Source organism: Taudactylus pleione, unplaced genomic scaffold (genome assembly GCF_031769625.1).
Source record: "Taudactylus pleione unplaced genomic scaffold, aTauple2 ptg000628l, whole genome shotgun sequence".
NCBI classification, from domain to species: domain Eukaryota; kingdom Metazoa; phylum Chordata; class Amphibia; order Anura; family Myobatrachidae; genus Taudactylus; species Taudactylus pleione.
The window spans coordinates 796,734-940,912 of NW_028285030.1; the positions used below are offsets into that span (position 1 = coordinate 796,734).

The window sequence follows — 144,179 nt, forward strand, 5'->3', positions numbered from 1 at the left end:
AGTAGTAGTAGCAGAGTAGTATGGCGAGAGCAGAAAGTAGTAGCAGAGTAGTATGGCGGGAGCAGATAGTAGTAGCAGAGTAGTATGGTGAGAGCAGATAGTAAGCAGAGAAGTAAAGTGACATCAGATAGTAGTAGCAAAGTAGTATGGCAGTAGTATGGCAGGAGCAGATAGTAGGAGTATTGTCAGAGCTGATAGTAGTAGCAGAGTAGCATGGTGAGAGCAGATAGTAATAGCAGAGTAGTATGGTGACAACAGATAGTAGTAGCAGAGTATATGGCGAGAGTAGATAGTAAGCAGAGAAGCAAAGTGACAGCGGATAGTAGTAGCAGAGTAGTATGGCGATAGCAGATAGTAGTAGCAGAATAGTATGGTGACAGCAGATAGTAGTAGCAGAGTAGTATGGTGAGAGAAGATAGTAGTAGCAGAGAGTAGTATGGTGACAGCAGATAATAGCAGAGTAGTACGGTCAGGGGTGTATCTAGGGATCCAAGCGCCCCTGGCAATGTAATGTACTGGCGCCCCCCTTATGCAGTGCTCCCAGTAGTAATCCCCCCTATGCTGCATTGCCCCCAGTAGTAGTCCCCCCTATACAGTGCCCCCAGTAATAGTACCCAGTAGTAGTCCCCCCTATACAGTGCCCCCAGTAATAGTACCCAGTAGTAGTCCCCCCTATACAGTGCCCCCAGTAATAGTACCCAGTAGTAGTCCCCCCTATACATTGCCCCCAGTAGTAGTCCCCCCTATACAGTGCCCCCAGTTGTGGACCCCCCTATACAGTGCCCCCAGTAGTGGCCACCCCCCCTAAATTGCCCCCAGTAGTGGCCACCCCTATACAGTGCTCCCAGTAGTGGCCACCCCCATAAATTGCCCCCAGTAGTGGCCAACCCAATACAGTAGCTGGCACCCCCCCATAAAGTGCCCCCAGTAGCGGACACCCCCTATTTCATGCCCCCCCCCTGTGCCAGGCTTACACTCACACACACAAAGAACAAAAATAATTCAACTTACCTGGTCCCCGCTCCTGACGCGACCGCCACTGTACGAGTCCCGGCCTGCTCTTCATCCCAATCGAAGGGGCGCCAAGCGGGGGGGGTTGAGGTTTAGGGTTCCTGGGGGGGACTTAGGGTTAGGCACCCCCCCCGGGAGGTTAGGTTTAGGCTAGGGGAAGGGTGGGGGTTGGCGTTAGGCACACCCGGCTGTACTCAGGGGGTTAGGCACCTCCCCGGGGTTTAGGCGACGGGGAAGGGGAGGTTAGATTTAGGCACTTAGAGGGGGGATTAGGGTTAGGGACTGGGGGGAAGGTTAGGGTTAGGCACCCCTAAGGGAGGGTTAGGGGGCAGAAATAGGTTAGTATACACTTACCTTTGACGATCGGGATTTCCTCCTCTGCCGCTGTCGGGATTCCAACCGCCGGGCATGGGTCCGGCGGTAAATCATACCGATTCCAAACCCAGGTACACATGTATTGCCCAAGATACTGATGGTACTGTCTGTGTGTGTAACACAGGTGTTGGTGCTGGTGACAGTTAGTCCACACGTGGTATGCTTACCCAGTTCTTAGAGCTTATTGCATAGGGTACTTGCGGTTATGTTTGGGAGCTGAAATGGCTCTGGCTATGGTAAGAGTCTCACCATAGGTTGGACCACTTCTGACTTCGAGTTCTGGTAGGTCCTAGTGACCACCGGCTCAGTGTAACTAGCATGATGCTGGAGGGAGATAGCGCAAGAGCACAATCCTTCCTACAAGTATCATCACCATTTAAGATGGAGGGACTGCAGCAGATCTCTGTTCTCCGATATCTGCTATGGTCTTCCTATTTCCGACCACAAAGCAGCGTCCATAGGTTTCTATGAGGGCTGCTACGTGGTCATATGTACCAAGCATTCCGAGCTTATCCCCGGATCATAATGCCATCTGAGCTACTCCTTCGCAAATTTTATCGGATTGTTTGAAATAAGGTTCTATGGTAGAATAATGTTGTTAGGTATAGGCATAGACTTATCACATGACTAGGAACTTCATGCAGTAGATAAAAAGAATGCAGGGAGCAGCAGATAAAAATACTACAGGTTGGGAAAGGTGATAACAGATTAGCCTTATCTGTGAATGCAAACTACACCCAGTGGCTACTTTATTACCTGTACATTACTAAAAAATATCTAATCAGCTTATCATTGCAGCAACTCAATGTATATAAGGATGTAGACATGGTGAATAGGTTCAGTTGTTGTTCAGGCCAACCAAACAGAATGAGGAAGAAACATGAACAGATATGTGGCAAACACTGGAACGACAGATCGGCTATCTGACCGATCTGGTAAGTTATTTATAAACTATATTTGCATACACACTTACAAATCAGCAGTAAGACATGTCTGACCAGAAGAACCAGTTGTGATGTAATTTCCACTGGTTCCTGTGGCCAGCATATGAGCTGGTCATTAGGTCATGTGTACACACAAGCAGATGTAAACGATATAGCTATATGATATACCACATTTATCATGCAGCACAGCTGATGCAATATATCGGTGAAATAAATCTTTCACAGATTAATAGTGTGTACACACTATTAGATGGTTGAGACGATATATGGTCCAGTGTGTACCCAACATAAGTGACTGACTGAAGTATGGTTGTAATAGCCTGCAAGACACAGGTATGGATGCGATATCCAGCAAATTCTCTCGTATTTTTAAAGTGGCAATAATGTAAAACCAAACTAGTTTTGTCTTTTAAATTTATGCCACTTTAAAAATATGGGATAACTTGCCGGAATCCCAACCATGGCCCGTATTCAACTGAGGCGAAAAGCAGTTTTCGCGTATTTTTGGCAGAAACTTTTCACCGATTACGTAATTTTCGCCTGTTTTGACTTTACTCCGTAATTAATTTGGAAGACTTTTCGCCTAGGCGGTAAATTAATGCATTGTAATAGGTGGAAAAGTTTCGCCTATGAATAGCAGGAGGAAAAAAGTGCAGAATTGGGGTTTTGGGGAGCAACGTTGCGGGAATTCCCGTGCAGCCTTCAGACAGTCCCCCAAATTTTTTTAAAAAGACTTACCCCAAAAAATCACTTTGAATTTGGGGGCAAAAAAAAAAATGTTGAGGGACAAAGTTAAAAACTAGCGAACTTGACTCTGGGGGGGTCCCCAAGTATTATTTTCATTGCAGGGGCTTGCGCCAGGTGGATTTTACACGATTTTTTCAACTTAACTTTAGCAACTTTAAAATATGCTGACCCCCATTTTCAAGTACCCAAATTTGCTGGGATAAGTTATTTTCTGCAAAAAAACTCCAGAATACTATTCTGCACCACTTATTCAGAAACGATATTTAGCAGCTCATTTAAAAACACCAAATACCTTCAGCAAGCCAAATCGGGGGTAACCATAGCTAACCCCCATGTCAGAGCATCTTTTGGGGGGTGTCAGGCGGATTTCCCAAATCTGACAGTACTTTCCGCTTGTTTAAGTTTCGCTGGGTCCCATTTTCATGTACTTTCAAACTGAATACGGCGATACATGGGCACGCAAAACAGGTGAAAAGTCCGGGAGGCGGAAAAGTATCGCGGGTCCGCTCAAATTGAATGCGGCTCCATGCATGCATCTTGCAGGCTATTACGTAAAGGCCCATGGGGTGGATTGAGTATCTCGGGAGCTGTGTGATCTCCTGGAATTTTCATGACTATTGCTAATGAGAAAGGTCAAATTAGAATGGCCAGACCTGACAAGAAGGTGACAGTTATGCTGGGTACACACTTGTTCATATATTGCTTGCTCTATTGACGAGTGATTAATCCGAGAGTGTAACATAGATAGGTATTCAATTAGCCGTGGGGTTTATCCCACGACTAATTGCCGGCCAAAATCCCTGCGGCACGGGGAAAAACTATTCAGTAACATAGCCTTTTTCCCATGCCGAAAAATCGTGACACACGCATGGAGACACAGATTCCACGAAAACTGTGGAATCAATGGGTTTTTCCATGCACGTGAGCCCGATTTGGTGGTTTTTACCTCGCACCGCCATGAGCTGCGAGGTAAAGTCCGAATGCTGGAACTTGCACGCGGGGTCTTGCGTGCAAGAAATTCCCACTAATTGAATAAACCCTGCAGCCAATTGCTTATGCCCCATAGTCGGTCACAGACATTATGAGGTCGGCCCTGCAGCGCAGCCAATATATCTGAAAGACATATCGGAACATCTGCAGGTGTGTACGGTTGACACGCTGACCACTTGATGCAGGGACTGCCGACACATCTCAACTAGGCAGGCAAATTTAAATGTCAGTCCAGACATATCACATTTCTTACAGACCCATAATAATGCAGTGATCTAATCTGCTGGGTTTGTACTGTGTGGATGACCACAGACACAGACTAAGATTCAGCAGAATGATCCGAGTATTATTGATTTCATTTCAGTAATTTTTCAATTTCTATATGGCGACATGTACTGTACATATACAGTGTCGTATCATATGCATACATTACTAACCTATCAATACTTGCTTTATAACCAGAGATTCACTTGTGCTGACTGTAAACATTTAGCATAATGCATTTTACTTCAGCCAATATAAAATGACAGAACTGCACTACGACCACGGCTGAGTCTGGGAATACTTCATCTGGTGATATGAACCCTTTTATTTATTGGTTGTAAACAGCGGAACAAAACAGCAGCATCAGTTCATCATTACTTTTCTGTAACAAGTAAGGGGTTCCATTTATATATGATACAAGTAACTAAGATTAAAAATAGCTTTAAAAAAAAAATAAGACTTTTTAAATAAAATGACGACACACATAACATGCATTCATGTATACCGGATGAAAGCAGGTAATAAATGGTCAGCTTTCTGCACTCCAGGTTGGTATCCCAAAAATGTCCTGCAGCCAATAGCCTCACACTATCACTTTCACGTGGTCCAGCGCCCAGCACACTGATCTGATCATCCATATACAGTAGACAGAGAGGAGCACACCTGCCAGGAAGAACATTATAGTAGCTGTAGTTCAGTAACAGCGGGATGCAGGAAGCAGACTTTTTCCAATTTGGTAAATGGGATTGATGAAATCAAAATAAAACAGAAAAGTTTGCTAATAAAATAGTATTCAAAGTGCAGGTGCTCAAGTACATAAAATACTAGCTCTGGGGCAATTGGGATTGTATATGATAAAGTGGCAATGCATTTTCCGCTGACCAAATATGTAGTAGTATAGACTTCTAGTTCACATGAAAACTTATTTACAGTGTTTAAAAGTAAACAGGAGATACAGTATTTCACTTTGGAACAGAACGAGGACATGTTCTCAGATTACTATGTTTGCCATATCTGCAATACAGTTTTTCTACAGAGGTTACATAATAACATTAACATTTTATACTTATTTCAAGATAATATATTTATATTAAAAATCCCTTGTGGTTTATTTAAAATAGTTTGCACTCATGCCTATATCATGGCGGTGTGTCTTTAAAAATATTGGTCTAACATCCATAAGCTCCTTAGAAGTCATTTAGATGGAGATTGGTAAATTGTGCAATCTAGTTATTTTTCCAGCCAAAAGATTAAAACTGTTTATGCTTGTATCATGGGACTGATTGTTTTTAGTAAGCTGCTGTTGATACTGTGATGATGTTTTAAAACCACTTTATCCAGATATAGTAGAAATGTCATAGTCACTTATAGAAGACAAAGCTCTTCCCATCATCCTGAGGTTTTTCGCATTAGTAATTCTTGCCATTATGGAAACCGGCTTGTCGAAGTACCTCACAAGGGCTGGCTCTGTCAAGAGAGAGGCAAGGAACTGTTCAAATGTAATGGTCCAGTCTCCGTCTAGGCTATTACTGGCCGGCAAAGGAGATTGGCGATGACTGCGTACAAGAATTGTGTCATCACCAATGTCTTCGCACTGTAATTTGTCATCCTCATGTGATCCGGCACTCAACACAGAGTAAGAGGACATGGAGCTATCGTCTTTTGTTTCATCATCTGATATAAGCATTGATGTACAGGCCCCATTGTCTCTAGGAGAAGAGTCTTCTAGTTTCACCTCCTCCATCTGATCAGAGTGAAGATCTTCTGCAGGGTCACTGGGAACAGGACTGTTGGAGAAAACCCCTGCCTGTGCATACTGGTAAGTTTGGACATGCTTCTTCTCATGGGCTCTCCCGTGAGCCTCCTTGCAGTTGTTAGTGGGAGATGCTTCTGTACCCTCGCTGGAGAAGAGCTTGCCCACCTCACCAATCTCAAGCAGCAAACTGGTGACTGCTGCTGTGGCATGGTACAGTTCTTGCTCACAAGTGTCCTCACTGAACATATTGTACATAGTTTTACACAATTCAATAAACTGTTCCTAGAAAGAGGAAAAAAACAGAACATTGATTTTCATTGCAATAAATACAATGTGCTTTTAAAATAATGAACTACTCCACTCTTAACACAATTTGCTCCATTACAAGTTGTTTTCCCTATTCATCATTTCTTACGAACAAATCAACTACTTCACCCAAATAGCTGTAAACAGACACATGTAACCTGAAGGCCCTCTACATTTGTTGATAGGTACTGGAGATGTTCTACGCATTAAAAAGGTTCATTTTAGATCAATTGAATTGCAAAGGTAATCATCAATGTGAAAAATACAAAAAAAAAAAAAATTACCGCCAAAAATTTGATAGTATCACAAACTGGCGTAACTACTGTAGGTGCAAGGGATACGGCTGCTATAGGGCCTGTGCCATCTCCTGGGCCCGGTCATCCCCCTGCACCTACACTGCCAGGCAAGCTGTGGTGGCGTCCTCCTTCAGCAGTGTGCTGGGAATCGGTATGAAATACCGCCAGCCATGATTCCCGGCAGCACCTGGTTGACAAAAGCAGAGTTCCCGGCAGCGGAAGCCCGACAGCGCTGGAAATCCCGATCGTCGATAGGTAAGTACTTACTAACCTAACCCCCTAACCCTCCTTAGGGGTGCCTAAGCTAACCTCCCCCCCAAGTGCCTACCCCTAATCTCCTCTCTAAGTGCCTAACCCTAACCCCCCCTTCCCCGCTGCCTAAACCTAAGTCCCCCGGGGGGGTGCCTAACCCTAAATCACCCCCCAGGGGTGCCTAACCCTAACCTTCCCTTCCCCGCTGCCTAAACCTAAGTCCCACGGGGGGGTGCCTAACCCTAAGTCACCCCCCAGGGGTGCCTAACCCTAATCCTCCCTCCCCCTAGCCTAACCCTAACCCCCTCGGTGGGGAGCCCTAAACCTAACCCTCCCCCACCGTGGCTGTCCGCTCGCGGCGCCCGGCATCCCTTTGATCGGGATGCCGGGCGCCTGTCTCCTGGCGTTGGGAAAATGTCAGGTGTCTACATCTAGACGCCCGGCATTTCACCCTCGCCGGGATATGACAGTCGGGAAGCCGGCTGTCGGTATTAAGGCAGCCGGCTTCCCGATTGTATACCGTGTGCTGGGCAGGGCAGTCACATCTGCCCTCCCGTTTGGCTCAGTCTCCGTATCTCCTCACTGACTAATACTAGGAGGTGGCGTGGCCATGATCCGTAGATGTCCCAGCAGGCTCAGCACACGCTTTCTCTCAGCATCAGTCAGTGAGGAGAAACGGAGCCGACTGGGAGAGGTTATGTGCCTGCCCTGCGCAGCACATGCTGAAGGAGGACAACCACGGAGCAGAGGTAAGTCGAGGACAGAGAGGAATGTGGAGCTACAGTGGACGTAGGGGGGCCCGTGAAAATGTTGCTATGGAGTCAACCTAGGTCTCACATTATACCCAGGCAAGTTCTATAGAAATTACATTAATATATATAATATATTTTTATGGTTTCTAAGGATTTGGGGAATTAGAGCGTAAATGGATGTATAGTAGTATCTGTTTCATTATATTTGACCAATACCCCATTATATAGTGCAGTGGTTCCAAAACTTGATACCATGGCACCCTGCTGGTACCTCGGGGCACTTGCAGGGGTGCCATGGGTTTGTGGTCCAGGGCCAAATTAAATTATTTATGGTCAATGTGATAGGCAATCACCAACACTGGTTTTGCCTATTATAAAATATATAGACAAACAGAAGCACAGCCCTGTTCACCACCACATAACTGAACCTAAAAATTACAGGTAAGCACTATTTACTTCATTTAATAATTTGTGCTGAATTTCTCAATAAGAAACGTTTGGCCTAGAGGTGCAATGAAACAAAAATGCTGATACTCTAGGGCAGGGGTCTTTAACGGGTGGCCTGCAGAGTTGTTCCCCGTGGCCCGCCGATTGGGGCACCCGTGGTCCTGCAGCAGCTGGCATTACAATAAGTCACACTGACTTATTATACTATATGCCGCTGCGCTGCCCGCCGTCAGTGCTGCAGCTGCGGCCTGAACACTGTCAGTGATTGACAGTCCAGGCACGGCTGGAGGGGGAGGAGGGACCGCTGTCTTTTCTCCTCAACTCCTCCCCCCACAGTGACACAGCATTACTGGAGTCCGTGCCTGGCTGGAGGGGGAGGAGAGGCCGTGCTCTCCCCTTTACTCTCCTCAGCTCCTCCCCTCTCCACCTTATGTTCCCTGGCTTCCTTCCCTCCCTGCTGTGCTTGGGCACCGGGATCTGACGTCTCGATCTCGTGACCATCCCCAGCGTTACATACAACGAGGAGCCACCATCCACCTGCTGCACTGAAGTTCTGGGCCCAGGTTAAAAAAAATTAAATACTGTATATTAGTCATCCACTGTCACCCTCTCCCTGTCACCCAGTGCTGTTACCCTTCTCCCTGTCACCCAGTGCTGTTACCCTCTCCCTGTCACCCAGTGCTGTTACCCTCTCCCTGTTGTCACCAACTCCCTGTCACCCATTGCTGTAATTCTCACCCTGTCACCAACTGCTATTACCTTCTCCCCGTCATCACCCTCTCCCTGTCACCAACTGCTGTCACCCTCTCCCCGTCATCACCCTATCCTGTCGTCACTCTCCCTGTCGTCACCCTCTCACCAAGTACGGTCACCCTCTCTCTGAATATGTATCGTTGGGTATAATTGTAGCTTAGCACCCAGGGTGGTCCTGCTGCATAAGGGCCCTATAACACTTCATACATTTTCATATGGGTGGGCTACGTGTGTGTTTAATTATTTTCACGTGGGGACCTATGTGTGTTTTTTTATCTGCAAATCTCTGTGTTTTATTTTCATGTCGGGGCAAATATGTTTTTTCATGCGGAGCCTATGTGTTTGGTTCTTTCAGGCAAAGCCTATGGTGTTTTATTATTTTTTTGAGGGGGCCTATGTTTGATTTTATTTAATGTTGTGGCCTATGTGTGTGTTTGTTTTTTATTTATAATGTGGGGCCCCCTGCAGTGAGGGTTAATGTGTTTTATTTTTTATTCCTTTTGGGACCATTGTATATTATTACTAAGGATACTGTATGGTCTGTAACAGGAGAAGGTCCATGTGGGGGGACACAATGAGTGTCCATGTCGGCTACACCAACCCTAGTGACGCCACTGAGTATAGTAATAAATTATAACCATATGTAGGTATTTTAATCTCCAGATTCCCTTTTGTAATTGTTACATGTACATAATTGTGTGAGGATGGGGAAGAGTCTAAATACCGCAGTATAGCTTAGTGGATCTCGGACTTCTTTGAATTTTTTAATTTGGCCCACACTGTCTTAAAGGTTGAAGACCCCTGTTCTAGGGTGCCGTGATTTAAGAAAGTTTGGAAACCACTAATATAAATAGTGGAATAGTGTATGTATAGTGGTGACAATAGTTACAAGATGCACTGTGTGCTATTAAACACCTGCTTTTAGTCAAATGTGTACACTATTCTGCAGGGAGGAGCAGATTAGTGACAGATTGGTTAAGTAGATTTGGTTTGCATTATTTATAGTAGCCACATCGCTGTTTTGATGAAATTACACTAGTGGTCACCTAGGAAATGAAGGCGCAGGTTTGCAATTTATTGACCTTATGTACAGTTCTGGCTTTTTGTCAGGTTGTAGTCAGTTACTCTTCTGCTACAAAAATATAGATTTGCTTTATTTTCAAGGGTGTTTGGCACCATTAATTTTGGGAGGAAGCCTTTATACTATCCTGCTGTACACCTGATGATAGGCATCTATGAATACACTATTTCTACTGCATGGTACTATGGGCCCCATTTACAAACGAAATACAACCCCTTTAGCGCTCGCTAAAGGGGTTATACCTTCTTGCTGTATTTAGTAAACAGCGGTAATCTAAGATTACCGCTGTTTGTACAGCATCGCTCTCGCCATCTAAAAGATGGCGAGAGCGATGCGGGCCATATTGCCGACAATGGAGACCCGGCGGTGCCTTTCCGGCTTCAACGAAGCCTTCCAGGCACTGCCTTGTTCCCGTGTCATGCACATGCGCAGACGGACAGTCGCGCATGCGCATGACCCTGGAGCCCCGTCGCTGGCAGCGTTAGGCTGCCAGCAGCCCAGCAGAGGACCTCGTCGAGGATTCCGCTGGACTTCGCGAGACCTCGCCGGAGGGGTAAGTATTACTAAATACCAGTGGAATTTTCGTTTGTATCACAGTGATACTAAACGAAAATTCCAGCTGGTATTTCCCTTCGTTTGTAAATGGGGCCCTAAGTGAGGCTTGGTACATTTGAGGAGGAAAGGTGTGAGGAAGGAGCGGGGCCGGATTATAGGGAGGGCGACAGGGGCGGTCGTCCCGGGGCCCCCACATATAGGTGGCACCCCACACTGTCCCCGGCCCTTAGATGAACTGTTTTTGTTTTATTTTCTTTCATCTGAGCCGCCTGCCGCGGCCCGCGGTTAAGCCCCGCCCCGACATTTGGCTCTGCCCCCTTCTGCTGCTGCTGGCCAATATGCCTTTCTTTGCCTCTGACGCAGTAAGAGTAAGTAATGTATATGTGTCTGTGCGTGTGTGTACATATATATGTTTGTTGCCCAGGGGCCTTCACAGACCTTAATCCGGCCCTCGGAAGGAGAGACTTTACTAATAAGGGGAACATTAGCTAACTCTGGAGTCTATGTACTAAGCTTTGGAAAGAGAGATAAAGTAGATGGAGATGAAGTACCAACCAATCAGCTCATAGCAGGCTTTACTTGAAAAATGACACTTAGAAGCTTTATTTCTCTCCAGGGCTTAGTACATAGACCCCTGAATATGGTTGAGCAGCTGTTTGTGACCACACCATTCATTACAAATTTGTGCGTTAAAATGTTATTACATTACCTGGTTTAATTTAGGCAATTCTTTTGGAACCTTTTGCCTTGACCTGCTTTCTTGTGCCCACATTCGAAGATAATAGCGATTGTCCTGACTTGTCTTTTTAACTAAAACAAAACAATCAAAATGTAAAAGAAAGTTAAATTAAAGTTACAATTATCACAGTATTACATTCTCTACAACAAGTACGACACAAACATTGTGATGGCTGGGTGTTACCTTTCGCTGTTTTAAGACTGACTGCAACATAGCCTTCTTCTGTCATTTTCTTGTTTGTTGACTCAAGCGCAGCAACTTAATGACAACATATGAAATAAAGAAACCATCTTAGATGACTTTCTAAAGTACAACTAAAAAGGTATTTCACTGGCACAGTTGACATCTCCTAACTGAATATAAGGGAGGACACATGTTTCATCATGAGACTAATTGCAGGCACAGAAACAGACAGATCTCAGGTGCACAACTCCAAATTACTGATACTATTTAAATGCAATAACATTTTTCAATCAATAGAGGTTTATAGCATAATCACGGCCAAGGTTATGGGCCTACCCACCATATCCAGGTAACCTCTTTAGGGTAGTTCCCTAACATACTAGGGTTCAAATCCAGAGTGCAGGACACTCCTAAATCAGCGCAGCCAAGCCGCCCCAGGGCATTGCCATAGTGAGAAAAGTGAAGTAAAAAAGTAAGAGCAGCTATTCGTGCACAGAAAGGTGAAAATACAAATATAATGAAACAAAAGTATTAAAATTGTGAAAAAGGAAAAATGTGTTATGATGCAATGCCCTGGAGCAGACCAACCAAAGCAATCCAGGGAACCCACGCCCCAAAAATCAACCCAAAATTGCACTACAGTATATAAACTTGTAGGACTTACCTAAAATTGTGCATATACTATACCAGACTTTTTTTACTTCACTTTTCTCACTATGGCAATACCCTGGGGTGGTTAGGCTGCGCTGATTTAGGAGTGTCCTGCGCTCTGGATTTGAACCCTAGTATGTTAGGGACCTACCCTACAGAGGTTACCTGGATATGGTGGGTAGGCCCATAACCTTGGCCGTGATTATGCTAAAAATCTCTATTGATTGCAAAATTTTATTGCATTTATATATTATTAGTAATTTGGAGTTGTGCACCTCAGATCTGTGTTTCTGTACATGTTTCATCATGTAAGTTAATGAGAAAGAACAATCATCTAGGCTTGAAATGTTCATTATACATTTATTGCTTTAATGAATATCGTTATACATTTACCTAAATAAGGCTGAATTTCATACTGTGTCAGCCTAATTGTAGTGCCGGAAATCTACACAAGGTTTAACAAAACTTGACTAATTCCAAAAGTCAATGTTATGGAGACATCTTGGACTGTGACCTCTCCATAATAATTTACTAAGAATTCCAATAATCCAATACAGTATTTCTAGGGCTCCATTTTATAACGATACTAATTGCTGGTGGCATATTTTGTTTAGTATCACCGTGATACTTACGAATATACCTCTAGTATTTAACATCACTTATTTGTCTGGTGAGGTCTGGTATGGTCTTCCTCCTCTGTGGCATCCTCCGCTGAGGTGCCGGCAGTTTGACACTGCTGGCGACAGATTGCTGACTAATGCGCATGTGCGACGGCCGTCTGTGCAAGCGCATTGTGCTTCATCCCAGTGGGGACTCCGCAAAGCAATGCCAGCAGTGGTGATCGTACCACTTACACCACTAAGTTATACAGTCATAAACCATTTGCTAAATACTGAAGGAAGCTATAACCTCTTAGTTTCAAAATGAGTGCTAAAGTTGTTATGACTCATTCTTAAATGTAGCCCCAAGTAGTAAATTCTAGACAAGAGACTAGCACCTCACAACTATGGTCTATAGCAGCGGTTCCCTAACTGTGCGCCGTGGCACCCTGGGGTGCCTCAGGACACTCACAGGGGTGCCTCAGGTTGGTGGTCCAGCACCAAATCAAATTCTATATGGTCAATGTAATGTAAATATGTGGACAAACAGAAGCACAAACCTGTCCCCACCACATAACTGAACCGGAGGATGACAGGTAAGCACAACTGACTTAACTTTATTACTTCACTACATGTTTCTAAAATTTCTCAATAACAAACTTTTGGTTTAGGGGTGCCGTGTAAACAATACTCTAGGGCGCTGTAATTCGAAAAAGTTTGTGAACCACTGGTCTATAGTATAGAGGTTTGTTTTGCATGTTTTCTCACTTATTCTATGTTCACGTGACTTATTATCTCTAATTACTTTATTCAGTTTCCTGTATTGGCACACTGTGTGCTCTGAATTATGTATAAGTACTCTCACTATACTTACAATTTCCTCCATAACTTCCTTCTCCAGCTAAATACTATAACTTGTACAGTATTTGCTACATTTGGCATTAGAAAATTAATATGGTTAAGAACACTAAAATAGAGGAAATATGCCAGAAATAAGTCCAGTCAGCAAACTCTATGCAGTCAATTCAATTAGGTGCAACTAAAGCTAGATACACACTAGACTACTTGCAAACGATGCAATGTCGTCAACAATTTCCTTTGAACTCCCGGGAAACGACCTAGTGCATACACACTGTGCAATCTAACAAACGATCAAACGATATATCTTGCATAATTTGGTGGTTCGATCGTTAACTACATAATGTAACCATATCGCCTGGTCGTTTGGTAGTGCGTACACATTGCATGATCTAAGGGGAATCGCTAACGAGATTGACAGATCTTTCTGCATATACAAAAGATCTGAATATGCGATGAACGATGCAGTGTGAGCGCACATAGTGCATACACACTGGACGATTTGTTGTTCCAATGCGTTGGATCGGCCTTAAGTCTTTCCCATGAGTAAGTGTGGCTATATAACGCACTTACGGTACCGCCGGACCATGGATTTTTGTTTGAGTTCAGCTGCCATTCACCCCACATGCTCCTAATTGAATTGACTCCTATATGTGGTCTGTGTATGACCCACAAGGATCACCCTGCCTGATCAAAAACAGATTGGAAAGTAATCAGGCTGGCTGGAAGATCAATTATTTCGTAACTTGCTCATTAGGCTTTATTACACGGATTACTCAGATTTGCAAAAAGTGTCGACTTAATTGATTTTCGATTTTGTCAGCTTAAATATAATGTTTGGCAAAACAATGGCAAGTGCTCTCAGTATTACAGCTTAGAAAAATCCTATTTCTAAGAACTGTGTAAGCACAGTCGTGTCTATAGAACACAAAATATGATTTCAACAAATATCTAAATTTTCTGACAGTTATCAAAAAATTAAGTATATTGAAATTCTAGACAACAGAATATTTTATTTTAAAATAGAAACAAATTATTACATCAAGACTGAAAAATAGGTTCCAAAGCTTATTCATAAACTCGCCAATTTGTTTGCGGTTTTGTGTGTTCTACCCTGCAACTTGAACTAAACACATGGCTTTATCTTTCTATATTCCCTCTGGACTTTTCAGCCATGTCTACATATCATCAGCATACAATCCAACATTTAGACAAGCAAAAGCAGGACAAATAAACCCAATCCACCCAAATATTGCCACAATCCATCCAGAAACACCCACTTTGGCCCAACCTCTGCCATTTTTAGGCCTGTAAATCAGGAATGCCTTACCAAATGGGGCAGTTGGGAGGTATGCACCAAGCAGAAGTTATTTATTATGTTCACTAGGATATAACAAAGCTGTTCTCTATATACAATCAGATCCAATACAGCAGGGGTTCCCAACCATGGTCCTCAAGGCACACTAACAGTCCAGGTTTTAAGGATAGCCATACTTAAGCAAAGGTGTCTTTATTAGTACCTCAGTTATTTTGGTTAAACCATCTGTGCTCAAGCAAGGATATCACTAAAACCTGGACTGTTAGTGTGCCTTGAGGACCGAGGTTGGGAAACACTGCAATACAGAGTGCAGCAGAGCTATGTCATATCTCAGGATTATGAATATAAACTATGATTAAATAAACATTAATTATAGAAGGCCCAAAAATGTCAGGAGGGCAAATACAAGCCAACCAATGTAATACAGCTGCTTGCTATATTTCTGCATGTTACCATCTGTAGTTTTATCCCTAATGATTCAGTTACAGAGAACTGCAGTATATCTGGTAGTCTTCCATCTTCATTTGGGTCCGCATTTGAGAAGGCGCTTCTAGGAGCACTAATACAGAGACAAATTAAATTTGCAAACAAACCTAAAATGACAGTGGAGGTGTGTGAGTAGGGGGCCAATCGCAAGCCTTAATATCTGGAGTGTGACATTTGATCCCTCCCTGGTTTTCAGCCATTGCTGTAAGAGGAGTGTCCGAAGAAACTGCTAATGATTCGGGGGATGGGCACTGGCGGTCACCTTTTCTAGGTGGTGATGCAGCTTTTAATAGTTTTTAAATACTTTAGAAAATTCTGCTTTAATATGACTGCAGTATATGACCACTTAAATATTATGGAGCTCACTTTGCGATCTGTGAATTTAAATTGAACAAAAGATTGAATTTAAGCTATCACTATCTGTTGGTGGTTATGCGTACATTCCCAAGTGGTGCCAAGGGCTTACATGTTGACATTCCCTCTATTCCCATTCCATATTCAGTTGCAGTGGCGTAACTAGGGCAGGGCGGGCGGGGTTCGTGCCATGGGCGCCGTTGGACCGCCCGCCCTAGTTAGTCAGTGTAGCGCCGACCGCAATGAGTGCGGTCAGCGCTACACATTTACACAGGACCAGCGCTAGGCTTCCAGCGCCGGTCCTGTGCTGCACGCCTGAGCCCGTTCCCTCCCCCAGGAGGCGGGCTCAGGCTGTGCATAACACACTTATCGCCGCCAGCGCTGGCGGCGATGCGTGTGTTAAACAGCAGCCAATGAGAGTCAGATAGACTCTCATTGACTGCTGCAGCACCCACTGCAAGAGCCGGACTTCCGTCCGGCTCCTGCAGTGGGTAATGGGACTGACGTCATGATGTCTGTCCCATAATGCTGAGCGCGCCCGCCCGGGCGGGAGCGGCGTCGCGATCAGGACCAGGAGCAGAGATTCAGGTAAGTATATTTTTATAGCTATATATATATTTTTTTGTAACCTATCTGCACAACGGAGGAGGGGGGTGGCTACTACCGGGGGGACCTCTACTGGGGGAGGGGTGACTACTACTGGGGGGACCTCTACTGGGGGAGGGGTGGCTACTACTGGGGGGACCTCTACTGGGGGAGGGGTGGCTACTACTGGGGACACCATTGGGAGCACCTACTCTACTGGGGACTACTACTTGGGGGGGAACTACCACTGGGGGCATTATGAAAGGGGCCTACTAGAGGCACTGCACTCGGGGGACCACTACTGGGGGCAATAATAGGAAGGGCCACTACAGGGGGCACTGGATAGGGGGGATCACTACAGGGTACCTGCATAAGGGGACCACTACTGGGAAAACTGCATTGACTACTGCTGGGGGCACTATATAAAGGGCACTGCATAGGGGGGAATGACTACTGGGGGCACCATATAAAGGGCACTGCATAAGGGGATACTGCTACTGGGCGCACTGCATTGTGGGGACTGCTACTGGGGGCACTGCGTAAGGGGAACACTACATGGGGCACTGCATTTGGGGGGGCCACTACTGGGGGTACTGTATAAGGGGCACTACTATGGGCCTGCATAAGAGGGACCACAACTGCATACTGGGGGTACTGTATAAGGGGTACTACTGGGGTTAAGGTGCATATGGATAGGAATGTTCAGCGTGAAAATAAAGGGGTGTGTCATGTTGACACGCCCCATTTTTAAGTGACCACGCCCATTTTTTCCTGCGCGCATATCGGTGTGTTACGGGGGGGGGCTCCGTTTTCAAATTTGCCCTGGGCTCCAAATACCCGAGTTACGCCACTGTTCAATTATCAAATCTTTATGTCAGACATGTGCAGGTATTACCAGTACTGTCTTCTTAATCAGTGTTCTAGGATACCTAGCTCCAATTTAATCCATCTAGGTATTAGCAGTAGTGTCTTCTTAATCAGTGTTCTAGGATAACTAGCTCCAATTTAATCCAGCTAGGTATTAGCAGTAGTGTCTTCTTAATCAGTGTTCTAGGATAACTAGCTCCAATTTAATCCAGCTAGGTATTAGCAGTAGTGTCTTCTTAATCAGTGTTCTAGGATAACTAGCTCCAATTTAATCCAGCTAGGTATTAGCAGTAGTGTCTTCTTAATCAGTGTTCAAGGATAACTAGCTCCAATTTAATCCAGCTACTGTAGGTATTACCAGTAGTGTCTTATTAATCAATGTTCTAGGATAACTAGCTCCAATTTAATCCACCTAGTTTTGGGTGTACCCATATTAACCAACAATCCTGAGTATGACTTTCATAGGCCTAATGTCCATCCTGATACGGCCGTTCCACCTTATGCTCCCTCAGTGCTCTCCTCACTTCTAATGCTTGCCAACTCAAAACAGGTAATAGTTGTGGCCAAGTCACTGGTTTTTAATGTCCCATAAGTGTAGGTCTGAATCTGCAGAAGACAATGGAGGATAAGACGAGTGCCCCAGTTATGGAGAGAAGCGCTACACTTTATGGAATATTCTGGACAATTTTTGTATTCAATGACCTCCAACCAAAACAATCTCTCAATTTGGATACATATATCCTTTAAAGTACATAATGATTTGGGGACTTTTATTTTATTTTAAAAACCACTACAGTATTTAGATATATAACAACAATGGGACACATTGCTTTTGGGATGCGATGCATCACGCCACTCTTCGCATGCATGCCGGCATTAGATACGCTGGTATGCATGAGCAAAACCCAATGGACAGCTCTCTTGGTAAGAGCTGTCCTTTGCGAATGACGGACTTCTGGGTCTATTACCCTGGCGACCATCTGAATATGGCGTTACCCATGGCATCCAAGCCCCCGGAGTGCATCGCATTCCAGGGATTGGTGCATATGAGAAATGCAGTCAAACCTTCATTTTGGGTGTTTGACCGTATTTCTCCCATTGCTGCATCCCGCCCTGGAACTGATATTTTTACAAACCATTTTTTTTTTTCAGATAAAAGAAATTAAAATAATTATTTAAACCTATAAGGGGTTAAATGCAACTGCATTTGTGACTTAGCACTGTGCATGCTCTGTGCCCACATCTTAGTGACATCTCTACTTGCTGTTACATTGGCCTACCTGGGCGGCACGCTGATAGTGACGACAGCTACCTAAAAATATGGATGGGTGAGGGAAGTGCACCCACACAGATGTGTGCAACTCTGCATATATGCACATTTATTTTCATGCACGCACTATGGCTGACAGTTTATTAAAGCAACATAGAAGTGTTACACACAGCATGTTTTGGATGCCACGTGCATAATATTATATCAACACACTGCAAAGAATGTGGGATTAACATTACTGTGCCTGGTACAGATAAACTTCATAACACATCATCAGCAGGATCAGGATCAACATCAAGAAATTGTAAGAGTACACTTGCAGAACAAACGTAAACTACACAGCACCACCCACCCACTGCTATTGCTAGACTCCAACACCCCTTCCCAACAACAGAGGCTTAATGGTAGATTTACGAATGCGCAGTTTGTCAAGGGCTTTGACAGATCGGTTTAAAATGGCAATATAAATAAATGATAAAACAGGCTTATTTAGCTTGAGAACCAGAATAGAACTAAATTCTAATCGGCCAAAACAGTTGAAGCCTGGCAGCTTTGACAACCCTCTCCTTAGTAAATCTAACCTCTAAGGACCTAACTCCGATTTGGGAATAGAGTAAGAAAGAGCAAGTAACTGTGCATCTTGGTAAAACCATGCTGCAATGCAGGTGGGGCTGATGTAAAATGTGCAGAGAGATTTAGATTTGTTGGACAGTGTAAAAATAAAGCTGTCCAGCATTTGTGTGCTACATGCAAAGACAGCCAGTATTTACCCCACATGCAAAAATAAAATGAATGTATGTGTTTGCACCCCTTGCATTGCAACATGGTTTGTCCAGGTACACAGTTACCTGCTCTATCTTACTCTATTACCAAATCTAAATCATATCCTTAAGCTGGCCACACACTAGAACAACTTACATCCAACCAGCCAACTTGTTGATTGGTTGGAATGAAAATCTGGTAAGGAATGGGAGTAAATGATGATCAGCAATTTACTCCTAAATGCCAGAAAACAGATGAAAATGGTCGTTCAGACAAGTTTGTTAAATGTTTGATCTAAACTATTTGTTCATACAACAGTTTTGGTCCATTTTTCAGCGTCTGGGAGCAAGTTGCTGATTGTATTCCTTACCAGATTTTCATTCCAACCAATCTACTAGTTGGCTGGTTGGACAGATAATCTTTAGATGTGTGGCCAGCTTAAGTCTGTGAGACCTATTTTCTCCAGTATCCTGTGTGGCTTTGTACTGTTCATCTTTGCAATTTATGTTAATCTTGCTTTTAGACATTAATTTGCATTTTCTATGACATTTCTCCATCAGTCATGTGCTTTGCAACCCTTTTTTCCCCTGGTCTTTATTCATGTTCTTGACAGTATGCTCTCATCAACGGTACACAGGACGCTAAAGTCAATCCATCCCTCAGAAGAGAAGATGTATTGGTGGTTTATTTAGTGTTAGGTTTCGGCTACATAACCAAGTCTAGTGATGCCATCTCATCAACCCTTATGGTCTTCAAAACACCCAGTTGCTGATTGGTCAATTTGTTTGTTCTTATGTATAGGAATCTGTAATCTTTTTAATTCTCATTGTATCCAACAAGAATCACTTCCACTGTACTGGTTTTGTAGATTGCTGTGGTTTTTTCCAGGAATATAAAACAAATGCTTTGTACACAAAGCTCTGCCAGAACTCATGTGAAAGTTTCTTCACCGTTATGGAAAATAATCTGCTTTGCAAGTGACGTTATTACTGCTAAACCCCAGTATATAATAGGGAGTCGGTGAGCATGGATCTGGTGATTTCAGTCAAGGTTCTGTTCTTCTTTTTATCTTTTCCATTTTATACTGGTATATAATGGAACTGTCTTTTGATGCTCTTTATTCTTAAATTATTTTGTGTCTTATAAATTGACCTCCATTGTCACTTCAAAATGTTCTGCCGGATATTTTTTCTCCTTTTACCTTCGTTACTCTTTGAATTAAATAAACTCTACAGATTTCACTTGTATTCTTCTGTTGTGTTGTGTCTTATCCCATGACTCGTTGCAGAAAATGCTTCACTGTTCATGCATTAACATACACGGTCAAATACAGATTAATTTAATAACATGGAAGTTCTACATTATAAAGAATTATGAGAGCTCAACAGAGAGATTACACAGTGACAGCCCAAGATACAGTGCCACCTGCTGTGCCTACAGTATAGTATACCATGTATACTCAGTCTTCACCTGGGGATGTAGTCAGCATGCCGCCACACGTATCCAACATAGGAATTTTCCTCAAAGCTACAGGTACTCCATAAATTATACAAAGAGGGAAATTATTTGTTAATCCTTCCATAAAGAGATCTTATAAAATACAAGGTTATTCTGATATAACAAAACAAGTTTTTCAGATTACTCCCAAGAAGAAAAATACGAAGTGTGGCAAAATGATTTCGGGTTTGGTTTCCAACTAATCAGAGCTTGTATACTAGTATCAGAGTTTCATTACAAGGTACATGAGATATACACAGATGTTTGGCCTACCATGGCTACACTCCGGAGCGATATCTTCAAAGAAGTACTGTGTGGCTTCAAAAGCAGAATCTGGCTCTTCTTGATCAGGTGACAGATCTGAAATGGTTAATAATGCAATTTTAGTACATGTTACAAGTGGATGGGGATGACTAATCCATCATAAATTGTGTCAGGTCATACAACTGCTTATAAGAATATTTTAAACAATGTTTAACTTTATTCTTTTTTTTTTAAGAACTCACCAGGCAATATATGCATCCTGTATAAAAGCTTCAGTTTTTCTGTGAGGTCACCATGGCAGGCTGCACCTGAGGGGATCCAACAATCATTACAATGGCAGCAAGAATAAAAACAAATAGAATTTATTTAACACATCTGAAATGTAGAGGTTTACCATGACTATTTGTGTAACACATAGGAGCACTATAGATTGTAAGCTTGCGAGCAGGGCCTTCCTACCTATATATCTATCTGTTATTACCCAGTTTTGTTCTATAAATGTTGCCAATTGTAAAGCGCAACAGAATATGCTGCGCTATATAAGAAACGGTTAATAAATAGATAAATATTGCTATACTCTTTACATACATACTGGTCAGTTAGGAGGCAAGCAATACTTAATAGACCGTGCCCAAAAAGGCCGTCATTTAGGGTCACAGCCATTGACGTACACATGCAACGCTTGCAGCACACCAGAATCCTTTGTATAAAGTGAGAATTTATAGTCATTTGTACTAATTATTTTTTGTGCAAGTTTGTGTTCATCAATAATCTTATCTTGCTACATTTTGTACCTCCATTTATGCATAGGATTTTCTCTGTGAATGGTTGATATAATTTGTCCTATTGGCTGCATTCCACTGGGAGAGGTGGTTTTCATGGTGCTTTGTAATGTTTGTTGCTTTCAGGTCCCTAAAGAGGGTATTGGTATATGCCTGGAGCCCACAAGCAGTTAGTGTTGCCTTAAGCTCTTCCCTAAACGTAATTTCTAAAGGTGTTTTTTTTTTTAACAGCTAAGTCGCATCTTAAGTAGTTTAGTAACTGGGATGTCTAATCACCCATAAGAGACAACATGCTGTCCTGGTGTCAGCCATTCACACAGCAGAAAGTACTACTCTCCTCACCCTAGTGTCTTCCAGGCATGAGGACATCCTGGGCACGGGTTATGGTTTCCATGTACACTTGGAGAACTTTCACTTATAGCAGAGTCTTTGATTCCTTATGCTGGGTTATTTGCTTTCCCTTGTGTGGCTGCTACAAGTCTGCTTTATTGTCTGCTCGATGCTTGTTACATTTTGTATGGTGTGAGACTCATTCCTCTATTGAGTGGCAACATGAACCTCCATGTATTTATTTTGGGTCAATAATCTTTGACTGCCTACAACTATCCAGACTTTTCCTAGTATGATGACTTGTTTTGCAGCCAATATTCTTGTTACTTCTGACCTCTTTAGGCCAATTGTGTGTCTAATAGCAGTTTACTTCTCTAGTAGTGGATGTATGGTGGCATTATAGTTGGGTGTTCTCCATGGACCTTAGTGAGGAATGTTTTCACTGTGCTTTAAGTTTCTGTGCTTGAGGAGGGGTGTAGTGAAAGAGGTGTACTGCTATTAGTTTCCATAATAGAGTTATGCTGTTTCTATGGTATTAGAGAAGCTATGCGACTTTCCTTTATTAAGAAAAAGCTTTACAGTTTTTTAAATTGACATTAGATGTTATTTTGTTATGATTTATGGTAAGAATTCCATTTTTATTCCATGAAGAACATGAATGCGTAAAAATGCAAAAATGGGTGAATACGGTTTACAGCCGTAACTGCCAACTCTCCCGGAACGTCTTGCATACTCCTGCCCACTTTCTAGTGAAGTTAGCAAGATAGGGCGTATAATGCCACGACTCGTGGGTCCAGGCAGAAGGGCTGGGGCCAATATGATGAGTTTCTATGAGAAACCCTAATGCTACAAAACACCCGGCCCCAGCCTCCATCAGCTGCCATCTGCATCTCCTCCCCAAGGAGAAAGTAAAAGTCAGCAAGTATGGCTATAGCACTGACAAACTCTCTCTCTATCCATCATCTATCTATCCATCCAACCTGCATTAGGACTAATTTACAAACATATGTCAATTTATGAGAGGCGCGATGTGCATGCCCTTTTCAGCATTGCATCCACAGGTGTTGATTTCACAATCTCTTGAAATGCTTTTTTAAAAGTAAGCAAGTATGATTTATTGTGAGGGAACTATTTATTTCTAGTAAATACGCCTTTTCCTTGGTAGACTACACCTTCACTAAGCTTTATAAAGTTTATCACTTGCTTGTCCTTGAAAAGTTGCTGTTGTGAATAAACATGTGATGTTTATGCTTACATTGAATTCATAAGAGACACTTTATTTCCAAACAAATCTGTGCAATGTTTAAAGGGACTGAAACCTGGAATCGTATAATTCTACTCCGCTGGCTAATCCTCCATGTAATGCAGTTCTGCAGCATATGCCCCCCCTACATCCAACATCTACGGATACAGGATGCAGTAAAACATTACCATGGTAATCAACTACCAGGATACATGCTGACATTTGCAGATATTATGTGGCTGATTTTGAGTTGGAATTAAAGAAAAAAAAGCTAGTAACTGTGCACCTTGGTAAGACCATGCTGCACTCCAGGCGGGACAGATGTAAAATTGCACAAAGAGTTAGATGTGAGATGGGTCTGTCCAATTAAAATCTAAACTGCAGTGTAAAAAGATAAAGCTGTCCAGCATTTGTGGGCTACATGTAAAACCAGCTAGTATCTACCCTGCATAAAAAATTAGCTTGCACCCCTTGCATTGCAACATGGGCCCTCATTCAGAGCCACTCGCTAGCGGCAGTACGCTCGTTCCGAGCGATGTTCGCACATCTGCGCATGCGTACGGATCGTTATACGCATGCGCGAACCAGTCAGTGCGGCCGAAATTCATGTGCTCGCAAAATAGCGAATGCCTGATAATTTGAGTGACAGGATGAGGCGTATGTGGGTGGTAACAGGGGAAGGTGCTTGAAAACGGGGAGTGGAAATCAGAACGCAGGCGTGCTTAAAGGTCAAAACCGGCGTTTTATGGGTGTGCATATTTAAAACAGCAGCGTCATTGACCACGTCACTGGGTTTTTTTTAAGCCAGAACTGTTCGCAAAATTGTGGTAGCAAAAACCAACCACAAGAATAGCGAGCAGTTCATACGCTGGTCGATGTACTCGATTAATCTAATAAATAGCGGACATGACGTATGGTGCGAGCGGCCAGGGGGCGTTTTTAACAAATAAACGAGCGTATGTTTTACTCGCTCGTTCAGACTTAGAGGTGTGAACAGACTGCAATTTGCGAACGGATCATTTGAATAGCCACCCCTTGTTTTTGAACGAACGACCGCAAATAGCGAACGGCTCTGAATCAGGCCCATGGTTTGCTCCAGATACAAAGTTACTTGCTTTTTTTTTTGCTTTGCTCTCAACTCAGAATCAGCCCCATTATGTGTTATTAGCGTAAAATTGTACTCTGGCCACTAGAGGTCAATCATGCCTGGCTTACAACATGAAATATTGCATACTCAACTTTAACCACTAGAGGTCACTCATACCTTGTAAATTTCAATCCAACAATGTTTCAATTTATATTTTTTTGTTTAGAACTATTTACTGTAAATATCAACTCATTACACAGAATTATACTATTGCTGGGTACATATATGTATATACACTCAAGGGAGCGCTGAATTAATTAATAAATGTAATGCATATATAACATTACATGTAAATACATCAATAAAATTAAGTTAAACGATACAGTATAACCACTGATGACTGCCAAAAATTAGTCGCTTGAAAAAGGTCATTCAAAGGATCCTGTGGAAATCCACTAGTGCACAGGTTCTCAAACTCGGTCCTCAGGACCCCAAACAGTGCATATTTTCCATGTCTCCTCACAGAATCACAAGTGAGATATTCACTCCACCTGTGGATCTTTTCAAATATGCCAGTGAGTAATGAATACACCTGTGCACCTGCTGGGTGACCTGCAAAACGTGAACTGTGTGGGGGTCCTGAGGACAGAGTTTGAGAACCACTGCACTAGTGGTATAGAAATTTGATTAGCAGAGCCAGTGTGTTAGTATGATTTGCATCCATATAGTCTCACCACTCTTAGGGAAATCCTGAGCAAAGGCAAAGTCCCCAGATAGTACATGTGGTAGGGCAATCTTCTGTGAATTACGTTCCCCGTCTGATAATCAGAATTGCCGCTTGCCAATGTGATGACGTCAGCAGCAGTGGGAGCAACACATCAGTGCCCAGATATGAGAAGTAGTCATAGCTATTGCATAAAAACCGGAGGTTTTGCATCCGTAACACCACAATCTTTAAACAGATCCACTTGTCAAGCAGCCAGTATTAAGTCCACAAACTTAACATGTTTCTCCGTTATTAGACCATACAACGGTTTCCTCAGAAGATACCTTGTAAATTTCAATCCAACAATGTTTCAATTTATATTTTTTTGTTTAGAACTATTTACTGTAAATATCAACTCATTACACACAATTATACTATTGCTGGGTACACACTGGAGGATATATTGTCCCAACTGACCAACGATATATCTTATCGTTCACAGATATATCTAGTTGGTCGTGTAGCTAGTAGATGCGATATATCTGAAAAATATATTGTGCACATCAGTGTGTGTGTACAGGCAACCTACCCATATGCTGGCCGCATGGTGTCATAACTGGTTCCTGCAGCCAGAATATTGTTTGGCCGATTGGTAAGTGTGTATGCACAACTGATCCATTGGCAAAGTGTGTACTCCACATAAGAATGTTTATTCATTCACAATAGTTCCTGGTCAGACAGAGCTTATAATCTGATTTCTCTATCACAAGCACAAAGCTGCACACACCCACCCATTTATTTGGGAGTCAGTTAACCTTCACAAACATTGAGAGAACATACAAACTCCACACACAAGACTTTCTGGTGAAATTCAAAGCAATGTAGAATGTGTCACCATGCATATTTTATTATGTAATTTAGTGGCATTTTAACATTTTGAAACTATTAACATGTAATTTGTGATCTTTTGATGTATGGAGCTGGGAATTGAAATTCAGTTTTCAAGCTCACCTTTTCTTTCTGTTTCTGGTCTTTATAGTAACGTGGGCTGCAGAATCTGGCCCACCATAGGCGTATTTATAGTGGGCGCAGGGTGTGCAGTGCACACGGGTCTCTGTGTCCAGGGAGCAGGAGAGGCGTTCCACTGCATACCCTGCACCCATAGTATACTTACCATGTGCCGTCAAACGGGTCCCTCCTTCATTACAGCTCCATCTTCCCAGTGCTCTCTGGATGCGCCATCATCTGCCAGGCACAACTGCTGATTGGCCAAACCCCAGGACCGGGCGCACTCTGATTGGTCTATCTATTTCCCAGTAACTACAAAATATTTCCACTGTACCGTAATGTGTCCTACTCATCCACTTTCCAAACAAGATGGCATGTGGTACGGTACAATGTAAATATTTTGTAGTTACTGAGAAAATTTGTATTGACAGTAAAAACATTCATCAGACTGCCACCCCCAGCAAATGGTGCCCCTAGGCACGTGCCTCACGTAGCTTAAAGAGCACTTGAATTACATTTTAATATCAATGTTTAAAAATATCAAAACACAGTGAATTAAACATACACATTATTTATAAAACATATAAGTACATACAAGTAAAATTATTACCCCATATATTAAAGCTTTGTGCACAAGAGTATATGTATATACATCAATGTCTCTTTGACAAGAACAGTGAATTTATATTCAAGAGGTATTTGACACAATTAAGTGTCTGCGGCTGTTGTTAATCTGTATTAATCGGAATCCCAGTGCTCCTGTAATGGATGCAGACTAAAGGCCCCCATACATCAGAGATGGATTGCAGCAATCGTGCAATTTGCAATCGATTGTGTATAAAAATCTGCAATGTATGGGCTTCACAGATCGCAGATTGCAACCAAAAAGTGATTGGAATTGTTTAATCTGATTGTCCAACATGTTGGATTTCACAGATCGATTGGGGCTGTAGATTGCTAGTGTATGGAGATGATCAGCAGATTTGCAGACCGTTTCTAGCAAAATGATGGGCCTTTCAAGATTGGCAGATCTGTGTTTGCTGCAATCGATCTGCAAATCACTGAAACAGATCTGAAGTGTATGGGCGCAGATTGCTCGATTGGGAAATCCTAAGATCGGGCAATAAATCTTCAAATTGTTCAATTGTGGTTTTCAGATTGCTGATGTATGGGGGCCTTTACTTCATTATAATATCATTCCAGACTGTTTATTCCAATAAAGGTAAGTCCCCAGCACACCTGATCCTGGCAAAATAGAAACTGCAATATTGAAAAGTTCCCAGTATACCCCTGGTTATCGCCTATCCTCAACCTCCCACTTCGCTTCCAGCTGTGTACTTAGCAGTTTCACCTTACCCCGGCCGGGATAGTGATGAAGGTGTGGGACTTGCGCTGCTGCAGCGGGGAGTGAGAGCGTGCCTGGGTTTCTTTGGTATTGAAGAGACGTCTGGAGATGCGGCTGCTGGAGTCCTGGGATAAAGTGCTTATGCTAAATTCTCTACTGTGTCAAGTGCTGGAAACTCCACTGACTGACTAGTAATAATAATAATAATAAAAAAAATACACTTAAAAATAAAATGATCACTGGCCTATTCAGCACCCAGTGACATAGCACCCAGTGACAGCAAGCTTATTGACGCTTACAGGTGCTCGAGGATCTACAATCTCCAGCATGCCAGTTTACTTAACTTCTCTCCCAGCACATCGCAGGGATGGGCTTCCATCGGGGCCCATGTCCCTACATGCACACTTTCATCCATAGGGGCGGTATGATCACATACTGCAATGCTATCATGGGCGCTAATATCGCACACAGATCACATTGCTTATGTGATCATTGATAAATGGGCCCCTAAATCTTATGCATAGGCGATAAGCATTCCCCAAGTATAGAATGGATTTGAGAGTTACATTAAAGCTATTATTAGAGTAAGAGTTATTATTAAGTAATATACTTAATGAATAACTAAAGCGATGTGAAGAACAATGACAATTCATGAATAGTGTGCTGCTATATGCTTTACAACTGTCCAAAAGCAATTCTCTCCAAACTTATACTCACTTAGCCCAGAGACAAACTCCCGGAAGTTGATAAAACAGTCCCCATTTTCATCTAGAAGCCTGAAGAGACGGACAGCCATGATATCTGTGTGTGTACCACATGCCCATGGAAAAAGCAGGACAAACATGCTTTTGAATTGTTGGAAGTTTATGCGGTATTGTTCGAGATAAGGAAGGGCAAGGTCATGGCGTTCAATGAAGCTGCTGTTGCCACCCCAGTAGCAGCTGGTCAGGTGCTCAGCCTGAAATAATAGAATATTTAAACAGTCAATTATAAATGTAAACATTCACCAAAGCAGCGTGTGACGAGAGGAGGGTCCACTAGCCTATCATTAGTCCTGTATCTTATCTCGTCCAGAGTAGTGGCACAGACATTGTAGTTTTTATAGCCTTCCATCACTACTCAGCATAGCTGCATGACCAGTGATTATACTTGTTGCCCGCCTGTTATGCTGAATACTTGGAATATTGTAACAAATTTTAACAGCATATTTAATGTTGCAAGGTTTGTGGATATTACTGTAAAGCTGGGTACACAATGGACGATTTATTGGCCGTTCTATCAAATGGGCGAGCACATAAGCGGGTGTGTACCACCTGATAGGTGTGTGAACGTTGTCGTTCACAGACATATTGCATCTGCTCTGCCGCACAGCAGATGGCGGATGTGCAGCTGCTGGCGTGTACGGGCGGTCCGCCTGTGATGAACAAATACAAATGCCGCCCAGCTGTGATGCAAGGGAACACACATCGAGTGCGGATCTGTTGGCACAGTGTGTACCCAGCTTTACTGTATTTGGGAGGATGCCTTTGTTCCTTATGTAAATAGATGGTGTTAAATTTACAGGACAGGGAATCTATCCCCATCATCTAACTCACTCCAAAACCACCACCTATGCAAATCAGCAGGACTGGAGATAACTGGGTGTTAGCTCAGTGTTGGATGTTCAAGCCTTCATGAACTGAATGGTACCTACTGTTCTCAAGTAACCTTTAACTCAAAAAGGTAGAAAATAAGACAATACTTAGATGATTACGGTGACTATTTCACACAGATATTTGAACTGAACAATATCTATGCTGAAAGCTGACAATGACTGACTGTGGTTGGTGACCCTCTCTCCTGGACATGACAAAGGTGATAAGAGGCTGCAGAGAGCCTCAGGAGAGGAGTTGTAGTTGTACATTTTCTCGGAGGAACTAGCTTTGACATTGTGGCTTATGCCAGGTGCATCAAGGTCATGTGTAAAATTAAAAAGGTATGATTGTATTACTGCTATTGTGGCTATACACTCATGATCCTAGAATTTCACCCATACAGAATGTTAAAATTAGATCTAAACGGGATAAGATATTTTAAGGAAATTAAAAGGGGTAAAGAGTGAAGAAAGTACAGGGGTCTTTGCCACTGAAAAGCTTCATTCTGCACTCAAAGAGACTAGACTTTAACAATAGGAAGACAAAGAAAGTTGAACATCTTCATATATTTTTTGGCTAGCCCATCATTTTAATGTGTACCTTAAAAAGTGCATACAGTTCTTCCAACTCATCAATAGTGAATGCAGTGTCAGTCACGATAGTGCGGACCTAGCAGAAAAAAAAATGTTTTATCACCGACAGATATGCAACCATAGGGACACCTATTTGCTACACAGAGAGTGGGCTGGCTGTATCAATATTAATAGATTTTAAAAATACATATTCATTTTTATTTTTTTTATAATTATTTCCTTTACAATGTTCATTTACAGACACTGTTTATTTCTTTTCTTGTTCAAGGTAGTGTGTGCTTATTGCAGCTACAACTTTTTATGTTATTTCATGTCTGCTGTAGTAATAGGTAGGCGTCCTTAATGTGTAGCGTAGTGACCCCCAGTCCATGGAAGGTGCCAAATTAGTCTTTGTGCCCCTAGCACACCACTCCTTTAGTTCTGTATTGCACTGTTGTACCTTACTGACAAAGCCCATTTGTGTATCTACACTACTGATGTTGCATGGTTTCTATCCAGATACTATAAAGCAAGTAATGCAGTCTGTGTCCTATATAAGCATGGACCCGCCTTAAAAGTGAACTGCAGACAGGGTTCACTGACAATGAAGTTCATTAGAAGCTGGGGTAATTCTTTGATGTGGGTAAGTTATGCCTATACTAGAGGTTGGTACTGAGCACCCCCAGCTGATACCGAAGCAAGCAGACTACCAGTTTGGTATATGTCCATTATACCAAAGTCAAATTACATACACACATACAGACAAGTAGGAACATAATCAAAACAAAAAAAACAAAACTATAATCCTTCATAAAACACATACCACATTTCGCTTTGTAGTGTCCTCAAGGGTCTGTATCACTTTTAGTCTTTGTTTGAATCTCATTTGTTCTATAAGATCTGCTTGTATTGATCCAAATTTCTACAGTGGTACATATATTAAAAAAGACAATTTTACCATATATGTTGACATGTCAATTTTCTATGTTTCACAAACAATTAAATAATGACAAAAAAGTAACACCATTGTGACTATTAAGTAGTGATTATAGCACAACTGTTAATTTAGAAATATTTTCCAGTTTTAAAACATTTTTTAAGTCAATAGCTGTATAATCAAAATGCTAAACAGATTGAACTTAAAATAAATTATTTTGTCCCCATACGTGAACTTCCTAAAAATGGATATTGCTAGAATACCATAAACCAATACCATGTACTATACATACGTTCTGTTTTGTGATGCTGTTAGTGTGTGTGTGATTTACTGTACGTATATTATATAAATATTGTCACTGCCAGTTGTAAGTAGTGGAACAACCAAGTACATTGCTTCTCAGATGTACAGTGTAATCTCACAAATCAGACAGATTGCAATAGAAGATGACAGGGCCAGGATCTCACTGCAGCGCAATTCAGGGACTGACTGCAGCGCAATTCAGGGACTCACTGCTCGATATAGGTAGATTGAGGCCGACAGTTTCTTCCTTGGCCATCCAATCAGAAAATCAAAAGAATGCATTTGTAGAAGTTTTTTTTAACAGTTATATCATCGGAATGGTCATGCCTACACACTATACTATAAATCAGGCCAATAACCTGATCACTGGCAAATCGTCCCAATAATTGTACAGTGTGTACTTAGCTTCAGAAATTTTCAGGGTGAAGCTGCAGCCAAACAAGCGAAAGAGGACATCTGGGACAATCGGCTTTATATGCTGGGAACAGTTAGCCTCAGGGAAAGGGTTTAATGGCAGCAGAGCTGGAGTGGAGCTTAGTCTTTAGAAAGGAGCTGATTTCTATGGGAAGGGCCATTGACTTTAGAATAGCTGGAAGATCTGATAGTCAGTTGGATTGAAAGTTGGTGATACACTGGAGCTTACCTGGTAAGAGTCAGCAATCAAGGTAAATATGTCCACTTCCGGGTAAGGCTCCACATAGTCAGTGAGTAAGGAGTGGAGATGAGGAATTGGGGGTAATGGGCTATCTTTGTTACTCACACTGTCCAAATACCTTTGAAATAACAAAAAACAGTTGTAAGTAAAGTCTAACTGTGAATTCAATACACTCCTGGAAAGTTTGTTGCGGAGAGACAGAGATACATTTATACTATACCTTCCTAGGACAGTCATCGCTTCTCCATCATCTTTACAGCTTAGGAGTTTGTCCACATTGGCCTCTAACACCGCAAGTGCGAGCTGGAATATGACCTTAATGCCTTCATAAAAAAAACAATCCACCACTACCACAGCACTTTCAAAGGGCATTACGCTGAGGAACAGGGTGAGGAACCATGAGAGGGAGATGGTGGAAATCACGCCCAGTTCTTGCATACAGTCATAAAGCTGAGGCACATAATCGTGGGCCAACTCCTCAAACACGCCTTGATCCACAAGGGCTCCTAGTAAAAGAAAGAACTTTAAATAGGACACCCACAGTTTGCTATAGAAGGCTATACAAATATAGTGCAGAACAACATTTATAGCTATAGAATTCACTTGCGGTAACTGTGCTAAAGGGCAGTTGAATATTTGCCAGTCTGTAATAGAAGGGCATAACATGTTTGTGAGTGAGTATCACCTGGGTAAATGTGAATGGGTCAGTGCACAGGATTTACTACACCTTTGTTATCCACAGCGGAGGAAGTCATGAAGGGAAGAGCATTGTACCAGTAATGGTACATTATTATGGACAGGGCCCCAGTCACTCACAAATGATTTTTGGCTACATCAGTAAATGATCCACACCAAAAATATTTAAAGAATAGCCCCTGGCACAGGTTTTCTTTTTCTTTAATGATCTGATGAAATAAAAATGAGAAAAAGGATTGGTCTTAACTTTAATTTAATTGCTAGGAGTCAAATAAATGTACTTTTTATATTGGTCAAATGAAGAGAACTATTATTTTTGGCTTTTTTATATGCTCCTGTAACTAAGTAAGCGACTTTATATTTCAGATTACATTCTGTGCTTTTCAGCCATGTAACTGAAATAGACAAGCAGCATTTCCTATTTGTTTTGCCCTGGGATATGATCTAGCTCTGCTGCACCCTCTGTGTTGGAGTACAATTGTATGTAGTAAGCAGGTTCATTAGTTCTTACATCTGGGATATAACAAACAACTCTGCTGACAATATTGGAATGAACACATAAAAGTCAGATAAAAAAAATATATAAATATATTTATTTAGTAAAAGTTGCCCAAGTCAATAAAAGTATTAAACGGAGTAGATCCTCATCCAAATTTCATACACACACATAAAATACATACATACATATATATATATATTATATATATATATATATATACACATACATTTACACTAGAACCGTGCGTAATCAGGAACTTCCGGTATGATGGACTCTGCGGGAATGGCAGCCTGGACCCTGGCGGCAGGGATGGTTACTTAATGGGGGTAAGTGAACCTGTTGTGTTTGTTTGTATCTATCTGTGGTGTTGGCTTGAGAAAGGTGGTTGCACCCCGAAACACTTGCTAGTTATATATAATATACACATACACACACACAGTACATACACACTCAACTTGTGGAATAAGGACATGTAATCTTTAACTACTATATAAATCTATGAAATTACAATAAAAGTACAATAATGTTACCAGTCATAATAAGTAGAAAACAGTTTTATCACCACGCACCAACAACCCTTGTATTGTAGTAGTCAGGGAGCATGCGCTCACATAGAGCAACAAGCAGCCAGAAGGCCTCTTCCTCCTTGGCGTACAGAAGAAGCACCGATGTAACTATATTCATAGCCTGCAAGTAAAAAAAAATAAGTTCTACACAGGTTAAAAGCATTATATATAATGTTTAGCTTTGTGTACAAAACACATACATACATAAGAGTTGTAATTGGTAACTAAGATCTGGCAAAATAGTGTACAAATTCATTTATCAGGCCCTAGATTCGAGTTAGACAGAAGACAGTCAATTGCTGGGGTACTATCGGTACAGAGTGCCAGTCCAAGCATAACACACGATTCCTCTCTTGCTTTATGATCCACATTTTACCAACATAAAGCACAAAAGTGCAGAGTAGCAACCAATGAGACATTTACTTTAATTGATTAAACTTGCAGTAGATCGATGAAAGAGAACTGCTGACTGGTTGCTGTACACATTTGCTCTTTCGTAGTAAAAAAAACCAAACCCTTAGTATCATGTGGACAAAGCGGTGGAGTTAGGGATATATTGTCTTGACCGTCAAAGCATCTTGTTCCGTTGAATTTAGAAATTATTATAAACGACAGTATAATGATATAGTATAAAGTCACTGATTACTTTTGGTACGTTTTGTAGATTAACACTGTACCAGGTACAGCAACCTCAGCTCTAGACAAATAAGAAAATGAGTAGCAATGAAGAGCATATATTTAGAATTATAACATATTGGCACTATTGCCTTCTTGATTTTAAATACTAATAAATCACCAAGTACAGAAATTGATACACCTTATTTTGTACAGACATCACTCATATTACCACCCACAATGTACTTTCTACCCAGATAGATTTCTCAAACAATGGAAATTTTATGTAATTTATACAAAAAAAAAAAAAAAAAATGTATTCGTGCAACTGGGTCACGGGCAAAAATATTTGCAAAATTGTTCTCCTGCCGTCATCTAATTTGAAGGAAAATGAAACCATAAAGGAAATCAAACAAAGTAAAACTGCTGACTTCCACAGCTAACACCCACAGACAGCATTTGTGCTTCTGAATGTACAGATTAATATTATAGATACATCAGGAACATGCCTTCTTGTTATTGCATGCAGGTATCCATGTGACATACAAATAATATACATTTAATTTATAAAGTCTCAACATTGCAAAAGCACACCTATTATAATGCTCCAAGCTATAATGTGGTACGATGCCCAACAAAGTATATTATTACCATTTGTACAATTTTCAAAATAATATTTTATTTGGCTATATAATTTATTCAGTGTGCCTTATACTTTACCAAATTTTAGCTATTCTTAACTTTCCTGAACATTGGACCGAATTCAATTCAATGTGAATATGAATAGCCGTGGGAGGGAGCTCCCGCAGCTATTCAATACAACGCGCTGTTTGGGCAGCTCCCTCCCGTGGCTATTTATCTACGTATTGAATTCGGCCCATAGTTTATAATCAATTAGAAATCATAATGGACCTTTATGACTAAGGGATCTATTTAGCAAGACACTGTGGTAACTATCATTATGTATTGGTCCATACAGATACATACATACAAACATACACACATACTGTAGTACCGTCACAATTTACTACTGGGGGCATTGCATAAGGGGCACTATTACTGGGAGCATTGCATAAGGGGCCCTACTACTGGGGGGGCATTAAGGTGCATATGGAATGAAAAAGAATGTTCCCAGAGTGATGAGAAACGGTGGCGTCATGTTGGCATGTCCCCATTTTTCAGTGGCCAAGCCCCTTGTTGCATTTTTTGGTGTGAACACAGTGTGGGGGGGGGGATGCATTTTCCATCTTGCCCTGGTCGCCAAATGCCCTAGTTACGCTACAGCCATTGGAATACAAAAGTCTGGCACACGATAAAGTCCTCTTCACCATTAAAGATAGTGGCCAAAACCTTAAAAGCACAGTGCAAAAGCCGATATGTGACGTCACACCACAGTATTTATGGGACAGCACATGGATTTGCGAGATGGGTACAAATGCGGGGGGTGATTAAGTCTGCACTATCAGATTGGAGGAGATGGACAGACCAGATCCACATTTTTGCATCCATGTCCAAAAATTTTTTTTGCAGGATAATACTAACAGGTTGTTGTATCAAGCAGTGAAAAGTGTGGAGAAGTGGACGAGTGAAGAAGTTGCCCAAAGCAACCAATCCGCTTCTACCTATCAATTTATAGAATGTACTTGATAAATGCTACCTTGAAGTTGATTGGTTGCTATGGGCAACTTCTTCACTCGTCCACTTCTCCACACTTTTCACTGCTTGATACAACAACCTGTTAGTATTATCCTGCAAAAAGCAACCAATCCGCTTCTACCTATCAATTTATAGAATGTACTTGATAAATGCTACCTTGAAGTTGATTGGTTGCTATGGGCAACTTCTATACTGGTCCATTGCTTGATACACCAACCCCTAAAGGTGATAAAAGAGGTGGAGCTTTCCCTTTTCACACTGTAAAATGACTCCACTTTCTGCTTCCTCTGGTGACTGAGATAGGGCCATATCCTATACTTTCAGAGCGGATCTATTCTTGCACCTTCCTATCTCTAGATGATCTTTGGCTAATGTAACAAACACACAAAGTGACAAACCAAGCAAGGTTTTAGGAGGAAAACAGGAAAAACTAAATTGGTAATCTTTAATTGACAGTAAATTGGTCTCTGAAGTGAGTTTCCACTCTTTACAACATGAATGTTCAGATGGATCCGCAAACCTAAGCAGGTGCTAATCCGGTGGAAGTTACAGAAACCATGTGACACACACTTTTTTACTGTTCATAAAATGACACGGTCACTGCCTTCAATATTTAGTTACCCGTATTCCTTCTCCATACTCAGTGATGCAAGTATAGTAAGTTTACTCTCTTGCAGGTGCACGCATTGAAGGTGCGTACACAAAAATTGGGCATGGTGTTAGTCACCCTCGAGGCATGCCCAGCTCTCCGGGAGAGTAACTTATGGCCAAGGGTCCGTCTTGCTGCTGAGCGCTGTGACTCACATGTTGGTGCAGCTAATGGCACCGGCAGTAAGGTGTTAGGGAGTATCGACTCCTCATTTCTAGCACCTAGCCAGGAGCCCTGTTCCTCAATCCCAATACTAATTCAACTGCATCAAAAGTATTTGAACCAACCCCAATGTAGAACTGCAACATCCTATCCACAATCAGAGGAAAACCTGAGAACTGTGCTGCAGACTGTCCATTGTATACAGAGACCTTACAGACTATGCAGAGATGAATGTTACATGGATAAAATACTATGGCCCCCATTTATCATCGATGCATAACCCCTTTAGCGCTCGCTAAAGGGGTTATGGCAGGTTTCTAGATTTAACAAACAGCGGTAATCTAAGATTACCGCTGTTTGTGAAACATCACTCTCGATATCTTTTAAATGGCTAGAGTGATGCAGGGCCCATTGCCTGCAATGGAGACCCGGCGGTGCTTTTCCGGCTTCAGCGAAGCCTTCCAGGCACTGCCGTGTTCCCGTGTCATGCACATGCGCAGACGGACCGTCGCGCATGCATATAACAGCGGAGCCCCATCACTGGCAGCGTTATGCTGCCAGCAGCCCAGCAGAGGACCTCGCCGAGGATGAGAACTTCACTGGACATCGCCGGAGGGCTAAGTATTGTTAAATACCAGTAAATTTTTTGTTTGCATCACAGTGATACTAAACACAAATGACACTGGTGTTTAATATCGTTGATAAATCGGGGCCATTATCAACTTCCAAACAGATTTCATAACAACTTGCTTGTTTGCCAGTCATTCCAAACATTGGTGCATTGGAACTTACTTGGCAGTACCCAATGTTTGGGTTCCGGAAGGCATAGGCAGTGAGGACTCTCCTCAAGGCGGAGATTCCAATTTCATTTTGGAATGCAGGATGTTCTGGGAGGGAACGGTGTAAATCCCTTTCTATCTCCTCTGTGGCAAGGTTATATTTACCCATAGACTTCTCCACCAGCTCTTCATAATACCCTGGATGTGTTGCCATTTCATTTATAGCACCTGATAATATTAAGCAATGTGTTATTGTCAAGTTATAACAAGCATGTCCTGCTGTACATGGTTACTGATGTTCACCAGTCTTACCAGAAAACAGCAGCCACAGCTCCCCACGCATGCTCTCTGGGATCCCTTTCAGCACCAGGTCCCGTGTTTTCTGTGTGCGATACATGCATATACCCTGGCCATACTCCGCAAAGTGCATCTTCCATGCCTGCTCCTTCAGAAACTCTTTAGCCTTGCATGAAATTTAGGAAATAGAAAATGTAAAGAGCAAATGAAAGAGAAAAAACGTGCACACAGAGAGAGATACCTGTATTTTTAAAACAATATTTGAAGACGTGAGAACAATAGAATACGGCCCATAATTATACCATGCCACTCGTTATTGCACAATATAAGCACTAAAGCTGCAGTTGTATTGTTCTCTTATTCATCAGTGAAAAATGATTTTGGCAAAGATACAGTATTATGCAATAAGCAATTTACCGTGTTTGGAATTTTTTTTAGCACGTCATAAACTAAAGCTAATGTATTCACCTACTGTACTAATATAAATGTCTGGTCCCACTGATTCATGCTCACTGGAAGTCTTCTATAAGCAAATATCTCACAGTTTATCAGCAAACTTCATGATACATCCAAAATGAGATGCAGTCACCATGTCCACGTGCTGTTGAAATGTCGGCATGGAACACGTAGACATTTGCAAAGTGTTGACATGTGAAATAGGGTTAGGCTGCAAGGGTGGGACTAGGGTTAGGTTGCTGTGTGGAGGATTAGGGTTAGATTGCTGGGGGAGGATTAGGATTAGGCTGCCGTGGGGAGAATTCGGGTTATGTTCATGGGGGGGGTTAGGGTTATACTGCTGGGGGAGGATTAGGGTTATGTTCCTGGGGGGGGGTTAGGGTTATACTGCTGGGGGAGGATTAGGGTTAGGTTGCAGGGGGGGATTAGGGTTATGTTCCTGGTGGGGGGGTTAGGGTTATACTGCTGTGGGAGGATTAGGGTTAGGCTGCCGTGGGGAGAATTAGGGTTATGCTCCTGGGGGGGGGGGGGGGTTAGGGTTATACTGCTGGGGGAGGATTAGGGTTAGGTTGCAGGGGGGGGGGGAATTAGGGTTATGTTCCTGGGGGAGTGGGGTTAGGTTTATACTGCTGGGGGAGGATTAGGGTTAGGTTGCAGGGGGTGGGGATTGGGGTTAGGTTGCAGGGGGGAGAAATAGGGTTATGTTCCTGGGGGGGGGGGGGTAGGGTTATACTGCTGTGGGGAGGATTAGGGTTAGGTTGCAGTGGGGGGATTAGGGTTATGTTCCTGGGGGGGGGGGGTTAGGGTTATACTGCTGGGGGAGGATTAGGGTTAGGTTGCAGGGGGTGGGGATTGGGGTTAGGTTGCTGTGGGGAGAATTAGGGTTATGTTCCTGGGGGGGAGGGGTTAGGGTTATACTGCTGGGGGAGAATTAGGGTTAGGTTGCAGGGGGGGATTGGGGTTAGGTTGCAGAGGGGAGGATTAGGGTTCAGATAGGTACACATTAGACAATGTGTACTCAGCACGATCTCATGACTGACGAGACCCGGGAAGGGGGGGCCGGCATCAGCAACTACATACACACTTGCAGATGCCAGCAGCGACACGGGGGGTGAGCTAGCAGGGGCCGTGCTGCATTCAGCAGCATGGCATCACCAGCTACATCCTCAGATCTCTCTGTATGTACAAAAGATCCGAGGATGCGACGGACGACACGCGGGAGCGCGCATCGGCATTGTGCACGCACACTGGACGATATGAACAATTTGTCGTTCCGATGAAATTAAATCGGACAAATAGTCTAGTGTGTAGAGGCCTTTAAGTTTAGGGTTAGGGAATTTACCACTCTGAAAGTTTAAATGTTGTTATTATGTAATAGCGATTAGTATGATGGCTGTGTAGGTAAAATAACTGCAAGCGCAAACACTATTTGGAAATAATAATAAAAACCATAAAAAATATAAAAAGTTAAGGGGCTACAATGTATGCACATGATTAAAAACCAAGGTCCACAATCAGCTGCTATAAACTGGGCAGGTATATGGGATCGCTCTCTAGCTGCTCACTTCACTACAAATCAGCATCACCGCTGCCAGCCTGAGCCTCGTTATAGCAAGAAAGCAGTAATAGACGTTTCATAGGGACACTAATGTGCAGATTGGGAATGTGAGACTCATTAAAACACATTGGACTGGCCAATATGAGAAAACTAGTTTTTTGCTTTGCCAGGTTCACATTCCATACAATTAAACCATGTTAGTGCTGTGCTGCTGATTACCAATTTGGGGTTGAATTCCTCCGGCGACCTCCTGCGATACATGGTCATTAGCGTCTGTGTGGCAGTTGGAGCACTGTTGCCATTAATGTTTACTTGTCGATTTCCATCTGCTTCTGCTGCCAGTCTTTGTACAGGACTGCAGGAAACAAAGCTGCTGGGCCACGAATAAACCTGGAAAATAAATGGACTTCGATATAGTAAGCTTGTAAGCAGGACCCTCTTACCTCTATGTCTGTCTGTTATTACCCTGTTTTGTTCTATAAATGTTTCCAATTGTAAAGCGCAACGGAATATGCTGCGCTATATAAGAAACTGTTAATAAATATGTATATATAATAAGACCTCACACTTACAATGCAACTAATCAACTAGGAATGCTTTTGGGATACCCAACAATATAAGGGCTGGTAGGAGACCATTTAACAAGTTAACATTATTTTACCTGACCACTTAATGACTTACTATGGTGATCCCCCCCACTGTTCTTGGCCACCAGTCAGTGATGAATTTCTTTTTATTGTCAGTTACTTTGTGGAATAAGGTGAAACCTACACAAACCTGCACCTATGTACAGTAAGCACATGGATACATTTGAAAGAACTGACCGGCCACCATTAGCACAGTTAGATGATGACCCCATACCAGTCATCCAACCACATCTACCATTTATCCACCCTGACAGTTGAATATCTGATTGAGGTCAGTTGCCTGTTCAGGCCGGCACACTGATTTGCATCAAAACAGTCAGCACCACATCAGGTTTCCTTATATTGGGTGTAGAATATATTGTATTATTTGTATTACAACAGTCGGAACATTGAGATCACACAGGATTATATTTTCTTAAGATAAAAAGGAGTTTGCTTTTAGTAATTCAATTCTGTTAACGTCTAATTTTTATATTACATTCCACAAGTCGCTCCGGTGCCGCATAAACATTTTACACACCTCCTCATCCAAGCTGCTGTCACTCCCAGAAATATCTTTATTATAGTACATTTTCAGGGTAGTTTGCTGCAGGAAATCAGATATCCTCTGCACCAGAAAGTCTCTGTCCTTCAAGTTTGCAAATAGGAATGTCATTCTGTTCTTGGTGCTGATAGATAGCGGGCTGGGCAGGACACTGGAGCTGTCGGCTTTCTCCACGATTGTCACCTGCAGAAAAGCAGAGTGTTTACCATGGGCGTAACTACCATAGGTGCAAGGGGTGCAGCTGCTAGGGGGCCATTTTCCTTGTCAAAGTGACATGTCTTGTATACATTTTTCACCATTGGGTGGTACATACTCGCCTTTATAAACGCTTGCTATGGGGCCTTCAAATACCTAGTTACGCCCCTGGTGTTTACTGTATGTACAAGGGGAAGGATCAAGCTACTGACAGTTCTCTCTGTACATACTGTAATTGGAAAAATAAGTGGTGTCACCAGTTGAGCAAATATTGGAAAAATATATACATGCAATGTATATAAGTATATGACTTATGATTGCAAACAAGTGTTCAGAATCGGGTGTTTCCAAAACTAGACTGTATAAAGGACATCTACTAAAAAAAAGTTTTCCTTTTGCAAATCTACAGCTGCAGGGTTATTTTTCTACATACTGTAAGCTCTAGAACACCTACTGATTTTGTCTTGTAACCGATGGATTCCATGCTAATTACACGGCTTTCATTCCACCTCCCCATTTCACCCCAAGACAGATGCACACATTTAAGTTGGATAAAATAGAGACAAGGATGTAATGGAAGCACTTTTTATTTTTTATACTTGACCAAAAGGATCTTTTGTTTCAGGAAAGGCAGCATACACTTATAGTAACCGATTCCATATTAAATTAGCTCTTTATATATGAATATATACAGTCAGGTGCCTAAATATTGGGACATTGACAGAATTTTCATATTTTGACCTCTATTCACCACCACAATGGCTTTGAAATGAAACAAACAAGATGTGCTTTAACTGCAGACTTTCAGATTTAATTTGAGGGTAATTACATCCAAATTAGGTGAACGGTTTCTATATGTGCCTCCCACTTTTTAAGGGGCCAAAAATAATGGGACAAACTAAACAATCCTAAATCTAACTTTCACTTTTTAATACTTTGTTGCAAATCCTTTGCAGGCAATGACAGCCTGAAGTCTGGAACGCATAGACATCACCAGATGCTGCGTTTCATCCCTGGTGATGCTCTGCCAGGCCTCTACTGCAAATGTCTTCAGTTCCTGCTTGTTCTTGGGGCATTTTCCCTTCAGTTTTGTCTTCATCAAGTGAAATGCATGCTCAATCGGATTCAGGTCAGGGGATTGACTTGGCCATTGCATAACATTCCACTTTTAAGCCTTAAAAAACTCTTTGGTTGCTTTTGCAGTATGCTTCGGGTCCATCTGCACTGTGAAGCGCCGTCCAATGAGTTCTGAAGCATTTGACTGAATATGAGAATATAATATTGCCCGAAACACTTCAGAATTCATTCTGCTGCTTTTGTCAGCAGCCACATCATCAATAAATACAAGGGAACCAATTCCATTGGCAGCCCACGCCATGACACTACCACCACCATGCTTCACTGATGAGGTGGTATGTTTTGGATCATGAGAAGTTCCTTTCCTTCTCCATTCTCTTCTCTTCCCATCACTCTGGTACAAGTTGATCTTTGTCTCATCTGTCCATAGGATGTTGTTCCAGAACTGTAATGGCTTTTTTAGATGTTGTTTGGCAAACTCTAATCTGGTCTTCCTGTTTTTGTGGCTCACCAATGGTTACATCTTGTGGTGAACCCTCTATATTCAATCTTGTGAAGTCTTCTCTTGATTGTTGACTTTGACACATATACACCTACCTGGCCAACTGTTGTGAAGGGGTTTTTCTTCACCAGGGAAATAATTCTTCTGTCATCATCCACCACAGTTGTTTTCCGTGGTCTTCCGGGTCTTTTGGTGTTGCTGAGCTCTCTGGTGCGTTCTTTCTTTTTAAGAATGTTCCAAACAGTTGATTTGGCCACACCTAATGTTTTTGCTCTCTCTCTGATGGGTTTGTTTTGATTTTTCAGCCTAATGATGGCTTGCTTCAATGATAGTGACAGCTCTTTGGATCTCATATTGAGAGTCGACAGCAACTGATTCCAAATGCAAATGTCACACCTAGAATCAACTCCAGACCTTTTACCTGCTTAATTGATAATGAAATAACGAGGGAATAGCCCACAGCTGTCCATGAAATAGCTTTTGAGTTGATAGTCAGCACAGATGGTGTAATGGTTAGCGTTACTGCCTCACAGCACTGAGGTCATGGGTTTGATTCCTACTATGGCCCTAACTGTGTGGAGTTTGTATATTCTCCCTGTGCTTGCATGGGTTTCCTCCGGGTACTCCAGTTTCCTCCCACACTCCAAAAATATACTGGTAGGTTAATTGGCTCCCCACAAAAATTGACCCTAGTATTGACCCTAGTATGTGGTAGGGAATATAGAGTGTAAGCTCCATTGGGGCTGCGGAATATGTGTGCGCTATATAAATAACTGGTAATAATAATAATAATAATAATAATAATAATAGTTCCATTACTTTTGGCCCCTTAAAAAGTGGGAGGCACATATAGAAACCATTGTAATTCCTACACCGTTCACCTGATTTGGATGTAATTACCCTCAAATTAAATCTGAAAGTCTGCAGTTAAAGCACATCTTGTTTGTTTCATTTCAAAGCCATTGTGGTGGTGAATAGAGGCCAAAATATGAAAATTCTGTCAATGTCCCAATATTTATGCACCCGACTGTATATCAAGGTTATCATTAAAACTCACATACCATTACAGATAATGTACTGTTGTCTGAGCTTTGTGGAATGAAAGATGTTGGGGGCTATAAAGCAAAATGTTGTTTATTTAAACCAAATAAACAGAAGACGTGAATCATCTAGACACGCCACATACTTATCTTCCCTAAATTATTGTATAGGACAACTTTACATTGTTATACAAGGGCTCTTTTTTATAAATTCTGACCAAGTATGTCAGGTAAGTTATTATCGTAGAAATTTCACATATGGAAAATTAATTTTTTATTTGACTTTTAAAATAGTACAAAATAATCAGAAAGCAAAAATCAAGAGTAAAAAAACTACCAAAATAAGTCCAATCATTACATAGATCACAGAGGGGTAGATGTACAAAGCTTTGGAGAGAGATAAAGTGGAGAGAGGAAGTACCAATCAATCAGCTCTTAATGGTCATTTTTCAAACACAGCCTGTAATATGACATGGTTGGAGTCTATTCATTATGTTAATTATCAGGGTCCAAGCGGACTCAGATGCTCAACACACTAACTTGCAGCGAGCGACGGAGCAATTCATCATTGCTCTGGCGCGAAGACAGCTGATCAGAAAAGGCTTCACTGCTCCTTTCAGACCAGTGAAACTTAACACTGCCAAGTCGACTCAGCAGTGCTGGTGTGACTGCGTGAACTAGAGTGCACAAAGTCCCGGTGTCTGGCGCAAGGAGCCAGACAGGGTTCTGGACTCCTTCCCATATGGAAGGAGCAGGGTGAGCGCCAAGTGCGGGAGCAAAAGCTATCTGAAGATGGCGAATGCTCCGGCAGTCAAGCTCCGAAAATATTGTACTTTTCTGAGCTTCATGAATTTCTGTCCCAATACTAGTGTAAGGAGATAGCGGGCCACATCGCAAGTGAAAGGTAAGCAGGAGATATGATATCTCCTGCATTACATTTTTGATGAATGGCCCCAAAACTTAATTTCTACAAAAGTTTTTGTGGAAATTAATTAAGTGATAATGAATAGACCCCTATCTGTCTCCAAGGCTGAGTAAATCTCCCCAGAGTAATAAGCAAGTGTAGGAGGGTCACATGACACATGACACATACAGTTGACCAGACATCCTCTATGTTTGGAAGTTACTTTTTCAATTGTAATGAGGTTAATAGTCATTATGACCGACATGGCTTCTGTAGGTGTATAAACAGCAATCTATGGGGCAGATGCATGAAGCTCTGGGAAGTGATAAAGTGAAGACTGAAAAACGACCAACCAATCAGCTCCCAACTGTCATTTTCCAAACACAGCCTGTAACATGGCAGTTGGGAGCTGATTGGTTGGTCATTTATCAATCTCCAGTTTATCACTTTCCAGAGCTTCATACAGTACATCTGCCCCATATAAGAGCTATGGATTTTTTGTCAAGTACTTCCCTAATAAAAACTTTCTTCTGCTGTTGCCAACCTCACTCATCTAAAAGACCAAACAGTCATAATGCTGGGTCATCACGGTCGTGTCTTTTACAATTATTGCGTGTCATAGGCGAGTACATATTTGGAAAATGAATCCCTTTTGTTGAATAGTATACCTATAATGTGTATCAGAGAACAGAGAGAACTGTTGCTATAGTGTGAATTCATCCCATGTCAAAGTATTATATACCCATACATGAGTAAAGGATCAAAGATGTTAGTAACTAATAGGATCTTCCAACGGGTGTGATAAAAAAGGTTGACAATTAGGTCAACACGGAAATAGGTTGACATGACAAAAGTTAGACAGTACAGAAGGTTGACAGGTTCAAAAGGTCGACATGGAAATAGTTAACAGATATGGGCATAACCATAATCTTCACCATAACCCTAAACCTAACCCTCCACTTGGTGTCTAAACCTAGCCATCCAGTACGTGCCTAAACCTAACTGTCCCTTCCACAACCTAACCCTAACCCTCCGGGTAAGTGCCTAACCTTAACTCTAAAAAATAAAACAAAACCTGTATAGACCTTCTTCCATGTCGACCTTCTGGAGTTGACCAAATCATTGTCGACCCTTTGTATGTAAACCCCTTCCAACAGCAAAGATTGGAGAGATTTTGAGCCATATTGATCAATGGGAGAATACCCCAAATCCTCACAAAAGAGGCGGTTTTATCAGATTTAGAGATCCTTTCTATATATCAAGCCTTGCATGTTTACCAAGGACATTGAAGGTACATGCACTGCAGGCTGTACTCCTATGCTGTCGCCAGGGGTGCAGGAGGGAGGAGGGGTTCTAAAACGGACAAGTGGTGGTGTGATGCCCATAGCAACCAATCAGATTCTGTCTATCATTTTCTAGAATGCAATTGAGAATAGCTACAATCTGATTGGTTGCTAAGGGCAACACCTCCATTTTGAATTTTTAGTAGCTTTAGAAAATCTAGTCCCAAATCTGCTCAGAATTGGATAAACAAATCAACAGCTTGAAGGTGATGCTGCTTATCCATCTTATCTGGCTGACAAAGGAATTATAATGCATTATATCAGATAACATGCAACAGCATAGGCATCGGAACGGGGGTGTGGAGGGGGGGGGCAATATATCATTTAATTTTGTAGGCTCGCCCCCCCCAAACATTTGAAAGGCGTCACTGTGGAACGGTGCCCACGGACGGTAAGGGGCTGTTCTTTTATAGCAATAGGCTGCACAGCCCCTGCACCGCAAAAATTACATACATTTTATATAGCCAAAAAAAGTGAAGAAAAAAAATTGGAATAACAAAAGTAATTTCTAAGTGGTTCCTCCTCACTATACTATGAACAACAGAACTAAGGATGATGGCAGAAACACCTACCTCACGCAGTGGAATGATCAAGCTGCACAGGTTCTCTTCCTTGCTAGTGAAGCAGATGTAATTTGTGGAAACGAACATTTGTCCCACAATGTGCCTCTTACTGAAGGGTGTCCACAGCGTGCAGTCTGTGTGTCCATCTAACTTCTCATCCTTGGGAAGACGGAAGACAGCCCGGTACCTCTCACTTTTAGCTCGAGCATCTAAATCTCTGTAACATATACACACATACTGTAGAGCTGGACAATTAAAAATAGTAAAATAGGTTATATAAAATTGTAGCCAACTACTTTGCACAGTATTGTTTTATAGGAAGAGCCCTATTATGCATGTCAACATTATCTGATACAAAATCGATAATATTTTTAAATAATTTATACGAAAACCTTCTCCATATGTCCACCACACAAATTACAACCTATGCAAGATGGTACCTTGGAACTATTAGGGGGCGCAGGTTTTTACCACTGCAAATGGTTAAGCTATATTTGCCCTTCTTGTGAATTCCACTCTGCAAGTAATATTAAAATTGTGCTCAGTATTTTTTTTACAACAATATTAACATTTGCACATTCTTATCAAAAGGTAGTCTAACAAATGAAAGTTGTTTCTTCCCAAATGCTGTATAATAGAAGTCCCTCTTCAGTACTACAGACAGTAGTAGTAGATGAGGGTGCGGGGGCTATGCCAAACACAGAGAAGCTTCAGTTGTGTCCTAAAAGTAGAGTCTACAGTATCAATTTATAGCCAAGATGTAGGACAATAGGAAAAAATATATTTCGGTTTCTACTGCCAGTGAGTATCTGGCATTTGACTTCTGGGTTAAGGTTGAAGTCACAAGTCCCTTATTTTTACATTTTGTTTTATTTTATATTGGACTCAGGAGGTATTAGCATCACATTGGTCAATACATTAACTTAAAAGAAAAGGAACATTATTTTGCTAAAGCGGGCCTCTGGTCTCCTAAGACCATGAAAGATCTTATGCAGAAGGTCTCTTAGGGCTTATTCTTTCCAGGCAACATTAGAGACTCTAATATTTTCCCTTGCTCCTCTGTGTACAGTTACCACAGCCATCCAATCAGGCTGCAAATGTCTTTCACTACTTTCACAATCGTTTTGCTCCTTATTTCTGGAAAAGATGTTTATTGGTACGAGCTAAGCTCTCTGAGTTGTTACATTTCTGAAAACCTTCCACTCACCTTTTTAAGGCAGATACTTTTTGGGGGGATTTCTTTTTTAATTTTGGTAGGGACCGATCTTGCTCAAACCCCTCATTATCCAAGAGCTGCCTCATGGCTATGTTGGCAAGCTGCTCCATTAATTTGAAAGTCTCCAATATGTTGAGAAAGACTGAGAAGAATTGTTCACTAGACCGAGTACTGACTTTAATCATGTCAGGGAGAAGTAGGGTAGCTGTCTTTTCTAGCTGCGTTATATCCACCCATCGGATCACCAGCTTGGCTGAAAAAGGAATAAAACATAGCAGCAGGAACATTTGGCAATGACAGAGCAAAAAATTCACCCAATTTGTTGTAGCAGCCCAATACCATGACCAATAGAGATTCAGCTCCATATTTTTGCTAGTTTATTCCAAACCAAAACTTTAGATTTTAATTGTTTCCTTACAGAACTCTCCTAAATAATTTGGAGGAGTAAAATAACACTATCTGTCTTAGCAGTGAGGTGGATTTACTGCACCTATAATTCAGCGGTATTTACCACATAGTTGTGATAGATCTATCTATCTGTGTGTAATTTTTTTCCCATAAAGGCTGACTTCTTGTATCCCTATCATGCATTTTAGGACTCATCCCGTTCTGAATTTGACGCGGTTAGCCAGCTCTGCAGCCTGGCCTGCTCTCCCACTCCACACTGGTAGTAACTACGTTATTATATACACATACATACACACACATTATTTATATATATATATATATATATATATATATATATATACACACACACACATACACATATATATATATATATATATATATATATATATACACACACACACATATATACATATATATACACACACACACACATATACACAGTATATAGCTTTATTTAATTATGCTATATTTTTGTGGCGCCACAATGCTTCTGCAGTGCCATTATATATATTTATGGAGAGAACTCAATCGCAGGCATCAGTAATCTGTTTATCTGGTGTTAAGTGAAATTAAAGAGCTATGTGCGCGGTTAATTATCGCCTGTTATTGAGTGTCAATTTATTGTGTAATCCAATGAGAAAATTAGTGTTGTTTTACCCGGTAATTCTTGCTTGCATTTCGTGTGTTAAGTTAAGTATAGGTGTAAATGGGAAAAACTGTCTGTACCCCAAAAAAGACACAGAAGTCTATCAGTGGCCATAATAAAATTATTTGGGGTTGTTAAATTGTTTAAAATGGCTGTTATAGGGGGCGTGGCCACGGTGTCTATGGAGTAGCACACGCAGGTGTGAGCTCTCCAGTGTAATCATCCTGCACCACCTCCTGTTTCCAGCGCCCCGGGGATAGAGTGTACTGGGCAGACGTCGGAGGTCCTGGAGCACCTGCTGCGCCGGGTTTGGGAGCAATTTGCAGCCTCCTGAGCCTAATTAGAGGCAGACTTCCCGGCGGGTCTAATAGCCGCTGCGGGTCACGTGGGACGCCGGCGGGCTCCGTGTCTCCGTGCGGTGCTGAAATACACGCTGCCACATACAGCCTCGCTGGACTCTCCCTACTGGCTGGCTTTGACACCCTGCCTTACCTGCTATTGGATGCCCCTGCCTGCTGTCTTGATCTCCTGCACGGGTGCCTTTCTCTCCTGAGGACTGGAAGTGCTGCTGGTCGCCATTTTGTTTGCTGGGCTGTGCACTGAGTCTGTGGCTTCTCCTAATACAGATATATAGTACTTGGTGCTGCTGATATTGATATTTATTTATTTTACACTACTATACTGCCTCACCTATTTATTATGGGGAAAACTCATCATGCTGCTGCAGCAGCGAAGCTGGAGCATTATTCTCGCTCATCAACGCCGCAGCCCCCGCCGCGAGATGAACGGGATGTCTGTTCTCCTCCTGCGTCTCCTCTTGCCGATACTGTACCGGAGGACTCCTCTGTAGCTACCTTGCAGAGTTTGCTAGATGCAGTCACGGCCAATGAGAAAAGGCTCGCTGACAAGATTTGCAAAGTGCAGTCTGACCTATCTATAATTCATCATGACCTGCAACGTGTTCGGGAGAGAGTGGGAGAGGTGGAAACACGTACTTCTACGCTTGAGGATACAGTATCTCCGTTAAAAGAGAAAGTGGCTGCTTTGGATTCTCAGATGGCTATGGTGCATAAGAAGCTGTTGGATATGGAGGGGCGCCTTCGGCGTAACAATGTAAGATTTGTGGGGCTACCGGAAAAAGAGGGGGGCTCGAATCCGGAGGAATTTCTGGAAAAATGGCTGCTGGAAACATATGGCCAGGAGGCCTTTACTTCACACTTTGCAGTAGAACGGGCTCACCGTGTACTGACCAGAGCGTTGCCTCCTGGAGCCCCTCCGCATACTTTTATTGCCAGATTCCTTCACTATCAGGATCATGATGCTGTGATAAGGCTGGCTCGCACTAAAGGTCCAATGGAACGTAATGGCTCCCGGATTTCGGTGTTCCCTGATTTTTCTGTTGAAGTTCAAAAGGAGAGGGCACAGTTTCTCCCAGTCAAGCGTCACCTGCGTGATCTCAACCTCCCATACGCCATGCTGTTCCCATCTAAATTACGTGTGGTAGTGGATGGTGAAACTAAATTCTTTTTCACCCCGAGGGAGGCTGCTGTGTGGCTGGATCGTCGTGCCCCGGCCAGGAGGCCGCTAGTTAATGACTGATCAAGTTCGGTGACCCTGATTTGCGTAACACGTAACTATGCTAAATATGTGACTGTCAACATGGTCAAATGTTCTCCTTTCTTTTTTTTTTAGGTCTTACGAATATTGATCTAGTAATGCCATTTCAGATGTTTTGTATATTTTGTCAGTATATTGCCATATTTTATTTCTGTGATTAAGTATATGGTCATCTTAGTGGCTGTGGGATGGTGCGGATTGGCATCACAACTACTTTTTTGAAACACTTGTACAGTTTTTTTATGCTTCCTAACCTATTAATATTCTATTTTTGGGTCAGGACAGTATTTTGTTCTTATTTTTCTATTCCCGGGGTGTGCAACACTGGTGGGTTTCCTGTGTTTAGAGGTCATTATATATTTTGCCTCACCCTTTGTACGGGATAAATTGTTATATGTTCACCTGGTGAGCTTATTTTTCTGTTGGTTATCTGTGGGAGAGGGGTATGGGAATAGGTATGCCGCAGTTGGGGTTGGGTATACAGGGAGGGGGGACGGAAGGGGTAAGGGTTGTAGTTGTATTATTTTATTACTTTTTTTTTATACTTTGTGTGGTCTCAAATTATTATCTATTGCAATATTATATGTTTAGATTTCCAATGTCTAGATAGCGCAGGGTGTGCTCATATTGTAGGTTTATACAGTGCTGCCCTTTGGATGTATATTTTGGGAGGAGATGATATCTTGGCTGGAACGTTATGACGCAAGCTAATATTAATGTTCTCACTTGGAACGTACGGGGTCTTAATGATAAAATAAAACGTTTCCTAGTGTTACGACAGCTTAAACAATATGGAGCAGACATGGAGACACACCTGGTAGGCGGGAAACTGCTGTCCCTTAAAAAACCATGGGTGGGTTGGGCTCATCACGCATCACACACTTCTGCCTCCAGGGGGGTCTCCATTCTTGTCCACAAAACGGTCCCCTTTGTATTGGAGATGGTGCAGACTGACCCAGGGGGTCGCTATATCTTTTTGAAATGTAGGATAAATAATCTATTACTTTTATTGTTGGCATTATACATACTGCCTCCTTACTCTTCGGCAGTTTTAAAAAAAGTAGCTGAGTTTATGGCCTTGCCACTGGGAACGTCTGCAATATTTGTTGGGGATTTCAATAATGTTTTGGACCAGGCTTTGGATAGAAGGGGTACGACTCAGAAAAGTCCTTCACTACAAGGCAACAGGTTTTCGTCATATGTGGCTGGGCTTGGTCGATGCGTGGAGGACGAAATACCCTACTGTAAAACAGTTTTCCTGTTTTTCGCACTCTCATCACACGTTCTCCCGGATTGACCCGGACTGACCTGGCACTCCTCACGCGAGATATGCTGCCTAGAATTAAATCTGAGCGCTATGAGACCAGGGGAATCTCGGACCATTCTCCATTGACACTTAGCCTAGATCTGGGATGTCAAAGGGGCCAATCATTTTGGAAACTTAATTCATTTTGGTTGACCCGTATGGGGGCGGGCTCTGATTTGGAAGAAATGTGGAAGGAATATGTTGAAATTAATTGTGGTACGGCCCCAGTTCAGGTTGTATGGAACACTTTTAAGTCTTTCCTTAGGGGGACTTTGATTAAACATGTTGCTGATTTAAGTTCTTTTTACAAAAAAAAGGAATTGGAGTTGGAGGCTTCCTACCAATCATTGGAGCTCACTTACCTAGCTGATGGATTAGAATCATCCAAGGATGCATGGCTGTCTGCACAGAGGGCATGGAACGATTGTTTGACAGATAAGGCTCGATATAAATTTTTATTCAACTCACATTCTAGATATGCAACAGGTGATAGACCTGGTAGTTATTTGGCCAATTTAGCAAGATTTGAACATCCTTCTATAACTTTAGTAGAGATTGTGGGTCCAGGGGGCATAACTTATGATCAAACACCAGATATTACACAGGAGTTTGTTAGGTACTATCAGCGGCTATACAGTTCGGGCATATCATATAGTAATGAGGAAATGCAACATTATTTTACAGATATAATTTTACCTCAACTGTCCCCTGAGGCAAAAGTTTTCCTGGATTCCCCTTTGACTGCGGAGAAAATTGGCATAGCTATAAGGTCCTTCCCAGACGGCAAGGCCCCGGGGTTAGACGGGATTCCTTTGGAATTATATAAAAAACATAACCAGTTTTATGTGCCTCGCCTATTTAATCAATTGTATGAATGTAATTCTCTTCCTCAATCCATGTCAGAAGAACTTATAATAGTGTTACCAAAGCCGGGAAAAGACCCTAAACAGACGGAGACATACCGGCCTATTTCTCTCCTCCCTACAGACATTAAAATCCTTGCTAAAGTCCTGGCCATTAGGTTAAATCAAGTGATTGCCCAGTTGATACATCCAGATCAGACTGGATTTATGCCAGAAAAATCAACTTCGCTTAATCTTCGACGCCTTTTTACCCAACTGCAGATTTCACATGAGGATCCTTCTTCTTCTTATGGGAGACAATGAGGGGGTTTGGGATAGGCTCTGGCTTCATTAAATGGGTTAAATTGCTATATTCGGCGCCTGCGGCTAGAGTATCGGTCAATGGTTTTGTCTCATCCTCTTTCGAGAGGTACACGGCAGGGCTGCCCCTTGTCACCCATTCTATTTGCCATGGCCATTGAGCCTTTGGCCTGTTTGATTAGGGCTAGTCCTGCTGTTCAGGGATTTTCCATGGGTAACAGATCAGATAAAATAGCATTATATGCTGACGATATCCTGCTCTTTATCTCAGATACGACACTTCCATGCCTAATGCCCTTGCAATTATTAACTCCTTTGGAAAGTATTCGGGTCTGTCGATAAATTGGGACAAATCATGTATACTTCCCATTAGAGGAGTGTGTCCTGTTGTTCCGCTTATATCCCTCCCATTAAGATGGGTAGACTCGTTCAAATATCTAGGTATATGGATAACTAACGATCCGCATAGTTATATGCCATTAAATATTAAGCCGCAAATAGAATATTTAAGATCCCGGGTGGCTACATGGGGAAAACTGCCATTAACACTCACTGGCAGAGTAAACCTTGTAAAAATGGCTTTACAACCAAAACTCCTTTATGCGTTGCAACACTCCCCAATATACAGTCAGGTCCATAAATATTGGGACATTGACAGAATTTTCAGATTTTGGCCTCTATTCACCACCACAATGGTTTTGAAATGAAACAAACAAGATGTGCTTTAACTGCAGACTTTCAGATTTAATTTGAGGGTAATTACATCCAAATCGGGTGAACGGTGTAGGAATTACAACAGTTTCAATATGTGCCTCCCACTTTTTAAGGGACCAAAAGTAATGGGACTATCAACTCAAAAGCTATTTCATGGACAGGTGTGAGCTATTCCCTCGTTATTTCATTATCAATTAAGCAGGTAAAAGGTCTGGAGTTGATTCTAGGTGTGACATTTGCATTTGGAATCAGTTGCTATCAACTCTCAATATGAGATCCAAAGAGCTGTCACTATCAGTGAAGCAAGCCATCATTAGGCTGAAAAATCAAAACAAACCCATCAGAGAGATAGCAAAAACATTAGGTGTGGCCAAATCAACTGTTTGGAACATTCTTAAAAAGAAATTATACATCGGAGAGCTCAGCATCACCAAAAGACCCGGAAGACCACGGAAAACAACTGTGTGGATGAGAAAAGAATTATTTCCTTGGTGAAGAAAAACCCCTTCACAACAGTTGGCCAAATCAAGAACACTCTCCAGGAGGTAGGTGTATATATGTCAAAGTCAACAATCAAGAGAAGACTTCACAAGAGTGAATATAGAGGGTTCACCACAAGATGCAAACCATTGGTGAGCCACAAAACCAGGAAGACCAGATTAGAGTTTGCCAAACAATATGTAAAAAAGCCATTACAGTTCTGGAACAACATCCTATGGACAGATAAGACAGAGATCAACTTGTACCAGAGTGATGGGAAGAGAAGAGAAGAGAAGGAAAGGAACTGCTCATGATCCTCATCAGTGAAGCATGGTGGTGGTAGTGTCATGGCATGGGCATGTATGGCTGCCAATGGAACTGGTTCCCTTGTATTTATTGATGATGTGACTGCTGACAAAAGCAGCAGAATGAATTCTGAAGTGTTTCGGGCAATATTATATGCTCATATTCAGTCAAATGCTTCAGAACTCATTGGATGGCGCTTAACAGTGCAGATGGACAGTGACCAGAACCATATTGCAAAAGCAACCAAAGAGTTTTTTAAGGCTAAAAAGTGGAATGTTATGCAATGGCCAAGTCAATCCCCTGACCTGAATCGGATTGAGCATGCATTTCACTTGATGAAGACAAAACTGAAGGGAAAATGCCCCAAGAACAAGCAGGAACTGAAGACATTTGCAGTAGAGGCCTGGCAGAGCATCACCAGGTTTGAAACCCAGCGTTCCAGACTTCAGGCTGTAATTGCCTGCAAAAGGATATGCAACAAAGTATTAAAAAGTGAAAGTTAGATTTAGGATTGTTTAGTTTGTCCCATTACTTTTGGCCCCATAAAAAGTGGGAGGCACATATAGAAACCGTTGTAATTTCTACAACGTTCACCTGATTTGGATGCAATTACCCTCAAATTAAATCTGAAAGTCTGCAGTTAAATCACATCTTGTTTGCTTCATTTCAAAGCCATTGTGGTGGTGAATAGAGGTCAAAATATGAAAATTCTGTCAATGTCCCAATATTTATGGACCTGACTGTACCTCCCTCAGAGTGTGTTCAGACAAATAGATGGATTGTTATCTTTGATTTCGGTTAACCGTAGAGCCCGTATTCAATTGAATACACTTACTAGGTCACGGGATGCTGGGGGTCTGGCGTTACCCCATTTTAAGTTTTATTATTATGCGACGCAATTGTGGATATGGATACAGGGTCTGGAGGCGGATGGATTACCGACTCTTCTGGTGGGACAGGAATCCAGTGGACATACTCCACTCCAAATACTTCTTAGTGGCAACCTGAGGGGTGTTAGAGCTCCATTGGTTAGGCAGGCGGTCTTGATTTGGGGGCAGGTCACGCAGATTTTCCAGGGCCAGGGATGGGATCCTGATACTCCCTTACTTAATACTAAGGGGCTTAAGGAGCTTGCCTCGCTGCAGGTAGACAGGGTATGGGGGAAATGGCGGGTGAACACACTTGGACAACTATATGCGGCTGGGGTGTTTAAACTCACATTGCAGCTGTTCAAACGTCTTAATGTTCCAATACAATATTTTTACAGATATCTCCAGCTTCGTCATGCTATAGATGCACAATTTGGGGATGCCCCCCCCCAATGATCCGGGATTCCCCTGTAAAACTTTTATTACTGGGTGCTGGACCAAGGCACTTAGGGCCTGATTCAGACCCACTCGCGAGCGGCTGTCCGCTCGCAAGTGGGTCGATGTTATGCACTGAGCATGCGCACGACGGAGGGAGCTCCGTCGTGCGCATGCGCCAGACGCGACGAGCGAAGGAAAGTCCTTCGCTCGTTGTGTCCGATCAAAGGGGGCGTGCTGTCAATGTTGATTGACAGCACGCCCCCTTTGGTGGGCGTGCCGGGGGCGTGCCTCCCTGACGGGGGCGTTCCCACGGGAACGCCTCCCGTCAGAAGCCGGCCCACTGACATCACTAGTGATGTCAGTGGGAGTGATTTTGGCTCTGATAGAGCCAAAATCACTCCGGAGCTTGCGGTTGAAAACCTCAACCGCAGGCTCCGGCTCGCAATTTCGATGGTCGCGATGGTCTCGACCATCGCGGCCATCAAAAAGCACGCTCGTATAGCCTGTGGGTGGTGACCCACAGCTATACGAGCGTCCAGGAGGACGCTCCATGAAAATGGAGCCCGGCCCTCATTCAGAGCGTGCGCTCTGCTCAGAGCGTACGGCTCTGAATGAGGGCCTTAGTGTCTGTTATGTATGCAGCTTTAATGCGAGAACATCACGATATGGATTTACATTCCATTAGGCAAAAATGGGAAGCTGACCTTGGACTATTGCCAGACGATGTGTGGAAATCAGCCCTGGGTAGTCCAAGAGTAGCTACTACGACAGTTCGGTTTCAGCAAATGCAACTGTTCCTGCTACATAGAATATATCTAACGCCAGATCGCTTATTTAAATTCGGTGGTAGACCTGATTCAAAATGGCCAGAATGTAACTCCCCTAATGGTAATTTTTGGCACCTACTATGGTCATGCTCTATTATAGGCTCTTTTTGGGAAGAGGTTAATTGTATATTGACATCCACTGGTGTTCCTAGGGATATGCTAACACCCATGGTATGTACACTAGCTGTTATTGACGAGGATACTTTAGATAAACATTTTGTACAATATGTTGTTAATTTATGTATGCTCGCAAAGGTTTGCATAGCTAGAACATGGTTGGCCCCTGAGAGTCCAACGATAGGACAATGGGTAGCACTGGTAAATGAGACCTGCTTGGCACATGAGAAATTTGTGTATTTAGCCAGGGAGGCTGAGAAGAAATTTTATCTTGTTTGGGGTAGATGGCTGGATTCGCCATATGGGAAGAGACAAGAAGAGAATAGATTTGATCAGGCACGGATAACCAATGGGGATAGAGATGTGCATAGTACTTAGTTTCTTTGTAATAACTGTAATGAAGCCGTAGGGATGTATATGTGTAGTGTGTTACATGCCCGTATGAGGAGGTTGTAGAAGTACTTCAATTTAGGTATGTAATGTATAGACGAGATGTATGCAATAATTGTGAATCCGTGGTGTAATATGCCCTGTATGCTTTATATTATGTTATTGGATATGTTTTATACAAGAGACCACACAGAGACTGTTTAATGTGATGTACTTTATTATTGTACTTATTTTGTTTTTGTTTTATGTTCTTTTGTTTTTTCTTGAAAATAAATAAAAAAACTATTGAATTAAAAAAAAAAAAATGGCTGTTATAAGCATTTTTCTAAAACAGTGATAGAATGATAGAAAGCGTGTTTTAGGAAAATAAATGCTCTACTTAAATTAGGGGTGCATCAACATGTCTGTAAAGAATCGGATCTATATGTGTCACTTTAATCTACTTTTAAAAAAACCTTCAAAATACTCCAATACCCACTTGCAATATTAAAAACACCTATCACATTCATATAGAACCACCATATACCTGCCCCGCATCAATTATCCCATTTTCCTGTACTTTGCACATTTTAACCCAAAAAAATTACGGCATTATTGGCTAAATTAAGATAATTAAAACATTTTAAGTGGATAATTAATCATTAAGGAGGGTGGTTCTGAACCAAGTCCCAACATTTTTACACACTCAAATATATGTATTTCTGGGTATGTTGTATAGATATTATTTGCTGTGCTATAAGGATTAAGCAGATTATTATAATTTTTCAGAAAATTTAAAATCTTCTGAAACAAGAGGTACACTGTGTGGTTACAGCATTAAAGCAATTACTAGTATTGCTGTTGGAATGTGACCAACTCAAACAGTACCAAAATAGGATAGGCTCAACACACTTTTCAGAAAGTCTCAATGGTGAAATGGTAATACAGTATACGGTCACCAAATGACAATAACTATTTGAATCACTCCTCGCCAAAAAGCTTCCATTTGCTCCTGTAGCATGTACTGTACACTAAAAGTGAAGACCGCTCTATAGGCCTAGGTGCAATGCTTAGAGCAATGGACTAACAACAACCCCTTCTGTTTTAAAAACTTTTTATTTGCAAATGCAGTATTCAATTCTTAATGTATGTAATAATTCCTATTTGGCACAAAATGAAATTAATTTGTTCTGTACATAAAGTTTATTACTGTATCCATACATGATGTGGGAGGGGAGAATAAAATAAATGCCATGTTACCTTCTCTCCCCAGCAGGAAGGAATAGAAGCAGAGATGGTTGATGCTTAGGTACATCCATCCTTGCCGCGGTACCCTGCCCTTCCAGAAACTGCAGGAATAGTAATTCACTAACTTCTCTTCCTCTGGCATGCCAAAAAGTTTGTGGAACTTCACTATTGCCTCCTTAAATTTATCTGTATCATCATCTTCTTTCACTCCATTGATTTTATTATATTCAGCAATGATACCCTAAAGAAGACAGAGCACCAAACAGTTAGCCATGGTTTACAAACCAAGTTGTGAATTTACACATTGTATTGTTATTTCAGTACAGGTTGTGTCTCCCATATCCAAATATTCCGAAATACGGAATATTCCAATATACGGAATAATTTTGGCATGACTGAGATAATGAAACCTTTGATTTTTGATGGTTCAATGTACACAAACTTTGTCTAAGGCACAAATTATTACAAATATTGTATAAAATTACCTTCAGGCTGTGTGTATAAGGTGTATATGAAACATAAATTAATTTCATTTCTGTACACACACTTTGCCTGAGCCACAAAATTATTGAAAATATTGTATAAAATGACCTGCAGGCTGTGTGTATAAGCTGTATATAATACATAAATGCATTCTGTGTGTATATTTGGACCCCATTCCCAAGATATTTCATTATGATATGCAAATATTCCAAAATACGGAATATTCCGTTATCCAAAATACCCCTGGTCCCAAGCATTTTGGATATGGGAGACTCAACCTGTAATGATACTTCACATTCACAACAATATGAATTAGTAAAAACCCTAAAATAAAGCCTAAAATAAAGTTATGCAGAAATTGATCTCTTCACCTCCACATGTAAGCATCCCTGTTTTCTGCAGCCTGCTGGCACTAACATTTCCACATTCCAGATGAAGATATCAACAATTTGTATTTAAAACACAATTATGTCACAACATTCTCAAACAAAAAATGACAATCCATTTATATTTACTCCAGCTAAGTAACATTCCTTATACGTAACGCAGCAATAAGGAATTCATTTTCAGGGTTACTATCAAATAACCATCAGTGTCCCTATAAGGGTCCATCCTGGCAAAGAGTACCAAGTAAAGTGACAGTGTTGGGTAAGGTACCCCCTTGTCAAAACCACATGCAATACAAATGGTACTGCAGGCAGTTTTGTTTCACCTCCTCCAGCTTAATGAATCTCCCTTCAGTGATCAGGAAGTTGCTGTAGTCAGTAACATAAGGGAGCCTGTGACTGCTATTGAGAATAGGCCACTTCTTATTGAAAGCAGCAGACTATTCAGCAATCAGACATTCATGTATGTGGGGGCCGTTAAACAATTTCGAATTGGGGCCTCTAAATGTCTGTTATGTCTCTGAGTATGATGCCACGCACATTAACATGTTACATTGGCCAGTGGGATAACTTTGTCTTTGTATAAATAGCGAGCTCCTCACGTCACAAACTGCCATTTTAAATGATTCTTAAGCACCCAATAGAAAAGAATACGCAATGAGATCACCAAGATAATCGGTCAGGTAATACAATTGCCAATATAGATAAAGAATACAGACCTGTATTTTTCCTTTAACAAATGTGGTAATGTCATTTTCATTTTCAAAAATGGAGAGAGTCTGCAGCAGGTTGGCCTCCAACCACTCCCAGTGTTCAGTCACCTCCCTCCGTGAGCCCCCTGGATAAAACAGAAGCACAATGATCAGCTGTTCTGCACAGCAGATTCCAATGAGCATGCAGTAGGGATATGCACTCTTATTATTTTAATTTACGTAATTATTATTTGTAATTAGTAAAAGAGACGCAAGTGAATTATGTAAAAAACAGACACAACTGAACAAGCATATTAGCTGTTTACCTGTAAATAGTTTGTAAGTTCCTCTCTGCATGCCACATATTTCTATTAAAGTCCAAGGACATGAATATGATTTTAACAGAGTAAGAAGTCTTTAAACTAACAATGATTGCAGAAAGATGTAATTTCCTCTTTTACTTGCCTATCCCAGCCCACATTCAAAATCACTGATTCAATCAATGAGCAGAGAATGGTTAGGTGTATACTACAAGCAGTCTTACAGTATGTGTTATACAAACCAAAATTTAGGGCTCTATTCTATTCTGCGCGATGTGAACAACGCTGGGAGTCAGCTCCCGGAGCTATTCAATACACCGCGCTGCTAAGCCCGACTAAGGATTTCTTCTCACACTCCTCCGGGGATGAGAGCAGAAATCAGACAAAAGTCCAGGCACGAGGCTGTTTTCTGCCCTTAGTGCCGGGAAAAGAGCATCGCGCCCGGAAGTAAGGTCGGGGAATGGCCGTTGTCGCACCTTAAACAGGGTGTTTAGTCGCGAGAACTGGCATTCTCCGACTAAACACCGCGCAGAATAGAATAGCTCCGGGAGCTATCTCCCGACGCTATTTACATTGCGGGCAATTGAATCGAGCCCTTAGATAACAAAGATCATACACAATTGTACCTTTGCTCATGACAATGACCAGTCACCATTTTGAAAAAGGTTATAATGGCATTAACTTGTCAGCAAAGATTGGGAAACTCATTGTATAATGACTAGACAATTACCAATAAATTTATTAACAAACCTTTAGATTTCATAAAGAGAAATAAATAAACTTTACTAATAAGTAGTCAAATAATTTTCTGAACAGCAATAATAAAGAAACATAAGTTCTTTAAGCCATATTTATGCAGGTTTATCAAACTGAGATGTCAACAGTTCTAAAAAGCTTCTACACTGATGCTGGGTACACACTGGCAGATATATTGGGCGATCAATTGATCAGCCCATATATCTTGTGTGTGTCGGCCAGTGAGTACCAGCTATACGTCTGAACAACGTCGTTCACAGATATATCGCGCCGGCTGTGCTGCACAGCCGATGCCCGATACTTTTGTAGCAGCCTGTCCATCGCCGGCTTCTGCACAGGTGTGGCCTGAGGGGAGGCAGTAAGGATGCAGCAGAGAGATCCGCATGGATCCCTCTTCACATCCCCAGAACTCCTTCCCACAGGAAGGAGCGGGCTCCATCAACAAGCACTATCTGAAGATGGTGTTTGTTCTCAACTCCGAAAACCAAGCTTTCAGAGTTTGACGAATATACGGTTGTCCTATTGGACACCTGATGATGAATGGCCCATTACCATTATCTTAAATATCTGGAAACTAGCATTTCTGCATGTGTAACGGACAATTTAGTGATGATGAATGGACCCCTAACAGTGCCGGTTATATTGCTATGACTGCACATCCTATATCATACTTTGATTGTTTTAGTTCACTAATGGAAGTACAACCTCTGCTACAGTATGTGATCAAGCACAGATATAAAAAGCTTCTGGCACCTGAGAGTGGCAGAGGTATCATGGCTGAGTGAGTACTATGTGTGGGCATGGACCTGTGATAGGGGTTGTAAATATGGTTAGCATAGTAGTGGATACGAAGATAAACCCTATAATAAACAAGTTTGCCTGATGTGCACAGTATTTGTGTTTTTTGTTATACTACACAAATGTAATTTACTTTTTTACTCAGCTTAATAGTACAAGCATAGCTTTATTACTATGGGGTGATTCACTGTGTGACACACGGGATATTTCCATACATTCAAGTACGTGAACGGTTTCTATACACAATTTTGTTTTTCTGGTGTACAACTCTTAAATACTCTGTTGGTAGAAAGTATACACCAGAAAAAATGTCACTACAGTAAACCGTTCCCTCTGGAATTTTTGAAAACTCTGCATGATGCATGGGACTCGGAGAAACAGTTCATGTACTTGAATGCATGTAAATGTCCTGTGCGTCACACAGAAAACCACCCTATGGGTAATATTCAGGTTCAAGGTAAAATTCATAGGAGCCTGGCCCAGCAACCAAAGACATCAAAATCATGATTGCTCCTATCATGAAGAATTATTGTGTAATCGAGAGTGACATTAAGAACCGTTTATTCCTGCTATACTTGTGTAAGAGCTTTGCAAAAAGTTAGAGATTCTAGATTTTGGCAATCCTTTCTTAATCAATCATGCTCTCCGTGTACAGCAAATAGACAGTGTTCCTATGTGATATTGTTTTTTGCAGTACTTTGTTCTGGTTCCCTCCCTACTAGCATGTCCTGGCATTGATGGTTCACAAATTGGCACTGCACCAGAAGCCTGGACTTGAGCTTCTAATAGCAGATTCAAGGCTGTGACTCACAAACATACACACAAAAGGGGTTATGGCACCCCCCAGTCATGCCACGTCCACAGTGACGAACATTAAAAGTCACAGATTAATATATATAATTATACAGCTTACTGCACATTAGCATGTATTCTATTCTGGAGTGTTTCAAGAGTTGCAGGGGCCAGCGTACAGCGAACCCACTACCTAACCGTGCAGCGGGCCACCCACGTACCTGGGCCAGGTGATGCCATCTTTCCAGCGATATATTCAGAACGATGGCACATGCGCAGAAGACAGCTAAGACTCTGGTACAGTGCCAGAGTATTTTATAGCTTCTGTGTTGAAAGAAGGCGCCGCACCAGTATAGGCAAAAGGGGGGCACTGCTTGGGCAGCCACAATGGCCGATCTTGGGTGCAGGGTGTGTGGTGTGGAGGCCCCCTGGACATCGCACACCACCCTGCACTAATTATAGATATGCCATTGACCGCATCACAACCATTAAAAATTAGCTAGAGTTAGGGATTTTGAGAATGTAATCTCCAAACTGGTTCCCTACTGTAAATGTTTAAAAATATCATTAAATGTCAGTATACGCAGCACATGCTAATTATCACAAGCAATAAGATGAAACTGCTCACCACAAGCGATTATCCAGTATACGAGAGAGTCAGGAGTCTGATAAAGGATGCGATAAGGTGCTACCCTGGCACTCGAGTCCAATACTACATCCAGTGTCCCAACCAGCAAACCTGAAAAATCAACCAAATGTGGTTTCAAACATTAAAAGATATAGTTATGTAGATACATGGGGGAGGGGACCATCAAGTTCATTATTTGTATAAACTGCAATGATGTTGATCCAGATATCCAAACAAGCCCCCCATTGCCACACTTGTACTGTAAATCAGATATTGTGCACTACTAACAAGAACTACACATAGAAATAATCCCAAAAATCACTACTAAATTAAAATGTTTGCAATTTGTATAACAAGAACAAATACAGTTTTTCTAGCCTCTCTTTATAAATGTAAAGAATTCTGTGAATAAGATAATCTGCTTCTGAACCTTCTGGAGTGCTCCTAAAGTCCTTAAGGCACACATCCACTAGACGATTAAATTGAGCGATTGAACGATAACAATATCGTTATTGTTCGATAATAGTTTGAAAATTGTTTAAAAAATGTCTAAAACGTCCAGAGATTCGCGCTCCCGCTGGTCGTTTAGACATCTATTATCTTACAAATATGTTGTACAACCTGACGATATCGTCAAGTTCAACATGTTTGCAGATGATTGATGTGCCTTCAATGAACAACTGCTCGTTCAGTGTAGGCACATCACAGACAGACAAACGACTTCACGATTATGATGTCGTAATCGTGCAGTCTTTTGCCTGTCGTCTAGTGGATGTGTGCCTTTACTATGAGGTTCCTGTTAATGTGTGTATTATTCTGTGGTGTACACAAGTGATGAATAGTAGACACCAGCAATAAGAACTATTGGTGCACAGCAGGTGGATAGACCTAACCAGGACCTTTGGTTTATTTGTACAGCACAGATGTAGTACAGCTGTACTCACAGATACACAGATAGTGGAGATTGAGCAGAGGATTCAGCAGACCAGCTGGTCACGTATGTAGGCAATGGCAGCAGGATATCTCGGTGTCCCCCAATGAGCTAAGTGCTACACAGCCATGTACCACTGTGGCGCTCAAACATAGCGACAAGATGGCGCTGCACATGCGCAGACTATCGGCGGCCATCTTGGTACAGAAAGAGTCTTCAGTCATGGAGCATCATGGAAGAAAGCACAGTAGCGCACTACATATTCCAATAGTGTCCAAAACTGTACCCTATATTCAAATGTGGCCCAGCCAGTGACATAAGATAGTAATACTATGTTTGCATCAAGTGCATATTGATTCATCCAGTAATTTTATTCTGAGAACACAGAAGACTGCAAGCTTCAGTATTTACAGCCTTGGCGACTCCTAATAACCAATTCCTTTACCACTAGCACCTTCTCCCCCTTCCCTATGCTCCTGTCCTGTTCCCATATTTACTGCAGTAGTCATTCACCTGGTTGTAGCATTGCTACTACTGAATGGATAGCCAGAATAAAAGGAGTATAAATCATGCATACTGTAGGTTTATGATAACATTTATTGATCAATTAGATTATACTTTACGTACAAATTGAAATATCTGAATTTAGTTGGCTGTGGATTAACAGATAGACAGTAAAAAGGTCAACAATGTCTAGATAGACACCAGACGTTAGACAGTCAATAGTTCGACAGGGACAAAAGATCAAACACTCACAGTTCAACGTGTAAGAATGTTGACAGGTACAAATGGTCGATACAATCTTTTTTGTTTTTTAGCCCTAACCTTCACCCTAACCCTGCCCTTGGTGCCTAACCCTCTCTCCGTGTACCTAACCCTAACCATCGGGGTATGTGCCTAACACTAAAAAAGAAAAAAAAAAAATCATGTTGTTTCGGATATTTTTGTGTCAACAATTTTCATGCCGACCTTTTGACCCTGTCAACAATTTGTCCCAGTCGACCTATTGACTGTCTAACACAGGGGTCTTCAACCTGTGGCCCGCAGAGCTGTTCCTTGTTGCCCGCCGACCAGGGCACCATGGAGCTGTTCCCTGTGGCCCGCTGACAGGCTCCATTTGCCAGGCGGCAGCTGAGATTTTGTTACCAGCGGCAGCCGGAGGCTGGAGCTCATTCCTCAGCTTCAGCTTCCGGCCCCGCAGTGTGTAGTGCACTATGAGATGCCATAGTTCAGAGGAGCAGAAGCAGACCGAAGGCAGTGGCTTAAGGTATTTTTTTTTGTGTGTAAGCGGCTTCACTACAGGAGGCATTACTACTGGGGGCACTAGTACAGGGGGAACTACTACTGGGGACATTAGTACAGGGGGCATCACTTCTGTGGGCTCTGCAGAAGGGGCACCACTACTGGGGGCACTGCATAAGGGGCATTACCACCGTGAGCACTGTTTAAGGGGCACTACCACTATTGGGGCACTGCATAAGGGGTAGTACCACTACTGGGGGCACTGCATAAGGGGCACTACCACTACTGGGGGCATTGCATAAGGGGACAACTGCTGTGGCATACAATGAATCCACACTGTGGTCATAATTCATCAAGATTAAAATATGCATATATTTATTGTAACAAAGACAATGATGATAGAATAAAAGAATAAATAAAACTTTGCCAGGGTGGCTGCTTTACCAGATAGTTGAACAAAATAGGCCTTGGTGTTCTAGTTTGAAGAGAGGTGGTCCAGATCACCTGACTCCTGCACACCACTGCTTTTGCCATTCCGATGCACAGTCCCCTTTGACCTCCTGGTTTCCAACGCGTTTCGGGACTCCCCTGTCCCTTTATCAATTCATGGAGGTGCTGTCTAAAACATGGCTTTAAATACCCCAATCGTCTATTACTTCCGGTTTGGCCAGAAACCGGAAGTGGCGGTCCGGCGTGTCTTCTCATCCTCCTGATCATCCCCAAACAAAACTATTGTGGTGACAGAATGCTTTAAAGAGTCCCATTTAGTGTGCCTTATACCCCTTTCAGACATACCAACAACTGGGAAACTTCCTGCTCAGACCCGGGAATTTCTCCTGTGCAAATTCCCGGGTATTTGGTCGAGACCCCCCTTTCACACTACAGCGTCTACCCGGGAAATTCCCAGGTAGACCCCTTTCAGACATAAGCAGGGTTTTTTAGTTTTTAATATTACTTGACTCTCCTCTGCTCTTCCTAACCTATCCCCTCTCCAGCTGCCGCTGATGATGTCATCATCATGCAGCCGACCAATCACTACAGGCATTTTATTTTATTATTATTATTAAATTATTTAAATGTGCCCTGGTGGTCCAGCAGGAGTGTGGGCGGCCCGCTATGGCAGAGACCTGCCGGCGGGTGTCCCCGGCGTCTGGCGCTGGGGTTGGTAAGCAGCAGAACTGAGCGTCCTATAGGGAATCTTGGGCCACCATGAAGCATTTCAAATACAAGCAATTATCAGTTAGTATAAGCTACATTTTTCCTCTTCAATGTCCATTATAAATAAATAATAATAATAATAATAATAATAATAATAATAAATAAGCCATTTATTTATGTGGCAAATATGCCTCCCAAACCGAAACGCAATAGATTTGAAAACATCCAACTGATCTCTACTTGAAAGGGTAAGGCTAGATGTCCAGTCTGTTGCTTTGCAGGGTTCTGTTTAAGAGACCTGAGCCTCCTTCACCGAAGAGGTTGTAACCACTATAGTAGTGTGTGCACTTTGGACTTCTGGTGCTTCTTGTACATTTTTCTTGTAAGGATGCATGGTTGTGTTATCCATCTAGAAATAGCATATTTGGAAGAGGCATGACCTTTCCTAGATCCCATTGGAAGCACAAACAATTGTTCCATAGTCCTAAAACATTATATAATAGATAAATAGATTGTGATTGGCCTCTTTCATTCAACAGTTGGGATAAAAGGATGGAAACACAATCTCGATTGATATGAAAAGTTGATATAACATTTAGCCAGGAAACATAAATTGGTAATACTGGGTTTGGGATGCGCTTCGGGGTGGTGGTGGTGTTGAGAGAGAGAGTGTGTGTCCAGGTGTGGATGGTGCTGCACCGTACAGTAGGGGTACCTGATCCTACTATTGGATCGATATGGTAAGCGCACGTACCCTCCAATCTTACCAGGAAACATAAATTGGCTTTCATGGTTACTTTAGTTTCCACTCTACAGGATTCAAAATAATGTTCCTTGCGCCAAAGTGCCTACAATTTTCAAACTCTATTTGCAGAGATAATTACATCTATGAATACTACTTTCAGGTGTCATCCATCTCAGAGAGACTTCAGACTTTGGTTCAAATGGAGAACCAATAGTGTTTTTTAGTATCAATTGGAAGTTCCAACGAGCCACAAATGACTTGATGGTCGGAAAAAAATAATTTTTAGTGCTTAGATCCTAAGACTATACGCAGTGTTGATAACTGTACATGAAGCATGAAAAAAGCAACCCTCTAACGGAGACCATTCTGCCAAAAAATTAAAAAATTAAAGCTTTGAGGAACAGAAATTTTAAATTTGATTTATTTTGGGTTCACACACACACTATGGGAGGGTTGTTTATTCTTGATTGTATTAATTAAAGACTCTTGTTTCAAAGTCAATTTAATTTGTATACCATTAAAAGTTGGTGCTTTATATATTGGTGAAAGGTTGGGCTCTGGGGTCCAATGATTTAGTTGAAGAGGTAGAGGCCTTGATCTTCCTTGGGGCCTCATCTAAGTTTTTGGAAAATTTTATTGCAAAATTTTTTTCCCCTGTTTTTTTATAACCAATGAACGGAGATGGAGGAACTGTTGTTCATTTCCCGATACCTAAATGCTCACTTATTGAAGGCTGACAGTTCTTATCAGTTGAGGACATTCCCAAATTAGAGATCATTTTGCTAGAATTATCTGCTTTTCAAACAGTCTGCTGATACCGTCATCTTGTCTAATACCTGGAATGTTGAGACAAATTACAGGTTTCTTCTCAGTCCGGCAGTTTTTTTTACTTTTTTCTGTTGTAGGAAAATATTTTCTTTAAACTTCAACTGTAGGAATTTTATAACTTGATTTATCCAGACCTCTTATAGTGTCTCAAGTTATTATTACCAAAATGAAATGTCCATGTCTCAAACTTTGTCCATCACAGTCACTAAAGATGTTTCTACAAAGTTCATAACCGACGCCAAAACTTCACCATATATGTCTCAATTCATAACATCGAATCTCCAAAAAAATTATAGAGAGGACATCTCATTGCGTAAAACCATTACACAAATGTATTCATTAAAAATGTATTCATAATCACAGGTAGAAATGGCTGCGTATTGCAGAAGGCTTTATTTACAAGCATACGGGGTGAAAGCACAGGTACAATTCACCTTCCCTCTGGTTGTATCGGCTCCCTTTCAGGGCTCCCGCAGTACAGCAGCTTCCTTTCAAAACCACCTTTTGGGGTTTGCTGATGACCAGCATAATTCCAGATATTATTGAGAAAATTTTTTAATGAACTTATCCTTCCATACCAAAATATTTCTATATTATTAGTATCTGACATTTCATAAGGAAGATTAGTCAAATTGTATTTACACTGATCATCTAACAGAGGGATGTAAGAAAATAATTCAAGTCTCTACAGAAGGATGCTAAAAACTTGTCTGAAGTGGCAATGTAGGTCCACGTAAGTACTCTGTTCAACCTAGGATATGTTATCCTTCCTCAAGGGAATATTTTGTGAAATAAACAAAAAGAAGAAAGGGGGCACAAATTGTTAACTAGGTCATTTTTCTCTTTATTAGGAGTCAAAAACATCAAGTTTAAAACGTGTGTGTATTAAAACTAGTATTTTCCGAGTGACCTCAGGATAGAGGATTCATGTTCACACTTTGCGGAAGGGGACATTCCGTGTCAAATCAACACACTGATTTTACCTCACCAGCTTAGATTTTGATACAATTTGGTATATGGAGAGTATATATGTAGGCTAAGAAAAATACAAAATATTATTTAAACATATCTGTTTCCAGAATATGTGAAGTTTTCAAAAATCTGTCAAAAAAACAATTCAGCTTGAAAAAGTCCCAGGAACGGGACGAAATGCGTTGTTGCCCGTACCTGTCTTTGCATCCTGCCTTGTAACCTGCTCCTGCAAGTGGCTCCATTATTTGCAGCCTTTCGATCACGGTGCAAGGGGATTTACAAGACCCGGCCGCGCAAACTCCTCCAGCTGGCAATAATCCTTTGGCTTCCTCCCAGTCCCGGTCTCCGGCAGACACCTGCGATTGTGCAGCCGGATATAGAGCCTTGGAACGTGATTCTGGCTGAAAGTCACGGAGACTGACATCATCCAGCCAGCACTCCTATACTCCAGCCGGTGAGAGAACGCTGTGTGGAACCGGTGATCGGTCAGTACTTAACCTGCTCCATTTGAGTGTGCGCCCGACGGGGTGACACTTTGAGCAGACAACCTTTCACTATCTACAATTTACTAAGCCTCAGACTGGTTTTATTGTGGCTACTTGCTAGGATATTCTAACTGCAGGTTAAGTGGTTACAATGATACAATATATAGCTACAATTAGCTAGGTGTGTTGCATGCTAATTTGACACTCTGGAACTTTTCTGTGATTGCCTTCTCAGCGAATTTTCAATTCAGCACAACTACTATTACCATCTGCACACCAGCCAGTTTTATTGATTTTTATTTCATGTTTTTATGGTATTGTCTATATGTTGTATGTCTGTTTTGAACCCATGTTCAATTATTATTCAAATTGGTACAATACTCTTTATATTTATTAAATTTATTACTTACTGTTTTTTGCCAGCGCGGTTATTTCTATTATTCCCTCAGTGTTTGCGGGGTTGCAATTTGTTCCCCATCTCTACTAACCGCTGCATGCGATTTGTAGTAGGTCTAGGGTGTTAATCAAGCGCTGGGTATTTTCATTTTTTAATGTTAAATGTTTGTCAAAATTTAAAAGTGGGAGGATTTTAATAAAAAGTGTGTTGATTTGACACGGAATGGCCCAAAGATGTTCCATGAAGACTCGCTTTTACAGAAATGGATCCGCCAACGCGTTTCTGCAATCAATAATGACTTCATCAGCAGGTTTATATATATTTCAATAGAATGTACACATAATCCAATTCAATTTGAATAGGCGTTTCATCAAGTTCTACATATTATGCACAAGTAACATTCTCAGAGTTGTCTGAAGAATCTGCTTCCAGTGGTCTTGGTCTTTTACCCACTTTAATAATGTGCCCTTCCCTAGTAACAAACACCTGCATCATTCAGGAAATGAGTTCCCTAAAATTCTCCAGAAGCTGAATTTGCATGGACTGTTTACACCAGGAAGCACACTAGGAGCACACATCCTCATCCTTTTCTAATAAAAACCTAAAATTACATGCAGCACATATTTTACAAGGTGTCTTCTTCCCAGCAGGGCCCATAACCAGACTGAGAAACGCAGTCTATAAGCAACTTTCTATCCAAAATGCCTAATAGAAGGTCCCCTAGACCTGCTGCATGGAATAGGTTTTGTCTGTTTGGACTCCAGCTCAGGCCATCTTGATGTTACAGCTTCCATCTGACCTGCAGTCCTGTAATCCAGAAACTCAATTCTGCAGGTACAGTAGTTCTGACATGCTCTATAAAACTGGCCTGCCCATTCTGTATGAGTAAGGCTGCCATTATGTACATCCATGTGAAGACACTGCCTCCTGAATGTGGGAGATTTTTATAGCCAAAAATGATCTAACATAGCAGACTGGAATGGCCGAAGTAAGAAAAATTATGTGTTCCCAGGTCCTGAATAGAGAAGGTAATCCCATGCACCCTTAGCACAAAAAACCCTACCTGTCTGCACTAGCTAGAGTCTGGAAAAGACAATGGGGAATGCGCTGAAAGCAACCTGCCTATATGTATATAGTATGCTGCTAAATACATTTCAATGGCTGACAGTGATGCTGAGGAAGAAACTCAAATTATAAAAATTAACATTTTTCTATGTTAAGTATAGGACCCATAGGCTAATGTAAGCACTTAGATATGTCCAACATTATGCACTGAACTCTTTTAAAGGCAGTGTCGGACTGGGGCATGAAGGGCTCACTGGGTGAATGCAGTGGTAAGGGCCCATGCTTAAGGGGAGTGGTCATCCACCAGAGGGGGTGTGGCCAGCCACCATAGACACTTGGCTTACCATTAAGCAAATCTTGATGTAGTTTCTATAGAAGGGAACCAAACCCCCATGTTGGTCAGTGGTCCTGCACCATAAAATAACTGACCATCTAATAGAGTAACAATCTATAATTTGAGTTCTGGAACCTGCCATCTAGAAGAGAGGGGTGGGCCCACAGGTAGTGGGGTCCACCGGGGATTTCCCCTGTACCCCTGTGGGCCAGTCCACCCTGATTAAAGGGACTACATTAAGCACTATCTAATGTGAACTTAAACATGAGAGGTCCTCTTTAATGTCGTTTAAATGCGGTCAACAACTTCTTTGCAGAATTAATGGTTAAAAGTATCAAGAGCGTATTAGCGTTTAAACAGACCTACTGTTTTTTGTCAGAAAGACATGTTTAGGCAGAGTGGTATCCTTCCACAGGGCAATACATGTGTTTGAAACAGTGATGTCAGTATGTGCATTTTATTCTTAAAAAAATATTCTGGACAGGGAGATGAGAACAAATCTTGGGAGGTATGCAGGGCCGGTGCAAGGTTTCAGGGCGCCCTAGGCAAAGGTTCACAATGCCGTCCCTGTTTTCCCCCAAACCCTCCGGCCCAGCTCACAGACACATACACAGCGCTCTAATAATATTCACATAACCCAAATGAAAGGGATGATTCCCCCTGTAGTGCCCCCAGTTGTAATGCTCCCTGCAGTGCCCCCAGTAGTAAGGGCCCCTGTAGTGCCCCCAGTAGTAATGCTCCCTGCAGTGCCCCCAGTAGTAAGGGCCCCTGTAGTGCCCCCCAGTAGTAAGGGCCCCTGTAGTGCCCCCCAGTAGTAATGCTCCCTGCAGTGCCCCCCAGTAGTAATGCCCTTGTAGTGCCCCCAGTTGTAATGCTCCCTGCAGTGCCCCCAATAGTAATTCCCCTTGAAGTGCCCCCAGTAGTAAGAACCCCTGTAGTTCCCCCAGTTGTAGTGCTCCCAATAGTGCCCCCATATTATACCCCTGTAGTGCACCCTGTAGTAAGCCCTCCCCACACACAAAAAAAAAATACTTACCTTAAACCCCGCTCCAGTGTCTGCTGCCGTCTGTCCCCGGCGCCCCCTCCTCGGAACTATGGGAATGACGTCACTCCCATAGCGCACTGCAGGACCCCAAAGCCGGAGCTCAGGAGTGAGCTCCGTCCTCCAGCTGCCGCCGGGGGGGGGTTTAGAGAGAAGGAGCCGGGTGCACGCTGGTAACACAATCTCAGCGGACGCCCGGCAAATGGAGGGTGCAGGGGGTGCGATCGCTGGGCTGGCAGGCCCCTTAAGCCGCCATGCCCCATAGCAACCGCACCCCCTGCACCCTCCATTGTTAGGCGGACTCAGAAGCACCCTCTAGTGGCCAGCGCCCCTAGGCAGCTGCCTAAGGTTCCTAGTGGTAGCGCCGGCCATGGAAGTATGAATTGGTAAGAGGGAGAAATCCATTAAAGCAGGTCTGGAACATGTAGAGTTGGCTTAATATCTAACAAACTATCCAAACATATACATTCAGTTTAAAAGCCTTTTCAGAATTTGCCTTATATTTGTAGCATCAAGGTAGCGCTTAGGATTTACCCCAGTCAGCCATAAAATTCACACCACTGACAGGTGAAGTGAAAAACATTGATTATCTCAATGACACCTATCAAGGGGTGGGATATACAGTATTAGGCAGCAAGTGAACACTCAGTTCTTGAAGTTGATGTGAAGCAGGAAAAATTGGCAAGCGTAATGATCTGAACGACTTTGACAAGGGTCAAATTGTGATGGCTAGACGACTGAGACTGAGTATCTCCAAAATGGCAGGTCTTGTGGGATGTTCTTGGTATGCAGTGGGTAGTACCTAGCAAAAGTGTTTCAAAGAAGGACAACCGTTGAACTAGTGACAAGGTCATGGGTGCCTAAGGTTCACTGATGTGCCTGGGAACAAAGGCTAGCCCGTCTGGTCCTATCTCACAGAAGAGTTGCTGTAGCACAAATTGCTGAAATAGTTAATTCTGGCTATGATAGAAAGGTGCCAGAACACACAGTACATTGGAGCTTGGACTGCCAGGTGCATGTGCATCGTTAACCTGGGGAAGTCATGGCACCAGGATTCTTAATCGGAAGAAGGCAAGCCTGTGGAGGAAGTGTGAAGTTCTGGGCTGGGTTTTGCTGAAAAACCTTGGTACTGGCATTCATGTGGATGTTACCTTGACACGTACCACCTACCTAAACATTGTTGCAGACCAAGTATACCCCTTCATGGCAACAGTATTCTCTGATGGCAGTGGCCTCTCTTAGCAGGATAAGGAGCCCTGCCACACTATAAAAATTGTTCAGGAACGGTCTGAGGAACATGACAGAGTTCAAGGTGTTGACTCCAAATTCCCCAGATCTCAATCCGATCGAGCATCTCTGGGAGCCATGGAGGTCTCACCTCGCAATTTACAGGAGTTAACCACTTTACTGCCTATTTTTTCCCCCCCAAAACTTCTTGGAAATTGTCATTTTAGTTAATTCAATTTTGAAAATGTATTTAAAGATTTTCTTAAAATAAAAAAAATAAAAAAAGTCTCCTTAGACCCCTATTGTAATTGTACCTCCCAGTCTCGAGTTAACAGATCCCCAAGGGGTAATTAATCACCATTGGTAATAAGGGGGGGGGGGGGAAGAGAGAGAGAGAGAGAGAGCGATCTCCCGCTCTCAATTTTAAATTGGGCCAATAGCATCCCCCTGTGACATTACTCCCCCCCTTTCCCTGTATCATGCTGCAGAGTGCAGCTGAGTGTGATTTAAGGGGGACTGATCATCCTGCTTCAGCTGATCTCACAGTAGTTGCCCCCATTTAATCCATTGGATCTTATTGAGCATAATCAATCCATCAAGTTTCTTTTTTTTCTATTGCCACCACGAATAGGTTAGGCACATGATCAAATATGCTCTGGGGGCATGTGTCCTGTCATCCCCCTCTCCTCTAGAGGAGCCATTCTCAGTCATTCTGCCCTGTAGACAGAACGGAGGGGATGAGAAGTGTATGAGAGTGTCCCGGCAGGGGGCGGGGCTACCTAGTATGGCGCAGTCCTGATGCCTGCAATGTAACATGAGCAACAGGAGGAGGGATAGAGGAGCTGTCACAGTCCACTCTCACTGACAACTATTTAGCCTGTAATGTATGAAGGACATTAAATTATATTATCCCAGTATATAACTGTGTACAGATGTGTCCACATATCTCTAGCGTCATTGCGCATTAAACAGTCCTTTCAGTCGTGCCAAGCCATGTTTCGGTAGCGATTTTATTTTATAGTGCAACTTTTTCCCTTAAAATGCATCTTATTTGCAAAAGTCACACGAAAAGATGCTCAACACTCACGCACTATGTGTAACACGACTTGTAGCACATGGAGGATAGATGTATGTGTAACTGTGTAAACTGTATGTATGTGTGCCTGTATGTATGTGTGTGTGTGTGTGTGTGTGGGCCTGATTCATTACTGGACAGAATTGCAAAGCTCCATGCAAAAAGATTTGCAATTCCATCTTTGCAAACATGCAAATGCAGCACATGGTGTATGACAGCCCCTGCTGCATTTGCGAGATCCCAGCACTGCGACTGCCGGCCAGCTGAGTAAACTGAGGCTTACTCAGCTGGCCGGCTTGCAAGGCCAGGAAACTAATATAATCAGGGCCAATTCTAAACCATGTGGAGCCCAGGTTTCCTTTGGCGCTTCACCCACCCCTCCCAACAGAGGCATTTAAAGGGCGGTGCGGGGATGGCCAGCATTCCCGGAAACTGGGCATGTCCATCCTGTTTTCCTGGAGTGGCAAGGCCAGGGGCTGCGTCCACAGACGCAGTTCCCTGGCCTCATGATGTCTCTCCCATAGTTCCCACTGCGGGAGAAGAAAGGCGGAGCTCAGGAGTGAGCTCCAGCCTCCGGCAGATGCTGCAGGGGAAGGAGCTGCCGGGCGCCCGCTCGTAACAAAATCTCATTGAGCGACCGACAAATGGAGTAGGCAGCAGCTGTGCCTCTCCAGTCCGGTGCCGGCTAAGCTCATTTCGCCAGCCCTGGGTGCAGCAGCCAATAAGAAGTTGCCTGAATCTTATTGGCTGCTGCTGGCTGCTCAAGAACATCCACCGCGATCGACCGGTCGCGTGTCTGCGGTCGACCGCGATCTGCTGTATAGGATCGAAATGTAGCTGATGATGTACCACATCATATGAAAAAATTCCGTTACTTCTTCAAAGTCTGGTGAGTGCACCCCCTGATTTATATATTTGTCTTACTAGAGCCCTCGGACTCTTTTTGGGTAGTACCCCAGCAATATCAGTTTTTTTCACGCGAGTGTGGACCATATATATATATACACACACATATACACATTGTGTGTATATATATATATATATATATATATATATATATATATATATACACACACACACACACACACACACACACATATACATACATACACACACTTTTTTTAAATTATTATTTCTAGCTTTCTTTCTTCTTTATCTATATCTGTTATTTATATACACCTTCTTAAAAAAGGGGTCCAATATAAAATTAAAAAGTTGTGTATTCATTTGTTAATTAAAACTGATATTCATTGAAACAGACATTACTAAATACACATTACGCATGTAAATTCTTGCAGATTCCATTTCCATGGATCACGGTCCCTGACAGTTCAGCATACCAAATGAACAACATTAGTTTCTGGGTTGTGTGAGGCAATGACATAACTATATTCATGCTCAGCTAAGTGCAACAGACTTTTATACTGTAGATAGTTTAGTGTGATCTACTGAAATGCCATCCGATCACATGGCAATAAAATGTCATAACACATAGGCGAGTCAAACCATGACACGATATTATCTGTATAGATCTTTATGGGGAAAAAAAGAAAAGGAAAATATAATGAATCATTAACTCACTGCAAGCAATTGTTTCACATGCACAGCACGTGGCTCCAGGAGGTAGAGTATTTATCTTCTGTTTTCATGTCTTTGTAGTACTATTATTAAATGTTTGTTTTATTTCTATTGACATTGATTATAACTTACACATGAGTCATGTACTAAGCCTTGGAGAGAGCTAAATTGGATGGAGATAAAGTACCAACCAATAAGCTCCAAACAGTCATTTTTCAAACATAGCCTGTATAGTGACAGTTAGGAGCTGATTGGTTGGTACTTCATCAACGCCCACTTTCTCTTCAAGGCTTAGTGCATAGATCGCACAGAATCATACTTGTCTACTCTCCCGGGAGTCACAGGAGGCTCCCGATTTTTCGGGGAACCCCCTGCACCCCCGAAACAGTAGGCAAATATCCTGCATCCCGCCCACTTCCTAGTGAAGTGGGCAGGACGGGGAGATTTTCCAAGCAATTTGCGGGTCCATAGAGAGGGGGCGGGCCTAAATGACACGAATCGCAGCATTTAGCCCCACCATCTCCTCACGGACCCGTGAATCGGAGGGCTTTCCCGTAAAGAGGGCGGGCCTAATTACGGCTATAGTCTGGCTCCGCCCCCCAAGATGACAGCAGCCAGGTCCCCTCTATAGAAGGTGCAGCAAAAAGTTGGTAAGTATGCACAGAATTATATGTATACTAGCATGTGTCTCAGCGGAACTCATTTTACAAAGACAGCAGTGGCATCTAATATTGTAATGTATATTTTATACTGTAGACATTGATCACAAAATGTCTTTGTAAACAATATTTGCTTCAGGGATTAACACAAAAAGATGCTTGGGGCTACTAACTCGTGAGAAAGCCACGTAAAGTTGTGCATCGGAGAAGCAGCTGGTCCTGAGATCTACACCTTCAGCCCTGAGTCCCTTCGACTTGTTGATCATCATAGCGAAGCAGACACTTACAAGAAACTGCAGACGCTTGAACTGAAGAGGAAAATTGTTGGAGATAAGGGGTATAAATGGTATAACATTCTCACCTGTGCTAGTTCCTCTGTAGAGCAGAGACTTTACGTTGGGTTCTGTTGCATAACTTGGATGGAGTCAAGTTCCGCAGAAGAATGATCGGAACACCAACTTTCAGTGTAATGCGGGGATTGCCGCCTCTCGCCTCGCTTCTAAGCTGTCTGGGGGCATAGGGCTTCTCTCAAGCTCCCGGTAGTGGTGGATCTGGGGGGGCGATTGCCACCTCTAGCACACTGCTGCTTCCAGTGTGACTGCAACGGGATGCACATACAATGTCCCGGCAGTTCTTCTCACAGACCCGCTCTCCTGCATTCTCACTGTCCTGTCAGCTGTGTACCGCGGCTCGGGCTCAGCTTCCTGCTGCAGCATCTCACAGGTCCCTCTTCCTCCCCACTTACCCTATTGGTGGATAGAGCCCCATCCTGATGCTGCATTTCCCCCTGAGCTGCAGTGCGCACAGAGTACCGGTAGGGGGCGGACAGGCACAGGGTGAGGTGACGTCCTCAGGTTACTCGGAGACGGCTCAGTCTATGGAGAGGGAGGAACATGTGTGGCTGCAGGATAGACACTGGAGACAGCAGCGGGTGGGCAGGGTGCAGACTACATGAGGCATACGGCAGCGGGGGCCCCCGGGCTCTGAGATCATCTTACCCGGTCACCCGGACTGTGCGCATCCTCCCCGGGCCTCTGACACCCATCTCACCAGTCACCCAAACAGGGCGCTGACATCCATCTCACCGCCAGGGCTGGTGCAGTATTATCACACCCAGCGTCAGGTGGTGGGGTCACTTCACCCTATGGATAAGGAGTGCGGGCTGCTGGGGCATCTGGCTGCTGCTGCTGCTGGGGTGAGTGGCACATTAAATGCATGGAGTAATGACTGCTGGGGTGGGCGTTCCTAGTTATAGGGGCTCCACACTCCCTGATATCTCATATTGGGAACTTATAGATATCCTCAAATGCCATGCCCACCCCTGGGGAGTGAGACCAACGCCGCAGCTAATGGGAGTTGCTGTCATATTCTCCCGAGCTCATCCTCGCTCCTGCTGTTTACATTGGGTGGAGGAAAATCAGAGAGGGGAGGAGTTGGTACTGGAAAGGGGAGGAGTCAGGACTAAACAGTAAGCCATCCCCCCTAAAAGATAAGTCTAGGTCCGCCACTGGCTCCCGGCCGCTGCACTTCTTCCTCCCAGAAAGAGGAGCTCAGGGGGAAGACTTTGCCGGGGGCCAGCACCGACAGTGCCAGATAAGGAGCTGGGCACACCGCTAGTGTAGCGAGCTAGCTTAACATCACAGCAAGCACCCAGCAGATGAAGATCGTTGCTGCGGCCAGTTCCGCCCCAGAGCATCCTGCGCTCTATGAGGCTGCACCACCCTAGTTAGATGAAGATGAAGGCCCTGGGTTTACCCCACAGCTAATTGAACACGTTGCCTGATTCAATTAGCTGCGGAAAGCCCACATGCTAAGCCCAAGAGGGTGGGTTTTTCAACGCATCCTCAGGAGCTGAAAGGAAAAATCTGCCTTAAAATGCAGACACTGCATTTCAATGCTCTGGGAAACGCATAGATTCCAGCACTTTGTGTGAAATCTATGGGTTAGCACGTGCTAACCCCTGGTTTACCGCAATGGGAAAATGCTGTTTAATTCAAAAGCTCTGCATGTGAAACCCGGAGGCAAACCTCGTGCCTAACTGAATTCCCCCTACAGACCAGAAGCACAGTGATCAGTTTCCTGGCAGTACACCAAGTCGCTACAATCTCTTTATAATAGCTAAACTTGTTTAGCCATATAAAATATATTCGATTTTAGCATGCCAACAAACAGCTAAGCGGCCCATACTTGGTGCGATGTGCACCATGTATGACAACGGCCAATCCGATGCCCGACATATCGGGCGGTCCCCACACACGGAGCGCCCTATATGCCGGCACCTCCCTCCCTCACCTGCATAGCGCAACATGGGGTCGTACATCGCATCCCCAGATCGAGCGGATTTTCCGTAAGATGAGGATGCGATGTACGACCCCACGGGAGCGCGCACGGGACGACGTCATGCCCATACACGGTACGATATTAGGATTCTGGTACTTACTGATAAATCCCTTTCTCCGATTCCACAGGGGACACTGGAGCCGCTTAGCTGGCACCTTTAATAAAAAAAAACTTGAATGGTGGCTAGCTCCCCCAGCTCCATACCCCCCCCAAGTCAGTCTAAACAACTGTGCCCGAGGGGAGCTGGAAAGTAAGGAGAAGGTAAGTACCAAAATCCTAATTTCTCCTTCATCCACTAGGGGACACTGGAGCCTCAGTACAATGGGGACGTCCCAGAGCTCACATCCCGGGTGGGAGAGCGCTGAGAACCCTGCAAAACTGCACGGCCAAACTCTGAAGTGGAGTCCGCAAAAGTATCAAAACGGTAGAATCTTAGAAACGTGTGTTTGCCGGACCAAGTGGCTGCTCGACAAAGCTGGTTTAAAGAAACCCCACAAGCAGCCGCCCGTGAAGGTCCTACCGAGCGCGTAGAATGCGCTATAATGGAAGCCGGTGGTTGTCTGGAAGCCACCACATAAGCCTGTCTGATAGCCAGAGGTATCCATCTGGAAATAGTTTGTTTGGAAGCCGGCCAACCTAGTCGGGCCAAATCAAACCGAACAAACAAAACATCCGATTTTAGGAGCGAGGCAGTCCTGTCGACATAAATCCGGAGTGCTCTGACTACGTCTAAGGATTTAGAAGCTGGAGACTCATCCTTAAACACAGGGACCACAATTGGTTGATTTATATGAAAAGCAGATACTACTTTTGGAAGGAAGGATTTTTGTGTGCGTAATTCTGCCCTATCTTCGTGGAAAATGAGATAAGGAGGGCGGCATGATAAAGCACCCAGTTCAAACACACGCCTCGCTGAGGAGAGTGCCAAAAGGAGAACCACCTTCCAAGTTAAGTACTTTAACTCCATCCTCTGTAGCGGCTCGAAGGTTTCAGACTGGAGAAAAGCCAATACCAATCTAAGTCCCATGGTGCCGTAGGAGGCACAAAAGGAGGCTGAAGCCTGACTACTCCTTGGAGAAAAGTCTGGATATCCAGCAATAAGGCCAATTTTCTCTGAAAGAAAATGGATAACGCGGATATCTGTACCTTTATGGAACCCAGACGAAGACCCGCTGTTAAGCTAGCCTGAAGGAAAAGAAGGAGACGCGATACCTTAAATACTGATGGAGGTGAATTGCGTCTTTCATACCAAGTGACATAAGCTTTCAATATTCGGTAGTAATGCTTAGACGTAACCTCCTTTCGAGCCCTAATCATGGTGGGAATTACACTTGATGGGATTCCTTTCTGTCTGAGAACGGCCCTTTCAGTAGCCATGCTGTCAAACGAAGCCGCCTTAACTCTTGATAAATAAACGGCCCCTGAAGAAGGAGGTCGTCTTGAAGAGGAAGCGGCCACGGCTCGTCTACCAACAGATTCTTTATCTGCAAGTACCACGCTCGTCTGGGCCAATCTGTTGCTATGAATAGCACTCTGACATGCGTTTGATTCTCTGAAGTAAGCAAGAAATTAGCGGGAAAGGAGGGAATAAGTATACGTAGAGGAACCTCCACGGTGTTGTCAGTGCATCCACTGCTGCTGCCTATGGGTCCCTGGTCCAGGAACAGTAAATTGGTAATTTGTGGTTCAACCTCGATGCCATGAGATCGGCCTGTGGACGACCCCACCTGAGAGTTAGTTGGTGAAATACCAGAGGATTGAGCGACCATTTCCCCGGATGAATGTCCTGCCGACTGAGATAATCGGCCTCCCAGTTTTCCACTCCTGTGATGAAGATAGCAGAGGTTACCACTGCGAATTCCTCTGCCCAAAAGCAGGATTCTGCTTACTTCCCTCATGACAGCTCTGCTTTTGGTGCCGCCCTGTCTGTTTATATAAGCGCCCCGCTGTAGCATTGTCCGACTGTACCCGGACTGCCTGATCCTGCAACAGAGGATGCGCCAGCTGGAGATCATAAAATACTGCTGTTATCTCTAGAATATTTATGGGCAGACCTGCCTCCCTCTGAGTCCAGTGCCCCTGAAAATGTTTTCCCGGGTCACTGCTCCCCACCCTCTTAGACTTGCGTCTGTGGTGAGGAGAATCCAATCCCATACTGCGAACAGTCTTCCTGTCAGCAGGTGCGAGGGATTCAACTACCAAATGAGAAATGTTCTCGTCTGGGGAGACAAGAGGACTCGCTAGTGGAGAAATAGGTGGGATCCTGACCACTGGGAAAGAAGGTCCAACGGAAAGGGGCGGGCATGAAATCTTGCATATTGAATTGCCTCGAAGGTCGCCACCATCTTCCCAAGCAGGCAGATACAGAGATGTACTGATACCCTGCCATGCTGCAAAATCAGGCGCACCATGTTTTGAATGGAGGAGACCTTGTCCTGGGGCAGAAATACCTTTTGTTCCACTGTGTCCAATATCATGCCCAGAAATAGCAGACGTTGTGTCGGAGTCAGGGAGGATTTCTGAACATTTAGAATCCACCCGTGTTGCAAGAGAAGATTTTGGGTTAATTGAAGGTCTATTAACAATCGAGCTACTGAAGGGGCCTTGATCAGGAGGTTGTCTAGGTATGGGATAATGACTACCCCCTGAAGCTGCATCAGAGCCATCATTACGGCCATGACCTTTGTGAACACTCTTGGTGCCGACGAAAGACCGAAAGGTAGGGCCTGAAATTGCAAATGCGAGTCTAGGACCGCAAATCGAAGAAATGCCAATTGAGGAGGCCAGATGGGGATGTGGAGGTAGGCATCCTTTATGTCTAGGTACACAAGAAACTCGTCTTTTTCGAGACCTGCTATAACAGATTGGAGAGACTCCATCTTGAAATTGAAGGTTCGCAGATAAGGGTTTAGATCCCTGAGATTGAGAATGGGTCTCATCGAGCCGTCCGGCTTGGGCACCACAAACAAGCTGGAATAAAAACCCTGACCTCTCTGATGGGTCGGAACCTTCACTACCACCTGGGACAATAACAGCTTCTGTATTGCTTCTAGAATAACCACTTGTTTTTCTGATGCCAGTGGTAAACCAGTTGTGAAAAACGAGAAGGCGGTTCAGTTCTGAAGTCCATCTTCAGACCGTGGGTAATGATGTCCCTGACCCAGGCATCCTGGCAAGACCTAATCCACACTTCCTTGAAGTGTAGAAGACGAGCTCCCACCCTGTGGTCCCCCAACTGAGAAGGGAGAGAGTCATGCGGAGGGTTTTGCTGCTGTCATGTCCTGCTGGGACCCCGATGTTGCAGATCTATCGCGGTCTCTAGACCCGCGGGAGAAAGCCGGACCTCCTCTGAAGCGTCCTCTAAACCTACCGGGGGCACGAAAGGACCGAAAGGAGGGTCCTGCTGTAGGTCGTCTAGGAGGTGGATCCGCAGATGGTAGGTAAGTGGATTTCCCACCCGTAGCCTGTAAGATCCACTTATCTAACTCCGTCCCGAAAAGAACTTCCCCGGTAAAGGGAAGAACCACTACTGCTTTCTTCGACTCTGCATCTGCGTGCCATTGAAGCAGCCAAAGGTCTTTTCTGGCTGATATAGCTAAAGCCGAAGATCTAGCAGAAAGACCACCTATGTCCTTAGAAGCTTCCCCAAGGAAAGCGGCTGATTCTGCAATCTGTTCAGCCAGCTGAATAAGATCTTCAGTCTGCGTTCCGGTCCTGTGACCTTCTGCAAGATGTGTAGCCCAGGCTTCGACAGCCTTATTTACTCAGCAGCTAACCAGTGCTGGACGCAGTGATACTCCTGCCACTGTATATATGGATTTTAGCGTGTTTTCCAGCTTTCTGTCGGAGGACTCATTTAAGGAAACTGCCCCAGGTACAGGAAGCACTGTCTTTTTAGAAAGACGGGATACTGAGGGATCTTCTGCTGGGGGAGTTTCGCATAATTTCCTGCTATCTGGTGGAAATGGATAATATGATAAAAGTTTCTTAGAGGTTTGAAACCTCTTATCAGGGTGTTTCCACGCTGAGGTTAGGATATCATCCAACTTCTCTGAAGCTGGGAAAGTGACTTACCAAAAATAGACGGTTTAGAAGTCACCTCTGAGTCCTCTCTATGTAAGGCTTGGCGTACTGCAGTAATTAATGCATCTACGCCCTGAGAAATAGGTTCTGACTCATCAGGAAACTGAACCTCTTCTTGAACCACGCCCTCTTCTGGCTCCTGCGCCTCCTCGTCATCCAAATCATCCCAATGTAAGGGATTCTGGATAAGTCTCTTATTAGGGACATTATATGACGAGGCAGCAGGGGGGGCCTGGGACATAACTTTAGCAAGTCCCTCCACAGATTTGGCTAAAGAACGTGTCCAATCTGGTTCAGGTGATCTCTGTCTGATCACCACCCTGTCTCTGCGAGCTGCTTCAAGCTCATAGACAGTCTTGACATAACAGATGTTAGTTGATCAGACCATAATGGTTGGGATGGTGTGTTGGCAGCCTGAGGCTGAGACACACACTTGTCACACAGCATAGAAGAGTTAGATTGGTCTTGTGTGAACTTCTCTCCACATTTCTTGCATGAGAAGGCTTTTTGTGCAGCTTTAGATCCCTTGGGAGTCATGCTACAGCACTCTGTCACACACACCACACACACACTAGGTGATGGGACAGATCTAGAGACCACACAGCAGAAGGGGGGGCAGAGAGGGAGATATGCTATGCACCCTATAGTGCTCTAATTAATAGAGCTATAATACATGAAACAACACCCCTTACTGGCCTTATTTAGCCGCCTAAATGCAGCCTCCACGAACAGCCCTTCTTATAAAATGGCTCCCCAGCGTCCTTGTAGAAGCGCTGGGGTTGCTGGGAGGCAGGAGCAGAAGTCCGACTTAAGCTCCGCCCCCTCCACTATGGTGCCTTCACAGGGCTAGCGGCTGCCGCTCGTTTAAGTCCTGCCTCCCCCGCTAGTCAGGGAGCCAGGACGCACTGACCTTATCGCTGCCGAAGCTGCCGGTGGTGGGAATTGAGCTGGGGGAAGCCCGCGATGAGCGCCGCATGCAGCGCGTCTAGGCCTCCCCAGAGACTGAGGTCTCTGTAGCTGGAGACCGCAGGCAGTAGCGGTGAGGTCTCGCCGGCAGCTCCAGCGGTGCAGACAGGCAGGCAGGGGCAGTGTGCTGCCTGTCTCTATCCTCATCTGTATCTTGCTTAAAGTTTCTATAGTGTGCCTAAAAGAGCCAAGGTTCAGATCCCAGAGCACAATTTTTAGGCTGACCTGGGGGGGGTATAGAGGGGGAGGAGTTAGCCAGCATTCAAGTTTTTTGTATTAAAAAGGTGCCAGCTCCCGGTTAACCCACTTCTATACCCCATTGTACTGAGGCTCCAGTGTCCCCTAGTGGATGAAGGAGAAATAGCAGCTATATCGTGCCAATCCGTTGGATCGGTTACTATATCGCACCATGTATGGCCGGCTTAAGTCTCATATGTTTATGTTTAATAGTTAACTGATCCACTTTAAAACAGACTGATCCACTTTAAAACAGACTATTTAAAGCTCAATAATACTATTATAAGAATTGTCCGATGCTCATGTCGTGTTGAGTATATACTGTACAGTGTTTTTGTATCTACATAAGATGGATTAGAGCACTGCATCTTGACAGAAACCTTTAACAGTCTGGAGCATTCACAGGCTCAGGACAGACATAAGAAAGGGGAAATGTTATTTCACTGCAGAGAAGCACTAAGCATGGAATGTGGAGGCAGCATTTCCCAACAATATCACATACCACTGTGCCACTACATTAGGAATTCACAGTTCCAGAGCATTGCCTGTCTCTGGATGCAAAGAAGCAGCGCTCTAAAACTCAGAGTATAAAATAACTATATTATTAATGGCTTTAACTCATACTTACCGACTATGTAGAATTGTTTTCGGGGAGCAGACTGGAGAGCTCCTGCAGCAGGCTGGATATGGAGGATGGGGGGCCGGACTGGTGATGCAATTAGGTCCCACCCCTTTCCTGGAAAAGTCCGCGAGGAAGGGGCAGGGCTAAATGACCAATCATGATGTTTAGCCCGGCCCCTCCTCGCGGACCCGCAAAATCCCCATTAAGGGCAGGATTTAATTAGCCGCGAAAAGTGCCGTTTGGAGAAAAGTTTTTGCCGGTTTGCACTTTCGCCCGTTTTCTACTTTTCTCCCTATTCAATTCCACTACGTTTTCGCCTACGAAACTTTACATGGAAAAATAGGTGAAAACGTTTCTCCACATATAAGCAGGCGATTTGGAAGAGCAAAATCGCTATTTTGGGGTGCAAATGTGGGAAATTGATCCAGAACCCTTTCGATACCCCCCTTCCTAATGACTAATCAGTAAAGAAAAAAATAAAATGTAACATTTAAAAAGTGTTGGAAAATGGGTAAAAAGTGTCATTTTGGGGGGCTATATGGATGAGACAGGTGTTTTTGAGATTGCTGGAGGCTGCAGCAAGTGTATTTGTACACTTTTTTTTTAAATCTTCATATATTAGAGACATCAAAATATACTAGTACTCATTTTCATGTACTACAGTACTTATTTTCTGACAAAAACATTGCTCTCTATCATTTTTCCACACATAAGCAAATATGCATATAACAGCCCTTTGCCTCAAAATAAGTTCACTAAATACTTTTATTAGGGCTACTACTACTATTCTATATTGATTCCCAGGGTCACTGAAGCTTTTTATGGGGTACAGACTGATGTCCCCAAAAAAATTTCCTTTTCGCTAGTTCCACTTTGTAAAATATTCGCCTATCCGCGTTTTCACCTGTTTTACAATTGAATAGGTCAAAAAGCGGGGACGTGCATGGAGAAAACATTGCGGCAAAACAGGAGAATGGGGCAAATTCATTCCACTTTTCGTCAGAAGGCACTTTTCACGGCTATTTGAATTTGGCCCTAAATCTTCCCATCCTGCCTGCTTCACTAGGAAGTGGGTAGATGCGGGAGATCTGCGTACACTTCCAGGGGTGCGGGGGTTACCCGAAAAATCGTGAGCCTCCCGTGACTTCCGGTAGTGTAGGCAAGTATGCTTTAACTTTGGACCGTATAAAAAATAAAAATTTATATATAAAAATTGTGAATGGTTCAAAATTATACACAATTACTCAATACATGCTGCCATCTTGTTTTTACAAATCACTTCTCCAGACCCAGTAAAAAAAACAGTCCTGTGAGCCACAGTGAGGTTTATTTCCAGTTCTACTGACTTTGCAAACTTACATAGTACACTTTTAAAAAATAAAGAAAAAATGTATATAGAAACAAATGAGTGTGGAGAAACACGCAGTACTATGGTGGCTCTCAGAAATGAAAGGCTGAGGTTATGGATAGCACTTCAAGTCTATATTACTCATGCATTCCTTCAATTCTAGTAAATAAAAAATATACATGATACAAATAAGGTGCAGTTACATAAACTCTTCTGGGATGGCATACAATAAAACACATATAGACAATGATTTAGAGAAAGACAGTATATATGCCCCACATACATTTTCCACACACAGACATATCATAGATATTGTGAAAAGAAGGCAGGAGTTCCCAAACATCCACCTCCTCCAAGCTAAGAGCAGGGCAGCAGGTCTATTTCCTGAACAGTGGCCCACAAAGTGGGGGTGGATCAATTTCTTAGACTGAGTAGTCTCTGGGCTGGATTCATTACAGATCGCAACTGCGATTGCAATAATACATGCAGTCTCACTGCGATTGTATGCTGTCATTGCAATCGATATGCCGTCGCAGCACAACATAAGGACGCCCACTTTACCTAACACACATCCGTAATCCTTAGCAAGACTGTGAAACCATCGGTAACATCGAGTACCATTGCAGCCTCACGCACACTTGCACAAGCGCTGACCTTACTCAGGAATTGCTAACTTCATCGCACGCTATGAGTACTCAGGCTGCGTATGGCTTTGCAGTGGATAATTTATGCACGCCCATGCAACTGTGTTCAAACGCACTGGCACGCCTGCGTGTCGCCGACTCACCCCCCCGCCACCTCCCACAAATTGCACTGTCAATCACCCTGCTATGGGTCTGCAGAAGGCAACAATAGGCCGATTGCGTGCGTAATTGCAGTTGCGATCAGAAGTGAATCAGGCCCTCTGCCTCTATCACCAAGATGGCTGATGTTCTACTGATGTATTTGGAAGATCGGGGGGGGGGGATGTGCAACTTTCCCCTGTATTAAAACACACATTCCTCATTATGCCATACCAGGGACTTGAACTCTCAGCCTCAGACACTAGAGTCCGACACCTAACACATGAAGCTAGAGTATTTGCTCCTTGCTTGTTGCCAGTTTAAAACCATTCCAACTAAGCAGATATATCTAGTGTGTGGCTGCATGTGGTTGTGTGTAGTCGCACATTACTAGTAACCAACAGCATCCATGCAAACTACAGGGTACAATTTGTCATTTCCTCACCCTTACCCAGTAGATGAACACTTCATTACACTATAAATTAACACTGCTTCAGACAGTTCCACCAATCATACAACACTGCATGACTATGGTCAGGGGGACAGGCTTGAACTATATACACCAGTCTGAATAAGCAAATAAGTGAAGAATGAAAACTTCCTGGTGAAGAGAGCAAGAAAGGTCTAGATAAGCTCCTTGCACACTTAAATCTATTAACTATTTCTTTAAATTATCCACACATGGGTAAATAAATATATTGGTCACGTTAGGTGTTTTTGAGCAGAACATTGCAGAAAAAAGAAAGGTGGGGAATAATATGAAAGGATAAGATTAGAGGGGCCAGTCTTCTTTGCTGCAAACCACAATTGCTAAAAATAAAACATACAGATATTTCAAAGGGAAAAAAATGTATCACTAAGTAGCATTTGTGAGTGGTAAATAAGTAACATAATCCTATAATCTAAAGGGGCCTACCCATTACACGGTTTTTGGAACGATCGGACCAAAACCAGGAGGTTTTGGTCGCATTGTTCACAAAGTCGTGTAATGGATAGCCGGCAAGAACCAGGGATGCGCGTGCACGCTGGGTCCTTGCCGACCCCGACTATCTACAGAACATGCTGGTCAACCCGACGACGATCAGGTTCCCCATGTTCCGAGATAGGAGGTCGCGATCCTGCACTGAAAGACGTTCAGTGAACGCCATTTAGTGCATGCGGCCACCGCACCCAGCGAACTGAAGGACTGAACGCTAGACGTTCAGTTTTTCAGGTCGCCTAATGGATAATCTCTTTGAGCTACCATTATATATCACTTATGCAAATAGTTAATTCCAGGATACTCAAGGTAGAACCATTCTTATAAATCGCTATATTACATACACATAAGTCGTTCAGGTTGGGAATGTTTGCTGTAGCATACACTGCAACAAATGACTTGGGGGGAATTTTAACCATCAACTCAATATACTACGAGGGACTTCTGAACCAAACCTATTTTAAGAATTCTGAGCCATTCCATTGTGGAAGAGTGTGTAATATGTTTCCAAAAGTCCACATATTAGGACATCTATTAATGTAAGTGAAGAAAATGGTTTCTCACAGAGCCAGACATCAGAACTCTGCAGTGTCCATAGACCATAGCTGCGTATTTATATTCAACAGAACATTAGTAGCAGAACTCATCTGCCATGGTCATTGTATAATTTGTCTTCAGGTTCCCAAACTGTGTGCCGCAGCACCTGGGGTGCCTCGGGACACTTGCAGGGGTGCCTCAGGTTGGTGGTCCAGCACCAAATCAAATTATTTAAGGCCAATTTAATTTCAATTTGTTGACAAACAGAAATGTAAACCTATCCACCACCACATAACTGAACCTAAGGATGACAATTTACTTCACTTTACTACTTTAGTAAAAAAAAAAAATCCTGAATCTCTCCATAACAAACTTCAACTAGGGGTGCCGCGAAAACAATACTGAAACTCTAGGGTGCCGTGATTCAAAAAAGTTTGGGAACCACTGCCCTAGACAATATTTTGCATGATTTGTAGGCATCGGAACGACAAATCGTGCAGCGTCTACTAACGATAACAATCCCGATGGGCGGTCCCGCGGGTCGTTTGTCAAATCCTCAGATTTTAACTAAATGATGTCAAATCTGGCAATCTCGTTAACGAGATTAAGGTTGTTGGTCAGATCGTTTGAAAGACTGCACATAGTTTATGCAAGATATCGTGTCCAGGAGTTGCCAGGGGAGTTCAAGGGAAATCACATCACATGACATCACATCTTCTGGAGTCGTCTAGTGTGTAAGCACCATTAGATGGCTGCCAGAGACACAGTATATACACAAGTAAATAAAAAAATAATTTGTTGAAAATGCTACTGTATTTATATTAGTCATATACCTCACTCATGCCCTAAATGCAATGTCACTGGATTAGATCCATGCGTCTCGGATTTCCGCATGTGGCTAATATTTAGAAGAGAAGTGAACCAGTGGAGAAGTTGCCCATAGCAACCAATCAGCTTTCAAGTAGCATTTATCAAGTACAGTCTATAAAATAATAGGTAGGAGCCGATTGGTTGCTATGGGCAACTTCTCCACTGGTTCACTTCTCCACACTTTTCACTGCTTGATAAATAGACCCCTAAATTACAGAGCTCAATGAATTGCAACAATATGATGGGATTACTTAACATTATATTGCCAAATTTATACCCTATTATTAATCCTCTAGATGTCTCACTAATATGTTCAGAAACAGCATTGCAATATACATCATGTTCCATAGAAAGAGATTAATGTCATAAGCAGTGTCTAATGAACTGTCGTGACGGTATTAGGCAGCAAATGTTATTTTGGTTATAGAATTATTTCACAATTATTTAATCCCCATTTTTTATACTGTACATTCTTTTGAAGATAAATATTCAGCGCTGTAAAAAAAACATACATAGAGTGCTTCATATCAATGAGGGAACCAAATCCTTTTCTGCTCACCTGTATACAGGAGAGCGGGCTCCTCCCAGGAAGTGAGGTTAGGAATATACCACAGTATTTGTGGTAACAGAAATGGAATACACAATAAGAAACAGGAGGTTGTGTAACGGTAATGCAGCACACACAACTTGTCTACACAGGCTACAAAACCACTATCAAATAGAAACTCATGAGCAGGTTACAGTACAATGACACTGATTGCATAATTTGTGACTTTCACATATCTACTTCACACAATGGCACACGTATAAAAGGCAATGACAAATTGTATATTAATAGAAACTGCATGTGTGTGTAAATAGAATTATAAACACACACACACACACACAATAAAAAGGAACTGTAAGATTTTTCAAGTATGTGCTTACCAGCCAGCCCCCCTCCTCCTCTGGTCCCATGCCCCTTCCTCCTCTGCAGGATAAAATAGGGATTGGCCCTCTCCGTTATCCACAGGGCGTTTGCCAGCAGCACTTCCTCCGGGCTTAGCCACATGGCAGGGGGCACAAAGGACAGGATGCTAGTGCTATGTCAGGGAGACCCCAGTGCCATGCCGGGCAGTGCAGAGGCTGCTCAGGGACAGCAGTGTGAGAGCAGAGGATGGAGGCCAGGCGGCAGCAGCATCCTCTCTATGACCCCAATCAATATCAAGGTCTCCTGGCGGTGGGCTCCGTTCCTGCACTCAGCACAACAGGGAGGTGGGAGCGGAGACGGCAGACACCTCGTACAGTCTTTCAGCAGCAGATCCCCAGACACTCAGAAACAGGAACCAGCGCCTAATTCAGCGCTCAGGCTGGGAATTTTATATGTGATAATAGGCCATTTGGGAAATTTTAAAAAAATCCCCAGATGAATGATGGGACTACAGGGCTTTAAATGATCCTCAGATTGGTACATAATACATCAGGCGATGCGCTGGGTGACTGTGACCTCCTGGGTTACTATATGCAGGTGCTGTAGCTGCAGTACAGAGATCCGACCAGACATATCCACACACGCTGTGGCAGCCGCGGCAGGTAACAGCAGGTGATATGAGGACCAGGCTGGGGAGATGGGCGATGCATCAGTATTGCAGCGGCTGGGACAGCATTAGTGGTCTCTGTCTACGGTACCGAGCAAGGGAAGAGTACAAAGACATTGGCCAGCGGGACCGGGCAGCAGTGAGCAATGAGACAGGTCTGTGTGACAGCCCAGCTGTCATAACAAAGCTCGAATGGAATGGGAGGAGGAGGAGAAGAGAGATGACATAGCTATATGGGAGGCTGAGCCAGGCTGCTAAGAGCAATGACATCAGCTCAGCATCTCAGGCACACACAGGCCCCTGCAGGCTGCTAGAGGAAACCAGCAATGTATTATAATTATCATCTATCTACAGTAGCCTTGGCGGAGGGGAAAACTAGCCCCACACTCATTTTCCTCACATCACTCTGTAGGTTGTTTTGTAATATTCATTATACATTTTACAAACAGAATATTTCAATCATATTCTCAATTTACCCTAAGAAAATGAATATTTACATTTAAATATATTTCCCCAAGATATAGGGGTCTATTTACTAAGTAGTGTTAGGAGACAGAGTGAAAAGTGATAAGAAAGTGATAAGGTGCCAGCCAATCAGCTCTCAACTGTCATCTCACAGCCTGATTGAAAAATGACAGTTGGGAGCTGATTGGCCGGCACCTTATCACAGACTTATCACTTTTCACTCTGTCTCTTAACACTGCTTAGTAAATAGACCCCTAAATCTATCTGTTCGTTTTCTGACAGGTCTAAATAATTATGTTTGCTTCTCAGTTAAAACAGAATCTTTTTAAAGCAAACTTTTAATCAAAAGTTAGAATTTTTATTTAGTATACTGTATACCTGTGGTCTATAGATTAATTGTACAGCCGTTAAATGGGTAATTCCAGGTATGTTTATTGTGCTCCCTCCTTATGGTGCAGTGCCTCAACCCAAATCTTTTCCAGGGTGACTCGGGAGACCCCTTTGCACCAACCAAAAGCAACCTCCTATATACAATTACACTGACACAAGGAAGTTGTATAAAAAACACCTCAGTATATTTATTATGAGGAAAGGGGGGGTAAATAGATAACTAGAGGCAAGTAACATTACCATGTTCCTGGTTGTTTCTTTACTGTGTCTGCGCAGATCTATGGTGGCAGCACCATATGCCTGGTGATTTCTACAGCACCAACGCCAGAGAGTATAAAATATGGGTGCAGGTGTGCTGTGTGGGCCCTGTTGGCCCAGGAGCACCACACACACACTACACCCATTACATACACGCCCATGAGTACAAGCTGCGGTTGTCCACCTCCCTCACACCCAGTCGCAATCAATTTCCAAGCAGTACTAAAGAGTATTTAGTCAACGGTGAGTACTGTTGTGCACGTTGCTAACTAGGTTACATAACTTGTATTGGTGATAATAGCAGCAATGTCTCTATGCGTAGAACTCAGGGCCGTAGCTAGGGTAGTGCGGCCAGTGTCATCGCACAGGGCACCACAGGTTAGGGGGCGCTGTTTGGGCCTGTCAAATTTCTATTTATTATCATTCTCACTTGTAGTTTCCTCTTATTTCATCCCCAGCATCTCCTGGCCTCTCCTATCTCTTCCCTGGCACTACCCCATGAGGCCATTCCCCTTTTTTGGGTGTATTATGTCCCTTTGAAAAATGAGGGGGGCGCCAATGCTCTTTCTGGCACAGGGCACCAAAAAGTCTAGTTACGGCTCTGGTAGAACTGAATGAAGCAGCTGGATGTAGACCAAATGCAGAGCAAATGTATACAACACTATTGGATACATGACTTCAGTGACACGTGTATGGATGTCGGACACAAACATTAAAGAACTTGTTCAAGCTGTAACTTATCTGTCCTGGAGTTGGTATAAAGAGAGCTCAACAATGCAGAACCCAGACAAAACCTCATCTTGCTTTTGTCCTCACGTCTTACACAGGGATTTTCACAAATCTGATATTAACACAGATTGAGCGACTGTTTGCCATTACGCATGTGCGAAAGCCACACTGTGCACGCACAGGATATTGCATTGCAATTATACTCTTACAGAGAAACCACTCGCAAAGTGAGTGACAAGCAGTCAGCCTTTGGAGGTGGTAATGGTCAAGACGTCTCTCCCATAGTAACGAGGAGCGGCAGACGCCGGAGCTCACTCCTGAACTCCAGCGTCCAGCTCCCCCCACGGGCACTATGGGAAAGACGTCATGCACGCCCCTGTAATGGCATTGAAAGCACTGGCACGCCTGCATTTCTCTGATCACCCCCCCATCACCACCTACAATGGGACTGCGTAGCCAATGCGATCGCAGTCTCAATCGCAGTGGAGCGTTCACCAACGCATGCACAGTGCATAACAATCGGCTGATTGCGTGCGTACTCGCAGTTGCGATCCTTGCTGAATCAAGCCCACAGATATCTTCTGCTTACCTTCATCTCGCGGAATGGCCCACTGTCCCCATACACTAGTTGTGGGGACAGAATTTATCAAGCTCCGAAAATACAATATTTTCGGAGCTTCATTGCAAGAGCATTCGCCATCTTCAGATGGCGAGTGCTCCCGTTACTGGTTACTGAGTCCCGGGTTGAAAAGAGGGATTCTTTCGGATCCCTCCGCTGGACGTCTGGGCTCTTGTGCGCATGCGTGACCTGTAGGTCATGCATGCGCACTAGTGAAAAGATTTACGGTTTCAAAAAGAGCAGTGAAGCAGCTAGCGGGGACAGCTGATTTTCGGATCAGCTGTCTCCACGCCAGAGCAATGGTGAAATGCTCCAGTGTCCGCGGAGAGTTAGAATGTTAATTGTCGGGGTCCGTTCAGACCTCGATTATTAACATCATGAATAGTCCTCATAAAGTAGCAGTTATTTAGGATCCAATGTACTAAGGGGAGAAAAGGGGTAAAAATGCTAAAGGCAGAGAAAATCCCTGTACATGCTACAACATTACACTGCACCTGGGACACTTAGCGCTGCCATAGGTGTCTATGGCAGCACTAAGTGTCCCAGGTGTTACTAAGGAGAGAGGTCGCTTACCGTCGGGTGTCTTCTTCAGCGCTGATATCCTACCCTCCAACATGACACGCTCCATTACGTACAGAATGCTCTGCTCCTGGATTTCCCACCTAATTATTGATTGCAGCCACCTGTGTTGAACTAGGTGATTGATGAGACAGGTGTTTCACCACAGGTGTTTGCAATAATGAATTAAGAGGGAAGTCCAGGAGCAGAGCATTTTGTACCTAATGGAACGGGGCATGTTGGAGGGTCTGTGATATCGCCTCCTGTAGCTGCCATTATCCGCTTCTCCTCATTTGAGAAGCAGGAAGTGCTTGTTGTTATTTTCAAGTTTGTTGATAAAGTTTTTACAAAAATGTTAAAAAAAGTCACTGCTGCCGCTACCAGCTAGGATAGTGAGTTACACACAGGCTGTCAAGGGAAAGGGGTCTCAGCTGTTACCGCTGAGGGAGTGACTTAGCGGTCACTCTCCTCGGCAGGTCTATTTTTATTAACAGCTGCGGTAGCCGGCTCCTGCTTCGTTGCACCAGCAGACGAAGCAGGAGTGGCATTAACTCCACGGTATGTAGAGTGTTAGTAAATAGACCCCAAAGGCTGGTTCAGCCGTATAACAGAGTACTGGTTTATATTTAGAAACAATCTTGGTGAAATCCCACCAGATCCGTAAAATGTAAACCTATTTCATAAACTCCTTTGTCTTGTATGAGAAGTTTTAAGTGAGTGAGATTCAAGGGATAAAAGAGTTAACATAAACACTGGCATTTCCTGGTTTGTGGGAATACCCTTTTACCCCCACAAAATAACCGGATAGGATAACTGCTGTGATGCCCTGAAGAAGAGACAGGAGTCTCGAAACATGTTGGTTTGAGCAGCTATCCTTCACCTTCATTACTCAAACTTGCACAGGAAAACAGGTACGTTCCGCCCACTCCTATCATCTTCTTATCCGGATTATGTTGATTGTGTGGGAAGCGATGGGACTACCTGTATCCTGTTAATTATAGTACACGTAGATCGTATTGTATTATAATTAGGGGTGTGCATCCTCCACTTTTTGTGTTTTGGTTTTGGATCTGGATCTTTCTTCGTGTTTTGGATCTGGATTGGTTTTGCCAAAACCACCCTTCCGTGTTTTGGGTTCTGGGTTTTGTGTTTTGGATCTGTATTTTTTTTTAAAAAAGCATAAAAACAGCTAAAATCACAGAATTTGTGGCTTTTTCTGCTCCTATGCTAATATTAACCTCAATAACCTTAATTTCCACTCATTTCCAGTCTATTCTGAACACCTCACACCTCACAATAGTGTTTTTATGTCCAAAAGGTTGCACCGAGGTAACTGGATGACTATGCTAAGAGATACGAGTGGGCGGCACAAACACGTGGTCCATCTAAGAGTGACACTTCAGTGGCAGACAGGATGGCAGTTTGAAAAACTAGGCCCCAAACTATACATAATGCAAAGAAAAAAAAGAGGTGCAAGATGGAATTATCCTTGGGCCCTCCCACCCACCCTTATGTTGTATAAACAGGACATGCACACTTTAACAAACCAAACATTTCAGCGCCAGGGTCTGCCACACGACTGTGGCTGAAATGATTGGTTCGTTTGGGCCCCCACAAAACAAGCTGGCAATTAATCTGTCCCTGCACAAACTGGCTCTACGGAGGCAAGATGTCGTCCTCATCCTCCTCATCCACCGATTCCTCACCCTCTTCAGTGTTGTGTACATCCTCATCCTCACAGAGTATTAATTCGTCCCCGCTGGAATCCACAACCACAGGTCCCTCTGTACATTCTGTAGGCAGGTCTCCCTGGAAGAGTTGATAAATCATTTTATGAACATCATCTTCTCCACATTTTGTGGAAGCAACCTCCTACGCCTTTCGCTGACAAGGTTCCCGGCTGCACTAAACACTCTTTCGGAGTACACACTGGAGGGGGGGCAACTGAGGTAAAATAGAGCCAGTTTGTACAGGGACCTCCAAATTGCTTCTTTTTCCTGCCAGTACAGGTACGGACTGTCTGACATGCCTACTTGGATGCTGTCACCGATGTAATCCTTTAACAGACAGACGCACGCTTGTCGCTGCTGCTTTGAGGATGCAAGTGTGGCTACAGCCCACACATTTCACAAAGAGAAAAAAAAGAATTTTTTTATTGTTTGTGTAGCACACTTTGAGGGTTACACCACCCTTTAACAGACAGACGCACGCTTGTCGCTGCTGCTTTGAGGACAGTATCATATGCAGTGACAGTAGACTTGTCAGAAACTGTTGGCACGTCCTTCAGTCCGGACCAGATGTCCAAACCAGCCCTTGACTTATGACACAGGCGCACGCTTGGCGCTGCTACTGTGTTGATGCACATGCGGCTACATCGCACACAAGTCACAAACACATTAAAAAAATTGTTTTTTATTTTTTGGAGCACTTTGAGGGTTACACCACCCTTTAACAGACAGACGCACGCTTGTCGCTGCTGCTTTGAGGATGCAAGTGCGGCTACAGCCCACACATTTCACAAAGAGAAAAAAAAGAATTTTTTTATTGTTTGTGTAGCACACTTTGAGGGTTACACCACCCTTTAACAGACAGACGCACGCACGCTTGTCGCTGTTGCTTTGAGGATGCAGGTGGAATCTAGACGGGATTTGGAACCGGGGACACACTACCTCCATCAATTGTCTAAATCCCACTGCACTAATGGCGGATACCGGACGCACGTCTAACACCAACATAGCAGTCAAGGCCTCAGTTATACGTTTTGCTTCAGGATGACTGCTGTCGTACTTCATCCTCATCGCTAGGGACTGTTGGAGGGTCAATTGTTTAGTAAAAGTAGTGATGTTCCTACATCCTCTCTGGGATGATGAACAACTCCCAGCAGCAGCAACAGCACTAGGAGGAAGTGGTTCTTGATCTTTCCCTATTTTATTTTTATCGGAGAAAGTTTGGTCCTCCATTTATGTTATATTGATATATACGTGCTGCTAAGGCGCACACAAACACAGAAAATATTTTTTTATTTTGCTGGAGAGTAGTGCACTTTGTGGGTTACACCACCCTTTAAGAAATGAGCCAGCCGGCTCTTTACTTATGGGACACAGGCGCACGCTTGGCGCTGCTCCTTTGTTGATGCATGTGCAGCCACAGTGCACACAATTCACAAACACAGAAAATATTTTTTTTTTGGTTTGGACTGTACTTTGGGGGTTACAGCACCCTTTAACAGTCAAGCCAGCCGGCCCTTTACTTATGACACAGGCGCACTCTTGGCACTACTTTGTTGATGCACGTGCGGCTACTGCGCACACAATTCACAAACACAGAAAATATATTATTTTTTTAGCACTTGGGGGGAGCACCCCTGATGGACAGAGCACCCCCTGGACGACACTACAGCACCCCTTTAGGACTGGGACACTGCACAGGACTTTGGAGTGGACACAGCCCCTATGGAGAACTGACTGCACAACACAGTCCAGCCAGCCCCTATGGACTTTGAAGTAGTGGACACAGCCCCTATTAACAACAGCAGCACAGCACAACACAGCCAGCCCCTATGGACTTTGAAGTAGTGGACAACAGCAGCACTACACTACACTACACTACACAGCCCTAACTCCCACCCTCCCTCTTCACTGTCCACAGCCGAGCGAGAAAATGGCGCCGACGCGAGTACCTTATATAGGATCCAAAACCCGCGAGACTCGGAAGGCGGGATGATGACGTTTTGCCTCGATTTCAGATCCGAGTCAGGCGGGAAAAGTCGAGCCTGATTCGGATCGGACTCGGATCGGGGGGGCTCGGGGGGGTTCGGATTTCAGAAATCCGAACCCGCTCACCCCTAATTATAATATGTGCATCACTGTACCTTAGTAAACCTACAGAATAAAATCTTTATATACCATCGATACTGGTCTGCATCCTTGGAAGAGAAGCAACTTTTGACTATTGTGGAGAAAGATACCTATATATGTTTCATGCATACCCTGGGGCGACTTAAGAGGAGGGGACACTTGTGTATTCCCCGTCTGGGGCCCCCTCCTCTCTCCCCAGTGGCCGGGAGCTGACTGACGTGGTTGGCCGGCCACCGCAGCATCAATAGTCTTTGGGCACTAGGGTGTGCCCAGAGTCTACTGCGCATGCGCAGATTGCCGGGAAAATAGCACGGGCAGCATTTTCCCGGCGATTTCCTAACTGCGCATGTGCAAAACACAGGAAAAATGGACACGACGGTCATTTTCTGGCGTTTTGTACAGCGCTGAGATACCCGACATGGGACCTCAAAGAGATAATTTTTAGATAATATGGGTGCAGGGGCCCATGGGGTGCACACCCTGTCCCTGTGGATACCACTTTACTGTGAGTACTGGTATGCTCACAGCATAAAGAAATACAACGAGATGTTAAAGATACCTGAGATACAATGAGATGTTAAAGAGTTGTTGGTACACTACCTTCATTCCACTAGGTGGAGTATATATTTGTGACCCAGACCATGCACTCTCTAGCCAAGCCTATTAAGCATGGGCCCCTATCACTGCATTCCTTCAGTAGCCCTTCATGTCCTAGTCCAACAGTGAGACAATATGACTAGTGTGAATCTTTCCAAATTTTTATTTTTTGATCTTTTTTAACTGTTAACATATATCTACAGATGCGTCCTAATACACCAAGCCTTAATGCGCCATCTGGCGCGAGACGCCCGGCGCAAGTGAGCCGAACTGAGTGTTGTAGCATAGTGACTTTTTCCTTAAATATGCATCCTATTCGCACTGCAGAGACAGCCAAACACCAGGTAGTCTGTACCAGAGATGTCAGGCTGTGGCTTTAACTGCACAAGAATTAGATTTAAATATGTATAAAGTCGCAGATAAAACACAATGAATGTTGGCGTGAAAAAGAGCTGCCATCTCTGCATTATAGCACTCTGTATACAGAATCAGACTCATTCACACACAGCGTTGCACGTGTTTCCCTGCTATAATGTTACCAGTGCTAGTTGGTGAAAAATAAGGGTGAACCCACGCCATGTGTCACCCCTATTTTTCACAACCAGCCTAGACTAAATAACCCTGGGCTGATAATGAAATTTACTGGAGATCACCACATGTTCTTTTTGTCTGGACAAATTTTAGAGATCTATGTAGTGCTTGCAAACCTAACTGTCAGTGGTGGGATTGCAGCAGTTTCTATTCTTTGAATGGTAAAAACATTGATTGTCATTTGATGTATTTTAAAATGTGTTTTTTTTGTGGTGGTTTTGAGCTTAGTAAACCTGCGGGAAAGCAACTGCCACAAAACCACTTGTATTTCAAACCAGTCGCTTAGTAAATCTACCTCGTAATATGGTGAGCAGAGAGGTTTTGTATCACCCCTCTGAACTCTGGGCCTGATTCAGAGATCGACACAGTGTCAATGCTTATGCAGTTGAGTTATGTTTTGTTACTGCACAAATTGTGTAGCACCCAGAAATCCCTTACTGTGCATGTGCGAAACTAAGTGTCATATGCTATACGCCTGTACGGCATCGCTAACACTTGAGAAGGGGTTTGCGATCTGTGAGCATATCAGGGTGACCTGGAGGTGACCTAAAGTGATCGCAAAAAGGGGCAGGTTCATGGGCATGTTATGGGAGTGTCTGGGAACGTTGCTGTGTTCTCAATCGCAAATTCACAGCCTCAGAGGCCATGTTTAGTTGGATTTGAAGAGAGTAGCTAGATTAGAGCCTAGGCTCAGGGGCGTATCTACCCATTGGCCAGGATGGCACTCGCCAGGAGCGCCGACCAAAGGGGGGGCGCCGCCGGGCAGTGCCACCAGTAGCCAAAGAGTGGACAAGTCCCTCGGCCCCCACAAGTGTAGGGCAGACCGCAGTGAGAGCGGTCTGCCCTACACAGTTTACAAACAGACAGCCGCCAGCGGCGGCTGTGTGTTTGTAATAGCAGACAGCTAATGAGAGTCATACAGATTCTCACTGCTGCGTCGTCCGTGGAGGGACCCGGCTGGAGCTCACTCATGAGCTCCGTGTTCCGGCTCCCCCTGCAGCATGTGATGGGAGAGTTTTCATACGTCATGACGTCTCTCCCATCCAGGAGAAGAGCGGGCCGGGACTCGGGCAGCGGCGGTCACGTCAGGAGCGGGGACCAGGTAAGTTGAATTTTTTTTTGGTTCTTTGTGTGTGTGTGTAAGCCTGGCACTACGGGCGGGCACTGAAATAGGGGGTGTCCGCTACTGGGGCACTTTATGGGGAGGGTGCCCGCTACTGTATTGGGGTGGCCACTACTGGGAGCACTGTATAGGGGTGTCCACTACTGGGGGCACTGTATAGGGGGGTCTACAACTGGGCACTGTATAGGGGTGGCCACTACTGGGGGCACTGTATAGGGGGTCTACAACTGGGGGTACTGTATAGGGGACTACTACTGGGGGCAATGTATATGGGGGCTACTACTGGGGGCAATGCAGCATAGGGGGGATTACTACTGGGGGCACTGTATAGGGAGACTACTACTGGGGGCAATGCAGCATAGGGAGGATTAGTACTGTGGGCACTCTATAGGGGGGGGCTACTACTGTGGGCAATGCAGCATAGGGTGGATTACTACTGGGGGCACTGCATAAGGGGGGTAGGGGGGCGCTAGTACAGTACATTGCCAGGGGCGCTTGGATCCCTAGATACACCCCTGCCTAGGCTACTGCTAATGTCAATGGAGCGAGCAATATTGCATTGATGCTGGAGTGTTCACAATCTGTATCACAAATGCAGACATCTCAACGCTCACACACTCCATCACATGGACGAGTACAAAAGGAAGGCTGAGATTAGCATTTGCATATTCTCACAGCCGCTATTCCGAGAGCTGCATTACCAACTATCTCTGATTCAAGGCCCTCTGTCTGCACTGTGACATTCTCCTTCTCCACACTCTGCCTTCACATGGTATGAAGGTACAGAGCTGTGTGTAACTGTGAGAAACATGACTATCACATGTATGAACTAACTTAACATTTCAAGGAATATAAAGAAAAAACCTTTTGTGAGATTGCTGCTTTAGAAATATGCCAAGCTGGCTTGTTTTGCATTACCACCAGTGAGGGCGGAGGGGGTGGGACGGCAGCAGATCCGGGCCATAGACAAATGGGGTTTCCAGTTGCCTGGCAACCCCCCTTCCCAGCCCACACCATGACCACAATAGAACTAGTATATAATACAATTTTACTAGTGTTGTATGTTCTCCCCAGTATCACAAAATAACAAATAATTAGCACAACCTGTGAATCTTATAACATGTGTCAGCCAGTAATAATAACAACTATGCACCAACTAGGAGATCTGGAAAACATTCACTGTTCCCCCCCCCCACACACACACACAACCAGTCACCAATGTCAAATAGAGATAGACCCCCTTCAAAAAAATATATGTTAAAAACTACGCGCAACATTTGCGGCTACACCCAGACTGCAGGGCCGTAACTAGGGTAGTGCGACCTGTGCCATGGCACAGGGCATCGCAAGGAGGGGGCGCTGTTCGTGCCTGTAAATTTTCTGTTTATTATCATTCTCATTTGTAGCTTCCTTTTATTTTATCCCCAGCATCTCCTGGCCTCCCCTATCTCTTCCCTGGTCCTTCCCCATGACGCCATGGCTCTTGTTTGGGTGTGTTATCTCCCTATTTATAAAATAGGGGGGCGCCAATGCTCTTTCTGGCACAGGGCATCAAAAAGTCTAGTTACGGCTCTGCCAAGCAGGCTGTAGTGTAGTCAGGGGGGATACAGGCAGGATAGATATAGGGCCGTATTCAATTACAGGCGAAAACCCGTTATCGGCAAGATTACCTCATTGTCGCCTACTGTAATTATCCCCATATTCAATTACAAAGACTTTTCGCCAGTACGAAAAGTCTTTGTAAAAAAAAAAACGAGGATCAGTTTTCTCCAGCCTTTAGCTGGCGAAAAAAAAGTGCAGAATTGGGGTTTAGGGGTGCAGGCTAAAAAAAAAAAAAAAAATAGCCTGCACCACTGGGAATGCCCCTAAAAACAATGTGTGTCAAAAAAAAAAAAAAGAAAAAAAAAATGGGACACCCCAAAAAATTTACTTGAATTTTGGGGTTAAAAAAATTAAATGGGGGACCAAATCCTAAAGTAGCAAAATAGATTCCATAGGGGTTCCAAAGTATGCGGCAGGTGTTTTCTTCATTGCAGGTAGTAGCGGCAGGTGCATTTTTGAAAAATTTTTAAAAATCATTTTAGGGACTTAAAAATATGCTTGCACCCATTTTCATGTACCCCAAATTTGATGGACAGTTATTTTTCCCCAAAAAAAGTCCTAAGTGCTATTCTTCATCACTTCTTCACAAGAGCATTTAGGCACCTGCCGCCGCTATTTAAAAACCTGACTTCCCTTCAGCAGGTAAAAACGGGTGTACCCATATGTCTGGACATCTTTAGGGGGGCCAAGGATGATTTCCCAAAAATGTACAGCTTTTTTTGCCGCTTCAAGTTGCGCCGGGTCCCGTTTTCGCGTCCATAAGAATTGAATATGGGGATAAATCGGGCACACGCGCGATACTTTTCCGTCTGGACTTTTCGCCTCAAATTGAATATGGGCCATAGACTGATACACAGATAGATAATTAGGGTCTGATTCAGAGGTGAACGCATTTAAAATACCGGACGTCTGCACGTCAACTGCGCATGTGTCCCAATGTTTAACACCGGGGGATGCATATTGGAATTGCATGGCATTGCGTTCTCTCGGGGTTGGTTGCAACTCGGCCCCGCCACTATGGTAAGCAGAAATTTCCACAGGTCTATCAGCCAGCAATAGAGGCTTCCAGGAGAGTCACGATTATGCCCCCTCTCCAAGGTAGCGTCAACATGCCACCCCTCAGATCCAGGCGCTCTTAGGCAGCTGCCTAAGGCTGCCTAGTGGAAGCGCTGGCCCTGACTGTTAGCAATGCATTGCTACAGACCACAGGTTCTCAAATTCAGTCCTCAGGACCCCAAACAGTGCATGTTTTCCAGGTCTCCTAACAGAATCACAAGTGAAATAATTAGCTCTACCTGTGGAACTTTTAAAATGTGTCAGTGAAGAATTAATACACATGTGCACCTACTGTGAGGTCCTGAGGACAGAGCTTGAGAACCTGTGGTATAGACCATCTATAGGGTTCATTATTGATACTGTTATACAGTGCAAGAGGAGACCAATATGTTCATATATATCCAGGGCAGTGCTAGGTTCTTCTGCTGCTCACCCAGACTCTAGTGTTGCTCCCATGTTTTGGAATGATGCCCACATGTAAAATAAAAACATTTAGCTTGGGCAGGATAGCCCTACTGTCACAACTAATGACTTAATGTGATCGCTGGTCCTGCATATGTTGTAATCATGACACACACTACACTTTGTGTTATGCATTTTAAAACTGGTTGAGTGCTAATTATGCCCTCTTCATGGACTGGCCACACTCACTCTAAAATCAAGCATTTGTAAACCCCCTTCTAGAAAACCTGTGTTTGCCCCTGCGGACCCCTCAAACAAGCCTGGAGCCAGGTAATTAGTACCAGCCTGTCCCCCTCTCAGCTCCCCTGCATATGTCCCGAATTAAAGGAATGATATGGCAAAGCCAAACTATAGTGATATTTTAAATATGCATCATCACAGAGTATTTACTCCGTGGTGACCAATGGCTGTGTACTAGAGATACAAAATCTAATTGACTAAACAGGACAAGCAATGTTCTCTAGGAATGTAAAATAAAAATGTTACTATACACAATTACTGCAGTACCAGCAGCTGTTAAACATTTCCTATATACTGACTCATATTGTATATTATTGATTACTAAAAATACATTTTATTAAATTACCTTGAAACAACAACATTTGTTTTCCACTGTACTGAATGCAAAATAAGCTTCATACCGTAACCAAATCACCATTTTGGTGTTAGGTGTAAAGTCATCTGTAGACTGTGGTTATAGATGATGTTATGTTATTAGCAACTATCGATCTTTCTTACCAATAATCCCATCTGTCTGGCCATGTCCTTTTCTTCTCTGCAGCAGGAAGTACGGGTTTCCTCGCTCTGTGTCCCACAGAATATTGGGGAAGAATGTTCTCATTGGATGCACAATCATATTACAGTTGGGGCATGGAACACAAGTTCAGGAATCTATATATATATGTGTGTGAATGGGAAGCATATGAAGTTACTTGCAGGGGGTATAAGCCAGGCTGTCATCACACCATATTGGGAGGACTACCCTGTGTGCACACTTGGTATACAATTACTGGCTCAGCGAATTCACCTGTGAAGCATCATGGCTAGCCTAAACACATGACTTGCTACTGGTACTTTTAGAAACTTGTTAAAATAATAGATTGTCAAAATGTAAAGGCTTGTTCACAACAAACTTTTTCAAACTTGCAACTGCTTGAAAATAGTACACATTCTCTTTGAAGTGGTTTACACCAAGACTTCATGAAGAATATTAAATGAGTTCTAAAAAAAACAAAACACCATTCAACCATTCATTTATGATACTTGTAAAACAAAAAATGTAGTTACAATCATAGTTCTTCATGAAAACCTCAAAATGCCCCTTTAAAAGTTTGAAAATTATTTAAACAAATCATGCTATTCATCGTCTGGTTTGTATCAGTACAGCCCCAGGGAATTTTACATTTAGTTTCTTTACATTGTCTAACGTTTTAACTCACTGTGGGGTATATTTACTAAAGTGAAAGTTAAGTAGAGATGTTGTCCATAGCAACCAATCAGATTCTAGCTATTATCTTCTAGAACACAGGTTCTCAAACTCGGTCCTCAGGACCCCAGAACAGTGCATGTTTTCCAGGTCTCTCTCATAATCACAAGTGAGATAATTAGCTCCACCTGTGGCTCTTTTAAAATGTGTCAGTGAGTAATGAATACTCCTGTGCACCTGCTGGGTGACCTGGAAAACATGAATTGTGTGGGGTCCTGAGGGCCGAGTTTGAGAACCCCTGTTCTAGAAGGTGCTAGTGAAATGCTAAGTAGAATCTGATTGGTTTCTATGGGCAACATCTCCATTTCTAAAAACCCTCACTTTAGTAAATATACCCCACAAAGTCTGATCTAGATTTAGAAGCAAATCCAGGTAACAAGATGCAAATTTCCTACCCTCCAACATGACCCCTTTCATCAGGTACAAAGTGCTCTACTCCTGGACTTCCCACCTAATGTATGATTGCAGTCACCTGTGTTGAAACACTGTTCTCATCAATTACCTAGTTCTACATAGGTGAGGTGATCCCTCTCTTGCAGCCTCTGGCCGATTCCAGACACTGACACTGCACACATGCATAATGTCAGATTCTCCCGAAGGGATATTTTCCTTCAAAATGAAAATAGCTGCAATACAGATTGTTATTACATAAGCCCCTCAGCGATGCAGTAGATATGCAGGAATATACTGCATGATTTTGCATACAGCACACAATTACTGGCAGCTTCATGTTTACACTATGATTTACAACCGAACTAGTACCTGCACATCTTTAAACTAATACCCCTTTTCCACCTAAATTCCGGGTCTGACCCGGAGTTGGAACAAAGTTCCTATCCGGATCAGACCCGGAATTTTGCCGGCGCTGACTCGGGATATTCCCGAGTCAGAGCCGCTCACACCGCAGTCGGGTCTGCATAGACCCGGATTTTGCGGAGTGAAAGTGGACGCTTGGAGATGACATCATCTCCTAGCGCCACTGAAGCCGGACCAATCGGCTGGCTAGCAGCGCACTCCAGGTCATCGTGACCCGGCGTGCGCTGTTCTCATAGCAGGGTTTAACGGGCTACGCCCGTGTTAAACCCTGCTAGGTACCTGGGTTGGATTGCCGGGTCACTCGACCCGGCGATCCAACCCTCTGCCCTTTTACACAAGGGAGCTGCCCGGGTTAACCCTTCAAAAACCCGGGTGTTAGCTTCGGTGTAAAAGGGGTATTACTAAAGCTGGCTACACACTTGAGCGTTTTTCCTAGCCATACAATAAACGGTACGATTTTACTGCCAGTGAAAGGTTCCAATATCAGCACTATGCACTAAGTGATATTCTTGTAAAAGCCTGACAATATTCACAGTGATTTTCCATATATACAGTACACCCACAAGGATAATAACATAAACAAAAAATATTGGAGGAAATTGGGTCAGATTACCGGGTATGCTCACACAGTACACAATATCATTACATTGTCACCGACATATCAGAAATTCTGACCGATCGGATAATCAGAGCCGACCGTTTCTGGCCCTTTTTCTCCTCTTTCTGTAAATCCATCATGCTTGCCCAATACACAAAAAAGGTCTGATCAACCAATAATTGACTGATCGGGCAGATAATTATATAGTGTGCACCCAGTTTTACGGGGCAGATTTACCCAAGGGGGAAAGCAGACGAAGATCTATGCATGGAGAAGCCTACTCAACAATTATCATGTACTGTCTCACTAGTGGAGTAATGAGGATGCAGACAGACTGGGGTTAGAGCTGGCAGAATCGTCATGTGGTGAATAACTAACATCCTGATATTCACCAAGAAACTTCACTAGGCGGGATGGACTTTGCTGAACCACAAGAGTGACAATGCAGGAGTGCCGGCGAAGTACAGAATGACCAGTCAGGAGAATGGTCTGACAGGCAAAGGTAAGGGTCAAAGGTACAGGATCAGAATGGTAGAACAAGCCAAAGGTCTTGGTCTCAGGCAGAAGTCCACAATGATAGCAAGGTTGGGAAGTTACACAGAGGTTCGATCACAATAACAATAATGATGAAGCAAAGACTTGATACTCTGGTGCCCGGAGTGAGTTTAAACAAGCAGGGCAATCTGAAACTGGTGCCAAGCTGACGTCACAAGTTAGCTGATCAAAAAGGTTAAACTTCCCACACACCTGGCCCTAGAGGGCACTCCTGCAAGACAACAGCCACTACAGAGGAGTGGACAGCAGCCAAGACTCGCTGCCTCTGCCAGCAGAGGAGGAGGAAGGTGGGAGATGTAGGTCTAGTACCGGCCAGTGAGCTCCAGCACAGTGGAGACAGAGGACCCACCTCCGCAGCGGGACCATGGTAACAGTGCTGCACTGTGATTCGCACCCCTCCCCCCCGGGTGAATTCCGGACACTCACAAAAATTGCTTGTTGAGGTATTTCCTCTGATATTCTTTAAGAAGATGTGGAGCATGTACATCTTCAGATCTAATCCAGGAGAATGCTTAAGGACTGAAGCCATATACATACCAGAAACTGGCAGAGGCAAGAGTGATCCAGTAGGTTTACAAGGAGGTGACTTGTTCTGGGCATACATGGTACAAACAGCAACAAATTCTTTAACATCATGAAAAATTGTTGGCCACCAATAAGTTTTAAAGACTAATTCTCGAGTCTTTTTAACTTCTGCATAACCTGAGAAGCAAGATAAGTGGGCCCAAGTTAGACGTTTCATGCTAAAGTTAGGAGATATAAATATATAGTCTTGCTCTGAGTAATATTAGTCCATACTAGTTCCAGATTAGGCTTGAGTTCAGAGACATTTTCAACATCAGAAGTAGCAAAGGGCTGAGAGAGAGAGCATCAGCTGTCCGGTTATGACCAAATTAAAGCAGGAGTACTGTAGTAGAGTGCCCATCTTTTGTGCCGTAGATTCAACCACTGAGCAGATTGCAAGTGTAGAAAATGTTTAAGATCCGTGTAAATTGTAACAGGGAAAGTTGCTCCTATAACGTGGCGTCACTCTTCCAAGGTTAGTGTGATCGCCAATAATTCTTTATCCAAGATTACATAATTCTTTTTAAGAAAAAAATGCATGGATGGAGTTTGCCATCAGACTGATATTGCTATAAATTTGTCCCTACTAAGAATTGCTGCAGATACAAAAACTTTTGTTTAACTGTATGGAAAGGCTTGAAGGTCTTCTTCCAACCAGACTATGGGGTTAGCACTTTTGCAAATAAGTGCAGTAATGGGGACTATAAAGGGTTTAATACACTGTTTATAGTAGTTTGCAAAAATAAAGAATCACTTATTGGACTTTAGACCAGAAGGTAGAGGCCATACTAGTATCACCTTGACTTTTTCCGGATCCATTTGTAGACCCTGCTGAGCAAGGATCTATCTCAGAAATGGAAATAAGATTTGCTCAAATATAAATTTTTCCAGTTTGCAGTACAAATTATTCTTCATCAAATGTTGCATGGAGACAATAAAAGGAAAAGGTCTTAGAAAATATCAGGATGTCTACCAAATAGACAACTAAATTTTTATAGAGTAATTTGTTAAAAACTACAGCAATTGTTTAATACAGATGAGGTATAATGACCTTATTTTAAGGAGAGACAACTGAAAATATGATTTTCTGAAGACACCAACCATAACAATCAGGAACACAAGACATCACTTGGCTCGAATTCCAGTCCAAATTTGGAGAGCATAGTGGAAACAAGGGCAAAACCAGGATGATGGGATTTATGGCTCTGAGTACATTTAAAAAGTTGAATATTTCCTCATGTAAAGCCCCAATCCACATAATATTAATCTTTGACTGGAAATAAATGGCTCTTGCCAAGAGGTTTTTTCCATCATTGCTAATTAAACAGACTAGTTTTGTATGTGGTTGCAAGCATAAGCCTACTCTTTTTTTGCATATTGAGCACTGATAAATCTACCAGCTATCTATTGGAATCGAGAAGACAAGTTCAAAGATGGAGAGTTGTAGATAGAACCGAGAATAGACTCTTCCTTACTATCTAGACTCTGGATTCCTCTGGATTTTTAGGACATTCGCCCACTATGTGACTCAGAGCTCCACAATATAAACAGAGATTAGTCTTTATACATTTCTCTTCCAGTTGATATAATCTTGAATTACCCAATTACAGCCGTTTCTCTTTGGAAGCAGTAGGAAAATATGACTGTGGCACTGTAGAGGGTTGAATCCGTGAAGCTAGTGTAAATTAGCATGTAGAATCCTGCTCTTCACTCCATTACCTGAAAACACAGGCCCAGATACCTGCAAATATAAAGTATCACCTAAATGTAAGAAGAAGGAACTGTAGCAAATACCTCCATATCCGACAGCAGCCTCAGGCCCGATAGGCTTCTTGGGGGGTTTGCAAAGTTGTAGTTACCAAGTGAAGCATTCTGGAATTTGTCCCCGGCAGCTAACACCGTCTGATGGATTTAGCTGCTGTAGCCTATGGGCTACATTCTGCAAAATTTATGGGGAGAGGGTTCATCTGAAATCCTCAACGGCAATGGCCGGCGCACATGTGTGGTCAGCAGACATGCTCAGTAGCGCTGTGGGGTCCTGATATTGAAGTGAAGTGATCTAATACACCGGGGCCCCACTCCCTGTATGTGTGATTTGATACATGCTGGCAAACTTTAATTTCTTTTTGCTGCGAATAGCGGCGATAAAATTTACAATTATCGGGCCTAAAATCCAATAATTGATACATATGCCCCAGAGAGAGATCAGTTCATCCTGTAAAGTGGGCAAACTTCTGGAAACCATCTTTAATTCTTTTGTTAAGGCCTTGCCAGAAGGTGGACACTAAGGGCCTTATTTAGACCCGCTTGCAAGCAGGGCTCGCTATAAACGGGGCGGCTGCCGATGTTGATCGACAACTCAGCCCGTTTTGTAGGCGGGGAGTGGGGGTGGCCAGCCAAACGGAGGCGTTCCCAAAGGAACGCCTGCCATTTGAGGGCGGCCCTACTGACATCACTAGTGATGTCAATAGTGAGCTTCCAGCTCTATCAGAGCCGGAAGCTCAGTGGGGCTTGCGGAAGACGAGACCCTACAACCAGGGTATCGTCGCAAGCCCGATGGTCGCGACCATCGCTACCATCACCTGGCTGCTCGCAAAAGCTGTGGGTGGTCACCCACAGCTTAGCGAGCGGCCAGGAGAGGAGGCCGGGTTTTTAAAAACAAAGCAGCCACCCTGATTCAGAGGGAGCGCTCGCTTTTTGCAAGCGGCTCTGAATGAGGTCCTAAGGCCTTATTGTTCCAGTTTACTGTAGCTCTGAAGCCATGGTATGGAACTGTATTGCATATTGGCCTAGAGAAGCCCAGATGAAGCAGACAACACTCTTCTGGGTTTATCATAGATTATATGGAAGGGGTCTCGAAAGGTAGAGCAACTATGCAGAAGTGGATCATTCTGCTCTCACAGGGGAGTTGTCCAAGCCAGGGCTTGGTTGGAGAGCAAGGAGATTACAGTGTATGAATGTTACTTTAGCCTTCTCAGAGGGGAAGTTCCCAGGAATATGTTCAAAGTGGATAGCGCATTGGCTTAGGTACCTTCCGCACATATTATGATCCCTATTATACTAGGGAGTGTTATGTATGCAGAGGTTTGAATTCCTTGATGGAGCTGGAGGTGTCCACAGGTGATCGGTGTGACTGCCTATCCTCAAGGCGTGCTGCAAAGCATCCAAGCGATAAGCCAGGCCCTGCAGATACTGCATGACTTGTTGCTAAGACTTGGTTCTGCTTATTTCCTATATACAAGTGATCAGATGTTGTACCAAGTCTTTTGGAGAGGGACTCGCAGCGATATCCTTACTTTTATACTATCACACTTACGGGGTAATTAGGATGCAAGGTAAGGGTCACAGGCACAGTAGAACAAGCCAAAGGTCTGGGTAACTAGCAGAGATGCAAAATGGAGAGACAAGCTGAGGTCAGTGTAGAGGTTCAATCAGAATGCAATAATAGCAATAACGCTAGAACACAGAAAAGACCTGATATTTTGCCACTACTGTTGAAGCTGGATAATTGGCTGAGACAGAATCAGTTTAAATTTAGATTGGAACAACGCCATCTTGTGAATGGCCACAAGACACCATCTTAAAAATGAGATCTGCACGACGCCATTTTGCGAATGGCCGCCCAGCGCCATTTTAGAGAAACTCACACTTAAGTACATACGGTGATGCTATTATTAGCATCATGTGATCGCATATTTCACCATACCCCATACACACATTAAATACGCACCGTTGCGCTGTTAACACGATGCACATTAGCGAATGCATAATACCCCACATGCAAACGCTGTTTATTAGCTTCATGCATACGCAACTGCCCCAAGTTTGAAGTCCTCACAACATAAATCTAACTAGCGTCTTTTCCCAAACCTCTAATACTTACACACTGCACACCCACATAAAAGGTTCCATAGCTTCAAAGTGTAATATTCAAGGTTTATTCATTTATTACTAATGTTGTGAAATAAAGACTATTTGATATCTAAGGTTTAGTACACGATAAGCAAACCGTGTTTGGTGTTGTACTGATCTACTCTATCTCAACAGCTTTCCGCTGTCGTCGGTGAGAAGATCGCAACATGCGTTCGCAACTTATGGACTGTAGAGAGTTAAAACACTAAAATGTACTATGTAAAGCTTACATTTGTATGCGGCTGGAAAAAGGAGACAAAAGGCTGTTGGAGGCTGACCTGTGTCCATTTGAATCGACCTGTTAAATGTCCTGTAACAGAAGCGCCGTGACGGAGAACCAATGGAATCATGCCAAACTTGCCTATTGTATTGCTTATCCCTGTAAGGGTATATATGTGCTTTCAGACCCCAATCTGGAGTCTTCTTGCTGATGCTGTTGACGGAGGTTTCTTGTTGATGCTGGTAACTGGTCCCAGAGCGCGTGCGTATGTAATAACTGTACCTTGGGTCTGTATGATTTCTTTGCACTAAATTGTCTTTAGATCACAGCATGTAACCTACTGTTTTTATGTTGAATAATAACCTTTGTGCGTTGGAAACACATTCAAAGTCTGAAGGCATTTATTTACTGTATGACTGCGTACGCAAATAGCGACAATTCTAGAAGGTATAGGCAGGATTTAGAAGGTATAGGCAGGAGCGTATAGAGGTTTAAATCCAGTATCATTAGTTGGGGACTCGCAGTGTTAATCACGCAACCGGTCTGTAACACTCGGTATCGAACTCTCAGCAAAAGGGTGGAGGCGCCTGACAGGAGAACGCATTGTGCGTTCGGAATCTGTTACTACTGTTGTTGCTGAGAGTGCGCTACTGGTTACTGTGACTTTAGGAGCGCTGATTGAGAATCCAGGGACGGGGGAGGAAAAAGTTTGTTTTCCTTCGTCGATAGGTTGTTTTTCCGTTTTATTTTGTGTGTTAAAAAGGGGGTGTCGCATTATTGCGTACACGGCTGGGTCGCATTTTTGTGTACGCAGCTAAGTGTAAGAGTCATAATACGGTTGTGTATTAGCCGCATTATTGTGTATGTGACTAGTCGCACAATAGCGTATACGTATTTCCGGTCTTGCTGCCACATGTTTTAAACAAAGCCATTGAGATTACATTATCAATTGTTGCCAATAACTGGGTTAACTTGTATTTTTCTGCGCAGGAAAAAAGTGTGTAACTATGAGTATTTGTTTAGGGTGTAACACGGGACCTAAATGTTAAGGGTATCGTAGGACCCTTAAGTGCTAGGCGTAACGAACGGCCTAGCAACTCGGTAGCAGCTTACCGTTTACTTTACACAAGGCAGGTGTATGGGTTGTTATTTTTGTTAGGGTTTGGCTCCCAGTGTGATTATAGTATTATTTGAGCACTGTAATGAACCGCATAGTTTTGGGCTAAACTGTGATTGTGAACTGGTGAGAGGGTGGACGAAATCAACTGGAAAACAAAGGGTATATATTGCCCCCTAGCGGTTGAAAGGTAGTCAAAAAGGGATTTCTGCGTGGGAGCAGCTTTTCTTCCATAGGTGAGTGGAGGCGTCTAGAGGTCTTCCATAGGGTTCGTGGATACACCCTTTTTCCAAGCGTCCACAGGTAAGTGAAAGTATCTTGACTGTCTTTCACCAGTTTAAATCTTTATTGAAAAACGTAGGCTTGTCCCAGGATGGGAGCCACGCAAACAGTAGAGATGTTAGACAATGATGTGCTGCTAATGGAAGCGCTGCTTGGATCGGCACGTTGTATTATGCATACTAAGTATGGTGCTTATGCAATTAGGTACTGTGATATATGGTTTAAGATCATGATAAAGAGTGTAAGGCCGTTTCCCAGAATTGGTAGTTTTGATAAGGATGTATTGAACAATGTCCGAGATCACATCAGTCTGGTGCGTTCTCGAGTGAAAAAGGTAAAATATAATGAATGTTTAAAATTATGGCAGCATAAAGGGGATGTGTGGCTTAAAGGTGTGCAAGCGACGCAAACTAGCGTCGCGAGCACGTTACCAAAAAGTACACCAGCAACGCTAAATCGCAATGCGTGCGAGCCGCGAAATGGCGCACACGTGCAGCAAGGTAGCGTACCGCCGCTGCCCTATGTTGATGGTGGTGCAGGTACAGTTATTGAAAAAACCCATAAAATGTAACAAGTAACTTGTACCCTCTCTTAAGCAACCATAAGGAAAATGTTTATGTTGTGGATGATGAGCCTATTGTTATGTCTGCCATTTCCCATGCTGTACACATGTTAGATGCTCCACCACAACAATCACAAGTGGTGCCGCCATCTCCATCAGTGATAGTACAGGAAGTGTTAACATCCACTGCACCCGTAGAGGAAGTTGTTAACCCTATACGTTGCAGTAACAGACTAAACCCCCAGCCAAGTAATAAGGTCAAAAGTAGCAGTGCGGCCGGTCTGCATCCCATCCGGACAATAACTGTTCTGAATGGGAATGTGGATGCAAACGGTGTAGTGCCCACAAGGGAAGTAGCAATACACTGTCCTTGGACAAGAGCGGAGCTAAATTTCATAATGAATGATTTTCCCAATCCCAAAAAGGAATTAGCCAAATGACAAAGATTTTTAAAAAATTTGGGTAGTTCTCACGAGCCAACCAATAAAGATTGCCGAGTGGTGTTAAGGGCTTGTCTTCCACGCAATACCGACGTGACAAAATTTACCACGGATTGTGTATTGGATGGAGATGTTCCCTTAACAGACAAAATTAACCAAGGTAACATTTCCCACATTGTAACTCAATTAGGTGTATATTTTCCAGTAGTAGTTAACTGGAGCAAAATTTTCACCATAAAACAAAAAGAGAGTGAATCTGCAGAAGATTATTGTAACCTGGCTCTGCAGGCTATCAACCAGTACACTGGGTTAGAAGATATTCAAGATAGCACTCACCATAGGGGAATTATTGTCACGGTTCTCATGGATGGCCTTAAAGAGAACCTAAAGACATGGGTTCAGACCTCACAGCCTGGCTGGAGGGGAGTCACAGTAGACACCCTCATAGAATCCGCAATTGAACATGACAAAAACATCTCTAAAAAGAGAGAGACCCAGAGTGAGAAACTAATGGCTGTCAGTATTCAAGCTCTAGAAGCAATGACGGTAACATAACAGGCAGCAGACACACCTGCATCCACACCTGCACCTGAACAGTTACATGTCCTCACTAATCCTACACCACAGCAAACACAGCCCTACCCCACTTATCAAACACAGCCACAATTTCCATATCTCCCACAATATCCTCTCCCTCAATATCCTTACCCATACCCACCACCTTTCCCTCCTGCTCAACCCACACAACAATCCTTTTATCCACCCCACCCACGAAATTGTTTTAATTGCAACCAGCCAGGACATCTAAGTAAGAACTGTACGGCAAAGAGTGTAGGACCCCCTAACCAGGGATTACCTGGATATCCCCATAAAGGATATACACAGAGACCAGCAAATGTCCAACAGGCACCAGCTCCAATTGTGGCCTTTAATGCTTTATTGGAGAGTGGGAGCCAACGCTAGGGGTCAGGTCATACCTGTAGTCTACAGATAGTCAGGTTAATGGGAAGTACTAGGGAAGAACCGGTAATGATGGTTGATGTAGCTGGTACTAAATATCCTTTTCTTGTAGACACAGGGGCGATCAGGTCAGTGATAAAATCTCCCGTTAATTTACAGGTAACCAACGAGACAGTACCAACAATGGGTGTAACGGGTAAAGTGCAACATTACCCTTTAACAAAATCCACATAGGTCACTATCGGGCCATTGCATACCAGGCATTCTTTCCTCCTGGTAGCAGCAGCTCCTACTAACCTACTGGGAAGGGATTTGTTAAGTAAGATGGGATGTGTTATATATTTTACCCCTGATGGTGTATTTTTAGATATCCCAGAGAGAGTTGTGCGTGAGGTGAGGAATATGTTGGACATTCCCCAAAGGATAATGTATCACTCTACCAGTTTAAGTGAAAATCCATCTCAGGTAGATCAAATGTTATCCCAAATTCCAGATTCACATTGGACCAAGGATGGACAGGACACTGGATTAATGGAAAACGTAAGCCCCGTAATGGTAAATTTAAAAGGCGGTAGGCAAGCTCCAAATATTCCCCAGTACCCACTAAAACAGGAGGTAGAATGAGGGGTTTATCCCATAATTGAGTGATTGTTGCAACAGGGAATTTTAGTTTGTACAGCTAGTGTAGCCAACAGTCCCATCTTTCCGGTAAAGAAGAGTGGTGGGAGGGGTTATAGGCTGGTACAAGACCTTAGAGGTGTTAATAAGGTGGTAGAGAGCCAATTTCCCGTAGTGCCAAATCCAGCTGTCATTCTCATGCAGATCCCTCCAAATGCAACCCATTTCACTGTCATTGACTTCTGTTCTGCTTTTTTTCTGTGCCTCTTCATCCTGACTGTCATTACCTATTCGCTTTCACATACAGGGATGTACAATACACATGGACACGATTACCCCAAGGTTTCATAGACAGCCCCAGTATCTTTTCCCAGGCCTTGCACGACTGTTTACAATCTTTTCAACCTGCCAATGGGTCTGTTCTAATACAATATGTAGAAGATTTATTGCTATGTTCTGATTCATTTATGTCATGTTTAAATGATACTAAACTTTTGTTGCTTCATCTCTCGCAAACAGGACACAAGGTTGCTAAGGACAAACTACAGCCGTGCCAATCCAGAGTAAAATACTTGGGACACTAACTACTGATCGAATTCAGGCCATTCAGAACATAACACTGCCGCTGAACCAACAGCAAATTCATACCTTCTTGGGAATGTGTGGATGCTGCAGAATGTGGATCCCAGGTTTTTCTATTTTGGCCTTGCCATTACAGGACTTAGGCCCTCATTCAGAGGTGGTTGCTCGGGAGCGATCGGTCGCACCCAAAGTGATTGAGAATATGCAAAACGAGCGCTCAATCACAACGAACATCGTAAGCGTGGAAACACCCACAATAATGAAAGCATACCTCCTATCTCTACGGCCTAATTCAGAGTCGGTTGCAGGCGGCAACCTACGTCAGCATGATTAACACCTGTTACAGTGTTAATTGCCTACAGACATCGATTGTGGCAGAAACCATCGCCTGCACTCGCAATGCTTAACGTAGATCCTGGGCTACCTTTAGCACTACGAGCAGTAGCATCGTTATTGCAACGAGATGACGTGTGTGATGACTCGCTCAGTAATATATGCACACCCTTAAGACACCCTTTTTAAGGTCAACCACGCCTGCGTGCACACCACCACACCCCCGTTCACAAGCACCTTCCCCTGTAACCACCCACAAATGGCACGAAATGTCAATCACAGCTAAGACCTCGTAGTGACTAACGAGCAAAGAATTGCAGTCGGAAAGACAGGCTTGCGCACACGTACTGCCATGTGCACACATGCACAGTTGAAAAAAACATTGCTCGCTACGTCCAATCGCTCTGTGCGACCGCCTCTGAATGAGGTCCTTAGTCTCTTCCTCAAAGCCCGACCATGTCATACACACAGAGAAATCAGAGCAGGCTTTCCTTAATCTTAAGGATAGTCTGACAAAAGCACCTGCATTGGGAATACCTGATTATGAAAAACCTTTTGATTTGTATTGTACGGAAGCCGATGGTTGCGCAGCAGGTGTCCTCACACAAAAACATGGTGATGCCAGTAGGCCCGTAGCATACTACAGTGCACAATTGGACACTGTGGCAAGATCACTCCCAACGTGTTTAAGAAGTGTAGCAGCAACTGCTCTATTGGTCACTAAGAGTGAGGATGTGGTACTAGGCCATGATATGATTGTCTGTACTTCCCATGCTGTATTTGCTCTGCTGAGCTCTGCCCAAACCAGACACGTCTCTTCGGCTAGGTTTACCAAATGGGAACTAGCTCTAATAGCCCCTGCAAGCATCACTGTTAAACGATGCAGTACGTTAAACCCAGCAACGTATTTACCATATGTGCAACATGATGCACAAAGGGTGTAGGGAGATGGGTTGCTGGCGGGAAGTGAGTTCAGCGGACATAGTGATGCACATGATTGTATGGAATATCTGAACCAGACCTTTACTGCAAGGCCTGACATACGTGACACACCTTTAGAGAATGTGGATGTGACATTTTACATGGACGGGAGTTGTCATAGACAAACAGACACAATTACTAAAAGCAATTCAAATGCTCAAAACGGTGGCAATAATTAAGTGTAAAGCCCATACATGTGAGGAAGATCCAGTGTCACTGGGCAATAATAGAGCAGATGAAGCTGCAAAATGGGCAGCAGGGTTAAAAATGAATATACCAACGGAACAAATTATGTCTTTTCAAACAATTGATATGCTGAAATTAATTGAGATGCAAAATTTGTGTTCTATCCAAGAAAAGTCAGTCTGGAAGTCTAAAGGATGTGGGCAAGAGTCCTCTGGACTCTGGAGGGACGGACAAGGTAAGCCAGTAGCTCCTAAGGCATACTACCCCAGCCTGGCTGAGGCAGCGCATGGTCTGACTCATTTGGGAAAGCAAGGTATGTGGAAATTGGTGAGAGCATACTGGTGCGCACTGGGGTTTTCTTCTCAAGCGAAAAAGAGAGCAATGTCCTGTGTGACCTGCTTGAGGAAAAACATTGGGAAAACGATCCCTACCGAACCATCCCACATTCCACTGACTGATGGACCTTTCCAGGTAATACAAATTGATTTCATCCAATTACCACCCCTGCAGGAATCTTAAGTATGTATTAGTGTGCACTGACGTGTTTTCCAATTGGGTTCAGGCATACCCAGCAGCCACTAATACTGCTGCATTTATTGCCAAAAAAATTGTACAGGAGTTTGTATGCAGATACGGTATCCCTAAAATTATCAAGAGCGATAGGGGTACTCATTTCACAGGTGATGTTTTTCAAAATATGTGTAAACTGATGGGTATTAATAGTCGACTTCACACCCCCTACCGACCGCAAGCAAGTGCCAAGGTAGAGAGGATGAACAGGACTATTAAAAATAAATTAAATAAAATCATGGCAGAGACTGGACTAGAATGTCAAGAAGCATTACCGTTGGTCCTACATAGCATAAGGACCACTCTTAGATCCCCTCTAAATCTGCCCCCCTTTGAAATACTGTTTGGTAGACAACCTCATTTGATTATAAGTCCGCAGGAAGACTTGAAGGGTAACAACGAGGTAACTGTAAGGTATCTTATAGCAATGAGTAAACAGTTAAAACAGCAACAGCAGAAACTGAAATTGTTGTCACATGATATGCCTGAAACTAACTGTCGTGATGTTGAACCTGGAGAATATGTTTTGATCAGAAATTTCTTGCGTTCAGGTTGTTTGACTGATCGTTGGGAGGGTCCATCTCAAGTGTTGCTGACAAATACCACATCTTTAAAGGTGGCTGAGAGAGATACCTGGGTCCATTCCACTCACTGCAAAAAGGTCAACCAACGGGTGGAGAAACAAGGCAGAGACAAAGCCAATAGCGTGAACCTGTCAATCGCGAGCTTGTTTCGGGAGGATTAAAAGGTTGTAGTGAGATACCTGAGCTAAAGAAATTTGCAGGTCATTGCTGCGGCGATGGACTGGTCTGCTGTGTTCATTTTTATATTCTCTTCCAGAGTTTCCATCATCCTGGTTTGTTCGGGAATATCTGGTTTCTGTGACGGGGGACCGATAGAGGAGATGGGAGCTGATGGCAGTGCTGATGGAGTGGAGTCAAGAGAGGAGTGATATGCCAATCAGGGGAGTGTCTGACCAATCTTAGTACTGTAATTGTTATGAGATCTGCTGTTTTGGATACTGGGGGACAGTGTGAAGGTTTAACATCTGAGGATTATTGTATGTGTGAGTTCTGTGGGTCCGTAATTGATGAGAGATGCATCCAACGTTGTCAACCTAAGTATAATCAGTATTTGGGTGGGTATCCTTTAGAGGATTATCACACCATGGTGGGCAAAATTTTGAACCAAACCGACTGTTGGGTGTGTTCTCACTTGCCCCAAGGACAGCATAATGTAGGATTGGTGCCATTCCCATTAAATATCTCTGAAATTTTAGAATTGCCAAAAGGGAAGACACTGGACGGAAAATTTCTTAATACCAAACCACCTCATTTTAAACTCCACCAGTATCAAGTAGATAATACACTTTTATGTTTAAACATCACCAACTCCAATGACCCAGGAAGTTGGGAGGTGACTGGAAATAATCAGACGATGACCTTCTCACAAAAAGCTGACCATGAGCCTATGAATTATGAACTATTACGCAAAATTAGGTCAGGTGGAAGACACTTCCGGTATAAATATACACTGAGCAACACCAAAGATATGGTTGGTAGAATACCAGTAGGGTACTGTGCAAAGGTTATACAATCAGAAACATGTATTCACCAAATGGGAGAACCTGAGATAGGATTATTTGCAAGGGAAATGTGTTTAATGATAATGATGCATACTATTCCTTATGTTCTCCCTGATGATGTATATTTTATATGTGGAAGGAAAGTGTATAAATGGCTCTCTCCGAGTTCCGAAGGTTTGTGTTACCTGGGAAGAGTAATCCCAGAGGTTATGACCCTCACACATGATGAAAAGCTTGGTATTCATAAAAACACACCATCACCATATCTTCACACGCAGTATGAACACAGAGGCAAAAGAAATATGATACCTGGTGATGTGCATAAAGCCACACAGTTAATTAGTGAGACAACTGGCTTTCAAGTTTTAGTAGCATTGGATCCCACCAGGATTGCTTGGGGTACACTAAATTTTAGATATATCCAAGATCTTGCTAAATTGATAGATAATATCACCAAGATGTATGATGACACGAAAGCGTACAAGAAAGAACTGGTGCAACACAGACTAGTGTTAAATTACTTAACAGCTGTCACTGGAGGGTACTGTGTAACTTTGGCCACCTAATTTGGAGTAAAGTATTGCACTTATGTCACAAATGATACCAGCGACCCCAAGGAGGTGATAGACCGGAAGATGGATGAAATTCTGCAGCTAAAATGGGAGTTTCGAAAGAACCATAATGGAGGAGAAAGTAATGGGTTTCATGGTTGAACCCAGTGAAATGGTTCTCAGGTCTAGGAGAGTGGGTCCAGGAAATGATCGCAAGCATAGGTAAACTCCTGATCCTCATACTGGTTGTCATCATAGTAATTGGCATATGTGTCAAGTGTGTTCCTACTGTGTTGAAGTGTGGAAGATGTAAAAATAAGGTAAACCGGAAGAACAAAATTATGATGGTGGTCAGTAGTGACAATATGAATAATGAGGAAAATGTAGAACTGCATTACAACCCTGAACTAGGAAATACCATCATATATTATATTTAGACATGCACAAAATGTATTATTAAAATGTTACTTTAAAATGCCTCAAATAATGTAAGTCCCTATTCCCCCTCAAGACTTCCTTTATAGGATTGGTACATCCCCACATCTCTCCCATGATCTTCCAAGATCCGCGGTGTGCGTATAATGGTAGTTTTATGTCCCGTCTTAGAGACCCATTATTGATGGATTAAGAACCACCTTGTGCCATCCCATAATAACATTAAATATGTCATAATGTAAGCCTAAAAATTAAATGTAAGATCAGTGTATGATAGCATGTTGGTTGCTATCAAAGGGTGGACTGTCGAAGCTGGATAATTGGCTGAGACAGAATCAGTTTAAAATTAGATTGGAATGATGCCATCTTGCAAATGGCCACAAGACACCATCTTAAAAATAAGATCTGCACGACACCATTTTTCGAATGGCCGCCCAGCGCCATTTTAGAGAAACTCACACTTAAGTACATACGGTGATGCTATTATTAGCATCATGTGATCGCATATTTCACCATACCCCATACACACATTAAATACGCACCATTGCGCTGTTAACACGATGCACATTAGCGAATGCATAATACCCTGCATGCAAACGCTGTTTATTAGCTTCATGCATACGCAACTGCCCCAAGTTAAAAGTCCTCATTACATAAATAACTAGCATCTTTTCCCAAACCCCTAATACTTACACACTGCACACCCACATAAAAGGTTCCATAGCTTCAAAGTGTAATATTCAAGGTTTATTCATTTATTACTAAAGTTGTGAAATAAAGACTATTTGATATCTAAGGTTTAGTACATAATAAGCAAACCGTGTTTGGTGTTGCACTGATCTACTCTATCTCAACAGCTTTCCGGTGTCATCGGTGAGAAGATCGCACCATGCGTTCGCAACTTATGGACTGTAGAGAGTTAAACCACTAAAATGTACTATGTAATGTTAGCAACTTAGATTTGTATGCGGCGGGAAAAAGGAGACAAAAGGCTGCTGGAGGTTGACCTGTGTCCATTTGAATCGACCTGTTAAATGTCCTGGAACAGAAGCGCCGTGACGGAGAACCAATGGAATCATGCCAAACTTGCCTATTGTATTGCTTATCCTGTAAGGGTATAGATGTGCGTTCAGACCCCAATCTGGAGTCTTCTTGCTGATGCTGTTGACGGAGGTTTCTTGTTGATGCCGGTAACTGGTCCCAGAGCGTGTGCGTATGTAATAACTGTACCTTGGGTCTGTATGATTTCTTTGCACTAAATTGTCTTTAGATCACAGCGTGTAACCTACTGTTTTTATGTTGAATAATAACCTTTGTGCGTTGGAAACACATTTCAAAGTCTGAAGGCATTTATTTACTGTATGACTGCGTACGCAAATAGCGACCATTCTAGAAGGTATAGGCAGGATTTAGAAGGTATAGGCAGGAGCGTAATGAGGTTTAAATCCAGTATCGTTACTACTATAGTATGGTACACAGAGTGAGTTTCCATAGGCAGGGCAATCGGGATCTGGTGCCAAGCTGCTGTCACAGGTCAGCTGATCCAAAAGGATACACACATTTCCAGGACACCAGCCATTTCCGAGGAGAAGAACACAATCAGGACCAACAACTGAGATAGACCTGCGGCCAAGTGGGGTCGAGGTAACATGGTGTAGTCCTTTGACATGTACTATCTATTACAATCTATATTAAACCATTTTTTTAACTAAGTAGAACTGAAAGCGCAAATTTGGATTGCAATTTGCAGCATTACGTATCATGGAGGGGCTATAATTCATAGTGAATTACGCCATTTTGCCCCCACTGCACACACTTCACAGGAGAGGTAAACGGGATGAAGGAGGGTTGCCCCTAAATTTGTGAGTCTCTCAGAAATTCCAGGAGCGTGGGCAACTGTGTTTGAGATACATATTGCATTAAAAACACTAAATTAATTAAAAATAATTCTAGTGTAATTAGCATTTTACTTAATCTGTGTCAGTATCTATCTTCAACAAATAATTTATAAAAAAGTTTGATCTCTTTAGTATCAATGGCTGATTCATATTTAATGGAGAAAGTCTATACATAGGAAAAATCAGGATGCGGTTAACATGCCGACGGAGGGGATTCGAGTGGTCAGAAAACTGGCGCCAGCAACCCGATCGGAAGAATCCCGAAGGTAATTAGCGGGGTCGGGGGTAGGATTAGGGATAGGCACTAGGGGGAGGGTTAGGTTTGGGGTGTGGTGAGGTTAGGTTTAGGTACTAGGTGGAGTAGCTCAGGGTTAGGCATCAGGAAGAGAGGGTTAGGGTAGGGAGAGGGGGAGGGTTAGGTTTAGGTACTAGAGGGGGAGGTTAGGGTTAGGCATCAGGGAGAGAGGGTTAGGGTAGGGAGAGGGGGAGGGTTAGGATACCGACCGACAAAGTGTTGATATTCTAAACCTTTAAAGATGCTGATATCGGGATTCTGATTGCCGGGATCCCGAACGCCGGCATCCCGTACCCATCCCAGAAAAATCATACATCATGTAGCAAAGCATGTATCCATAATTTGGATTAGTATATTGGATGTTTGAAAAGAAGAAAACATGGGTAAGATGAAAGAAAATCCACATAAAACACTTCCTCAGCTCCATAGATATTGCTGGACTTTGTCATATAGCCGAAGTACTACAGTGCAGAGAGTGGACATACTGTATGGACGTGTCTTTATATAATGTTACTGTTAGTACAGAATAACTGGCACAGTTTATAAAGAACTGTATTTATAATCTTTGAGAAACTGGCAAAGATTCAAAAAATATTACGATTTTCCTTGCATTTAATGAACTATATCCTACAGTGTTTCTCTCCTGTTGTCTCCCCCCCCCCCCCCCCCCCCCGGGCATCTACTGTACTGTCCTGTAGCCATGGAGACAGAGCAAGGTGGCAGCTTCTGCTTACATAAAACGTCATCATTTTATTTGGAACTTGGCCAGTCTCGTAAGGAAAGATGGTATTTAGGGGTAGATGTACTAAGCTTTGGAGAGGGGTAAAGTACCAACCAATCAGCTCCTGCCTGTAATTTTTCAAACACTGTCTGTAAACTGACAGTTAGGAGCTGATTGGTTGGTATTTTATATCTCTCCATTATATGTCCCTCAAAGGCTTAGGACATCTGCATATGAGATAAATATGTTTGGTGCAGAAAGTCAATTTTTAGACTCCCAAACAGCCTAAACTTTAGACCATCTATAGTTTTAATTATTAACACTATAGTTGGGGGCAGTACATCTGTCAAACCATAACATAGGTGTCCTAAGATGAGATCAGGGTGGACAGAAATCTCCCATGGAGCAGAAGGGCAAAAGCTATCTAATCTATATGGAGACCAATGCGTACATAATTGTTGAGGGCCAATGTTAGGTTCTTCTGCCGCTTTCTAAATCTGGGTACACACTAGACGATATGTCATCCAATGCAGCAGATCGGATGACATATCGTCCACATCGGCCAGTGTGTACCAGCTATGTCGCTGACGATGTGTGCTACTGCGCATTGTCTGTCGGACCGCATGCAGGTCTGACAGGCGATATCGTCAACGGGGGCCATGCTGCCAAACGCAACATGGCCCCCGCTGTTGCTCTCAGCATCAGCGTGTATGCACCTGCCGATGGTGGGACCACACAAAGTCCTGTCATTAGCGAGATCGTGCTGGATACACATCGTTTAGAGTGTACCCAGCATAAGTCTACTGGACTTGTTCCGAAGAGCAGGGGACACGGGTGGGCTGGCCATAATGCTGAATATAATGACTTACTGTGATCACTGGCCCTGTATATGTCTGAAGTATTACATACACTGCATTTTGTATGAGGCAGACTATAGTTTGTTAAATCCTAATTATATCCTCTTCATAGGCTGGTCACACTCGACCTATAAATAAGCATTTGAAAACTTCCCTCTAGAAATCCTACATTTGCCACAGAGTAGAGGAAAAACCTGTAATGAAAAATGGCTTCAAACTAGGGGTGTGCACCGGCCACTTTTCGTGTTTTGTGTTTTGGTTTTGGATCTGGATCTTTCTTCGTGTTTTGGATCTGGATTGGTTTTGCCAAAACCACCCTTCCGTGTTTTGGGTTCTGGGTTTTGTGTTTTGGATCTGTATTTTTTTGAAAAAAAGCATAAAAACAGCTAAAATCACAGAATTTGTAGGTTTTTCTGCTCCTATGCTATTATTAACCTCAATAACCTTAATTTCCACTCATTTCCAGTCTATTCTGAATACCTCACACCTCACAATAGTGTTTTTATGTCCAAAAGGTTGCACCGAGGTAGCTGGATGACTATGCTAAGCGACACGAGTGGGCGGCACAAACACGTGACCCATCTAGGCGTGAAACTGCAGTGGCAGACAGGATGGCATTGAAAAACTAGGCCCCAAACTGTACATAATGCAAAGAAAAAAAAGAGGTGCAAGATGGAATTGTCCTTGGGCCCTCCCACCCACCCTTATGTTGTATAAACAGGACATGCACACTTTAACAAACCAATCATTTCAGCGCCAGGGTCTGCCACACAACTGTGGCTGAAATGATTGGTTCGTTTGGGCCCCCACAAAACAAGCTGGCAATTTATCTGTCCCTGCACAAACTGGCTCTACGGAGGCAAGATGTCATCCTCATCCTCCTCATCCACCGATTCCTCACCCTCTTCAGTGTGTACATCCTCATCCTCACAGAGTATTAATTCATCCCTGCTGGAACCACAGGTCCCTCTGTACGTTCTGGAGGCTGGTCTCCCTGGAAGAGTTGATAATTCATTTTATGAACATCATCTTCTCCACATTTTGTGGAAGCAACCTCCTACGCCTTTCGCTGACAAGGTTCCCGGCTGCACTAAACACTCTTTCGGAGTACACACTGGAGGGGGGGCAACTCAGGTAAAATAGAGCCAGTTTGTACAGGGACCTCCAAATTACTTCTTTTTCCTGCCAGTACAGGTACGGACTGTCTGACATGCCTACTTGGATGCTGTCACCGATGTAATCCTTTAACAGACAGACGCACGCTTGTCGCTGCTGCTTTGAGGATTCAAGTGCGGCTACAGCCCACACAATTCACAAAGACAGAAGAAAAAAAAAGAATATTTTTATTGTTTGTGGAGCACACTTTGAGGGTTACACCACCCTTTAACAGACAGACGCACGCTTGTCGCTGCTGCTTTGAGGATGCAAGTGCGGCTACAGCCCACACAATTCACAAAGACAGAAAAAAGAAGAAGAATATTTTTATTGTTTGTGTAGCACACTTTGAGGGTGTCACCACCCTTTAACAGACAGACGCACGCTTGTCGCTGCTGCTTTAAGGATGCAGGTGCGGCTACAGCCCACACATTTCACAAAGACCGAAAAAAAAAGAACAATATTTTTATTGTTTGTGTAGCACACTTTGAGGGTGTCACCACCCTTTAACAGACAGACGCACGCTTGTCGCTGCTGCTTTGAGGATGCAAGTGCGGCTACATCGCACACAAGTCACAAACACATTAAAAAAATAGTTTTTTATTTTTTGGAGCACTTTGAGAGTTACACCACCCTTTAACAGACAGACGCACGCTTGTCGCTGCTGCTTTAAGGATGCAGGTGCGGCTACAGCCCACACATTTCACAAAGACCGAAAAAAAAAGAACAATATTTTAATTGTTTGTGTAGAACACTTTGAGGTGTCACCACCCTTTAACAGACAGACGCACGCTTGTCGCTGCTGCTTTAAGGATGCAGGTGCGGCTACAGCCCACACAATTCACATAGACAGAAAAAAGAAGAAGAATATTTTTATTGTTTGTGTAGCACACTTTGAGGGTGTCACCACCCTTTAACAGACAGACGCACGCTTGTCGCTGCTGCTTTAAGGATGCAGGTGCGGCTACAGCCCACACAATTCACATAGACAGAAAAAAGAAGAATATTTTTATTGTTTGTGTAGCACACTTTGAGGGTGTCACCACCCTTTAACAGACAGATGCACGCTTGTCGCTGCTGCTTTAAGGATGCAGGTGCGGCTACAGCCCACACATTTCACAAAGACCAAAAAAAAAAGAACAATATTTTAATTGTTTGTGTAGCACACTTTGAGGGTGTCACCACCCTTTAACAGACAGACGCATGCTTGTCACTGCTGCTTTAAGGATGCAGGTGCGGCTACAGCCCACACATTTCACAAAGACCGAAAAAAAAAGAACAATATTTTAATTGTTTGTGTAGCACACTTTGAGGGTGTCACCACCCTTTAACAGACAGACGCACGCTTGTCGCTGCTGCTTTAAGGATGCAGGTGCGGCTACAGCCCACACAATTCACAAAGACAGAAAAAAGAAGAAGAATATTTTTATTGTTTGTGTAGCACACTTTGAGGGTGTCACCACCCTTTAACAGACAGACGCACGCTTGTCGCTGCTGCTTTGAGGATGCAAGTGCGGCTACATCGCACACAAGTCACAAACACATTAAAAAAATAGTTTTTCATTTTTTGGAGCACTTTGAGAGTTACACCACCCTTTAACAGACAGACGCACGCTTGTTGCTGCTGCTTTAAGGATGCAGGTGCGGCTACAGCCCACACATTTCACAAAGACAGAAAAAAAAATAACAATATTTTAATTGTTTGTGTAGCACACTTTGAGGGTGTCGCCACCCTTTAACAGACAGACGCACGCTTGTCGCTGCTGCTTTGAGGATGCAGGTGGAATCTAGACGGGATTTGGAACCGAGGACACACTACCTCCATCAATTGTCTAAATCCCACTGCACTAATGTCGGATACCGGACGCACGTCTAACACCAACATAGCAGTCAAGGCCTCAGTTATACGTTTTGCTTCAGGATGACTGCTGTCGTACTTCATCCTCATCGCTAGGGACTGTTGGAGGGTCAATTGTTTAGTAAAAGTAGTGATGTTCCTACTTCCTCTCTGGGATGATGAACAACTCCCAGCAGCAGCAACAGCACTAGGAGGAAGTGGTTCTTGATCTTTCCCTATTTTATTTTTATCGGAGAAAGTTTGGTCCTCCATTTATGTTTTATTGATATATATACGTGCGGCTAAAGCACACACAAACACAGAAAATATTTTTTTATTTTTGCTGGAGAGTAGTGCACTTTGTGGGTTACACCACCCTTTAAGAAATGAGCCAGCCGGCTCTTTACTTATGGGACACAGGCGCACGCTTGGCGCTGCTCCTTTGTTGATGCACGTGCAGCCACAGTGCACACAAGTCACAAACACAGAAAATATATATTTTTTTGGTTTGGAGTGTACTTTGGGGGTTACAGAACCCTTTAACGGTCAAGCCAGCCGGCCCTTTACTTATGACACAGGCGCACGCTTGGCACTACTTTGTTGATGCACGTGCGGCTACTGCGCACACAATTCACAAACACAGAAAATAATTTTTTTTTTGGTTTGGACTGGAGTGTACTTTCGGGGGTTACAGCACCCTTTAACGGTCAAGCCAGCCGGCCCTTTACTTATGACACAGGCGCACGCTTGGCACTACTTTGTTGATGCACGTGCGGCTACTGCGCACACAATTCACAAACACAGAAAATAATTTTTTTTTTGGTTTGGACTGGAGTGTACTTTGGGGGTTACAGCACCCTTTAACGGTCAAGCCAGCCGGCCCTTTACTTATGACACAGGCGCATGCTTGGCACTACTTTTTTGATGCACATGCGGCTACTGCGCACACAATTCACAAACATAGAAAATATATTTTTTTTTGGTTTGGACTGGAGTGTACTTTCGGGGGTTACAGCACCCTTAACGGTCAAGCCAGCCGGCCCTTTACTTATGACACAGGCGCACGCTTGGCACTACTTTGTTGATGCACGTGCGGCTACTGCGCACACAATTCACAAACACAGAAAATAATTTTTTTTTTGGTTTGGACTGGATTGTACTTTCGGGGATTACAGCACCCTTAACGGTCAAGCCAGCCGGCCCTTTACTTATGACACAGGCGCACGCTTGGCACTACTTTGTTGATGCACGTGCGGCTACTGCGCACACAATTCACAAACACAGAAAATATTTTTTTTTTTGGTTTGGACTGGAGTGTACTTTGGGGGTTACAGCACCCTTTAACAGTCAAGCCAGCCGGCCCTTTACTTATGACACAGGCGCACGCTTGGCACTACTTTGTTGATGCACATGCGGCTACTGCGCACACAATTCACAAACACAGAAAATAATTTTTTTTTTGGTTTGGACTGGAGTGTACTTTCGGGGGTTACAGCACCCTTAACGGTCAAGCCAGCCGGCCCTTTACTTATGACACAGGCGCACGCTTGGCACTACTTTGTTGATGCACGTGCGGCTACTGCGCACACAATTCACAAACACAGAAAATAATTTTTTTTTTGGTTTGGACTGGAGTGTACTTTCGGGGGTTACAGCACCCTTAACGGTCAAGCCAGCCGGCCCTTTACTTATGACACAGGCGCACGCTTGGCACTACTTTGTTGATGCACGTGCGGCTACTGCGCACACAATTCACAAACACAGAAAATAATTTTTTTTTTGGTTTGGACTGGAGTGTACTTTCGGGGGTTACAGCACCCTTAACGGTCAAGCCAGCCGGCCCTTTACTTATGACACAGGCGCACGCTTGGCACTACTTTGTTGATGCACGTGCGGCTACGGCGCACACAATTCACAAACACAGAGAATATATTTTTTTTTTAGCACTTGGGGGGAGCACCCCTGATGGACAGAGCACCCCCTGGACAACACTACAGCACCCCTTTAGGACTGGGACACTGCACAGGACTTTGGAGTGGACACAGCCCCTATGGAGAACTGACTGCACAACACAGTCCAGCCAGCCCCTATGGACTTTGAAGTAGTGGACACAGCCCCTATTAACAACAGCAGCACAGCACAACACAGCCAGCCCCTATGGACTTTGAAGTAGTGGACAACAGCAGCACTACACTACACTACACAGCCCTAACTCCCACCCTCCCTCTTCACTGTCCACAGCCGAGTGAGAAAATGGCGCCGACGCGGGTACCTTATATAGGATCCAAAACCCGCGAGACTCGGAAGGCGGGATGATGATGTTTTGCCTCGATTTCAGATCCGAGTCAGGCGGGAAAAGTCGAGCCTGATTCGGATCGGACTCAGATCGGGGTGGCTCGGGGGGGTTCGGATTTCAGAAATCCGAACCCGCTCACCCCTACTTCAAACGCGTCTGCAACCATTGGATCAGGATGTCAGGATTTTTACTCGTGCTTAAAAATTGTGATGCCCAACCTCCCAATCCCATTGAAGAAAGTACACAGGCCCTCATTCAGAGGCGGTCGGAGGATGCAGGCGGTCGCTCAGAAACTGAGTGGCCGCCTTCATCCTGACCAGCCGCCTCTGTTTCGGTCGTTAGGCTGTGGGTTAACACCCACAGCTCTAATGACCGCTAGGGTGATGGTCGCGATGGTCATTGACCATCGCGACCATCGGGGCTTACGACGAGACCCTAGGGTAGGGTCTCACTTGTCGTAAGCCCCGGAGAGCTTCTGGCTCTGTCAGAGCCGGAAGCTCTCCACTGACATCACTAGTGATGTCAGTGGGGCCTCCCCCAAACAGCAGGCGTTCCCATGGGAACGCCTCCGTTTGGGCTGCCACCCCCCGGCCCGCCTTCCAAATGGGGCGAGCTGTCAATCAACATCGACAGCTCGCCCCCTTTGGAAAGACCCGCTACGACCGGCGCTGTCGGTCGTAGCGGGTCTCACGCATGCGCACGAAGGAGCCGGCTCCCTCGTGCGCATGCGCACTAGACAAACATCGAGGCGGCCATGCGGTCATAGACCGTACGGCCGCCTCTGAATAAAGCCCACACTGCCGTGAGACTTACCATGTGGCTGCTGCTTCCTAGTTTAACGCCTGGAACTTTTCAATTAGCGGCCTGTTTTCATACGTGGTAACCAACAGCTTCCAGGTTAAGTGCCCAGAGCTATGGGTTAATTACTTGTGGTCACCAGTGGTAATCCCCAAAAGCCCTACTTATCACTGATTTCTGTTTGCACTTTAGGAAGGTGCGAACAGAAATCTGTGTTAAGTACAGCCTGCGGGCTTACCAGGCGCAGTAATTGAATAGCCGCGGCACTTAACCTAAAGTTCAATTCAGCCCAGTGGTGTAACTGGGGCAGGGCCGCCGGGGCTCGTGCCCTGGGTGCCGTGGGACCGGCAGCATGGGGGGGGTGGGGCGCCACCGGCCACGGTACAGGCCCGCCCTAGTCACTCAGTGTAGTGTAGACCGCAGTGAGTGCGGTCGACACTACACAGTTACACACATATCACCGCCGGTGCGGGCGGCGATGTGTGTGTTTCAGCAGTCAATGAGAGTCAGACCGACTCTCATTGGCTGCTGCGCCCACTGCCAGAGCCGATCTGGAGCTCACTCATGAGCTCCGCTTTCCGGCTCCTGCAGTGGGTGATGGGAGAGACATCATGACGTCATGAAAAATGGGACTGTCCCGCTGGATGCGGGACAGTTTGGAGGTATGCAATGTGGCATGTGACCACGTCCATTTTTCGTACATAGGGGGGGGGGCTCCATTCATCCCACTGAGTTTAAAATATCTCTGCGTGTACAGGATGCACACTGATCTTATAAGTGCTCAGAGAAAAGTGCAAAGTGGGTACCCAGCTTAAGTATGATTGTAAACTGCTGAGAGTCTGTTAATTACTGCAAACTAATTGCAACTGAATGGTCCACTATCACAGACCAATGTCAGAGGATTATTTAACTCTTAAATCAAGCCCTGAGGAGTTGTCTTAAGAGAGAAGCCACTTCACAAGTCAATTTACATTTATTTAATGTCCCATTGCCTGTTGGTTACTGCAGTAACTGCAAACCACAAGATTTAGGGCTCTATTTACTACAATCCGCATTTGTAATGCAGTTTGTAGTGTGATATTACCAAGTGAATTCGCATTGCGAATTCAGGCAATATCACAGGGATTTACTACAAATCCCTTGCAGGGACAGAGCTTGCGAGAAAGCCCTGTCCCTGCGAATCCCCTCCGGAGCCTTATCACGGTATTTTCGCAAAAAATACAGTGACAAGTGCCCCATGCATGCGCCAACCTGCCGCCGCTGCTACCCCCCCTGCCGCCAAGCCCTGTCACTATCATTAAGCCCCACCCCCGTGATCGCGGCCCCCCCCGCGACCCCCCCTACCTTAATTACACTTACCTGCAGTTATCGGGCCTCCGGTGATGTCCTCTGTCGCTCCGGTCAGCTGACATCCCATACTGCACTGGGACCCTGTCAGGTAATGACCTGGCCCCAGTGCACCATGGGAGACCAGCTGACCGGAGAGAGGACATCACCGGAGCCCCGATCACCGGACCCTGGACTCAGGTAAGTTTGTTTCTTTTTCACTTTTTTTTTGCAGTGTATCAGTGTATTACTGGGGCCGGCTCCGGGCTCTGCCTGCCTTAGAGCAGAGCAGGAGTCCGGTAACCAGGGGAGACCCTGGATAACACCACCTCCAGGTGGCATTATTATCACAGGGCTTTCCCCGGTATTTTTTCACATTTTATTTTTAGTAACTTTGGTCAGATCACATTTCCCATTACAATTATGGGAAATTCGATCTGCTTACTAAAAATAAGTGATAATTAGGGTTTGGAGTAGAATTTTACAAATTCAACTCCAATTGTCCTTTAGTAACTGTGGGTGATACTAAAATAATGTGAAAAGGGTCTGAAAACATCCTTTTTCACATTATTTTAGTAAAAATAATGTTAATAAATAGATCCCTTTGTATTGTACCTACTGAAACCTTGAGAATTTAATAGCTGCATTACTTCCTCAGTATTTTCATCTCCAGAATACAAATCGTGAACAACTACATACCAACACAACTGCAGCAAGACCTCTTATTTACACTGTTGGGTTTGTTTGCATCTAACTTATGTAGTGTTAGGATATCTAAATGTGCATAGATGTGAAGGTAATGTTTTAAGAGGAATATTCTGCTAAACACATGCACGCACACACGCACGCACTTTATATGGCAATGACTGGCAATACTGTTTGTATCTACCACTATTCCTTAATTTTTCCCCTCAAGCTGCTATAAATGATTTACAATCCTGCACCATCGACTACCGTTGCAACCACACCACTTGCTAACATTTTCATTTCTCCTTTCTGGGAGAAGCATACTTGCCTACTCTCCCAGAATGGCAGAGAGGCTCCTGGAAATCGGGTGGCACTCCCGGGCCCTTGGCAGATTGGGCAAATCTCCCAGCCGGTGCCACCAGCCCGCACACCCGGTCTACGCTGTTGTAGTGCACTGTGTTTAACATGATTACATGCACCTTCTTAGCATCAAAGTGTACAAAATAAATTATTGTGCTCCAATCTGCTTGGCAACACAGTTTATTGCTCTTCTTGGCTGTCTCACTTGGGTTCATGAATGCAGTGACTTTCATTTAAATGGGAAATTGTAATAACTATGAAGGATGCAAAGCACATTTAGTGGTTGTGAAATTTCTATCTGGCATACAGAAAAGAGATATAGGAATGCTCCTGTATATTCATTTGCTATAAAAAGTATTCACCCCATTTAGTATTTTTTACATTTCGTTTTCTTACAACAAGGAATCAAAATGGTTTTATTCAGGAATTCTTACTGATCAATACAAAATACTCTATAGTGCGAAATCTAAAAACAAACAACTCAAGTAAAGCTTTTTTAAGCTGGGTACACACCTGGCAGGGGTTGGGTATAAAATCCCGGCTGACAGTATGCCGCTGGTTAGAATACCGTCAGCGGCATCCCGACAGCCAGAATCCCAACACCCATAGAGAAGAGCGGTAAGTATTTAGCTAACCCTAACCCCTACTCTAACCCTCCCTCCCCGATGCTTAACCCTAACCTCCCCCCTAGTGCCTAAACCTATCCTCCCCCTCCCTGCACCCTAAACCGAACACCCCCTCCACGGTGCCTAAACCTAACCTCCCGCATAGTGCCTAAATCTAACCTCCCCCTTCCCGCACCCTAATCCTAACACTACATCCCTGGTGCCTAACCCTAGCCCCGCTACCTAACCCTAACCTCCCCCTAACACCCCGATAATTACCTTCAGAATGCCGGCGGTCGGGATACTGATGCTGGGATCCCGACCTGTCGGGATGTTGGCGAGGATCTCTTGAATTTGCTTTTCATGGCTGCATAGTATATAGGGCCTGATTCCTCACGGATCGCAACAGCGTATGCAGATCAGCCGATGGTGCGTACTGCGCATGCGATCGCACTGTCATCACATACACAGATACAAAGACATCGCAGACCAAGGGACGGGACATCAGCATTTGGGGATGGTGACGGGGGAGTGGTTGGAGAAACACAGGCGTGCGTGCCCGTTTGAATGCTTTTGCATGGGCGTGCATAATTAGCCACTGCGACAGCATACACAGCTTGAGTACTCACTGCTTGCAATGTGATTAACAAATTCTGAGTAAGATCAGACCTGTTGTAATTGTGCTTTGATGGGCCGATGTTACTCGATGTTTCCGATGTATACACAGGAGTGCAAGGTATTATGGATGTGAGATAGAGTGGGCGGTAATGGGCATCTCTATCAGTGACGGATTTTGCCTAGGGGCTGTGAGGCTGCAGTCCCACCAGCAAAATCCACCACCTCGGTGTAGTCAGTGCAGTCCATGACTGCACTCTCTACACTGTGACTGGCAATGTCTTCCTATTGGAAGTGCCACCTGCCAGTCACATATACAACAGGCAGCAACAGGGGGTGGTGTCTCCTCCCACTGGGACTACCAGTCCGGTCTTCTATTAGCAGAGAGCGGCTTCCAGGAAGCAGCTGCCACTCTGCCTTTCTGCCAGCCCTAACTGGCCCATAGGGGCTGCAGATGATGTAACCCTTTGGATGCCAGTGGAATGCACATGCGTGGCTCCCCACCGCTAGATCGATTACGCAGACGCAGGGACCCAGCGAGGAGGCAGGAGCTGACGGTGAGTGACCTGGCCCATTGTTTTGAGGGACAGCAGCTCCCCTCATCAAAGAGGGTAGGAGCCATCACTGGTCTCTAGCCTGGCTGTGTGATGGCTTTGCGATTACATTCATTATCATATTTTCGCAGCAGACCTGTGTGCGTAATTGCAGCTGTGATCACAATAGTGATCCATAGTGAATCACACCCATAGTCAAGGCATATAGGGCTCTATTTATTAACATTATTTTGACTAAAATAAAGTGAAAAATGGTGTTTTCAGACCCTTTTCACATTATTTTAGTATCAACTATAGTTATTACAGGACAATTGGAGTAGAATTCGTAAAATTCTACTTCAATCCCTAAGTATCACTTATTTTTAGTAAGCAGATCGCATTTCCCATAATTGTAATGGGAAATGTGATCTGACCATAGTTACTAAAAATAAAATGTGAAAAAAATACCTAGGCAGGCCCTGTGATCCAGGGTCTCCCCCGGGTACCGGACTCCTGCTCCACTCTAACGGGGAGAGCAGAGCCGGGAGTCGGTCCCAGTAATCAGCTGTGTGATCTAAACAGACCGCAAGCTGATTACTGTAAAAAAAAAAATAGTAAAAAAAAAATTAACTTACCTGACTCCATGGACCGGTGATCGGGACTCCAGGTGATGTCCTCCATGCCTCCGGTCAGCTGGTCTCCCATACTGCACTGCGGCCCGGTCATCAGGTGACCGGGTCCCAGTGCAGTATGGGATATCACCTGACCGGAGGCATGGAGGACATCACCAGAGGCCCGGATCATGCAGGTAAGTATAATTAAGGGATGGGGGGGTCGCGGGGGGAGGGGGGTTCGCGGGGGGGTCCGTGATCGCGGGGTTGAGGCTTAGCATCGGGGGGCGGGGCTTTACACCCGGGGGCTAGCAGCAACGGGCGGTCAGCGCATGCGCGGGCACTTTGTCACAGTATTTTTTCTGAAAATACCGTGACTAGTGTGCGGATGGGATTCGCAGGGACAGAGCTTTATCTCAAGCTCTGCCCCTGCAAGGGATTTGTAGTAAATCCCTGTGATATTGCCTGAATTCGCAATGCGAATTCAGTCGTTAATATCACACTACAATCTGCATTCAATATGCGGATTGTAGTAAATAGAGCCCCCAGTGTTTATTAATTTTATTCAATGATGGTGAGTTATTATTAATTCCTGTATAAAAAATATACCGTATATACTCGAGTATAAGCTGAGTTTTTTAGCACATTCTTTGGCTTATACTCGAGTGATTCCCGCATGGTACGCAGCTGAGTAGCGTACCATGTGGGCCACGGTGTAGACTGTGTCTCTGTGACACAGCTGCACCGCGTGTGTAGCGCTGACCGGACGGAGTTCGGTCAGCGCTACACACTGCCAAACACACTACACACTGCCAAACACACAGCCGCCAGAGCCGGCAGCTGTGTGTTTGTTGTAATCAGCAGCCGATGAGAGTCTGTCAGACTCTCATCGGCTGCTGCTGCTCCCACTGCGGGAGCCATCTTCCGGCTCCCGCAGTGGGTAATGGGAGAGACGCCATGACGACGTCTCTCCCATAATGCAAAGCGGCCGGAGGAGCTGATAACAGCGGCGGGACCAGGAGCGGGGTTTCAGGTAAGTGTTTTGGTTTTTTTTTATTAGGACTACTGGGGGCACTACCACGGGGGGATTACTTCTGGGGGCACTACCAGGGGGGGGATTACTTCTGGGGGCACTACCAGGGGGAGATTACTTCTGGGGGCACTACCAGGGGGGGATTACTTCTGGGGGCACTACCAGGGGGGGATTACTACTTGGGGCACTACCAGGGGGAATTACTTCTGGGGGCACTACCAGGCACTACCAGGGGGAATTACTTCTGGGGGCACTACCAGGCACTACCAGGGGGAATTACTTCTGGGGTCACTACCAGGGGGGATTACTACTGGGGGCATTTCCCACCCTAGGCTTATACTCGAGTCAATAAGTTTTCCCAGTTTTTTGTGGTAAAATTAGGTACCTCGGCTTATATTCGGGTCGACTTATACTCGAGTATATACGGTAAGTAATAATAACGGAGATAGAACCCATAGAACATGCATGGAACTCACATGTGTGTCTGGGGATCACATAGGAAGCTTTGCCAGTAGCTTAGGTCACCATGGCTACCATACAACTCAAGCTGCGCAGGTTAGAGCCAGCTCCCACCGAGAAGCTGTATAATTTGGTGTGTGTGTATGTATATGTGTGGTGTGTGTGTGTGTGTGTGTGGCCAATTAACATGATAGCGAGATGATTCATAGCCTATGGTACTTTGAGGATCTCAAGGAACATTTCAGCGAAAAACCGATCAAAATCGGTTTAGTAGTTCTCGAGTTTATCAGGAATCCAAATGAATGCTTACATATATATATATTAGAGATGAGCGGTTCGGATTCTGTGGAATCCGAACCGCTCCGAACATTGGGGATCCGAGTCCACCCGAACCCTGTTCGGGTGTTCACCGCCTGACTCGGATCCCCGTTCGGGGCCGAACGGCGGCCTCCTGATGTCGGATTCTCACTAGAGAATCCGACATCAAGTCTCCTCGCGTGTAGGGCAGAGCGCAGTGATAGCGCTCTGCCCTACACAGACACAGACACACAGCCGCCAGCGGCAGCTGTGTGTTTGTCACAGCAGCCAATGAGAGTCACACAGACTCTCATTGGCTGCTGTACGGAGGGAGCCGGCTGGAGCTCACACATGAGCTCCGTCTTCCGGCTCCCTCCGCAGCGTGTGACAGCAGAGCGGACGGCGCGGGAGCGGGGAATCAGGTAAGTTTTATTATTTATTTATTTTTACTTGTCAAAGATCCGGGGGCGCTACTGGGGGGGCTATACTACTGGGGGGGTCTGCTACTGGGGGGGCTATACTACTGGGGGGGTCTACTACTGGGGGTCCATACTATTGAGGGGCCTGCTACTGTGGGGGGGGCTATACTACTGGGGGGGGTCTGCTACTGGGGGGCGTCTGCTACTGGGCGCTGGGCGTCCATACTACTGAGGGGCCTGCTACTGGGGGGGGCTATACTACTGGGGGGGGTTTGCTACTGGGGGGGTCTGCTACTGGGGGGGCCATACTACTGAGGGGCCTGCTACTGGGGGGGCCATACTACTGGGGGGGCTTACTACTACTGGGGGGGGATACTACTGGGGGGGCTTACTACTACTGGGGGGGCCATACTACAGGGGGGCCATACTACAGGGGGGGCTACTACTGGGGCAGCCTACTACTGAGGGGGGCCTGCTACTGGGGGCAGCCTACTACTGGGGGGGGCATACTACTGGGGGGGCCATACTACTGGGGGGCCATACTACTGGGGGGCCATACTACTGGGGGGGCTGCTAATGGGGGGCATACTACTGGGGGGGCCTGCTAAAGGGGGGCATACTACTGGGTGGCATGCTAATGGGGGGCATACTACTGGGGGGGCCTGCTAATGGGGGGCATTCTACTGGGGGGCATTCTACTGGGGGCACTGCATAGGGGACCCTACTACTAAGAGGACTGCATAGGGGGCACCACTGCTGGGGGCATTGTGTAAAGAACACCGCTACTGTGGGCATTGTGTAAAAGGGGCACTACTGTGGGCATTGTGTAAAAGGGGCACTACTGTGTGTCGTAACATAAATAAGAGACACTACTTTATGGTGTAATGTGAATCAGGCCCTACGTGCGGTGTAATGTGAATAAGATTGTGCACTGTGACTCCTTGGGCCGTAGCCCACTATGTAAACAAGTACTGTGACTCTGCTGGCCGTACCCCACTGGGTGGGTGCACTACTTTTCATTTCTGCCACTGCTGTGTGGCAATGTGTCATAGATGTGCTTTATACTGTGGTGTCTGTGTCGTTGTGCCGCTGCTCTATCGCTTAGGAACCAGTCAGCTCACTGCAACCTTTGGCCAATAATGTTGAAAACAATATTATGAGCTGTTATATGGTCTAAATTGACCGGAAATTAATGTTATTGAGGGTAATAATACTCTAGGAAGAAAAAAAAGACCAATTTATGTGATATTAGCTTTTTTTGTCAATTTTTGAAAAAAAATCCAAATCCAAATCCAAATCCAAATCCAAAGCCAGTCACCGCAGTTTGGCAAATCCAAATCCAAATCCAAAGCCGGACGACGAATTAGAACCAAATCCAAATCCAAATCCGGCAAAAATGGTCCGGCGCACATCCCTAATATATATATATATATATATATATATATAAATATATATAAATATATAATAAGATATAGATTAATGGTAGGCTCCACTAGATACACTCCAATTGTTGTACTGATATAGGCCATTTATGTAAGATGATTGTCACATATTTAATTACTGTATTTTAAGTCTCTATTTGTGAATAAACTTGTGCTGAATCTATATTTGTAAAACTGCAAAGATGTTCATAGTCTTTAGAAGTCTTGGTTATTGTACTCTGTGCATTGCTAAAATTATCATTGTTTTAAGTTCTCCACATACTGTATACAAATGATTTGCGCTTTCACTTTCTTCAATACTATACCTTACAGACTTAACACAACTAAAGACTTATCTAAAATAAACACATGGATAACAGGAGTTGGATTTAAAATTAAAGGTCAAATTTATTTGACTTTAGATTATTAATAATTAATTAATAAAATATTGAATTTGGGCTATCGAATTAGATAATTAGATGTTGCACATTAAACTTGACTGTGAGCTTAAAGTTAGTATGGTGGCGGACAACAAAGAATGGACACACCCACAAAACACACGCAGACCAAACACATCACCGCTGGTGTTCAACTCTCCAGCAAAAAGCACGCCCGGACGGGCCATGTCATTACCCGGTAGGGACGTTTCTGGCCTATAATTGAACAAGGAGAGCGAACTCATCTAATTTGTATAACTAAAAGCACACTACCGTTCTTTCCGCCAAAGCGAGGCAACTCAAGTCGCAGCCCGCCACCACAACAAACTAAACCAACTCCACCATCACCTTAAAACAACGTCTCCACAAACATAATCCAACCTGCTTTCGACAAAGTACCACATCAGTCCTAAACGAATGCATGTCATTGAACCTGAGTACACTATGAACCACAACTCCGCCATCATCTCCACCCAAGTGCACAATCAACACCGTAGGCCGACCAAACATTTGCCACAATAAAAGTATTGAAGAACCCACAACTTTCAAACCACACCATGCACACTTGCAAACCGCAGACAAGACAACATAAAACAACAATAACGATGTTAGTGACAAACACCAGCATGCTAAACCAGGCTGGAGGTAAAAACAAAACCTACTAGGATCTTTTCTACTTAACTATTTGTTGCCTCCGTAGGAAACATAAAAATCCCTCCAAACCCCTGAAAGCGAGTAGTCTAACTCCCTGGTTAGCATGCCGAAGAAGCGCTAGCAAGCACCCTGCCCGAACGCACATAAAGACGGAATGATCTGGAATTCCACCCACCCAGAGCCTGAATCTCTGACATTGGAAAACCGGAAGGGGGCAGCAGACGTGGCAATCCCATTTCGGAACGAATGAGTGCCATATTCGTGCGAAGGGAGACCGAGAGCTGCAATGCACCGTTGCAAAAAGCTGACCAAATTGGTATTTACTAACTGGAACTCCATCCTGATGCACAAACCACGCTTCTCCACACTCTGGGTGCTGTCGCAATATACAGGTGCCAAAAACACCGGGCAGTTCCTGGCATCCTGACATTTCTGCAAAGCTAGCCAGTGACCCCGACCAATCTGGTCAGTGTTAAAGCGATGCATCCTGCGCAACAGAGAATCTTCGCTGCACAATATGTCCTGATAAAGCAGCGCAGCCACCAAATCACGAAATGCGCCATAAAACGTCATTGCAAATTCCAATTTCAGCAAATGAAATTTAAATTGGTCCACCCAGCTAACGTTACCCATTTTAGCAATGCAACCAATTCATTCAGCAAACCACCGCACCATCAATCTGGTCAGCAGAGGTCATAGCCGCAGCAACACCTGCAGAGGAGGGAGACGGGAGAACAAAATCCATAGCCACATTCGCAGACGTAGAAGGACAGGCCAAGGGCGCAGCACCAGGACTTAAAACCCCCTGCAAACCAAAAACGTGCAAAAGCTGACCCGTTGGGGAGGGGGGCCAAAGTGTTCTGCAAGTGTGCAGATGACTGCGCCAATGCTGGGGAGGTGACGTGAACTGCGCTGCCAACAAATTAAATTTTCCATTTGCCTGCTTACTGGCTGTGATGGAATAGTTATGCCTCATGTTCTGCTGCTTATACTCCTGCTAATAAGACCGGTGTTTGATTTTTAAAAATTGTATTTTTGTACATGACCTTGACAGATTATAATATGTATGTTTTTAATGTTTTTGTGCACTCAGAGCCGGATCCGTGCTACAGATATATAGTGGCAATAGGTCCTATGAATTATTCCATCTGTGTAATTGAGGTCTTAATTGTGAAATGTATAATAAATTAGAATATTACTCAAACCAACAGCCATTTACAAGCGCCCCTATTTTCTATAGTTGTGAGGTAATGGAACCCGTTGCACTACAGGTGCAGCATCACCTAGCAAAAGCGGCCAGGAAAGAAACATGTGAATTGCTTAAGCGCGCCCACCGCACACGTTGTGTTAATGGCAGGGCGTAGGTGTGACCCAGCGTTAAGTGATCCCCACCAGTGGCAAACAAAGGATTTCTAGAGGGGGGGAGTTCACAGTGCTTGATTTTAGAGTGAGTGTGGCCAATCACTGAGGAAGTAATAATTAGCACTAATCCAGCTTTAATATGTGTCATACAAAATATTTTGCGTGTGCATTAACTCCAGCATATACAGGACCAGCAATCTCAATAAGCCATTAGACTCGGCAGTAGGGCCATCCTGCATGAGCTGAATATTTTTATTTAATATGTGTGCACCATTCCAGAGCATTGGAGCAAGTACGGGGGTCTGGGGGAACAGCAGAAGGATGTAGCACTGTACTGGACATACATGTATACAGTATATTGGGCTCTATAGCAACACATCCCTAACAGTGCATGGCTTCCAGATCTCCTAGCTGGTGCACAGGTTATTTATTAATTCTGATACATGTTAAAAGGGATGGTACAAATTAACACGTGAGAATTGCATACAGTGGCGCAGAGAGAAACATCTGGCGGTGTGCCGCACTCATGGCCCCCTGCGCAGCAGCACCCTGCAGAACGTGGGGCCCAGATGACCAGCATGCTGGCCCACTGGGGCCACAGTAGGAGTCCTACTCCCCCTCACTGTTCTAATGCTTCTTTGTGTCCGGAGAAAGCAGCTACCAGTGGCCTAACCACCCTCCATGCACCAGCAGCGGGGGGTGAGCGGAGGCCCCGCTGACCCGGACGCCAATGCCACAATGCTGTAAAGCCCCCAGAGACATGCCCGCAGCAGCCGCACGGGCCGCGTCTTTCACCATCATTCTCCGCAACGGGGCCCATTGATGGAGCAAAATGCCACCGGGGGACGGGGCTGCTATAGCAGCCTCCAACCCCGGGGCTGCTGTCACAGACGGTGACAACAAGGATAATGCAGATGTGACTGGGACAGAAGAAAAGAAGATCAGGAGACAAGAAAGATAGGCAGAAATTAAAAAGAGATGAAAAGAAATAATAGTAGTAAAATAAAGAGTAGGAGAGGACAGCAAGATGCACTGATTATAATCCAAAACACACAGACCATCAAGTCCTCTGCTGGAAGTTTCCAGAAACAAAGAGGCGGAGTCTTTGAATAACAAACCTAATATACCAGCAAGGCCCAACCCCCAAAGAACCCTATAGGCTAAGACTACTGATTGGCTCTCACACATAGCTACATCATCAGTGTGATGGCACTGTGGCATGTGTCAACTGGGGTTTCTGTGTGGTATACTGTGATGCTGGGGACACTCTGGAGTAAAAAATGTATGGGAGGTGGGCACTGCCTCCCCTGTCTACCTTTTCCACATAGCCCTGATCAAAACATACCACACGTCCAGCAACTGCTGCACCTTTGTACAATGCCCACATGAACCCCCGGGTTCATATATATATCTGTAAATCTTGTTCTGATACTAGCCAGTGCCTCCCCAGCCATTTACCTCATCAACATCACTGCCACAAATAATGGGATGTACGTTCATTAACAACTGATTAGGGCACTATTTAGTAAACCCAAGAACATGTTTTCTCCAGTATTCTATCAGGAGAAAATTTATTTTTTATTTTTTTCCCTATTTATTAATATGAATCCCTGATTCACAGAGGTTTCATAGCGCTTCGCCTACAGATCGCGATGGAGGTTAAACATTGATGCTATTTATGGAGAAGAGAAAAATTTTCTCTTCTCTAAAATTATCTCCAAAAATTAATGGCACATTTTAGGTAGGAGAGAGCAGAGAAGATCAATATCTACAGTACTTCTGCTTTTTCCCAGAGTGCCCCTGTCTCCCCAGCTCCCCCCTCTGGTGCACAGCAGCTGTGTGTGAGATAACATCATGATGTCTGACATTATGAGAGGTGCAGGGCTGCCATCAGAAATTGCGGGGCCCGGTACTGACAAGATAGGCAGGGCCCCCCGGGGGTGGAGGGGGGCAGAGGTGGGTGGAGCTACACTGAGGGGATCAATTGGTGCCTTTAAGAATTCACAAACTTGCGCTGTGGTTGGTGTTAGATTGACATGCTAATATATATATATATATATATATATATATATTGCACTGAAAAGGCTGAATCTACAGAAAAAGCTAGAAGAAGGGTAGAACACAGGACAGGGACGGCTGGCTGGATGGGGGGGGAGGCACAGTGTATGGAAGGCTGGCTGACTAGGGGGCACAGGGAAGGCTGGCTGGACTTGGGTGGGAGGCACAGGGCAGAGAAGGCTGACTGGACTGGGGGGGACTGGGCAGGGAAGGCTGGCTGACTAGGGAGGCATGGAATGCTGACTGAACTAGGGGGGGGAGGCACAGGGCAGGGAAGGCTGGCTGATAATGGGGGAGACAGGGAAGGATGGCTGGACTAGGGGGCAGACAGGGAAGGCTGGCTTAACTAGTGGGTAGAAGACTTGCTGACTAGGGAGGTACAGGGAAGGCTGGCTGTCTAGGGAGAAAGCACAGGGCAGCAAAGGCTGTAACAGAGGAGGGGGGGGGCAAGGCAGAGAAGGCTGTCTGAAACAGCGGGTGGACAGGGAAGGCTGGCTGCAACAGAGGGGAGAGAACATGGCAAGGTGACGGAGTACCTGTTTTTCATGGACTTTTCAGCTGGCTGCGCTGGTGCAGCCAGCCAGGTACATTTAGCGCTGACTGCTTTTCAGAGATGGGGACCCGGGTGGCAGCGGTGCTGCAATGGCAGCCAGGAGCATCAGTCCAGGAGAGCTTCTAAACAGCTCTGATGGCAACTCAAAAGCCGTCCGCGAGCCAATCACAGCTCCCGGACCAGCAGCCAATCAGGAGCAGCCGCTCCTGATTGGCTGCCGTTCCGCGATCGCAGTCCGGTTCTTGGCCGCAGGCGTTGAATG

General features: G+C 43.9%; 1 protein-coding gene across 3 annotated transcripts; it reads right to left on the reverse strand.

The window, feature by feature from the left end:
- Positions 1-4,617: 4,617 nt before the first annotated feature.
- On the reverse strand, positions 4,618-104,306 carry TBC1D9 (TBC1 domain family member 9). 3 transcript variants are annotated; one of them, XM_088454723.1, is made up of 21 exons: positions 104,016-104,306; positions 62,892-63,002; positions 59,625-59,743; positions 58,049-58,277; positions 47,520-47,781; positions 46,322-46,529; positions 40,665-40,871; positions 39,717-39,887; positions 37,499-37,649; positions 37,200-37,414; positions 33,329-33,446; positions 31,785-32,070; positions 31,553-31,682; positions 30,493-30,591; positions 29,698-29,766; positions 28,181-28,421; positions 21,205-21,270; positions 20,972-21,058; positions 11,452-11,526; positions 11,239-11,339; positions 4,618-6,369 (listed from the first exon to the last, which is right to left on the reverse strand). In XM_088454723.1, the coding sequence occupies exons 1-21, from the start codon at positions 104,131-104,133 to the stop codon at positions 5,665-5,667; spliced, it is 3,768 nt and encodes a 1,255-aa protein (XP_088310849.1). In that variant the 5' UTR covers positions 104,134-104,306; the 3' UTR covers positions 4,618-5,664. The 3 variants fall into 3 exon arrangements, with proteins under 3 accessions (XP_088310849.1, XP_088310850.1, XP_088310848.1); XM_088454724.1 differs by lacking the exon at positions 104,016-104,306 and adding an exon at positions 103,864-103,918; XM_088454722.1 differs by lacking the exon at positions 104,016-104,306 and adding an exon at positions 90,321-91,132.
- Positions 104,307-144,179: the final 39,873 nt, after the last annotated feature.

Bases quoted from the DNA above. Each gene is read 5' to 3' on its own strand.
- TBC1D9 (XM_088454722.1), bottom strand. From the start codon at position 90,444: ATGTGGCTAAGCCCGGAGGAAGTGCTGCTGGCAAACGCCCTGTGGATA. The intron at 40,872-46,321 runs GTAGGTGTTTCT...GCTTTTCTGCAG, and splicing joins TGATCATTCCACTGCGTGAG to GTGACAATCGTGGAGAAAGC. The intron at 30,592-31,552 runs GTAAGCTCCAGT...GTACCACTGTAG, and splicing joins TGATTGCTGACTCTTACCAG to AAATTTGGATCAATACAAGC.